The following is a 121,896-nucleotide window of genomic DNA, read 5'->3' as shown; positions in this document are numbered from 1 at the left end:
TGGTGTAGTTAACATTCATTCATATCAGTTCTAAAATGTTTAGGAAAGGACTTCCCTGGTCGGGCAGTGGATAAGAATCTTCTTGCCAATGCAGGGGACACAGATTCGATCCCTGGTCCGGGAAGTACCCACAAGCCGCAGAGCAACAAAGCCCATGCATCACAAATATTGAGCCTGTGCTCTTGAGCCCAGAGCTCCAACTACTCAAGCCCCTGCCCCTGGAGCCTGTGTTCCACAACAGGAGAAGCCACTGCAATGAGAAGCCTGCGTCCCACAACCAGAGAGTAACCCCTACTTGCCACAACTAGAGAAAGCCTGTGCGCAGCAACCAAGACCCAGCGCAACCAAAAATTAAATAAAAATAAGTAAATAATTAATTTAAAAAAATTAAATGTTTAGGAACAAAATAAAAGATCCTAAGAGAGAACCTGCATAAACTGTAGGTGTCTCTGGTTAACTTACAGAGGTATCTACTGATACCTCCTTGAGCAGAATTTCTAATCAATTGTGTACCCATCACATGGTGATCTAATCCAGTGGCCTAAATTTTCCTCAAAGAAAATGCTTCCTATGCCTCATCTGCCAAAATAAGTTAGCCTGGCCCTGTAATTTACGGCCTGAAGACTAGAATGTGCTAAAAAAAAAAAAAAAAAAGTCTTGAGTTAAATCATCCCCTAAATCAGATCCTCTTTTAGGAGGATAAAGTAAATTTGGTTCAAAGCTAATAACTGTATTAGTACATAGTGAGCACTTGGGCTTCTTCCATCATCTCTACAGCTGGTCTTCTTTTGTCTCTATTAGCACGTCTGCTCTTTTGAAAAGTAGAATGACATAAGAATAAAACGACATATATCATTCCAACACTGAGGAAAAAAAATCTTTTTTCCCCTCATTTTTTATAAATCAGATGTGGGATTAAATGGAAATACCTTTTTAAGTGAGAATAAAATTTTTGGTAACATATTCTCCTCAAATTAAAATGGAACATGGCATTGGGTCAGAGTGCCACCTACAAGCCATAGCATATGTGACATTTTACTGCTACTTTCAAAGGGAGCATTTCCCAACTTATTGTCCTTATTCTACATCCATTTTTCACTATGGAATAATTAATATGGATCCTTTAAGTCTTGGGAGAAATTGGCACCACTCTAAGTAACTTTGCTGACAGTCCCCAGACTCCTGGGGCTTATCAACTAACAAGATATGGAAGAATGGTAAGTCTGAAAGGGTTTTGGATATTTCTTCTCAGATTTTGATGGAGAGAGCAATGAGTCTGTTTATTTAGGCTCACCGCTGAGTCAAAATTAAGCCACAAATCTCTTTCCTGATTTCTCTGGGGAGAAATATGTTAGTATTTAGTATTTAGTAATATGTTAGTATTTGACAATTTTCTTGTATATGAGCTATTAAGTCAAAATTTCTCATATACACAAGCCTCATAATAGCCACACATTTCTAGAAGTCCATGCCTCTCTTCAAACCTCTCCCTTTAGACATTAGAATCTGAATGGGGGAAAAAAAATAATTTCATAGAGTTTCTTTCCTTTAATTCAAAGAATTTAGGGAGTCCCCTGGCTGTCCAGTGCTTTCACTGCCATGGGTCGAGGTTCAATCCCTGTTTAGGGGCTGAGATCCCACAAGCCACATGGGCAGCCAAAAACAAAAACAAAAAAATTATTTCAAAATTTAGGGAATACACTGCCCAAACAGGGCAATAAAGCAATGAAAATATAATAGTAGTAAAACAAAGCTCTGTAAAAATTTAATTATTAAGCAGAAAAAGAGTTTGGTTTTACAGATGAAAAAGGTGCTGAAACATTTTGACCACAACTTGTAAGGTGAAGAAGGGGCTGTAACAAGAGGATGAGAAGGCTGTGTTTAATTTATTTTCCCCTCATTTTGTTTGCACGAGTAATTTGAGGGAAGAGCTTTTCAATGCTGGCTATAATTATTAGGCCAAGAAATTTTAGTTGACATAAGGTTGCAACATTCACTATGCAGGAAAAACAGGGCAAGTCAAAGTCAAAATAAGTTTCTCCTCATGGAGCTATGAGATGAGTGGGAACAGCTTGTACACTAACTGCACAGATGAAGTCATCTTTGTTGTACCAATATTAAAGACTTGACATAAGAATCTTTCAGTTCCATCTTGCTCTGCCATGTAATGTTGGCAACAGGTATTTAAGAACTGCCTATTCTGTCCAAAAGGTTCAGTAGCTACTGAGCACTATCAGAGTGTCTATGTACATAGTTACTGCTCCCAACTGCTTTGAAGCACAACAGACCATCCATGTGGCAGGCACCACTCAGGTTGTAATTCTCCCCTTTGAATTTCATAGTCATCATTTAACATATGAAAAAAAAAATGTTTTTCTCACACTTCAAAGATAGTGAAAAAGATTTTACTTTTTTTTGAGACCATTTTTATTTAAAAAACAAACTTACTTGCTTTCTACATGCAAAGAGCCTTACAGAAACATAGTAAAATACTTTCATGATGTCTCAGAACCTTCCTCAAGTTTGCTTTCATTGCATAATCAGTTCCATTTGGTGGAGAATTCTTGAGATTATTTCACATTCTGTTAAATAAATGCTGCTGCTGCTGCTGCTGCTAAGTCGCTTCAGTCGTGTCCAACTCTGTGTGACCCCACAGACGGCAGCCCACCAGGCTCCCCCGTCCCTGGGATTCTCCAGGCAAGAACACTGGAGTGGATTGCCATTTCCTTCTCCAATGCATGAAAGTGAAAGTGAAGTCTCTCAGTCATGTCCGACTCTTAGTGACCCCTTGGACTGCAGCCTACCAGGCTCCGCCGTCCATGGGATTTTCCAGGCAAGAGTACTGGAGTGGGGTGCCATTGCCTTCTCCATGTTAAATGCTAACACACACCAAATACATAGAATCATAGGGGGCTGTTGGTGTGAAGCAGGATGGTTCTGCAAAATTAGGGGAAATTAAGCTAAAGATCAGTATGATAATCAAATGTTACATTTTCCACTAACCCACAAGGAAAAAAGAAAAGAATTGGAAGCCTTGCAGTTGAATCCAGGTATGCTTTTTCTGAACAGTTACTTGGTGTTTACCAATGTGAAAGCAAGATGATCCTTTGAGTACTCTGGTTTGAGAATTTCCAATTGTTACTTGATATTCTAATAGAAGAGATATTGACTCCAAGCTTTTCGAGAGAGGGGTATTTTGCAATAATATCTTCTTTAGAGAAGGGGGAAAGTGGAAACGGTGGCAGATTTTATTTCTTGGGCTCCAAAATCACTGCTAATGGGGACTTCAGCCTTGAAATGAAAAGGTGTTTGCTCCTTGGAAGGAAAGCTATGACAAACCTAGACAATGTATTAAAAAGCAGGAAACATCACTTTGCCAACAGAAGTCTGTATAGTCAAACCTATGGTTTTCCCAGTAGTCATGTACAGATGTGAGAGCTGGACAGTAAAGAAGGCTGTGCACTGAAGAATTGATGCTTTAGAATTGCAATGCTAGAGAAGACTCTTGAGAGTTCCTTGGACTGCAGAAAGATCAAGCCAGTCAATTCAAAAGGAAGTCAGTCCTGAATATTCATTGGAAGGACTGATGCTGAAGCTGAAGCTCTAACACTTTGGCCACCTGAGGTGAGGAGCCCAACTCATTGGAAAAGACCCTGATGCTGGGAAATATTGAGGACAAGAGAAGGGGGTAGCAGAGGATGAGATGGTTGGATGGCCTCACTGACTCAATGGACATAAATTTGAGCAAACCCCAGGAAATAGTGAAGGACAGGGAAGCCTAACATGCTGCAATCCATGGGGTGGCAAAGAGTCAGACACGACTTATCAACTGAACTACAAACAACTTCTTTAGAAATGTTGAGTCCATTCAAACATGTCAGAATACAACTTGCCCTGATATGAATGTTATTAACATGGGAACTTTTCCCTTCCTTGTCTTTTCTTGCCTTTTAATAACCCCCCAAAATGAACTGTTTCAAATTTTATATACATATATATATATAATTTTTATATTCTGCAAGCTGTGCAGAACACCATGGCCATTAACGTTAAAACAAGCTTACAGGTGAGCTAATCTCGATAGTAATATTGAAAAGCAGATAAACAATTCTGGATAATAGACATGAATACATTAACCTGTTTATTACACTTTTAATTTCTTCCTAATACACATGTTGACAGCTTCACTACAAGGAAGAAGTTCAGAAAAATCAGGAGATAGAACTGTTTTATTTTTGCAATAAAAAATAACACTGAAATTTCTATAGTAGTCCTGTCCTGCAGAATAGAATATAAGCTACATAAAATTATTTAAAGTTTTCTAAAGAGCTTCATTTCAAAAAGTATACTTTAATAATACGTTTTGCTTAATCCCATAAATCTAACAGTATTATCAACATACAACCAATACAAAAAGTATTCATGAGATATTTTAGATTATTTTTCTCACACTAAATCTTTGAAATCTGGTGTATATTTTATACTCACAGACAATCTGAATTTGAACTCTGGTCACATTTCAGATGCTTAATGTCTAGTGATTACTGTGTTGGGCAGAGTGAACCTGTAGTGCTGTACATATTCACTATGTTTAAACAACAAATAGAGTCTCTTTAACGGAGATCTCTTGCAGACTTCCCTTGAACTTTTTAGAAACTCCATTGCGCCCCCTACAAAGGACTTGCCGTGTTCCTGTCCAGGATGACTATGCCTCAAGGCGCTCTGTATGCTGTAAGGAAGCAGATCCACCAGAAGCTGGTGGCATTTCGCTTTCCTGTATCTTCTGCACTAAAATGTGCCCCGAGCCAAAGATAAAACTTGGCTTCTGGCTACAGTATTAATCTTCTAGTACTTTTCACACTTCGGGCTTCCTTGGTGGCTCAGATGGTAAAGAATCTGCCTGCAATGAGGGACACTCGGGTGATATCCCTGGGTTGTGAAGATTCCCTGGAGAAGGGAATGGCTACCAGTATTCTTGCCTGAGGAATTCCATGAACAGGGGAGCCTGGTAAGCTATAGTCCATGGGATTGTAAAGAACCAAACGTGACTGAGCAACTAACACACACACACACACACACACACACACACCTTTCACACTTCAGGGTATCTGACCCAGCAACCTACTGCTAGAGCTGGTTTGAATCCAAGAGGAGGCTCATCTAATTCTGATGCATGGGTCAAACGCTGATGTCAACCTGAGCAGTCTATGAGCTAGCACACATTGAGTATCTACTATAGGCTAAAGTGAAAGAAGTCAAAGTGTTAGTCATTCAATCTTACCGACTCTTTGAGACCCCATGGACTAGGGCCCACCAGGCTCCTCTGTCCATGGAATTCTCCAGGCAAGAACACTGGAGTGTGTAGCCATGCACTTCTCCAGTGGATCTTCCCAACCAAGGGATTGAAACTGTATCTCTTGTATCTCCTGCATTGCAGGCAGATTCTTTACGATCTGAGCCATCAGGGAAGTCCATTATAGGCTAAGCTAAGTTCATAACCTCATTTACTCAGATCCTCAATTGCTTTCAGTAGGACTTCATAGCATCCTCATCTCTGCCTCTGTTCCTCCATTCTTAAGTCATGCACTAGAGCCAGCAGAGCTTCCCTGGACACATCTGATTGTCGTGCCTCCCCAGTGGACCCCTGGGATGGCTCCCACTGTTAAGAAAGTGCAAACTTTATTTGGTGTTGTATATGAGGCCCACCCCCCTCCCTGGCCCCAGCCCAGCTCTCAAGCTGCAGCTCTGTCTAGTTCCCTGATTGTGCGGCCTCTCCCTCATATTCTCTATACACGTTCTCCAGCCAGATGGCTTCTTGCCATCCGCTGATGGTGCCATATCATTCTCTCATGCTAGGTTTATATACACGGCTTTCTTTGCCTAGAATGTACTTCCCCTCTTGTTTACAGGTCAGAATCCTACATTTCCAATCTACAAAATCCAAGTTAATATTCTAGCTTCCGTCCTTGTTCTTGTTCCATGGAGGGGAGCTGCCTGCTAATCTGAAAACACCTTTGTTTCTGATGGTAGAAGTCAAATCCACCTGCTCTCTGGGGGAGGTTTTCTCAGTATATTTCTTGTTCACTGTCTTATTTCAGATGAGAGCTGCTACTAATCCATGAGCAATTCCAATAATGCTCAGGTAGTAGTGTAGCGCCAGTCTTATCAAGAATAATTCTTGATGAGACAAGGAAAAACAAGTAGAAGTTTTTTCAAAGTGCACCTGAGAGTAAGAATGGCTATTACATTTTTTACTGTTTTTTTAGTACAGTCATGTCAAGAAAGGATTAAAAATAGGACGTTGACCTTTTAACTCTTTTTTGTGAGCTGAGCTCATGTAAACCCTCATTTTATATTTGTTATCCTTTTAGTGTTTTTCAGGGCAGTTTCCCATTCATGCTTTTCACAGCAGAGCTATCAACAATTGACTCTCACACCTCAGCATGTCCCAAGACAAACTCATCACCATCTTTTTAAGCCTGTTCTTTTGGACTTTTCTAGTTCGTTCTGGAAAGTTCATCGCTTGGAGTTTTACCCACACGTCCTTCTCCATCGCTCCTGACAAAAATAAGTTGCCATGTCCTCTTATTCTACTTCTGCAGTATCTCTGATAATCACCCCTTCTCTGCTGTCTACTGCCTACATCCTAGTTCAGGCCCATATTGTCTCCCACTTGTGCCCCTGGAATTACCTCAGCCCTATTTCCCTTTAACTCCTAAATTCCAACATTCACCAAGATTTCTAAAGCCCAGCTCAAAGCATGTCACCTCCCAGCTCAAAAACCCTTAGTTCCTCCCCATCACCTAATAAACAAAATCCAGACTCTAGCCTGACAGCCATAGCCCACCCATGATGTGACCCCAATATAATGTTATAATGTGATCTCCCTACTCCCCTCCATGTACTACAGTCAAAATGTACTAGTTGTCCCCCAAACACGCCCTGCCCATCTTAGCATCTGGCCTTTGTCTGTGGTGTTTTTGTCTCTTTAACTTCTTGCTAATTGAAATATGACCCCATCCTTCAAGTCCCAGTCACAACCACTGCCTCTTCCATGAAGACTTTCTGCATTTTCCAGCAGGAAATCATCTTTTAGTCCTTGTATATACATTTTTGTGTTTTTGTTCTAATGCTTACTACAGCTTATATTGCAAGCTTCTTTGTGTATGTATGTGTGTCAATATCTTGTATCTGCTCAGATAATAAAGTTCATTTCATTGATGAACAGATATTTCTTAAGTACTGACTATGTGCTAGTACAATTCAGAAAACAGAGAGTAAGCTGGGCAATAGAGTACCCATTTTAAATGCCCAGCTTACAGCACCTAGCATGTATGTTGCACTTTGTAAGCACTCAGTGATTCCTTGCCAAACTCATGGCTAAATTCCTAATTGATCTGAAAAATGAATTTCCAGAAAGTTTTACTTTCAGACCAGAAAAGCGAAAATGGAAAGTTTAAAAGGCTTCAGAGCAGCTCAACTAAGAGTTCATAACATATATGTTTTTGTCTCTTGCACAGTTTAGCCCTGGAGACCCTAGCAAGCCCTCACACAGAGCCCTTTGCTCCCAGTTTACACACTTCCTTAACAATAATAATCATGACAACAACCACAGCAAGCTCCAGTATTTGATTTACAAGCTCATTTCAGATGAGAAGCAGGAAATTAGGAGCAGGGAATAGACATGGCATAATCAGTCACATTGGCATCAGTGAGACTGACAGTCTAGCAACAAAGGAGGACGCAAAAAAAGCTAAAAAACAAAACAACAATTTAAAAAAAAAAGCAATCTGCAGCCCTTTAGAATAGAGACAGACAGTTCTACATACCTCCAAAGAGCCTGAGGGCTTCTCAGCATTATAGCACAATACTACTTCTAATGACAACCTCGAGTCATCAAGTTGGATGATGTTTACAATGCATTATTTTAGAAGGCAGGGAAGATTAATATACTGGAAATGTTTCCATATAAGATAATTAAAACTCTTGGTATTTAAAAGGATAAATCCTCAGCCATCTATTAAACTCAGTTATCCAGAATAACTCTCTTGCACCCCCACCCGTAGGCTCTGGAGCCAGGGTTTTATTGTACTTCCTTGCATTACTTGATTCCTTTGCCTCAGAACATTCGTTGGCTCTCAGCATTTAGTTTAATCTTCATTAGGTAAGTTTTATTCCCATTTTATTTGCACAACCCTCTACAAGGGCCAGTGGAGAACACAACCGATTGGAAAAGTCTAGACCCTAGGCTTGTCTTGGAGATGCCCAAGGTCTTGTTAAGGAGCTAAGACTTATATCCTTGAACCATGTGAAGACACAGTAAAGAAATGCAAATAAGTGTATACTGTGAAACAAACTTTGCAATGAAGGATCATTTGGGAAATGACTAGGACTTATTAAGATTACTTTGATATGAGCCTCTGAGCCAGAAGTGGAAGCTTTGGGGGTAAAGAAGACAGCACAAAGAGTGCCTACCCAAGGCAAGAAAGAGCAAATTGTGTGCTGGCAGCAATGGCCAAGAGCTAGACTGACAGACTGAGACTGAGACACCTGCTTGGGGATGATGAGAGATAAGTTTGAAGTGTTCCGCCTTCTTGTATTGATACAAATCCCTTTGTATTAAAATAAGTCATCTTTCTTAAATCATGTCTTAGTCTATTCAGGCTGCCATAACAAAATTAGATACACTGAGTGACTTAAACAAAACCATATTTATTCTCACAGTTCTAGAGGCTGGGAAGTCCAGGATCTAAGGAGCCATGTTTCTGGTGAGAGCTGCTTCCTGATTCACAGACAGACACCTTCTTGCTGTGTCCTCACACTGGGGAGAAAGAGAGCAAGCTCTCTGGTGCCTCTTCTTATAAGGACACTAATAACATCATGAAGGCCCCACCCTCATGACTTCATCTAACTCAACCTCCCCTAAGCTCCATCTCCAGATATCATCACACTGGAGGGTAGGCCTTAAACAGATGAATTTGGTAAGATTGGGTGTTGTGGGTGGAGTCACATCTGGTCCATAATAGGTCATTTGAATGTAAATCTCTGCATCTTTTGAAAAACTCAAAAAATCAAGTTTGATATACAGACTAGTATTTATCTTCAGGGTTTCCCAGGTGCCCGTGGTGGTAAAGAAGCTGTGTGCCAGTGCAGGAGACATAAGAGATGTGGGTTTGATCCCTGGGTTGGGAATATCCCCTGGAGGGGGGCATGGCAACCCACCCCAGTATTCTTGTCTGGAGAATCCCATACAGAGGAAACTGGCAGGCTACAATCCTTAGGGTTGAAAAGGGTCAGACACTACTGAAGCGGCTTAGCACACACACACATTTGTCTTCAATCATGTCATTTTACAAGAGAATCTGTGTAACAGCTAGTTACAAGCTACAAAGATGATTTGCTTTCTCTACATTCATTTTACAAAAAGAAAAAAATCATAGGAAGTAAAGTTCTCCTTTGGTTAGGAGCTCTGGAAATGTTCTCCTAGAATACATCATCTAGTGTATCTGAAGCTTTTGATGATGGCTAACAGATTCATGAGTTCAGTTCAATCCCTCAGTTGTGTCCGACTCTTTGCAATCCCATGGACTGCAGCACACAGGCCTCCCTGTCCATCACCAACTCCCAGAGCATGTTCCAACTCATGCCCATTGAGTCAGAGATGCCATCCAACCATCTCATCCTCTGTCATCCCCTTCTCCTCCTGCCTTCAATCTTCCCCAGCATCAGGGTCTTTTCCAATGAGTCAGTTCTTCACATCAGGTGGCTAAAGTATAAACACAAATAATGGACTGAAACTTTCTACAGTTTGTTAACTGGTAAAGACTGGAGATTTATCAGCCTGTTAAAATGAGGTTCTAATAACTGTGCTTTTACCTAAACTGTAAACTCTGGGACCGTGGGGTAAGTGTTTTCCCCAAGAGTCTAAACCATCACCTACCACAGAAATGGGACTTAGTGTCAAGCGAAAAACAATAAATGATTGAATGCAAGACAGATTGACTTCTTAACATTTGATTAAAGTAAAATTCTACGTTTCTGAAAATTAACTTACCCTGAATTGGCTGAGATGCTTATGACTGATGGATTATGCCTATTTAACAAATTAAACACAAACCACAAAATCAGGGATTTTAAACTAATTTTTTCACAGACACGTTTGTTGTAAATCCAGTACACGTATCCTGTTGAATTGGCTGCTTTGTGTAATTGAGAGCCAATTTCAACGTTCACATGACAATGAAAATCTCAAGCTTAAATTTATTAATATGTTGCCTTGGCAGAACACCAGGCTTCTTAGTAGCGAAATATGGAGAGAATGGATATTAGTCTCCAAAGATTTGAGTTTGATTTTGAAAATAAACTGATGTTGTTCTTTAAAAGATCATTCATAAGGAAATATAACTGTAGAGATGTGGACTAGAAAGCAATTTAAATGAAAAATATTTCAAAGGACAGAGAATCAAAGTTTCAGCATGGTATTTGGTTGGAAGGCCCAGGGATCAAAATATTTAAGTGTTTTAAGTCCCACCTGAGCAATTCAAATCCTGAATCATTGCTCATGCATCTATCTGAGAACTCCTAATCTAGACATACTTAACAAAGAATTTGTCAAACACACTAGAATAGGGAACAGAAGAACTACATATTCAACCAGACAGATCCCAGAAAAGGAGAATTCATCATTTCTAATAGCCAAGATTGTAGTTTATTTGGCACACATCAGGTATCTGTCCAGCCCTGTCAAGTGACACATAGGATTATCTCTCTAATCCTTACAAAAAGCCCATTGAGCAGATAAGGAAACTAAGGCTCAAAAATAGGTTAAGCAAATTACCCCAAATCAACAAGCCTGTAAATGGCAAAGGCAAGATTTTAGCCTTTGTTATTGACCACTCCATTTTGTTTCACTGCTCCTTAAGAGGTGGTCTTTGAAAGTGCAACATCAGCATCACCTGGGAACTTGTTGGAAATCAAAGTCCTGAACTCTACACAGACTTACTGAGTGAGAATCACTGTCTATGGGACCCAGGAATCTGTTTTAACTAGCTCTGCAGGAAATTCTAATGCACACTAAAGTCTGAGAAGTACAACTCTATCCTACTCTATTTCTCCAAACTTTAGCAAATATATATATTTCACTTTGCCAATGTAGTTTCTTACAAAACTCAGAAAATTAATATCACATCCGTTTCTTTGTTTGAACCATAATCACTTGACCAGCAACCTTAATTCTGACAAATAGAATATATAAAATGAGCCCCAAGGAAAACAGCACAATGGCATTACTATCCATCTATGATATAAACGAGGGCTACAGTGATTGGAATTCTTTCAAGACCTGACTACACATATTGATTTAGGATTAGAATAGTAATCACTTAGCTCATTCTAAGCTTTAACAGATAAAATAGATTTTTAATATAAGCTCAGAAATGAGTATCTTGCCAAGAGGGCAAGAGTAAGCATCCAATGTGCTGTGACAAAAGTGAAATACAATACATGAAAAGGGCAACCAGAATTCCAATCTACTGCTAGGAATGATTGTCTTGCCGGGAAATCAAATGTATTGACCTTGCTGCTGAGCTGTCATTAATATGTTATACAGACACTGAGATTTTTCTAAGCAAAGTTACTGGAAGTCATTCAAATATTTATAATGGTGTAATGGGTGAACTGGAGACTTTCTCTTTCAGGGGGAAAAAAAAAAAAAGTGTGTTCCAAGCTCCTTGATGAGAAAATATTTGGAATAAAGCACAATAGATTTATATACAGACTTATAGGGTTGAAATTGATTTTTGTTTCCCTGGGAATTTAAGAATCTTTTTAATAGTGGAGAGCTGGTGTACAGCTGCAAGAGGTTGGCTTAATACAGAGCCAATATTTATGCTTTCTTGATAGAACAAATGGGAGTCCTTGCTCTGTTTTCTGTCTTACTTTTGTTGAAAGTCTGGCAACACTGGGATATAATACTTGCTTCTTCAAAATGTTTCTAAATTGTTCACTGTTTTGCATTTAATCTTGAAGCTGCTTTATTTATAATATTATTAAACCTCAAAGAAACCCATATGGTGGAAGGGAATGGAGAAATTTTGTGATTTCACTGTTTTATTTTTCTTTAATAGAATTTATGTGAAACCAAAAATCATTCAAGTTTGTGTTTTTATTTTCAAGGAGTGTGTCCATGCCTTGCAACAGGATGCCTTAAACAGATGGATAAAATATAGCACATAATAAATTTTATGACTAATATGTAATTCTGCAGAAATTGCCCTCTTTCTAACAGGTGAGTGAAGGTTTATATAGAGATTTGTTATCTCTATATTTAAATTAAGAAAATACAGCCTTGAAAAAATATAAACATATCTTAGTCCAAATGCATATCCAACACATAACTACCAACAGCCTTTATTTTTTAATAATTTCTAGGTTTAGTCCAGCCTTACTTATTTATTCCTACTGCTTACCATTTGTCTACTGTATTGAGGATCTACTAAAGGCCAGTATTACGTTTGTGTTTTACCTGGATATCAAGTATACAGGCGCAGTACTTGGACATATGATAAGCACTCAAGCAAATATTATTATCTATATACAACTGCCAAAAACACAGAATTTGCCTGTAAACAAAGTAATTTATGCTTCTTGGATCCTAGGTCTCACTGGCAGAGTTTTGACGTCATCTGTACCATCTTTTAGCATGCATAACTGGAATCCAACTGGTCCGTGTAAGGTAGTGGCTAAAATCATGGACATTGGTACCAGAAAACCATTATTCCAGTCTGTGTTCTACTGCTTACTACCTGTGTGACCCTGAACCAGACATTTCAGCTTTCTATTCCCTGTTTCCTATCTCAGAGTTGTTGTACAGATTTACTCAGAGGCTGCTTGGAAAAGTGTTTGGTGTGGGGTAGGTGGTCAATGTTTGGTAGCCATCATTGTTATTCTCTGGGCCCAGTAAATCACCTGTAAGTGGATGTAATAAACAAACCTATGGAAGGCTCAGACAGTAAAGAATCCACCTGCAATGCGGGAGACCTAGGTTCAATCCCTGGGTTGGGAAGATCCCATGAAGGAAGGCATAGCAACCCACTTCAGTATTCTTGCCCGGAGAATCCCCGTGGACAGAGGAGCCTGGCAGGCTACAGTCCATGGGGTCACAAAGAGTCGGACATGACTGAGCGACTAAGAACACAGCACATATGGAAGGCTAGGGGTTCCGTGAGGCCAAGAACCATGTATGTCTTTTCACTATTGGATCCTAGCACAGAGCTTAGATGCCTGTCTCACAAATAAAAAGTTAAGTAAAATAATAAATGAAATTATATATATATTTATATATATATAGCAATTGACACAGTGCACACAGAACCCTTTCACATAGCAAGGGTTCAATAGATGAAGGCTGTTTTAAGTATGTTTAACTATTTTGTGAACTTTATTAATAGAGTTTTAGTTCAAGTCTGACCTCTGTCGGTAATACTGTAAGTCTTCAGGGGAAGTCTTCATTCCCTGGAACTAAGACCTCCAGGGAGCTCTGTCCAGTTGCATTATGGAATAGCTCCTTAAGCCTTGACTAGAAAGGAGTTAGTGGTAAGGGCATTGGACCAGAAATGCAGAATATTTGATTCAAGCCCTGGCTTTTCAGTTACCTGGTTACATGGCCTTAGACAAGTCATTGCCCCTCTTTGGGTCTGTTTCCTCTGCTGTAAGATGAATGGCTTGGATTGAGAGATCCTCTTTGAATTCTGGATCTCTATAATTTTAGAAACTGTATCATAATTCTTTGTTCCTGAGCATATGAACAATTTCTATGACTTATCTCTCATGTATGTAGCGTATCTGTCACACACATGTGAATGCACACTCATGCGTACACACACATAAATGTGTATGTATGAGTCAGCAAAGCCTGCTGTGAATTGTTCATCCAATAGAGGAACTTTTCTTCTAAAACAATGATTTCCTCTCTCCATTTATACCTTTCAGGGTGATGCCTGCATGTGAATTATACATTTAGGTTTGGCATCCATATTAGATTAGAACTGAGAGATGTTTCAAAAGGAAGACTTAAGAAAAATTAATGACTTATTTTGTCGGCTCCAGCCCAATGTAATTTCCCTCCTCCATACTAAACAATTTTTCTTGTCTGTGCCAATTGTTTGCCATTTCTTAAACATCCAACTGCTCAGATGTGTGCATGTGCCCTGTCCCCCCATGTAAGAAGAGCCATCACTTATTAAACACCTACTGTTTTCCAGGCACTGTGCTAGGAAATTCTCTTAATTCTTTCAGCAGTCCTCAAAAATTACAGATGAGGAAACTGAATTTCAGTGTTTACGTAGGTGCTCAAGTTCAAACCACAGTCATTGATGAAGCCTACATCTGAACCTGGCTCTGTCTCATAAGACCCAGTGCCCTTTCTTCTCTATACTATCTTTTAAACAGCTGCTTGCCACGTCTAATCCCATCAGTCTAAACGTCTCCCTGGCAGTAGATCTGTTTATTACATTTATTTGAATCCCACCCTTCCAAACACACACAGAGAGCTGTGAACATAATAGGTGCAACATAACAACGAAATATGAAATGTATGTTGAATAAATGGAAGAGAAAAAAAAAGACACACTGGGCCTTCTTCAGTTTTGTTGCCTCATTTCTCTCTTAACGTTCTTTTTTTTGGATCAAAACAGGAAGTGGTAAGGTTGTCACATGAGTACAAGTCATTGAGTGGTGGCAAGTGCCAATCTGGCTCTAAGGCATTAAGGAAGTTAAAACTTAGTTCTATTTCTTTCCCAGAATTCACAGGCCTAAACATCAGTCACCCCATCCTAGCCAGCCTCTGTAGGTAATAGACTGGTTAGCCTGGTCCTAACCAGGCATGGGGATCCCTGGACCTTTTCACATTCTACACCAAAGAGTTTTCTCTGGGTTTACTAAAGTATATTTTGGGAGAAGTTGATCAGCTCTTTGGTTTTGTTACCACTCATGTGTATTTCAAGGACTATAAAAGTGAGAGACTGAACAAGCCATTATTTTTGATCATGGAGATGGGAGAGCTCATACTTAAACAGAGCAGTAGATTCAATTTTGGAACCTACTGGGTACTCTTGAAAAGTAGGTAGTCAACCTACCTAGGAAGATTGCATTAAACTTAGCACTTGAATTAGGCAAGCTTAAACTAACAGTGATAAAAAACAATCTTCAACTTCTTTCTATATTTTTAGGACCAATCTCATTTTTAATAAGGTAAAAAAAAAAAGGAAAAAAGTCTAGAGGAAAAAACTCCTCTTTTTGCCATGTGATGTTCCACAAGTGTAGCTGTAGAAAAGTTCTTGTCAGTTGAATAAAAACCACATTTGATAGAGAGAAAAAAAAGTTTATGGTTGACACATGCAATAGTGTAATGCAAGTATTCTTGGTTAGTCAATGATGCCCTAAATAGTATCTCAGGGACCCAAGTTCTTTTGTCTTTGAAGTGTTACCTCTTTGAGATCTTCAGAGTCTTCTCTACTAAGCTGCAGGAGGGAAAGAGAGAGATTGGAAGACTGGACAATTAAGCAAAAAGTTTTGTAGACCAGACTTAGATATATATCATTTCCCACCCACGTTTTATTGGCCAGAATTAAGTCATAGGGTCCTACCTAACTTCAGGGAAGACTGGGCAAAGCAGTCCGGCAGAGTGCCCAATAAGAAAAGGAACTGAGGTAGTGAACTCACAGCAGTCTGCCATAGCTCTACATGTGTACTTCCCTTCCGGCATCATGGTGCTAGCAGGGTTCCGTGTAAAGGCCACTAAATGGTTACTCTTGTTGTTAAAAATTAGTACATCTGATACAATCTAATAACCATTATCTGAGACTATGTGGAGCAAAGCCAAGTGTTAATTGTGGGCCATGACAAATAAGACAGGACCTCACTCCCTAAGAATTTTGCTCTAAAATAGAACTCTTTAAAAAATAAAATAAAATAGAAACCATTAACCAACTCTTTTTTTTTTTTTTTCTTTGTTCCATGCCATGTGCTTTGTGGGATCTTAATTCTTTGACCAGGGATTGAACCCAGGGCCCCTACTATGAGACCACTGAGACCTAATCACTGGACTGACAGGGAATTCCCATTTTTTCTTTTCTTTTCTCAGCCAACTCCAAAATGGAGAAAAATAAGGTAAAGATAAAGTGGAGGTGAAAGTCTTTTGTAAATAACATACATTTCATTATATGTCTGTTTACCCTAACTTTAAGTCACTCAAGACTGAGACCTGATAACATACCTTTGCGTCTGTGGTCTTTATTCAGTGCCTGGCATATAGTGGGTATTACAGAAGTGATTTTTAAGGAAACAAAATAAAGAACCATGTTGAAGTTGTGCAGAGAAGGAAAAATTACTTATGACGATATAACTTTATATATATATATAACTTTAGGAGATGCAATTCACACTGTAGTCATTGTGAACAGCTGTCCTTACAGTTGTGTAGTACACATCCTGGACAGCTGTAAGAGGCAGCCCTGGGCAAAAGAGCAACCAGAAAATGCATCCAGGAGAGCGTGAACATTGAACTGAGTTTTGGCATGTATTAATACAAAGAATTTCTACATGTGAAAAGGAAAAACAAAGCCATTTTATGCTGAGAAAAGAGCTCATTCGGAAATGAGAGTCCTTGAAAGGGAGCTGATAGACCAGGTAGCTTGGAGTTGTAAAGGAGGAGTTACTTTGTTCTTCAACAATGAGTGGTGTTGATTGCCACAGTGAGAAGTGTGAAGCGACTCATTTTAGGAAGGCCACTCTGGCCATCATGTGGAAGGTGGAGGAAAGAAAGGATAAGTAAGAAGACCACATGTGAGGCCACCATCATAATGCAGCTGAGAGGTGACACAGAACTAACCAGAACCATGACAATGGAGAGAAAAAAGAGGATTTTGTGACTTACTGGCTGCCCCAGATAAGAGAGAAGAGTGAAAAATTACTCCAAGGTGACTTGGTAGATAGCGGGAGCAATTAATTGCAAAAGAGAACAGGAGTTTTAAAAAAGGAGATGATGTGTTCAGTTCACTAGCATTTGAAGTGTATTGCCAGTAGGACTCCTATGTAAATCTATATAAATACCAGGTCCAGAACTCAGGAAAGAGGTGAGATGATTTCTGAACTATCAACCCATCGTCAGTTATATGGTTATAGAACCATATAAGCCAGGTAGACAATATAGGGCAATAGTTCTTCACACGGTTGTATGTACGCATGGGGAGAGAGGTTGGTCTGGTTTACTTATTTTTGTGTAACAGCTACCCCAAACTTAATGTTTAACACAATCATTTATTTTGCTCATGATCTTGTGGGCCAAGATTTTGGTAAGGACTAAGCTATATAGTTTTGTTCCACCTGGTATTAACTTTAATGGTTGGGCCTGGAGGAGCCACTTTCAAGATGGTTCTTCATTTACACATAGTGCCTCAGTGTTCTACACATGAGGTCTTATCCTTTGAGCTGCTCCATGTGACTTGGCTTTCTCATATCACAGTGGTCTCAGGATCTCCGGTCACACTTCTTACAAGTGGCAGGAGTAAAGCTACCAGGTCAGTCAAGGGCCGTGTCCAGGACTGGCAGTGTCACTTCTGCTAAGCTTGGCAGGACCTAACCACATCCAAGAGGCTGAGAAACAGAGTCTACTTCTTGATGGGTAAGATGACACAGTCACATTGTGGGAGGGCATGTGAGATGGGAAATACTAGGGGTTATCTTTGGAAAATACTAAATGCTACCAGAGTGTCCATCAAAGTCACATGAGGAGCTTTTTCAAATCATGACTATTATGCTTCCAAACTTTAAATAGGTTCTATGAGGAATTCTGATACATATTTTGACCTCAGACCCACTGATATAGAACAGAAAGAAAAAGTTGCTCAGGGCCAAAATGTAAAAAGGAAAAACAACTCTTGAGTAGGGAGTTTCTGCTGATAGACCAGAGATGAAAGAAATGAGCACAGAGCATGATGGGTGCCAAGGGAAGAGATGGTTTCAAGGAAGATGTGGTCAGAAGAACCAATGCTATAGAGACCACGAGAATGAGGAGAACTAGGCAGAGGGGCCCAAATATGGCTTTAAAAGCTCTCCAGGGACTTCCCTGGTGGTCCAGCGGTTAAGGCTACATGAGTTTGATTCCTCGTTCAGGAGGATTCCACAATCTGCATAGCAACTAAGCCCCCGTGCCACAACTACTGAGCCCTTGTACCTAGAACCATGCTCCACAACAAGAGAAGTCACTGAAATGAGAATCCCACACACTGCCATGAAGAGTAGCCTGCGCTTGCCGCAACTAGAGAAAGCTCATGTGCAAAAACGAAGACCCAGTGCAGCCAGTATAAATAAATAAGTAAAATACTTTCAAGAAAAAAAGGTCTCTCCACATCTCTGTTTCAGTTTGGGTTGGAATCCAGAATCAAGCTTAAAAACTGAGTTTTCAACCATAATATGTTCCATTTTGTCCCCCAGTAGTTTGGCTATCCCCAAGAAACCCTATTTGTTAGGGCTGGAATAACAGCTGTCTGACAGCAATATCTAAACTGAAATGAGAAAGGTTGGTGACAGACTTTACAGGTAAATTGTGAACTTCAAAAAAATGGAGATATTTCCCTTCTACTCCTCCCTTTTATCTTTACAACTAAGTTCTTTCGCAGTTACTTTGGTAATTTTCTTTGTTTGGGATATGAAGTCAAAATCAGTGTATCAGCTGACTCTTGCTGTATAACAAATCGTCCCAAAGTCAATGACTTATAATGAAGGGTCTGCACGCTACAGTCTGTGAGCCAGACACTTGTCTTTGTAAATATAGCTTTATTTGGACATAGTTGTGCCTGTTAATTTACATGTTATCTGCCTTATATGTTTGTCTGTTTTTTACACTACAATAAACCGAGGGCTTTTCTGGTACTTTACTCAGTGGTAAAGAATCTGTCTGCCAATGCAAGAGACATGGGTTGGGAAGGTCTCCTGCAGAAGGAAATGGCTACCCACTGCAGTATTCTTGCCCGGGAAATCCCATGGACAGAGGAGCCTGGTGGGCTCCAGTCCATGGGATCACAAGAGTCAGACACGAGTCAGTCAAACAACAACAACAACAAACAGAAGAAAGTTACTATAGAGCATAGGCCTCATGAACCTATAATATTCACTATCTAGCCCTTAAAAAAAAAAAGGTTTGCTAGATTGTGCTTAAAAAATAAGTATATTTTATTGCTCATGAGTCAGCTGGGTAGTTTTTCTGGTCTCAGCTATGCTCGTTCATGATCAGCGGTGGGCTCTGATTCTCTGGTTAGGTTCTGTCGTATATCCTGGTTGACTGGTTGTTGTCTAGTCTGACTTTCGCTGGAGTAACTGGGATCTTCTCCCTGAGACTTTTCATTCTCTACCAGGATGGTGTAGGCTTGTCCTTATGGTGTTAGTAAGATCCCAATAGAACAAGTGGAAACACTTAAGAACTCTTGAGATGAAGGCTCCAAAGTGGTATACCATCACTTCTACCACATCATCCCACCATTCTACTACATGTGATACTGACCCAGATTCCAGAAGTGATGAGAGGACCTGCTAAGTTATATTTCAAAGATGTCAACATGGGAAGGCATGAAATATCAGGGCCGTCTTTGCAATCCCATCTACTGCATAGAGTGTAGAAAGAACATCAGGCTGAGTTGGGGAGAACTGAGTTCACATCCTGAATTGGCTGTAAACTCACTCTGTGACCTTACACAAGTCACTCAAGTCTCTCTGGGCCTTAGGCTCCTTAGCTCTAAATTCTACATTCATATTAAAAAATGCCATATTCTGTTCTTGTTTGCATCCAACAAATGTTTATTTTCTTGAAATACTTTTTAAGGAGACTTGAAAATACTCTCTGTTTTCTAATGTGGTATTACTTGGGGCCAGCATAAGGGAAAAACATCTGCTTTTATTTCATTCCTTTGACAGGGATTCTAAATATTTGTAATTTGCATGAAAAAAATTACAACAGTCATACTGGGTTTCTTTCAAATATGAAGAAAGAGAAAAGGTTTTGCAAATGAAAATGACAGAAGCCACCTTAGCAAGAGAATAATCTAAAGATGATGCTTGCTCAGAATGACTCAAAAAAGTCCCCAAGTCCTTGTCTTTCCTAGGAAGTCCTGGTAGATAGGTAATATAAGACAGATTTAGGTTGATAAACTCTCTGGAAAATTTTGTAAGAAGGGTTATGATGACTGTGTGTGCTTTATGCTTGTCAACTCCTTTCCAAATGAAACTCGCTAAGAGTGGTGCAAACCTGGATGTTCCCAGATCAGTCACTGGGAAGATCCTCAAGCAGTATCTTTCCTACCCAGCGCCCAACAGGGCTCCCTAGGCATCTACCTTCAGCAAGGCCAAGGCAGAACAGAGTTTACACAGCTGCACCTGGGTTTCATGTAGATCTTCCTTCTCTGTAATCTGGTTCTCAGTGCTACTTTGGGACACCTCTGAAGATGAGGAGTCTATTTAGCAGGCTGAGCAGTGTTCAGAGTGCTTGTAAGTCAGGGTTCTAACCCCCCGCCCCTGCCTGACCATGCATGGACACGCACACCCACACCCACACACCCACCCACCCCCCCCACACACACACACACAAACCTCAGATGCAGTTAATGTATCCAGAATTTTGAAATGTAAAAATCTATAAAGAATTTATTTTAGCATGTGTAACCTCTGTGACATTTCAAGAAATAACATTCATTCTATATCACATGGGGAGAAGGGGCACAAAAGGGGTAATTTTTTCAGTTTAGGGTCTTTTAGAGTTCTTGACTTTGTAATGATCTCTCCTCTGAAATGATATTGTGCTTACCATGTTTTCCACAGACTTTGGCATTTAATTGTATATTGTCACATGTATGTGTGTGACCTAGTGGCTGAGCACATGGAATATTAACTCTGACACCTACGAGCTCTGTGACTTTGGGCAAAGTATTTTTGGCAAATAGTCTCCAACCATGGCTGTGATCAACTCCCTCCCTCCCTGCCAATCCTTCCAAAGTGAAGTGAAAGTTGCTCCATCGTGTCTGACTCTTTGTGACCCTATGGACTATACAGTCCATGGAATTCTCTGGGCCAGAATACTGGGGTGGGTAGCCTTTCCCTTATCCAGGGGATCTTCCCAATCCAGGGATTGAACCCAAGTCTTCCACATTGCAGGCAGATTCTTTACCAACTGAGCCACAAGGGAAGCCCACCACTGAGAGGTGAAATGTGTCTCCTCTTCTCTTAAACCTTGCTGGGCCTGTAACTGCTTTGACCACTGAATCACAGCAGAAATAATATTATGAGACTTCTGAGGCTAGGCCTTAAGCAAACTGGAAGGTTCCATTTTTTTTCCTCTTGCACTGCTCCTTCTTGGAGTCCAGCAGCCATCCCAAGAAAGGCAATGGCGGAACGGGATGTACTCTGATGGGCAGTCCTGGCTGTGCTCCTAGCTGACATTCAGCACCAGTTGCCAGCCATATGAGCAAGCTATCTTGGATGTTCTAGGAAAATGGAGTCTTCAGATAAATGCACATCATCATGGGCAGATGACATCACATGGAGCAGAAGAACTGCCCAGCTGAGCCCAGTCAACTCAGAATCATGAGATATAATAATAAAATAGTTGTTACTTCAAGCCACCAAGTTTTGGGGTCTTTATTATATAGCAATAAATCTTTGAAATAGTGTTTAACCCTATTTAGATTTGGTTTCTTTCCCTGTAAAATGGGTCAATAATGGTACCTATGTCATAGGATTGTTTTGAGGATTAAACAAGATGAAATATATGGTGCAGTACTTAGTGATGTGATGCTATATATTTATGCTATGTTGTGCTGATTACAATATTTTATGTTTTATTTTTACAGCTTGCAGGATCTTAGTTCCCTGGCCAGGGATCAAACCCAGGCCATGGCAGTGAAAGCAAAGAGTCTTAACCACTGGACCACCAGGGAATTCCCTATTTTTAAACATGCAAGAAAAGGCTCTGTCATTGGTGAAAAGATTTCAAGAACCAGAGAGCAGGAGGTGGTGGGGCAGGAGTGAAAACAAAGATATAGAAAATAAATGGTACTAAAAAAAAAAGAAAGAAAATAAAATAAATGGTACTAATATTTATTGGTAACCTACTATGTGCCAGGCCCTACACTAGGTTTTTACACATATGATTGCACATGCTCATCACATAAACCTTGTTAGGCACATGTTTTTTTGTCTTTATACCATTGAGTGGAAGTTCAGAGAGGTTAAGTAATTTAACCGAGGTCCCACAGCCCAGAGTGACCAGAACAGAGTGCAAGTGGGCTTCAGAGTGCACTGTCTGCAAAGCCTTTTCTTATTTTTTTTAATCCTCCAACACATTTTGGATAGAGGAGCTTCCTGAGATCTTTCAAAATGTAATTACTGTTTTCAATGAGAAATTAAACATTCGGTCAGACTCTATTCAACCCAACCAATATTCTGCCTCTGGTAGGAATACTGATGAAAATTTAAGAACATCCCCTGAAGTCCTTCACTTCCAGTGATAAATTATTACAAACCTAGCACCAAGGAATCTAGATTAATCTTTCATGATACTGGTTATTTTTAGCTTATGTCACATCTCTGATAAACAAGTTCCATGCATGTGAAGCTGTACTTCCTTTCATTTTTTCTAAAATACCACTTTTAACGCTCTAGGAAGGGCTGCCCCATTATGTCTGTATACATTGCTGCTCAATTTTTATATGAGAAGTTAACTTGTCTTTTCTCATGGACACAGTTTGCTTGGTAAGGTCAGGAAAACGCTAAGAAAACTTGTATGATGCCCCTCAAGCTGGGCCTCTGAGATCCCAGCTGAAAGCTCACCACAGATCTGTGTCCAATAATAAAATTCTCCTTGAATCTGGGAGCACTCAGTTCATTCCTGCTTTTTCAATCCTTTAAGTGCCTCCTTCCCATGCTCCTTTTCCTTCTTTCCCCAGCCTCTCGCAAAATCTTGTTCCAAAATGTCAGTCAACCATCAGCTAATGGGATCAGAAGTTGCCTCACAGTCACAAAACCCCCTGGTTCCCGGCCCAAGCGCCCCCCGTTGCATCCAGTGTCCCAAGATGACCTCCCGGCCCCCATGACGTAAGGAACATTGCAGAGCAGCTTCACAAACGGAGAGACTCATTCGTTATTTTTTTCAAGGGGCTGAGAAAAGAAAATGTTATGAATAAGGAAATTGTTGGTGGGTCACTGGCCAGGACTCTGAAATCTCAACAGCGAACAATTAATTTGAGGATAATATAAACAGGTTTCATTGTACAGATTTTAGGACTATGATAGGAATAGTCTGTTGTTTTGAATTCTGGAACGTTACTCCCCTTCTGCACCCCTGCCCCGATTCCAGGCCATCTTACTATGAGTTGGCATTCTCCCTCCGCCTGGTTGTTTTCTCAACCCTCTGGTAGAGCACAAATGAACTTACTCTGTGATTGGCTTCATGTGGTTGCCTGGCCACTTATTCTGGTTTCCTATTGTGTTGCCGACACACATTTTTAAGAGTTCCATTATATTAGGGTTTTTTTCCTACTCTTTTCAGAAAAAAATGACTTTTCAAAGGAATATTAAAAAGAATTTTTTTTTTGTTTATAGAAATAAGGTTGCTTCTAGTTCTTTGTCCTCTTTCACAATCACAGCCATGCAATCCATAAGGAATCCATTAACGTGCAAGATGCATTGAAGCTGCTGGATGGGTGTGTGTGTGTGTGTGTGTGTGTGTGTGTGCACGCGTGCACTGCTTTTTTCTTTTTCTCTCAGAATCTTGCTGCTGCCAACCACTGATTTAGGAATGTTTAGGGGTATATGCCAACTCAATAATCAAAATCATTTTGGTACTGGGAACCCAACCTTAGTCTCTGTAGACCAGTGGAATTTATTGCTTGCTCCAGTTTATTAAGTAATAGTACCAACAATGTTTTGAATAAAGAAGAGTCTGATAAGATGTGATAGAATGTCAGGATAATTCATTCTGATCATAAAACAATGCTTGTTTTGAATTTGAAATACAAAAAAGCATGAATAACCTGATAGACCTCGGCTTCCTTCCCCTGACCTGATACAGGAATACAATTCCTAGCTCACTTCACAAAAGAGGCTCAGGACAGACTGTGGTTTTCTGCTACATCCACACCTCTGTATTCATTCCCCAAATACATACCTAGTATCAGCTGTGGGCCTAGGCATTGGGACCACAGAGGTGAAGAGGATAATGCAACTCCTGCCACATAGCACTTTCTGAAGGAAGATATCTTGGCTGCAACACTGTTGAGACATTTGAGGCACATGCAAAACAGAGTAATTAATAGTGAAGCTTGTGGGCTGAGTTCAGATCCAGGCTATACCACCCTAAGCTGTTTTATCTTCAACAGTTGACATGGCCTCACTAAGCTTCAGATTCCTAAAGCAGTGGTACTTACCTCATAGAGTTATTTTGAGGGTTAAGGGGAAAAGCCCTTGTGCAGCCTTTACCATAAGCCTGGTTAATAGCCACGAGTAGTGGTGTATTAGTAGGTGGCACTAGTGGTGAGGAATTCATCTGCCAGTGCAGGAGACACAGGAGACTTGGGTTTGATCCCTGGGTCCAGAAGATCCTCTGGAGTAGGAAAGGGCAACCCACTCCAGTACGCTTCCCTGGAAAATTCCAGAGGAGCCTGAAAGGCTACAGGCCATGGGGCTGCAGAGAGTCAGACACGACTGAGCACCACCGTAGCAGCAGATATTAGTAGTAGTAACCACAGTAGTCATAGGTGGGCCATGTTGTCCCTCAGCAGAGAAGGCCATGGCAAGTCCATGGACCCAGCCATCACCGGGAGGTCACAGAATCATCCCACCCTGGGAGTCTCTTAAATTTGAGGGAGAAAAAAATAGGCTTGGCCCATGCTAGAAGCACAACTTCTGCCTTCTAAAGCTGCAGTGGCTCCTACTGCTCATGGAAGAAAATGCAGCTCCTTCCACCCTGTGTTTGCCAGCTGGCTGTGGCCAGGATCCCTCACACTGAGCCCTGCCTTCCCTGACCCCAGAAAATGTGACCCCTCCTGATCACTGCAACTGTGGAAGCCTGCCATTCGGGGATGTCGACTCTTCTCACCCACTCTCCCCCTTCAGAGCCTCATCCTGCTTCATGTTGAGCCCAGAATAGCAGATCTGGAACTTCTAGGGTTGCTGGGGCTTCAGAGCTTATAGAAACCCATCTTCCTGATGGACCCTGGGTTGTTTCTCCCCCTTCACCTATCTCCAAAAGAGCACCAAACGGTTTCCATATGGCTGCCACGTGCCCTCATGACTGCCATACCTAACTAGAACTCATCCAGAATGGTCACGAGGTTCTCCTGGACACAGCAGGGCTGCTCTGCCCAAGCTGTGATGCAGAGCAGAAAACACACCGCCTGGTCCCTCTGCACCCATGCCTCTCCAGAAGCTATGTCTTCTACCCGGCAGGAAAAAGAAGTTCACTTGGTTTCCATTGTAGGGATCTAGGTACAAAAATAACCCATCATAGCTAACTGGCCCACTCCTTTCCCTGTGAAGTGGACAGGCACAGTAAATCTCCCTACCCCGCCCAGCTCATCTACCCCTAAGGGGCCTTACCACAGCTAGCCATGTGGGAGGAGAACAAATTTAAATGAAATCAACATGAGTTTCCCCTTAACGATAATCAGTTCGGTTCAGTCACTCAGTCATGTCCGACTCCTTGCGACCCCATGGACTGCAGCATGCCAGGCCTCCCTGTCCATCACCAACTCCCAGAGCTTACTCAAACTCATGTCCATTGAGTCAGTGATGCCATCCAACCATCTCATCCTCTGTCATCCCCTTCTCCTCCTAACATTAATAGTTCTATTCACTCAACGCATACTGAGTGCCCAATCACCTACTTGGTGCCAGAGGCAAGACAAACCCCAGCCACACCCTCGGTAGTTTGGCAAAAAGCTGGCTGAGCGGGTCTGTGTCCACCAGAGGAAGAAAGTCTTGTGCAGCGGCTGAGCTCTAGAGCACTGTCTTCCAACCAGACTGCTTCTTTAACCAGGAGTGCCCCCATATTACCTGCTGTGCCAGATCTTCTGTGCTATGCTTTTCCTATAAATCTTTTGAGCAGTACAGAGTGGGGTCCTTCCCCCGGAACGGTCTCTAGGGTGCACTCAACTTTGGTTGGTCAAGCACACATTCTCTCTATTAAATGGTGTAGACCCAGGGTACATCCTTATGTGTGTGTGCGTATTCACTCACTTCAGTCATGTCTGACTCTTTGCAACCCCATGGACCATAGCTTGCCAGGCTCCTCTGTCCATGGGATTCTCCAGGCAAGAATACTGGAGTGGGTTGCTATGCCCTCCTCCAGGGGATCTTCCCCACCCAGGGATCGAACCCCAAGTGTCTTGTGTCTCCTGCACTGGCAGGTGAATTCTTTACCACTAGCACCACCTAGGAAGCCTCGCTATTACACCACTACTCATGGCTATTAGCCAGGCATTATGGTAAAAGCTGTCCAAGGACTTCTTCACTTAACCCACATCTCCTGCATTGCAGGCACGTTCTTTACCACTGAGCCACTGTGGAAGCCCAGGTACTGACACATTCTCTAGACTCTCTGTGTGGAGGCTTCCCCAGGAAACCATGCTTTACTTTCTGCTGCATATCACCGGTCAAGTGGGTGTCTATGCCACCTTGGCGTGACAGCACACAGGTGTGAAGAACACACAAGGAGCTCACAGCCTCGTGAAAAAGAAATCCAAGACAAAATAGACATGAATACACTGCGGTGCTGGAGAAGACTCTTGAGAGTCCCTTGGACAGCAAGTCAATCCAAAAGGAAATGAATCCTGAATATTCACTGGAAGGACTGATGCTGAAGCTGAAGCTCCAATACTTTGGCCACCTGATGCAAAGAGCTGACTCATTAGAAAAAACCCTGATGCTGGGAAAGACTGAGGGCAGGAAGAGAAGAGGGCAGCAGAAGATGAGATGGTTGGATGGCATCACCGACACCATGGACATGAGTTTGAGCCATCTCCAGAAGATAGTGAAGGGCATGGAAGCCTGACATTCTGCAGTCCATGAGGTCACAAAGAGTCAGACATGACTAATGACTGAACAACAAACATGTATAGACATATAAGAAGGGATTTTTTTTTTTTTAAGAAGGGATTTTGACAGTCCATGATTGCACCCCCCACTTCAGGCAGCAGATTTTAATCTTACTGAAAACTCATCTCCTGCCTGATTAACAAAGTCCTGGAGGGCCACATATAAAGGGGTATCCTCATTTCATCCTGCAGGGAAAAAAGAATCCCCGCATAGATGATTTTCACTAGGAACAAACTCCAGGCAGGAGATTTTTATGGAAAATGAACTAACTTTTGTAATGAGTGAACTGCACAGTAACTCTTCACTTACCTTGACTCATTTTTAAAAATTAACAATAAATAAGTTTTTGCTACACACACAAGTAATGTTTCAACATAAGCAAACACCCCAAGTGGATGGAACTATAGCTGTCAGGCCTTTGAAGTGAGATGGTGAATACTCAGACCAGGGCAGTATTCAGGTCAGGCCTTCCTTACACACATGTGCAAGACAGGGGGAGGGTGGTACTGAAACTGGTCTTTATTCCTCTTTCGGTCTGTTTGTATAGGTGCAAGCACCCAGAAGAGAAGACCCCGTACTTTTCTTCCTCACACAGACACTATCTGCCTACAAAGCCTAGAGGAAACCACTTTTCCTAATTAATCTGCCTGAAAAGATGCCTTTTATAATAGGTATTGTCATTTGTGTGTGCTAGCAGATGCTAGTCCCTCAACTCACAGCCCTTCAGGACTTGACAGTTCTGAGGGCAAGTGGGATACAGGGCACTCAACTACTAGTGTTCATAGAATCCCCCCACCCCCACACTTGGAAATAGCGACTTCATCAAGCCCCTGGACTTCTTCCAGACTCTGATTTTTCTCCCAGGGGCTAACTAGGGAGCTTTTGAGAATAACTGATGCTGTACATTAAAGTTGAGTGTTTTTTTAACTAAATCTTTTTACTTTGCAATAATTGTAGATTCACATGCAGTTGTAAGAAATACAGAGAGAAACCATGTCTCTCTGTAGAGAGAGAGGTTTAATATTTTTAAACCAGAGGCTTAAATTTTTTAAACCAACATCTACTGAGCATTTTTTCTATGCCTCAGGAAAATAAAAATGTTTCAGATGAGGGACTTCCCTGGTGGTTGAGTGGCTAAGACTCTGCACTCCCAGTGCAGGGAGTTTGAGTTTGATCTCTGGTCAAGGATCTGGATCTAGCCTGCCACAACTAATACCAGGTGCAGTCAATAATAAATAAAACAAATATTTAAAAAGAGGCCTCAGTTATTAAAAATATACCTTCCCTTCAGCACCCCAGAGTCTTGTGATGAAGACACACACAGCAGATCTCTCTGAAGAAGTTCATCATACAAATTGCCAAGAGGCAAGCGAGCAGCTTGGGGGAAGAATCCTATGCAGTGTCTTGGGGTCTGAGTAGAAGTGGGGGTTAGAAGGGGCAATCTGTGAAGAGAAAACAGCATGGGCAAAGGCTTAGAAGTATAAAATAGCATGGTGTGTGCTGGGAGCCATTCAAGTAATTCAGCATGGATAGGAACAAAAAATTCAAGGGAGTTCAGAGGCATCTGGGGAGTGAGAAGGGAATGTTGTGTGATGCTGGCCTCCCACATTCTGTGCTGGAGGAATGAAAAACAGATGGGAAATATGTTCCCAAACATGGCCCGAGCATGGTTCTTAGAGAAACAGAAGAGAATCCTGCTTCAGTTTGAGGAGTCCAGGGAGCCCTCCCTTCTGATCCTTGGTCAATGACCCATTTTCTTCCCTGACCTTCACCCAAGGCCAAAGGCAGGAAGTCTAGCTCACATCCTTCTCTTCTGCACAAGGACAGCAGCTGGAATGAAACCGAGTCCCCCCTCTACCAATCTGGGCTGTCACAGGGACATGGCTAAACCCAGCTGTCCCCAGCTCCCATCTGGCACGGAGGTCATCCAGAAGTGTGCCCGCCCCCCCTCCAGGGCCAGTGAAAGACACAGAAAGTAGTCAGTGGTGCTGCTGGCAAGCTCAGCAGAGGGTGACCAAAATGGAACTATAGGGCAGACCACCTGAGCTGGAATCAAATGGAAATCCCATTCAAAGAAATACACAACCTCAGAAAGCTGAGAAGAGGCAAATTAACTAAGAAGATCCCAGCCCCTGATGAACTGAGAAAGAGCAGACCTGGTGTATTCTAGCCCCAGGTGTCTGCAGAAGGTTGCTAGCAGAGTGAGGAGTAAAGGTACAAGGGGAAATCACTCTTCAAAGTCAATGAAGAGCCAAGGAGCAGCTTGGGATCGGAATCTCCACGTGCCCACCTCCACAGGACAACAAGCAAACCCTTGTTACTTCCAGGTAATCTGGGAGAAGACAGGGAGGGGATGTTGAGATACTTAAACATAAATTCCTTGTGACTCAGCAGACTGGGCTCATAAGGAAGGTTGAATCATTTGTAGGAAACTGAGAAAGCCACATTTTATTTGAATAACTGAGTATACTGTGTACAAATGATCAACCCCTGTATGTGTGATTTATGAACATCCCTGGCTGGGTTTTGGGTGAAATAATTTTATTTTAATTTGGAATGATGAGAATTCATTGCTGGTTGGTGACTTCTAAATCATGCCATACTCTCTACCAGGGCTAAAGTACGTCTTCTTTTAAAAAAATAATTTTATTTATTTATTTTTGGCTGTTTTGGGTCTTGGAGTTGCGCTGAGCTGGGACTACTCTCTAGTTGTGGCGCTCGGGCTTCTCACGGTGGGGCTTCTCTTGCAGAGCATGGCCTCTAGGGCACCTTGGCTTCAGTATTTGCAGCTCTCAGGCTCTACAGCGCAAGCTCAATAGTTGTGGCTCATGGGTTTAGCTGTTCTTTGGCATGTGGGATCTTCTCAGATCAGGGGTTGAACCTGCCTTGGCAGGCAGATTCTTTACTACTGAGCCACCAGCGGGAGAAGGAAATGGCAACCCACTCTAGTACTCTTGCCTGGAAAATCCCATGGACAGAGGAGCCTGGTAGGCTACAGTCCATGGGGTTGGGAAGAGTCGGACACGACTGAATGACTTCACTTTCACTTTCCACTTTCATACGTTGGAGAAGGAAATGACAACGCACTTCAGTGTTCTTGCCTGGAGAATCCCAGGGACGGGGAAGCCTGGTGGGCTGCCGTCTGTGGGGTCACACAGAGTCGAACACAACTGAAGTGACTTAGCAGCAGCAGAACCACCAGGGAAGTCCTAACATGTTTCACACTGACGAAGAGATAAGCTCCTTTTTACTTCCTCTCAGGTCCAAAGGCATGACAACCCTGGTACACCTTGTCACTGAAAGCAAAGGAGGAAGAAAGATGGTGTGGGAACAAGAAGAAAGCAGTATCTTTTATGGGCAAGACTTAGAATTTGGTGACTTGAGACTCACAGCTGGCCTTATCTTTATGTATGTCTTTGAAAGTAAAAAAAGGAATTTTCTTAGTAAGTAAATATCAGGGACTTATTACAACAATGGTTTATTTCTTCCTCATGCTATCTGGAGGCTGAGCTAGGCTGTGACTTTCACCAGGCCCTGTGGGTAAGAAAGACTCAGTCCTCCTCCTGTGTGTCTCCTATTTACTCTCAACCACAACCACACTCACAACACTTTTGACACCAGAAGTGGGGATGAGGGTGTTCCCACACCAAACAGGTCTATGACACCAGCTGGATGTCCCACAATTCAACTCAGTTCTGACACTATCTCCCTGGAAATAGTGTCAGAGCCTATAACCTAAGGGCTCAGTCCCACAAGACAACCCCTCCCCTCACCCTTTCAGATGCTAGTTAGAAGTCTAGCTTGTCATCTGTGCTGCTGACCAATTATCCACAGATCAAGTGTTTCTACCCTTCCCTTCACGTGCTTGATTAATTTGTTAGAACAACTTACAGAACTCAGGAAAGGAGTTCCCTTACTATTTATCTGTTTATTATAAAAGGATATGATAAATGATACAGGTGAACATCCTGGGGGAAGAGATAAATAGGGCAAAGGTCTGGGAAGGGGTGAGGCGCTTCAGTACCTTCTTTAGGTGCCTCTCTCCCAGCACCTCCATGTGTTTACCAACCCAGAAGCTCTCCAAACCCTGTACTTTTAGGAGTTTTGTGGAGGTTTCATCACATACGCATAACCAATCATTAACTCCATTTCCAGGCCCCTTCCTTCTCTGGAGAATGGGGGAGAGAGTTGAAAATTCCAAGCTTCTAATCATTTCTTGATTTTTCTGGTGATCAGCCTTCAACCCACCAGGAGTCACCGCATTAGAACAAAAGACATTGCTATCACCCAGGAAATTCCAAGGGATTTAGAAGCTCTGTGTCAGGAACCTGGGTCAGAGACCAAATGTAAGAACAAAAGATACTCACACCAGTGCTTTTATCACTAAGAGAATTCCAAGCGTTTTAGGAGTTATGGGCTAGGAACTGGGATCAAATATATACTTCTGTTATCTTACACCCTGGGCTCTGTTCTGTCTTCTGATTTCAGGATCCAGGCTGAAAGAACAGCTTCTGCATAGGTCATGTCTGGGAAAGAGCAAGAGCATTGGCCAGAACTCAAGATGAGTCATAAACCTTCTGCTCCAACATGCTAAATGCCATGTTTACCCACATTTCATCGGGCAAAGCATATCACATGACTGAACCAAATCCAGTGAGATGAAGATATAAAATCTCCCCATAGGAGGCACAGTAAATCACCTGACAATGGACAGGGGGTGGGTGGATAGTGGTTGGAAAGAATAATATATTCTACCATGGTAATACAAGCTAATTATAGATAATCTGGAAAATATACAGCAGAAAGAAGAGAAAATTACCTGCAGTCCCACCGTTAACATTCTGATATATCTCCTTCCAGGATGTGTGCTTATGTGTTTGCTTGTTTTGAAAATTTTAGAATTACAAAGAGACTCTTGAAGAACATGAAAGAGGAGAGTGAAAAAGTTGGCTTATAACTCAACATTCAGAAAACTAAGATCATGGCATCCAGTACCATCACTTCATGGCAAATAGATGGGGAAGCAAAGGAAACAGTGACAGACTTTATTCTTTGGAGCTCCAAAATCACTGAAGATGATGACTGCAGCCATGAAATTAAAAGATGCTTGCTTGTGAAGTAATTAGCCTCCAACTAATAAAAATAAATAAATAAATAAAAGATGCTTGCTCCTTGGAAGAAAAGTTATGACCAACCTAGACAGCATATTGAAAAGCAGACATTACTTTCCCAACAAAGGTCTGTCTAGTCAAAGCTATGGTTTTTCCAGTAGTCATATATGGATGTGAAAGTTGGACTATAAAGAAAGCTAGTGCCGAAGAATTGATGCTTTTGAACTGTGGTGCTGGAGAAGACTGTTGAGAGTCCCTTGGACTGCAAGGAGATCCAACTAGTCCATCCTAGAGGAAATCAGTCCTGAATATTCATTGAAAGGACTGATGCTAAAGCTGAAACTCCAATGCTTTGGCAACCTGATGTGAATAACTGACTCATTTGAAAAGACCCTGATGCTGGGAAAGATTGAAGGCGGGAGGGGAAGGGGACAACAGGGGATGAGATGGTTGGATGGCATCACTGACTCAATGGACATGAGTTTGAGTATGCTCTGGGAGTTGGTGATGGACAGGGAAGCCTGCCGTACTACAGTCCACGGGGTCACAAAGAGTTGGACACAACTGAGCAACTGAACTGAACATATACAAATGTATACCAGCTTTATAGCCTTCTGGTTTATATAGAATTTTATAATGAACCCATATAAATAATCATTCCTTTAAATTATCACCTTAATGCCTGCACAATTTTCATGTTAGTTTGGATAGACAGGTTTTGTGGCAATAACAAAAACCTCAGCTTCGTTACCTGGCTTCAGATCACAAAGCTTTATTTCTCATTCAAACCACAAGCCCAGTGCAGGTTGGCATGAAAACTGTGCTCACCTTGATTGCTCTGGAACAGAGGCAAACAGAGCAGCTACCTTCTAAATGCATCTGGATACACTGTAGGAAGGAAAGGAGAATATAGTAAAGCATTCATTGGGTCTTAAAGCTTCTGCCCTCAAAGCTTTCACATTTTATTAGCTGAAGTAAATCACACTTGGTGATTTCTTTTTTAATGACCACAATATCTTGCAGATCTCCCAATCAAAAGATTGAGTCTGACATGCACCCCAATGTTCCTTGCAGCACTATTTACAATAGCTAGGACATGGAAGCAACTTAGATGTCCATAGGACATCTAACATCCATAGGACATGTCCAACTTAGATGTCAACCAGATGAATGGATAAAGAAATTGTGGTACATATACACAATGGAGTATTACTCAGCCATAAGAAGGAATGCATTTGACTCAGTTCTAATAAGGTGGATGACCCTAGAGCCTGTTATACACAGTGAAGTAAGTCAGAAAGAGAAAGATAAATATTGTATATTAACACATAAATATGGAATCTAGAAAGACGGTACTGAGGAACCTACGTGCAGGGCAGCAGAGGCGACACATAGAGAGCAGACTTGTGGACACGGGATGGGGAAGGAGAGGGTGGGAGGCACTGAGAGAGTATCACTGAAGCATGTACATTATCACAGGTAAAATTAGACAGCCGGTGAAAATGTACTGTATGATGCAGGGAGCCCAAACCTGGTGCTCTGTGATAACCTAGAGGGATGGGATGGGTTGGGAGGTGGGAAGAGAGGTTCAAGAGGGAGGGGACAGTATGTATATCCATGGTTGATTCATGTTGATATATGGCAGAAACCTACACAATATTGTAAAGCAATCATCCTCCAAGGAAAAATAAATTAATTTTTTTAAAAAAAGATTGAGTCTGTTTTTTTACATCTAGACTCTGGGCTTGGCCATATGACTGACTTTAGCTCATAGGACATTAGCAAATATAACTTAAGCAGAGACTTAAAAGGTGCTTGTGCATTAGGAACTGATCTCTAGAGCATTTAGAATAGCCCAATCTTGACCTAGAGGATGACAGACCACAACTGTTCTGGCCATCCTGAATACGTAAGTGAGGCCATTTTCAACCATTCAGCTCCAGTCAGCCCAGACCAGAAGAACTGTTTAGCCAGTCCACAGATTTCGAGCATGTTTTAAGCCATTTAATCTTGGGGTGGTTTGTTACGCAGCCAGAGCTGGCTTGTACACATGTTTACATCTAATTTCATCTGGGAGGGAACCATGGCAACTTTTTAAAAATCTAAATGATTACTTCAATATTAAATCTTGATCTGCCATCATTTATCTAACCATTTTCTTGCTCTTAGAACCACACTGTTACCTAATCATTACATCACATTTATTACAGCTATAAACACTACCATGAATATCTTTGTGCATAAATACTTATCCACATTTCTGATTATTTAATTATAATCAATTGGTGAAAGAAGAATTACTGGGTCAAAATTTAAGACTCTTAATAAGTACTTTTTTTTTTTTAGCTATGCAGCATGCAGGATCTTAGTTTCTCGACCAGGGATCAAACCCGTGCCCCTTGCAGTGAGAGAACAGAGTCCTAACAACTGGACTCCCTAACAACCAGGAAGTCCCTAAGCCTCTTAATAATTACAAAATTATGATACCAAGGATTGCATCAATTTAGATAGCTAATGAAAGTAGACAAGTGTACCCATTTCACTGTACCTTCACTCACTATCAAGCGCGAGCTTTTAAAAATCTCTTTACTAATCTAACTTCCACCAGGCCTTCCCTGGTGGCTCAAATAGTAAAGGATCTGCCTACGATGTGGGAGACCTGGGTTTGATCCCTGGGTTGGGAAGATCCCCTGGAGGAGAGCATGGCAACCCACTCCAGTATTCTCGCCTAGAGAATCCCATGGACAGAGGAGGCTGGTGGGCTACAGTCCGTGAGTCACAAAGGGTCAGACATGACTGAGCAGCTAAGCACAGCATTAATCTAACAGGGGAGAAAAAAAATTCATTTAAATTTTAATTTGTTTGAAATTGAGGTTGACTTTTTCTTTCATATATTATTCACAGTTAAAAATTCTTACACCACACTCAGAGTACATATGAGTATTTCCTTATTTTTCTGCATTAAATTAAATCTAATCTGAGTGCCCCAAAGGACAAAATAGGCAGGAAGCTCAATACCAGGTATCTGTCCTAGCTTCCAGGGTGGTGGAGAATCTGGACCTCTGCAGTGTAAAGGCATGAGATTCAGTGCTGATGGCTCATTGCCCTGCAAGCTTAGGCAGGGGAAGCTCCAGGAAGAGTTAAGTCCATCTGGATTCCCACGACCTTGAAGGTCATGCCCAATTCTCACACTTAGACATAGCTTATTCAGGTCCAGCTACCTCAAGGGCATCAGAGTGGGTGCAGGTCCCCTCTGGCTCATATCTTTAACTACCTGTTATTTGCCCAAGATGCAAACCTCTAGTTCCTTTGATTTGACCAAGTTATAATTTGGGAAAGCTTTTATGTGGTGTGTAGAGGATAGAGAGGTGAAGGGACATGGCTGGGATGACCAGAGGTAACATGCATTTCAAAATGCTTCTCCCACTCTTTGGTCTCGGCTGCTGCAGCTCGAAGGCCTACCACCTTAAGAAATTGACCTGCGGTAAGTTTGGTTATCCGACCAAGCGAAAGAGAAAGTATAACTGGAATGCTAAAGCTAAAAGACAAAATACTACAGGGACTGGTCGAATGAGGCACCTAAAAATTTTATACCTCAGATTCAGGCACAGATTCCATGCAAGAACAACACCTAAACCCAAGCAAGCAGCTGTTGAAACATCCAGTTCCTCTTAAGGATTTCAACAATTAGTTGGGCAATAAATGTTCTGGCTTTTAAAAATAAAAATAATAAAAAAAAAGCTTCTCCCAGTGAAATGAGCAGATATCTCAGATGATAAATAGTATAACTATTCATAGCAGGATATAAATGTCAAAAGCCTAAGAAATTACATATGGAATTATTGAACCATAAGTCATCATATTTCTTTTGTAACCAAGAAAAAAAATCACATTTTTATTGAGTTAGAAAAGAAATATAAAATCAGACTATGAATACCACCTCATTAGCAGACTTACTGTCATGACTGTCTGGATTCACACCTCACAGCTCCATTGTTTTTTCATACACTGCTCTCTGAAAAAGCTTCACTTTCTACCAAAATGTCAGGGGATACAGTTTTAGTCAGTCGACGAATCAACAACTGTTCTAATCGCTTGGGGTGGTGGAGTGGATCCCAAACCCAGTCACAATTGCTTGCCTCCAAGGAGCATGTAGTCCTGTCATCAACTCTTCTTTCGGGTAAGGGCTTCCCTGGTAACTCAGACGGTAAAGTGTCTGCCTGCAATGCAGGAGACCTGGGTTGGGAAGACCCCCTGAAGAAGGGAATGGCTACCCACTCAAGTATTCTTGCCTGGAGAATTCCATGGACAGAGGAGCCTGGCCGGCTACAGTCCATGGGATCACAAAGAGCTGGACTTGTGCCTAACACTTCGGGTAAGGTAGCTGAGTGAAAAAGCCAAGTCCCCACAAAACCTGCTAACTGACCTCCGTGCCTGTCTAACAGAGGTCAGTCAGGATAAGGGCCAACTGCCCTGCATGGAAGACAAATGGGGAACTTGCAAGGGAACACATGAAGGCTGCTAATGCCCAACACATTACAAGGCAACACTGCCCGTGCAATGTGTGTGTCCCGTGGTCTATAAAAGAATGTCAGTCAAGGAAGGAAATGGAAACCATTCCCAACATGGACAACCGCCCCTCCCCCACACAAGCTAGAGCTGGGGCAGTGGATACAAAAGTGGGCAAAGGAGAGCTGTGGGGGGGACGTGACCCTGAGAAGGCAGATCAGAAAAGAGGTCAGCTCCTGTACTTGGAATCTGTTGCTGGAAAAGAAAGGAGTGTTTAGATAGGACTCCCACAGAGCTGTTTTTACTGTTCCAAGCCTGCTTGGGGTCCTTTTGAAGTAGTCACTCCACAGAAATCTCACATCTCCTTTAAGATTCAACTTCAGCTGAAGGCCCTGAAGAAACAAGGCCTCTTTTGAAAGAACAGAAGAGTCCAGAAGCTTCTGGGTTCAACAGGCCACTGTCTAAACTGACAACCTGCTCTCCAGCCCGAGGGATGATAGATAACACTTCACAGACTGGGAGAGAATTCCACGTCAGGAATGTCTGCTTCTGGCAGCTCACTCTGATTGCCCTCATCCCCATTAACAAAAACAGATGTGTGCTCACTAGTAAAGTCAACATTCAAGGTCAATATACATTGCTCTCCTGCAATCTAGTTTGGCACTTCAATACGAGCAAATAGGCTATGAAGCGGAGTGGAACTTTTCTATAACATTGGTGTCAAATGACAGGACTCATATCTGGGTATCAGGTTAACTGTTACGTTAAATATCTATGGAATAGACTTTCTGTTTCATGGGGAATGATTTGAGCTATGGGAAATCTCCTGACATGGAATAGTTATTCTCTGTGAGCAAAACAAGAGAGTATGATATTTAAGAGCCTGAGTTTAAATGCTAGTTCTAGTGCTTCCTTCCTATCTTTATAATCTTAGGCAAGTCATTTAACTTCAGTTAATGTTTCTAAATGGAGGGTCTGAGGGGTTTTGTTTGTTTGTTTTTGTTTGTTTGGCTGCACCGAGTCTTCATTGCCGTGCATGGGCTTTCTCTAGTTGCGGCTAGCAGGAGTTACCCTCTTGTTGCAGAGCACAAGCTTTAGAGACACAGGCTCAGTAGCTACAACACACAAGCATAGTTGCCCCACGCCATGCGGGATCTTCCCGGACCAGGGATTGAACCTATGTCCTCTTCATTGGCCAGAGGATTCCTATCCACTGGACCACCAGGGAAGTCCTAAATGGAGATTTTAACGGTAGTTATTTCCTACCTTGTCGGCACTGAGCATAGAAAAATATGAGCTCATTCTAGGTTTATTCCAGGGCACTAGGGGAAGTAGTATGTTGGGACCAGCCCAACAATGAACCAACCTGAGGGAACCGTGCCGCAGAAGAATAAGGAAAAATAAGACTCAGAAATAAGGTGGGGATCAAGGAGCTGATGCTGCTCGCAGGCAAAAGCTCAGATCCTAATCCTTGCGTGCTTTTTATTGCTAACATCTACTTCCTTGTACATGCTCTAGAGATATCTGTTTTTTACAATCTCAGATAAAGATATACAATGCACAGTCCTCAATGTCAAACCTTCAGGACTTTCATGACTCTGTTTAGCTCTTCCGCTAGTGACAACCTTTCTCAGCAATTTCCTCAAGGCTCTGGTTACAAGAACAGTCACTAATGCTTTTCCATCAGTCACATCAGTACTTCAACACTTGTTTTCAAGATGTTTTTCCATGATATACTTTTTACTGCTCCCAGCCCTTTGCCTGGGGGTGATGAGAAAGTCATTCTTGTTTTTCAAAGAAGCCCTGTTAACTATAGTACAGGCCTGTGCATAGCATATCCCCTACATATCCCCCTTTTTTATTTTTTTAAGCTTCTTTTTGGTGATTATTGTTGATCATAGAAGCCAAAGCAATAGTCGCTAATTGCTGTTGTTGTCCATTGACTTTCTTGGTGATTCGCCACCAGACTATGTAGAAACAGAAAAAAAGACATATAAAAATTAACATAAAAGCAGCCATTGATCCTCCGATAGTTTTCAAGCGAGGAGTGGGATTTAATTGAGAAATTCCATCTGCTACTGCTTCCAGTAGATGAGATCCATGCAAAAGGTGTAGTTTCTGAGAGAAAGTTTCCATAATCTCTTGCTCTAGGTTATTAATATCCAGAGATAGATTACTTTGATTTAAGAGGTGTTGTTTAACTTTGTCCCAATGAAATGAAGATTCACTATATTTGTGAGGAGTAACACAAAAAGAAGTAATGCTCCAATCACACTATGAATCTGTTTTTGCAGATATTACTTGATCACCTAGTAGTATAAGAACCTGTTGTAAGTCAGCCATTTGTGCAGCTGATTTTCCATCTATTTGTCTTGGGGTAGACCAGAGAACCTCAGAGTCTTTATGCCACTCCTGCACAAAGCGCACGGTCTGTCCACTCTGATGGAACGCCGCTCCTGCTACCGCTGCTATAGTAGCTACAGCAATAATTCCTAAAATGGCAGCAATTAACCGCCCGATAAGCCGGTTAGTGTGTTTTAACACTTTCTTAAGGATTTCTTCTACAATATAGACTGTGGGGCTATCCTGCCATGGTCTATTCATTTTCACAGGAAGCCATACTCCAGATCTGGTTTTTAGAATATAAACAGAATAGTCATTGTGAAATTGGAGAGAAGAATTGATACAAGCGTAAAAGGAACAATTTCGACAAGTAAGTAACCCACAAGAGGCATTATAAAAAGTAGGTCCTATCAAAAATATGAAAGGTAAAGGAACACATGCTTTAATCCAATGGGGTGAATTTTTATCAAAACGTAAGGAATGACCGGATACTGTCGAATTAAACTGCCCCTTCCATGCTGTTATGAGTTGGAAGGCAGCTGATATTCTCCACAATTCTGAATGTAAAGGCATATTAGGTAATTGAGGTAAGGGAGGGGAGAAACTCCCTCCATGCCAATATATAGAACTATTAACAATGTTATTCATGGAGTCTCAAGTATTGTTTAACAATATAGGCAAATCCAAGTTATTATTTTTATCCAGAGTATCTCTTTTGGGACTCCAATCAATAATTTCTCCATCAGAAGTATTGGCCATAATATGTCCAGTATTAGCTTTACATAATTTCCATTGTACCCAATGTTCTATTCCAGATCTTACAGAAATAATACAGTTAGGTAGATGGGGCAGAAACATAGTAGTATTTTCTCCTGTGATATTAAAGGAAAATGATTCTAACAAGAAAAAATGAATTTTGTTCACTTGAGGTTCTTTAACTATAGATAGCCAACTTTGTAATCCTCTTTTAAAACAATGAGTTTCTGCTCCCATACTTATAGGGGTAAGATCTGTTCCCACAGTATAATTAACACTAACATTTGAAAGTTGCTGGCCCTCTTCTGGTTTTAAAGGAAGGCTTGGGTCAAAAGGTCCAGGTAACCAAGAAGAGTCATTTATGAAAATTGGAACAGAAGAATCCTCCCATGTAATTGGTCTTAATAGGGGAGGACTGGGCACATATGCCCAAAAAGTATGATTGGCACCAACTGCGGCAGTTACCACAGACAACATAGGCTAGAACAACGTAGCTGAGGTCAAAGGCTGTCCCTGTTCTTTGACCAATTTTTCCCCTTCAATGGTCAGTTTCTCCTGTTGACCCCAAGTGGGCAGTTTGGCTTTGCTGCTCCTTGGAGCCAGTTCGGGGCGGTTGCTGATCGTCAGTCTTGTTATCCCCATCACTGGCGGCTCTCCAGGAGGATCGATGTCAAACCATGTCCTCTTCTTTCCTTTCTTTGACATGTCTTCCTGGTATCCAATGGTGTTGTCCATCATCTGAAATGACAAGAGCATAACCTTGTCCTCTCTTAAGTCTAAGGCCCTTACACCAATTGTTGCACCACTCCCTCAGGTCAGTTCACTGTTGGGCTGGTCCCAACAGTAGTATCCAAGAGGCTGGATACCTAAATTTGTCTTCATTCATCCTTTCATCAAGTTTTTATTGAGGACCTGCAATGTGACAGGTGGAGATGCAGCAGTAACGACAAAAGACACACCTGAAACTCATCATGGAGCTTATGGTCTCCTGATTCATCTGCCACCCTCCCAAGATGTGACCAGTTTCTCAGAGTTATTTCAACCTAAGAATCACCTTCCTGGGTGGCACAGTGGTAAAGAATCTGCCTGCCAATGCAGGAGACACAGGAGACATGGGTTTGATCCCCGGGTCGGGAAGATCCCCTGAAATAGGAAATGGCAATCTACTCCAGTATTCTTGCCTGGAAAAATCTCATGGACAGAAGAGCCTGGTGGGCTACAGTCCATGGGGTCACAAAGAGTTAGACATGACTGATCACACATGCAAGAAACCCCTGGCACTCTTATGAAAAAAAAAATGCAGATTCTAAGACCTCCCCTCATCCTACTGAACATCACATAGGATTCTGACTTTCTAGTCCTCCTTGGCAAAACAGGGAGCAGAGCAACCCCTACCACCATCATATTATGTGTTCCAAGAGAAATAGGATATGGGAAAGATCTATAGAAACAGTGAAGTCACTTTCCAGCATGTGGTACCCAGGCTCTCTCTAGAGATTCAGAGACACCAGCCAAAGGCCTGTAGTCTGTCCTGCGGGCCTCCTACCTCACCTCCTCTTTCTGGACTCTCTGGAAACATGAGTCAGAAGCCACCCATCCCCATTCTAACCTAATGAGCTAATGAGACTGAAAGTGGAACCAGGCCCAAGTCCACCACCAAGAGAAACAATTGCACTGTATTCTGAGAGTGCCTATTACAAAGCTTCTGAGGGCCAGTCGATGGCCACAAGTGGTGGTTTTCAAGGGACATCCCTGCCTTCACTTGGTACCTGCCCAAATGGGAGATGAACCCAAGACTAGAGTGGTGAGCTGTAGGGCCTTAAAAGTTCTCATCACCCAGCCCCTTCCCACCTCTCCAACTTTATCTGCCACTGTTCCACCATATGGCCACTAGCCCTTCTTTCAGTAATCAAACCCTCTGGTTTCCATCGGTCACAAAGCCATCTAGAATAATGACTGTATTTCCCAGCCCTCTTGCTATTATGTTCAATGAGATATTAGCAGAAATGTCGTATGGCCACAATACGACATTGTGGAACAGTCCACAATAAACAATTGGCATGTGTTTTATCCCTTTTCTATCCTGCGCCTTCCTCCATCCTGCTGCTTGGAAAGCAGATGTATTATAACAACGGAAGCTCTAGCCTCTGTTTCAGATGCTGAGAATAAGACAACATGTTAGGAGTCCTGGCGCCCTCAGCACTGTATGGGGCTGAATCTCTGCTTTAGTCTTGAACTGTCAACCTCTGGACTTTCGCATAAAAGAGAAATATGCTTCTATCTAGTTTAAGCCAGTGTTATTTTTTAAAAATATTTTAATTTATTTATTTGGCTGCATTGGGTCTTGTGGCATGTAGGATCTTATTCCCTGACCAGGGATTGAAACTGGGCCCCCTATATTGGGAGCACAGAATCTTAGGCACTGGATTACCAGGGAAGTCCCAAGCCAGTGTTATTTTGAGTTTCTATTACTCACCTCCAAAGTGAGACTTTACTGATACAGTGCTTAAAAGAACAGATTCTGGAATAGACTCCCTAGGCTAAATCACTTATTAGCTCATAGCCACAGGGATTTTGCTTCACTTCTTGGCCTCAGCAACAAAATGTAGATGCTAAGGACTTCCCTGGTGGTCCAGTGCCTAAGACTCCAAACTGCCAATGCAGGGGGCCTGGGTTCAATCCCTGGTTGAGGAATTAGATCCCACATGCCGCAACAAAGGCCTAGTGCAGCCAAATAAATAAATAAAAATAAATAAAATGTAGATGATGAAGACAGCATCAACCATCTAGGACTGTTGTAGGAATGAGCTAGAATCTGTGAGCCTGAAAACATGTAAAGCCTGTTGCTGCTGCTGCTAAGTCGCTTCAGTCATGTCCGACTCTCTGCAACCCCATAAACGGCAGTCCACCAGGCGTCCACAGGATTCTCCAGGCAAGAACACTGGAGTGGGCTGCCATTTCCTTCTCCACATGTAAGGCCTGGCACCCAGTAAACACCCAGAATAAAAGGGTGCCCCAAGGGAGCGAGACTGAAGGTTATTCTCTCAAATCAGAGGCAGGCTTTATAGTGCTGCAGCAATACCAATAATAGTATCTTTTTAAATTTTATGGAGTACTTTACAGGAATCTTTTCAACAGTTATATATGAACTATGTATTATGTATGTAGGCATTATTACTTGCATTCCACAGAGAAAAAAATGCAAGCCCAGAGAGATTAAGCTATAAGAGACTGTGATAGGATTCACATTCAGGTTTTTTACTTCCAAATTCCATACATTTTCTGAAAGCCTTCAGTGGCTCTTAAATGCAAGTTGTTATATTGCTACATGTTCTCTTTTTCTGGATGCCTGACACATATACATTTTTTTTCTTTTGAACTTATTGTTTTGTATTGGTGTATAGCTGATTAATGATGCTCTAATAGTTTTGGGTGAACAGCAGAGGGATAAAGCCAAACATATACACGTGTCCATTCTCCCCCAAACCCTCACTCCCATCCAGGCTGGCACATAACATTGAACAGAGTTCCATGTGCTCTACGGTAGGACCTTGCTGGTTATCCCTGTTAAATATAGTGGACACATACATCTTTTGCAAAGGAATTCCCAGGCTAGATTTTTCTATAAAACAAAATTTTTTAAAAATTTTTTAAATTTTTTGTAAAAAATCAAAAAGGGTACCCAAATTCCCCATGTCAGAAATTTTGTCTTCTGGTCACTGACAGCTCAGATGTGAATAGGCCAAGTATTTGATCCCATAAAATGTTAGTGCTGCACTGTACTTTAAAGAAAGGATTTGATCAGGGCTGAGCCCAGGAATGGTGGCGGAAGAAAAGCCTCAATCCATCCTGGCTGCAGTCTGGATAACAGGCCTGATTCTGAGTGATATTTCGGTTGTCGCTGTTGCCATCGTTCAGTCACTGAGTCGTGTCTAACTCTTTGCAACCTCACGGACCTTAGCACGCCAGGCTCCTCTGCCCTGCACTGTCTCTACATAGCGGGCCAGGCTCCTCCATCCTCCACTGTCTCCCAGAGTTTGCTCAGATTCGTGTCCATTGAGTAAGTGAGGCTATCTAACCATCTCATCCTCTGCCACACACTTCTCCTTCTGCTTCAATCTCTCCCAGCCTCAGGGGCTTTTCCAGTGAGTCAGCTCTTCGCCTCAGGTGGCCAAAGTGTTGGAGCTTCATCTTCAGCATCAGTCCTTCCAATTAATGTTCAGGGTTGATTTCCTTTAGGATGGACCTCCTTGCAGTCCAAGGGACTCTCAAGAGTCTTCTCCAGCACCACAATTTGAAAGCATCAATTCTTCAGTGCTCGGCCTTCTTTATGGTCCAGCTCTCACATCTGTATATGACTACTGGAAGAAATGTAGCTTTGACTATATGAATGTCAGCAAAGTGATGTTTCTGCTTTCTAATACACTGTCTAGATTTGTCATAGCTTTCCTTCCAAGGAGCAAGCATCTTTTAATTTCATGGTTGCAGTCACCATTCGCAGTGATTTTGGAGCACGAGAAAATAAAATCTGTCACTACTTTCACTTTTTCTCTATTTGCCATGAAGTGATAGGACCAAATGACATGATCTTATTCATTTTTTTTATTTTTATTTTTTGATCTTATTCTTTTTAACATTGAGTTTCAAGCCATCTTTTTCATTCTCCTCTTTCACCTTCATCAAGAGGCTCTCTTGGTTCCTCTTCACTTTCTGCCACTAGAGTGGTATCATCTACATCCCTGAGGTTGTTGATATTTCACCCGGCAATCTTGGATCCAGTTTGTGATTCATCCAGCCTGGCATTTCGCATGATGTACTCTGCATTTAAGTTAAATAAGCAGGGTGACAGTATACGGCCTTGACTTACCTCTTTCCCAACTTTGAACCAGTTCCGTGTCCAATTCTAACTGGTGCTTCTTGACCTGCATACAGGTTTTTCAGGAGACAGGTAAGATGATCTAGTATTCCCATCTCTTTAAGAATTTTCCACAATTTGTTGTGATCCACAGAGTCAAAGTCTTTAGCATAGTCAATGAAGCAAAAGTAGATGCTTTCTGGAACTTCCTCCCTTTCTCCATGATCCAATGAATGTTGCCAATTTGATATTTCAGACTCACCTTAAAAGGGGCCCAGAGCTGAGCATCCGGTAGGAGTGAGACTTCCTGACAGCACATTTGTTTCCAATTGACAATTCTTTTAACAGAAGCAGTTTGAAAGCAGGACTGGAAGAGCTGCTGCTCACAGGAATGTTGTAGCCATTATCCAAGTTCCCTGAGGTCAGGGCAGGGGCTCGCATTGTATCTGGGGTGCGGGGTTAAGTTAGGGAACTTGCTTGCTCCAATGACTATGAAAGGTGGACAGAAATGTCATTGTCGAATATAGTTATCTATGCAAACTTGAAGAAAGTACGGGAAAAAATCTTTCACATTTAGAGGATATGAATTGAATGTTATTGTAGCAGAAAACAGGAGTTGAGAACAGAAAGTAATGGTATAATGGTTCTGAGCTGTGAACACAGACCTGAGTTCAAAACTGAGTTCATTAGTTCAGTGATGCGGGCCCATTTCCTTAACTACTCAGATCCCCTCCCTCCCTTTATAAAAGGAGATTATAATATGCCTACCTCTGAGAGTGACTGTGAGATTGAAGAAAAATAGAGTTTCCCTGGTGATTCAGAGGTGAAGAATCCACCTGCCAATGTAGGAGACGTGGGTTCAGTCCTGATCCAGGACGATCCCACACCACGGAGCAGCGAAGTCTGTGTGCCACAACTATCGAGCCTATGCTCCAGAGCCCACATGCCACAAAACTTCTGAAGCCCACGTGCCCTAGAGCCCCTGTTCCACAAGAGAAACCACAGCAGTGAGAAACCTGTGCAGCGTAACTAGAAAGTGGCAACAACCCCTCCACAACTAGAGAAAAACCTGCGCAGCAACAAAGACCCAAGACAGCCAAAAAATAAATAAAATAAAATTCTAAAGAAAAAAATATGTCCAATAAAAGGGGAGGTGTTCAATAAGCACTCATTTCGTCCTTTTTAAAAATCGATTATTATTGGAGTATGGCTGCTTTACAATGTTGTGTTGGTCATTTCATCCTTTACTCATGAATCTTTCCCTCTTTTGTGACTATGATTTGGACTTCGTAGAATTCTAAGGCTCTGAAAACTTTCTGAGGAGCTTCAACTGCCTAATGTCGTTTCCTAGCTCTTCCCAGTCTTCCTGTCTGAGAGAGCCCAGCGGTAAAGATGGATCAAAACATCAGGCACATGACTTGACCTTCGCCCCATGGCCCAGCGTCACCCTCCATGTTCCACTGTCTCCACTGTCCTCACTGGGACAAGAATGGGATGGTCAAAAGCAAGGCGCTGCATGTGGTGTGGTGTGAAGAATCAGGGCTTCTCAGGTGGTAAGCATGGGAAAGAGTCTGCCTGCCAATGCAGGAGACATAAGAGACTTGGATTTGATCTCCTGGAAGAGGAAATGACAACCCGCTCCAGTATTTTTTTTTAATTATTTATTTCTGTATTTATTTTTAGCTGTGCTGCTCTTGGTTGCTATATGCAAGCTTTTTTTAGTTGTGGCAAGTGGAGTCTACTCTCTAGTTGCAGTACATGGGCTTCTCATTGCAGTGGCTTCTCTTATTGCGGCGCACAGGCTCTAGGGAGCAGGGGCTTCAGTAGTTGCAGCTCACAGGCTCAGTGGTTGTGGCTCAAAGGCTCGAGAGCACAGGCTCAGTAGTAGGCACACAGGCTTAATTGCTCCGAGGCATGTGGGATCTTCCTGGATCAGGGATTGAACATGAGTCTCCTGCCTTGGCAGGTGGATTCTTTACCTCTGAGACACCAGGGAAGCCCTGCTCCAGTGTTCTTGCCTGGAGAATCCCATGGACAGAGGAGCTTGGTAGGCTACAGTCCTTGGGGTCCCAAAGAGTGGGACACGACCGCAGTGACTTGGCATGCATACACGTGTGGACAATCAGGGAGGAATGTAGCTGTTTCTTGATTGTGCGCCATACGCCTGCAGAGATGAGTGCCTGGGACCTAAGGGCTTGGGCCTGGGGTCCAGCTTGAGGAGGGAGGAAGCTCCGGCGGCCAGGCTGGCACACCTCCCTGTATGGCCTGGGCACTCGGGTCCCTTGTGCACACAACCAGATGAAATCCGATGAGGGCTGAAGACTCTGCAAGCTCAAAGTTCCTCTGAGCCCGGCTGTAGAGAATTTCTATCTGCGGAAACTGATTTCTCTGTCCTTTGTTTGTTACTGTGGGCTACACTCCTGAATCTTATTTATGCTTTCTCTTGAAGAAAAAGTTGTGTAAGCCTATGGAAAGTTTCTTTCCTAAGGGATGGGTTCTGTGTAGGGGCAGCCAGGGGCCGAGGTGGGAGTTAACAGTGAGGGAAGATGTTGGGAAAATGAAAATATCGACTTAGAACCAGTCACTCCAATCTCTTGTGTTTGACTTGGACAGGGAAGCCTGCCTACTTTGTCCTACTTCACAGGAAAATGAGGACAAAGAGAGGATAAGTGAGAGAAAGGTGAATTATGTATATCCCATTTGCCTCCAAGTCTCTATAGCCACGTCATTAAAAAGGCTTACTGTATAAACCTTACACCCAAAGATGAGAGAAAAATATTAATTGAAAAGAACTTTTTATATCTTTGTGAAATTTGTTCTTTTCTTCACCTGTACAATTTTTTTTATGAGAGAACTGATTAAAGAAAGAATTCCTTTTTTCAACTCATCGGCTCTACATTTAGTCCTCTAAGAACTTCCACGGACGAATGTGAACACAACCCCAACGTGAATGCAACCCACACAAAGCCCCAAAGTGAACACAGCCAACCACAAGCAGTTGGAAAGAGTCACTTTATATGATTTTCTACATAGAAAGGTAAAGGGCAATTGTACAATGTTATCTATCCTGATTCAATCCCAATATTTTCTCCAAAGAAGAGGGAGAGAGACCCAGAAGGGAGAGGAGTCCACTGCCCTGGAAAGGAACAGCTCTGGCTGCAACAACTATGGTGGCGTTTCTTGCCGTTTGTGGAGGGGTGACCATTATGCAGTCTGCTAGTGCCCCCTGTCGTCCACTTCCAGAAACTCACAGGGCAGGGTGAATGGCTAAACCTGAGCAAGTTATCTCAACACCCTGGAAACTTTTCTGACAAAGAAATCTCAAAATTTTGAAACTATGCTTCCAATTTGATTCACTGAAGGGCGGCTTATAGTCAAGTTACATTATTATTTCTAGACATAGAGGGCTTTAGGAAGGCTCTTTAGAAAATATTTAGCCAGTTGTTTTCACCTAAATGTAGGTATTAGTTCTGAGAGAGATTAGCAGTTACTATGTGAAACCAAAATGGGTTAGGAAACACTGGGTTAAGTAAACAGTAGTTAGGAACTTCCCTGGTGGGCCAGTGGTTATGACTCTGTGCTTTCAATGCAGGAGGTATGGGTTCGATCCTTGGTTGGGGAATTAAGATCCCACATGCCACATGGCTTGGCCAAAAAAAAGTTAAAATTTAAAAAAATTAACATTAATTAAATACTAGATAAGCAGGTTCTTTCTGGCTGGTCTTCTCAGATCATTGAACATGGACTGTGTGTCTCCCAAGGGGAAATGCAGTTTCTCAATATCATCTGACAACACGAACCACTTTATGTATGAATTTCTTGTAAGGCTAATATTTCAGAGAAGACTTCAGAAAAGTGCTCATTGAGTTCAAATGAATTTCTACAAATTTCTACAAATGAGGGTACAGTCTCAGAGAGGTGCCAGAGGCTGGGAGGCAGCAGAGCCACCATGAAGACCCACCAGGAGTCTCCCAGGCTCTCAGAGCTGCTTCTTCACCCGAGTGTCCATCCTCTTCCCAGAGCTGATCCTCAGTTCTGCTTCCATAAAGTGTGTTTGTTTGTGGAATGAGAAATGGCATCGCCCTCAGCCAAGAACACTGGGCAAGAAACCCCTTTCAAGAATGCTCCAACTCTTTGGGAGGAGAAGTTGCTTCTTTTATTTTCAATTCAATTTCACTCTCTATTTTGAAGAACCTCATTGTTTTATTATCACAGAGGATGAGATGGTTGGATGGCATCACCGACGCGATGGACATGAGTTTGAGTAGGCTCCGGGAGTTGGTGATGGACAGGGAAGCCTGGCGAGCTGCAGTCCATGGGGTCCCAAAGAGTCAGACACAACTGAGTGACTGAACTGAACTGATTGTTTTATTTTAAAAAAAAAAAACAAAAAAACCTATATTTAGCAAATACTTATGATGCACATGACTTTCTGGTTCTTGGAAGATTCAAGATGATATACCATGTTGGGTAAGAGTAAAGGCTTGGAGGTCAAATTCCAGTTCTGTCACATTCCAGTTATGAACATTTGGACAAGTTACTTATCATCTTTCCGCTCAAGATGTGGAAACAATCTAAGTGTCGATTGACAGATGAGAGGCTTAAGAAATTATGGTATATATATTGGGTTGACCAAAAAGTTTATTTGGGTTTTCCATATATTGGTCAACCCAATGTATACAATGAAATATTATTCAGCTTTAAAAAAAAAAAAAGGAAATCTTGCCATTTGCAACAATGTGAATGAGACTGCAAGACATTATTCTCACCGAAATAAGCCAGACAGAAAAAAACTGCATAATCTCACTTATATGTGGAATCTGAAGTAGTTGAATACATGGGAGTTAAGAATAGAATGGTGGTTAGCAGGGGTGGGAAGGTGGGGAGAGTGGGGAGATGTTGGTCAAAGTTACAAAGTTGCAGTTATGTAGTCTAGAGACCTAATGTTCGGGTTGTAGTTAAGAATACCATAATGATTACTGGAAATCTGCTAAGACAGTAGATTTCCGGTGCTCTTGCTAACAATACCCAAAAAAGGTAACTATTAGAAAAGATATGTTAATTAGCTTAAATGCAGTAATCATTTCACTACATATGTTTATCAAATCACCATGCCATACACCTAAAACATTAATAAGTTCTATTTAAAAAATCAATTTATAAAATAAATAAGAAATTCAGAATCCCTGTCTATAAAACAGAGATAACACTAATCCCTTGTCTACAGAATTGTGTTGAGTGTTAAATTAGAGAATACAATTGTCCCTTGGTATTCATGTGGAATTGGTTCCACCACCCACTCACCTTCAACAGATACCCAAATCTGCAGATGTTCGAGTCCCTTAAATAAATGCCTAGTACAGTTAGCACTCCGCACCCAAGGCTCTACATCCGTGCAGTTTGAAATCCAAGGTTGTTTGAATCTGCAGATGCAGAGCCTGGATACAGAGGGCTGACTGCGCGTGTAAAATTGTTAGTAGGGTGTCAGCGCCTGTAAGTGTTCAAAAAGTATTTGTGGCTACTATTATTATTGTTTTTGTTATCATGATTGTGGATATTATTATTAAGATTCTTGTTACTATTACTTTTACTGTTCCTGTCCTGAAGGACTTAATAGCCCAGTTGGTGATAGAAGACAAGCACAGTCAGAAACTTCAAATAACAGTGTGAGGGACTGGAACAGAGAGAGCAGCTAGGTCTGGGGTCACTTGCCATGAGCCTGCAGTGGCTGCCTCAAGTGCTATGGGGAGAAGAATTCCAACGTTCTTGACAGTCTTGGAGAAAGAGAGCACCCATACCATTTGGTGATATTTTCCTGGGAATGAGGCGTATGAAGGAGGTTATACCACACATATTTACCATTCTTAGAATAAATGATGAAATGCCAGAATAAAGTCATTTCTGTAGAAAATAAGATAGCTGGACCTTGGAGGATGAGTTTAATGGGCACAGAAGGAGATGAAGTAAGGGAAGGAAAGGTATCTGGCGCCAGGGATTTTGTGAGCAGATGTGCCAAGGGTAAGATCCACATGGCCTATTTGGGTGGCAATAAGTAGACCAGTCTGCCCAAAGAAGGGTCTGATGCTAAAGATTAGCTCTACAAATACGGTCGCCAGAGCCATTGAGCTAGGGACCCAACATCAAATAAGCTTCTCCCATTGTTCCCATAAGTTCCTGCTTATGCACTGGGGCATTTGCCTGGATTTGAAGCTCAGACAATGTGGGCAATAGCAAGTCTCTAGCAGCATCTCGTCTCGTATGGAGCTGTTCAAAGGCTCTTTCCCATCATCCCTGCTCATGAAGACCATCCTTTTATGTTTAGTCCTTGACTGCTGTTCAGAGCCCACTATTCAACATGCACTTGGCCCTGCAGCCCCAAACATCTGACTCTCAGCAAACGCAAATGCACACATAGATAAAAAGTCATCTCTTGTGTGAAAACCATGTAAATCTTATTCATGTTGAATTGATTCTTGGTGCTTTTCAGGTCTACTACATCCTTCTACTTTTCTGTACAGTTTAATTTTTGAGAGTTTGATATTGAAACTCTAACTAAAGATCTTAATTTATCTATTTAAAAAATAATTGTTACAGTGAAACTGTATGTAACTTTGTCCTGTATTTTCCAAGTCTCCTATAAATGTGTTATCACTTTTATAATTTAAGAAAGAAAGAAAAAAAAAGAATCCACCTGCCAGTGTAGGAGACATGGGTTCGATTCCTGATCTAGGAAGATCCCACGCGCTTCAAAGCAACTAAGCCCATGAGCCGCAACAATTGAGCGGGTGCTCTCGAGGCCAGGAACTGCGATGACTGAAGCCCGATGCCCACCCTAAGGCCCATGCCTCTCCATGAGGGAAGCGTCTGAGATGAGAAGCCTGCACACCACAACTAGGGAAGAGCCCCCACTTGCTGCAACTAAGGAAAAACCCTCACAGTAATGAAGACCCAGCACAGCCAAAAATACATTTTTTAAAAAGTCATCAAAGATGAAAAATAAAGAATCAACCTACTAGAAACTGTAGTTCCCTATGCCTTCCCTCTGTTCAGAACTGGGCAAGCTCTGGGTGGGATATCAGAGGGATTTATTAAGAACCACAAATGAGGATGGGAAATTCTGAAATACTCCTGTTTTCAAAACTTCATAATGTGGCATAATGGGATCTTATTCATTTTTTGATGGAGTCTCTGCCTCTACCACAGAACAGAAACTTCTATATTGGTTGGGACTTGTATGGTTACAAACGACAGAGCACTGACAAACTCGCTGAAGCAGAAGAAGGGGCCGTTACGAGGGATAACGTGACGCCTGTGAAACCCAAAGACAGGCATACGCCTGGGCAGACACTGGGGCACAGAACTCCAAGACCATCAGGGTTCCCGTTTACTCTTCTTGTCTCTGTACCTCCACTCCTTCACTTTCTTACTTACATTCTTCCTTTTAGCTGGCCACCACCTTTCTCCAGGTGGTGAAAAACACGGGGGTCGATAGCTCTTAAATGTACCAGTACAGCTACGTAGCTTTGGGCACCTAAGAGATCATCTTCACATTCTCTCTGGTTCCAAGGTGAAAACCCCCCTAGGAGGACTCAGTGAAGCAGTGTTAAGTCAGACAGACTCCAGAGAGCCCTCAAACAACATGGCAGCTCCTATGGAACCACAAAGACAGGTGAAGAATGAGGAAACTTCTGGAAGAAAGCAGGTGAGGTGCTGGGCACACAAAACTAGAGGTACCTGTAACACCTTCTCTTATTTGTTTTGTCATGCCAGCTCAGCTTTGCTATCAACCAACAATTCCATTCATTTCATAAGCATTTAATAAACAATTACTGACTGTATGCTGTGTGCCAGGTACTATGCTGGGTTCTAAGGATGAAACAACAACCACGATGCTCTCAGAATGCCAGACATTCAGAGATGCAGATACAAAGTAGACTTGGTTTAGGACCTCTAGGAGCTTACCACTTAACTGAAGGCAGAAGACTGCATTTGGAGAATCACGAAGGGGTAAGCTGTGTGCTATGGACGATGAGGGTACATGAAAGTGAGTGGGGTCAGTGAGGCCTGGAACATTCCTGAGAAGCATCTTGGAGAGGGTGATACTCCAGCAGGGTCTGTAAAGGGTGAGGAAGTTTTTGTTTATGACTACATGTGTTTAAAGTGCAGGATTTTCACGGTATCACACTAAGTGAGGCCTCTGCTTCTGGCTCTCTGCATCTGGAGGCCTTCCGGAATGCAGCTGGCGGCCAGTGGCCCTGTTCCCCTCTCAGAGACGGGACTACCACCCACAGCTCTCTGATAGCCTAGTGTTTTATTGCCATGGCCTGTTGGATCAAAGCCTCTGAGTCTGAGGCAAGTTCAGAATAATTTCCTTCAAGGATTAACTCATCTTTCTGGGCTTGGGGAGCTACACAAGCAACATCTGGTACAGCCTGCAGAGGGGTGCTTCACCCAAGGAGTCTCAGATTTCAACATGTGAGCCATCCTGCTGAATAACATCATCGACGGGAAACGGCACTCAGAGACCTCGTCTCGTCGTAACAAGAGCTCTGCGTAGCGCCCCGTGGTCATGTTTTGCACATGACCATAATAAACGGTGCAAACTGTCACAGGTTTATCACTTTGTCTCTTGCCAAAGGGACTGAATTCCACACTGATGGGGTGGAAATCCCCTGTGGGTGACTTCTGGGGTCATCCCATAGCCCATGGTAGCACTCTTAACCACCCCATCCTATGCACGTGCTGGCATGTAGGCTCACGTGTTAATGTGGTCACAGGGAATCTCTCAGTCACTTCCTTTTCTCAGAGCCCGTTCTCACCTTCCTGTCTGCCCAGGTATCCTGGAAAGTCCTTGGTGGGGCCCCTTTCCTTGCTCTTTGGTAAATCTTGGCTTTATTCCGCCATACTATGGTTTTGATATCTCTTCCTTCTGCATCCTATAGGTCAGTCCCACCACTCCTGGAGTTCTCTTCAAGGTCAAGATTTTACCACGCTCTTCAAGGTAAAACACTGCGACTGTTGGGTGTTACATGTTTATCATCTATAGGAGTACTACTCTCACCATGCGAGACTCACCAATGAGCAAAAGGAAACTCTGTGTGAACTGCCCAGGTTACAAGATAGAAACCCATGTCCATCTCACTTCCAAGACTGTGCTCATTTTAAGGGATAAACATGGGAAACCCAGAACATGGTCATAGGAGTCCCACATGGAATCCCTACTTCCAAGAGGGGCAGGGAGAAGGAAAGAGAAATAAAGACAACGCTACCCAGAGCAGTGACTCTGAGTTCAAAGGAGGAGAACCTTGAGACACGGTGAAGTGTGTCTAAGGCCACAGTTGGCAAATATTGAGACCACTGGCATGAAGAAGGTGACTGGCAAGTATCGTTAAGAGAAGCTTCAGCTGAGTGACGGGTCTGGTAGAGGTTAAGTAGTGGGTAGACTCCAAACAAAAGGAAAGGGCCACCAGACGGATGAATAAAGTGAGAGACTGTTATATATCTATTAAACTTGAAACTTGGAGAAGGGGAGAGTACCGAGAAATTGTTTTGACAAGTCCTTCAGGTGATTCACATACACACTAAAGTTTGTGAACCACTGCTAGGGCAGAGTTCCTCAGCCTTGGTTCCACACCGGAATCACTTGGAATAATGATGCTTCTGCTCTATTCCTGAAATTGATTTAGCTGTTCCAGGCATTAGGGGTGTACAAAGCTCTCCAGGTGACTCTAATGTGTAGTTACAGTTGAAACTACTGCTATCTCAAAGAGGATGGGGAAGGAGTGAAAATAGCAGTGATGCAGAGGATTAGCTGTGCCAAGGCATTGTGCTGAAGATACAAGAACATGCTTTTGAAGGGACTTCCCTGGCGGTCCTGTGGTTAAGAATCCGCCTTCCAATGCAGAGGACACAGTTCGATCCCTGGTCAGGGAACTAGGATCCCATATGCCATGAGGCAACTAAGTCCTCAAACTACTGAGCAACTACTGAGCCCACCTGCTCTTAGAGGCTGAGAGTTGCAACAAAAACCCAACACAGTCAAAATTTTAAAAAATTTTTTTGATAAACAAAAGAAGAACATACTTGGCAAATGTCATTAATGGGCATAAGGAAAACCCAACATGCTCCCCAATACCTTATGGGCTTTGCTTCAGTGAATCTTCATGACAAGTCTATGAGGCAGGTAATATCGTTATTCCCATTTTACAGGTGAAGAGACTGAGGTTCCAAGAAGTTACCTGACTTGCTGGGGTGTCAAAGCAGGAACTTGAAAATCAAATCTTTGACTCCAAAGTACTGATTCTTTTTTTTAACTGCAATAAAATATACACAACTTAAAAACTGCCACTTTCACCATTTTGAAGCATACAGTTTTAGTGGTATTAAGTATATTCACAATGTTATGTAGCCATCACCACAATCCATTTCCAGAACTTTTTCATCATCCCAAACAGAAACTCTGTACCCATTAAACAATAATTCCCCATTCTCCTCTCCCCGCACCCCCGCCCCGCCCCGCTCTGAGCTCCTAGTCACTTCTATTCTGTTGTTTGTCTCTATGAATGAATGTATACATTCTAAATCACGGTTTCCAGATAGGCCCAAAGAAAAAATGGAGATGCTGAAATTGATCAAATTTCTCCCTTGAATAAGGGTATTTCTGAGTTAGATGAGGCTCCCACCTCAAATCTAAATACTGAACAATGTGTGAAGTGAAAGTCTTAGTCACTCAGTCATGGCCAACTCTTTGGAGTCCCATGTATTGTAGCCCTCCAGGCTCCTCTGTCCATGGAATTCTCCAGGCAAGAATGCTGGAGTGGGTAGCCATTTCCTTCCTTCTCCAGGGGATCTTCTTGACCTGGGGATCGAACCCAGGTCTCCTACACTGCAGGTGAATTCTTTACCATCTGAACCACCAGGAAAGCCCAATTCCCACCAAACAGCTGATGTTCTCTTGCCTCGGTGCCACAGCACAGGTGAATCCCTTTTCCCTCCTCGCCTCCACTGAGCAAACTGTCTCCTCCTTCAAGTCTCCTTCTGGGCATGACCCTCCCTGAGGACCCAAACCAAGCTCTTCAACTAGCATGGTCCCACAGACCCAGATTTGCAAACTAGTGTTAACTCCAATCACCTACACGTCTTATTAAAACGCAGATTTGGATTTAATGAGTCTGAGTTGGGGCCCTAGGACTCTGCATTTCTATCAAGCTTCCCGGTCCCTTGAGCAGTGGGGTCAGAAAGGGTAGTACTTCACCACTGCACATTCTTCCTTCTTTAGTGTTTCTTTGGCTGTTTCTCCTCTCCACTATAAATACCTTGAGGGCAGAAAGCCATCTCCTTTATTGTTATATTCCAGAACTTAGCATGGTGCCAACCCAGAATAACTCTCAATAAATGTTGAATGAATGAATAAATAAATGAGCTCACAGGTTGGAATGATAAAAAAGAACCAGATCTGTGAAGAGCCTGGTAAACCATACTAAGGAATTTGAAATTTATCCTGAAGCTATGGGGAGTTACTGAAGGATTTTAAGAGGCTGATATAACACATATGTATGTATGTGCGGTGTGTAACATGTGTTGGAAAGAACCAAGAATGAAATCAAGGAAACCATAGTGAGCTATTGCACTAGTCCAAGCAAATAATTATGAAGGCCTGCACTAAGATAGTGATGGTGGGAATGGGAAGGAGGAAGAGGATTCATGGCCATAGAGATGATTAACGACACAGTCCCCATTTGCTTCCCACAGACCCAGTTTATTCCTGGCACACTTATTAAAAATGTCACTTTTATTTACAGAATGCCCTGGTTTGGATGATAATTATCTTTTAACCCTGTACATAGGAGATGAAGTTAACAGAACATGAGGTGGGGGTGAGGAGCAGAGTGTCTCTACCTTGAGCGACCCAGTGAATGGTAATACCATTTACCAACCAGGCAGTCCAGAAAAAGCTGTGGGAGAAGTTGTTTCTCTTTAAAATAAAAATAGTTAAGTTAACAAGTGCTAAACTGGGTGTGGGGAAAGGGAACCCTCCTACACTGTTGGTGGGAATGTAAATTAGTTCAAGTCTCTATGGAACAGTATGGAGGTTCCTTAGAAAACTAAAAATAGAATTACCAGAAGATCTAGCAATCCCACTCCTGGGAAATACCCACACAAAGTTATAATTAAAAAAGATATATGCACCCCTATGTTCATAGCAGCATTGTTCACAATAGCCAAGATATGTAAGCAATCTAAATGTTCATCAGCAGATGAATGGATAAAGATGTGATACATGTATGCAATAGAATACTACTCAGCCATTAAAAAGAACAACATAATACCATTTGCTGAAGAAGGAAATGGCAACCCACTCAGTATTCTTGCCTGGAGAATCCTCATGGATGGAGGAGCATGACGGGCTACAGTCCATGGGGTCACAAAGAGTCGGACACGACGGAGTGACTAACATACAACGCCATTTGCAGCAACATGTATGCAACTAGAGATTACCATATTAAGTGAAGTAAGTCAGAAAGAGAAAGACAAACACCATATGAAATCACTTATATGACACAAATGACTCACAAAACATAGAGTCTGTTACAAAACAGACTCGCAAACATAGAGATTAGACTTATGGTTGCAGAGGGATAAAGGGAAAGGGACAGACTGGGAATGTGGGGGTGGTAGATGCAAAATATTACATTTTTGAATGGATAAACAACAAGGTACCACTGCATAGCACAGGGAAATATATTGAGTCTCCTGGGATTAAACCATAATGGAAAAGAGTATTTTTAAAAAAGAATATATATGTATGTGTAAAAATAAGTCACTTTCTGTACAGCAGAGATTGGCACAACGTTGTAAACGACTGTGCTTCAATCAAAAAAATAAAAATAAAACATAGTTAAGTCAATGACAAGCATTCAGTAAATCGCACTAAGAGCATCACAAAAATCGCAAAGGAGACACAGAAATGGCTGAAGTCTGGGGAATTCTGAGGGAAAGGGTTATCCTCCTACTCTGAGCCTCGGAAGCTAATTAGTCTCAGGACCGTTCATTAGGAAACCTGCCCTCATCTGCCATTCACACTGACTGCAGATGGAACTCGAAATGGCCAATTCCAACTTTTGTTTCTCACTTATTTTATTCCTTTCAAGTCACTGCCACATCTGCTCCCGACAGCTAAAGACTTTTGAGTATCTTCAGCATTAACTGGATCCAAGCTGGCCATGGTCGTTCAGACAGTCAAAATAACGGCATTGCACGCCACGGCCTGGTGAATCGAGTCTACTCACAAGAAGACGTGCCCTGGTTTGAGCCAAAGGTCAGGGAACACCGGAATGTTCTACCACCTTTATAAGCCCCGTGACCCAAAATCCTAACTAATCTCTATTCCTACTTGCCAGCACCTCAGCTCTTTCTTCCTCCTACAACATGTCAACAACTGGGTAATTATTTAATAAACTTCAGAATATACCTTTGCTTCTTCTCCTGGCCAGAGAGACCAGGGATTTTCCTGGTTTCAGTTTCAAGGTGGCTCTGACTTCAGAGTTCCAAGTGCAGTCAAGCAGAAGAATAAATTCACTAGCTAGAGCCTTTGGGGGGAACTTTCAAACAAAACTGTGGCTTTTCAAGTATTAAGAGGAAATGACAGACTGAACTAAGTTCAGTATTCATTTTAATACACGTGTTAAAGGTTATGTTAGCAGCTGTCAGATCGCTGGCCAACCCTAACTACATCACTCTTCGCCCTAAATCAGATATCTTGAGTGGTACCCGAAACTTGCTTCTCTGGTCTGACCCTGAGCAATAGGGTTGTTCTGGAAGGTGAATTTTGTCTTCCAGGCATTCCTATCACTTGTGCTAGTATTAGCCTGATAAGTAAGAGAGCTGGAACCCAGGACTCCAAGCCCTGAGACCCTTCTGCTGCTGCTAGAGGCTCTGAGAACTCTACATCCTACATCCACGTCGCCTGCCGGAGGTCGAATGCCAAGCCCACTGGTCTGCCACATGTGAGGACTTCTGTTACCCAGTTGGGGGCAGCCTAAGTGGTCTCTCCTCTTCTCCCTACTATGACTGCATCCTTGGCTCGTAGAGAGCAGATGTTTCTAGCCCCAAGCCTGTCTTAATGCACCAACCAGAAGCAAGAGATACCAAGACCTCAGAGACCTAGGAAACCACCCTCACAGCCACCGGAGCCTTGGCATACTAAGAGTTACCCCTAGCCTGCAGCCCCGCGGCCCCATGGACTCCTTAGCCGTTTTCGTCACTGCCCAGCGGCCGTGCATGGCGTGGGAGAGCTCCTCCCAAACTCCCCCTGAAGACCGGCGGGCACCGCAGCCCTGCCTCTGTGTACCCCCACTGCCCCTCCCTGCCACCCCGCCCAGCCGCCAGTCTTGGCAGCACAGCGCACTACCAGGATTCATCCTTGGAAGCAGCAAAACAGGCACTGCATTTTCTAAACTCGCTAGGTTAGGGATTTCACCCCCTCAAGGCCTTGTGTGGTGTGATCCTACAGACGCTGATAAGTTAACTCATACTCACGTGGGAACAGATGATAACTACACGGTCCTGGTGGGCAGGCTGACTGTTGGGGTCACATCCCTGGGTTTGAAGCGTCATCACTAGGGTGGTACCTGCCGGGTGAAAACCTCACAGCACGCACCTTCATTTCCTTGGTGGTAAAATGGGGCTAATTATGAGATGATCGCCTTCTCACATCGTCTTTGCAGTTGTTGGATGCTCAGTCAGTATTAACAGGACATGAGTAATAATGCAAGCAAGTAAAAACATGTTCTTGGTGGTTAAGCAAAAGTCCCTGGATACCTGAAAAATACTGAAAAAAAGTGAACACTGTCTCCCCATAGGTAAATCCAATTTTGTCCTTTTCAAAATGAAAAAAGGATTTTGTGGACAGTGAAAGTATTTGATCTGATGCTACAATAGTGGATACGTTTCACTACACATTTGTCAAACCTCATGGAATGTGCATCACACCCAGAGCGAACCCTCATGGATGCTGTGGGTTATGGTGTAATGATGGATCAAGGGCCTGTATCAAGGTAGGCCATCTATAAAGCCTATTATTTCTCTTTTTTTAATATAAATTTATTTATTTTAATTGGAGGCTAGTTACTTTACAATATTGTAGTGGTTTTGCCATACATTGACATGAATCAGCCATGGGTGTACATCCTGAACCCACTCCCACCTCCCTCCCCATCCCATCCCTCAGGGTCATCCCAGTGCACCAGCCCTGAGCACCCTGTCTCATGCATCAAACCTGGACTGGTGATCCATTTCACATATGATAACACCCATGTTTCAATGCTATTCTCTCAAATCATCCCACCCTTGCCCTCTCCCACAGAGTCCAAAAGACTGTTCTATACATCTGTGTCTCTTGCTGTCTCGCATGTGGGATTATCGTTACCACCTTTCTAAATTCCATATATATGCGTTAGTATACTGTATCGGTGTTTTTCCTTCTGGCTTACTTCACTCTGTATAATAGGTTAAGCCCATTATTTCTAAGTTATGTTTCTCAAAGCTGGAATCTCTCTCTCGCTGTGCCCCCTGTTCCCCACTCACTGGTCATTCCACACTGACCACCAAGCTGTAAGGTTACGGAGGACCAAAAGCCTGTGAATTCCCCTGGGTTCTGTAATGAGTCAGCTTGCCAGAAAGAGGAAAGGGAATATGGTGATTGATGACTGATGTCTATAAAAGCAAAATGTTCTCAGACCGTAAGGAAGTGTAGGTGAAGTGGCGGGCCTTCAAAGAGATCCCAAAAGAGAAAGTGGATGGAAAACGAACAAGATTAGAAGAGGCAGAGACAGAAGTGCAAGATCACAAAGAAAAACCCAAGAGAGAATGAGAAAAGCTATGACCAACCTAGACAGCATATTAGAAAGCAGAGACATTACCAACAAAGGTCCATCTAGTCAAAGCTATGGTTTTTCCAGCAGTCGTGTATGGATGTGAGAGTTGGACCATAAAGAAAGCTGAGTGCCAAAGAATTGATGCTTCTCAACTGTAGTGTTGGAGAAAACTCTTGAGAGTCCCTTGGACTGCAAGGAAATCAAACCAGTCAATCCTAAAGGAAATCAGTCCTGCATATTCATTGAAAGGACTGATGCTGAAGCTGAAATTTCAATACTTCGGCTATCTGATGTGAAGAAGTGACTCATTTGAAAAGACCCTGATACTGGGAAATATTGAAGGCAGGAGGAAAAGGGGACGACAGAGGATGAGATGATTGGATGGCATCACTGACTTGATGGACCTGAGTTTGAGAAAGCTGCGGGAGTTGAGAAAGACAGGGAGGCCTGGCGTGCTGTAGTCCATGGGGTCACAGAGTCAGGCATGACTGAGTGACTGAACTGAACTGAGATGGAGATGCTCTTGACCATGGACAGGAGGAGAGCGGGCACCAGAGAGGAGGTGGTAGAAGACAGGGATGGGGTTCTGTTTGCAGAGAGGGGAGCAAACAGCCTCGCCCTCTCTGCCTTGGGAGCTTAGATAAAAAGGGGAAGGAAGAGGGGTTTGTAGAAGAGCAGTGACAGAGTCAGCTGGTCTCTGCCCCATACCCTGTACTGCAGAATCCACGTGATGAATGAATGAGTTGCCCAGAAAAGGTGAATTTACCATCAGTATCCCCAGTTTGGATGAAAGGGCGAAATAGCTGGGAAGATTTTCCAACCAAAAATGCTGAATTAAAGAGGCTCCAAAGGCAAGATGACAGCATTTGTTAAATCACAGATGCAGTTCCCATGGGTGCCACCATTCCCACGTACAGGATTTCTCCTGCAGATGTCCTTGCAACCGTGTGAAATGCTGTATGTACTAGGTCATTCACTTGTAATTGCAAAGTGTGGAAACCACATGACTGATCATCAAACAGGGGACTTGTTAGATAAAGGATGGCACATGGAATACTATACAGGGGTAAAAAACAGAACAAAGAAACACGAAGAAGCTATGTATTGGTAAGGACGTATCTCTGAGACACACCGCCTAGTCAAAAAAGGCAGGCTCAAAACTGTTTGCAAGGTATGCTACATTTGGGAAAGAAATTAAAAGGGAAATCATTTTAAAGGTATGTTTCTGCTTGTATTTTCATTGAAAGGGGCTATCTGCCAGAAGAGGGGTGAATTAAGTGTGGGAAGAGGTAAGTACAAAGGCTCTTCACAGAGGACCTTTTTATATTGTTTTGATGTTTGAATCGCATCAATATATGACTGATTCAAAATTTTAAAAATAAGAAAACATGATTCAGAGTTGAAGGACTGCGAGTGAGGAACGGCTGAATGGCCGCTTATCTAGAAATTATCTTTCCACCCCAGCACAGTAAGTCCAGGAAACAATAGTTTGCTATATCTGCATATTAGAACTCTTGAGTGTTTGTATAAATCGGGGCTCTTCTAGGAATAAGCATGAGAAATCCAGCCCGCGTCTACCAAAGTTAAAGAAAGACTCACGTAACTGAAGAGTCCAGAGGTGGAGCCGGCTCCGGGGATGGAGGGCTTTGCGCATCACTGAGGGACTGCCTAGGCTGCAGGTTTCCCAGGCATCATCTCACGGCACCCTGGCCCAAACCACAGGGCAGATGGCTGGTAGCCCTGTCAGCATTTTCCAAGCATCGATTCTGTAGGTTGCCACCACCCCCAACGCGACTTTGGCATCCTGCTGCCCTTCATTTTAGAAGATGGATCTGCTGGGGGTGACCCAGGAGCATCAGAAACTTCTCCTCCAGGGCCTGAGGCTGCGGTTGCTTGCTCTCTTGTGCAACAGACAGGATGCAGATGTATGACATTCTGGCCTGGAGAATGCGGGGCATTCAGAGCCAGACCAAGAGTATGTGTGTGGGGAGACGGCTGGGCTTACAGGCTTGCCAGAATCAGGCAGTGGGAGAGAGTGAAGACCACTTATCTTCCTCCCACTGCCCCTTCCTCATTCCAGGCCCCAAATACCAGACCAGGGCGTCTCCAGCTGAGTGAAAAATGGGAACATGGGACCAGGCCACATGTAAGGGATGTTAGGAAATCCAGACACAGCACAACACTGATGCACTTAATTTGGTTTATGAAATGCAATTTCTGTGGAATCCTCTGTTAGTGTTTAGGGGGCAGAGGAGATGCACTTGATTATTAATCAGGAAAACAAGAGACCCAGACTGGAATCTGTGGCAGTAGAACCCCTTACAGGTCACTGAACTTCTCTTTTTTTTTTTTGCCTTAGCTTCTTCATTTGAAACATGTGACAATTAACTGTCTGACTAACCTCACAGAGATTAAATAAGAACACAAGAACTTTGAAAACATATAAACATGACTTTGAAGTTAACTGAAGGCAAACTGATTGCCTATATGCCTTACATTTATTATTATTTGTTAACCTGAAAAGATTGGCAGCCGGTAGAGTTTGGTTTACTCTGAATCGGGTTGGGCCGGTTTTTCTGGCCTTTGGGGTCAGGGAGGACTGAATTCTATAGTGGAATCTGGAGCCTTATGTCGGTGCAAGACCCGTTTCCCAGCCCTTTCTTCTGAGAAACGACTTTCCAGCACCATCAGCGTTTGGGTGGTGTGGACCCCTCCATCCTCCAGGGGTGAACACGTGACACCGGTCTGACCAATCAGAGCACTGCACTCCCCTGGGCGACAGGATGGGCATGTGACCCAAGGCAGCCAATCAGAGAAAGTGAGTTTCTTTTTTTTTTTTTTTTTAATTTTTTTATTAGTTGGAGGCTAATTACTTCACAACATTTCAGTGGGTTTTGTCATACATTGATATGAATCAGCCATAGATTTACACTTATTCCCCATCCCGATCCCCAGAGAAAGTGAGTTTCAACTGGAGGGCTTTGGTTACAACTTTTAGGAAGCCCTCTCATTCCACTGGACAGTTTGTAGCCTGGGGCTTCCAGAAGCCATCTCATGGCCATCAAGGGGAAAGCCTGCCTGAGAATGATGTCAACAGAGAGAAGGAGAGAATAGATGGAGTCCTGGTGACCTTCTGACCCAGCCATCCCTATAGTCAGCTCCACCTCAGGACCTCTCATAACTTGAATCAATAGATGCCTCTCTTTCTTTCAACAACATTGAGTTGGATTTATGTGCAAACTTCTGATACTACTATTCAAAAATCTCTACAAAGATGAGCCATCCTGCCCACATGCAAAACTCCATGAATCAAGAAAACATAAGGTTTGGGACTTCCTCAGAGGTCCAGTGTTTAAGATTCCACTTTCCAATGCAGTGGGTAAGTATTCAATCCCAGGTCAGGGAACTAAGATCCCACATGCCGCATGGTATGGCCAAAATTTTTTTTAAATAATAATAATAAGATTTAAACTCTACCTCTATAGAATCCAAGTGGAGCTAGAGTACTTTCCTGAATAAATATACTTCATAGTAGTACCAAGTTGACATATTATCATTTAACAGAGACATAGATTACTAAAATAAAGAAATATTTCATTTTATTTTACTCTTTCAGCCATGAGGTCCAAGGAAATGCAAGTTCATGGAAATCAGAAATAATACCAAAATATGGAGGAGGCCAGCTTTGGAGATTTCATGAAATCAGCAGAACGTGATTGTCCGGAGTGAGTTTGGGCGTTCTCGGTTTGCTAAGCCAGGTATAGCGTTTGGTCTAGCCCATGGAACAATTTCTGTGATAACTGTCCGGGATGAAGAGAGTCGTCATAGAGTGGAGACGCCCAAACAACTGAAACATTTACAGCACACAAAGCAAAACAGTCAATACTTTAAGGTGACATAGACTATTTATTACCTCATTAAACCAGAGAAAATCTCATTAAGCAGTACTACAAATATCCACCAGCCATGTCTCCACTTGCTCACGCCCTTATTCATGCATTCACTGAGTTTTTATTTATTAAGTACCTACTGTGTGCCAGGAGCCAGCCTGGTAAATGCTGGAGTAACAAAGATTAAGGCACAGACTTCTGCCCTCAAGGAGCTCCCAATCTAAATCATGCAGAGAGACACAGAAATGAAGGATGACAATGAATGTGTCAAGAAGGGCTGATAACAACAGTCTGTTCCAAGGAGACCCAACCCTGGATTCATTCTACTGCTGGTTCCACAGCAAAGGTAAGTGGCTTTCCTCCTCTGCAGAACACAGATGTAACCAGCATTTCAGTTCCAAGTCACCCCTGACCCAGAGGTGGGTCTCAGTCTCACCGAACCCTCAGCGGGGATAGAGTCTGTCCTTGCAGAGGGGGCTGACCACTACTGAGCCTCCTTCTTCCATGGCTGGCCAAGTGAGCTGCTCTGCCCTTGGCATGAGCCCTCAACGTCTGGACCCTCTTGGCCAGATGTGGGTTTCTGGTTTGGAGGGTCCCTAAAGGTGAGCTCCTTCTCTTCCACTTTTAAACCTTCGCATCTCAAGACCCACTTCTTCCTCTGGAAAGACTCGCTTTTCACTCGTCATTCATGATGTGCTGTTACTGAGCAAAGGAGCGGCTTCACATTTCATAAAGTGCAGACATCCAGCCGTGAGGATGAAGAAGAGAAGCAAAGAAACTCCATCCCGCACCGTGCTCCCCTCCCTCCCCTCTCAGACCTGCACTCCCGGCTGCCGTGGACTGGCGAGAAAGGAATGCGAGATGTGTGGTGCGGCTTCTGAGTCAGACAGCCTGTCGAGTTATGCCAGTAACAATAAAGGGCAGCTCTGTAAGTGGAATGTGTAATGCTTTTCGCAGGTTGGTTTCTGCGGAGGTTTAGGATTGAGCAAGTCTCCTTCCCATAATCCCGCATTCCTCGGATGTTCCCTGAGACACACTCCCCACCCTCCCCTCATCACTCTGGAATCCAGTGAGTTCTTCTTGTTCATTGCTCACCTCCATTTCACGCTGGTTGTTAGAAGGATTTGATTTCTAACTTGCCTGGCTGAATCCATCCCACCTGGAACACATCACTACAGACTGCCATCGGTTAGCAGCAAGGGTAAAAGCTGGGTCTCTGTGAGCAGGGAGGCCCAGCGGGCGGGGGACGGAATGTCAAAACCGAGGTCTTCCATGGTCACTGAGTTAATGTGCATAGTGGTCTTAAGGCCTTTCGATAGAAGCTTTTTGCTTGGTTCATCTAAAAATCAGTCTCTTAGTTAGTGTTAGTTTATTAACTAAATCTTAATGATCATTTTAAACTGAAATTTAGAAATGCTCATAAGATATAAAATTATACAGTGCATTCTCTAAAAATAAAATCTCAAAAAGAACATCCCCTGATTTTACTTTTGAATGAATTCCTCAGTTAGTGTATCTCCACAAATCATTCACACAGAGACAAATTAACAAAAACAGAATTTGTATAAAAATAAGAGGTCTCCATTTGCTGGAACACCTTATTTTGCCTGTCAGAAATTTGTTAATACAAAATAGTGTCTACTTGGAAAGTTATAAAAACATTGCTACAATGTCATAAATGGTCTACATTCTCTAGGAAAACATACCTTTGGAAATAGTACAACTATTGGGAATTCTTAAAAGAAATTCAAGTCCTGGATGTACTGCAGATGAATCCCACACAGGGCAGCGTTAAAACCCTGTCTGTCCTCTACCACTTCCAGGAATTGTCTGCCACTTCCACCGAGTGAAATAGAGTTCTTCCTTCTTCAAACATCACCATTGATTTCTGTGGATATTCTTAAGGTGACACTCTATTAAAAAAAAAAAAAAAAGGTTTAAAAGAAGGTAAACAACACCACTGCCAGCTCTGAAACTCCTAAGGGTTTTGCACCCCCTCAGAGATGATCTCACTATGGTTTGTAGTGAGCTTGAGTTGGGTCCTCAAGAATTTTCTTGGCTTTCTGTAACCTTTTAGTTAATAATTCACTTGTTTCAAGATGCAGGACTTTCCCTGTTGCCAAATCTGACAAGGTCCCACCTTCTCTCCGCCTTCAGAACATTTTTCAACAACACACTTTTATTTTTAAGAAAAGACATATTTCCTGTTATTTGGAACTTGTAAGTGAGACCTCCTCACAAAGTAAATACCCAGGATCTATGACCATAAGCATCAAATGGCAGGGGACAGATGAATATTTCCTTGTTTGGGAGAACTATTCAAGATGCTTTCCTTTGGGAATACACTAAGTTGCACAATACTTGCAAATTTTTTTTTTTCCCAAACACATAAGGGTAAAAAAGAAAGCTAATGCTCTTATGTTTCTTTAATGCAAGAAATGTTCTATGACTTCCTACTAACCCTCGTCACCAGTAACTTATAACATGTGAATGGATAAATACCAACCTGGAAATCGTGGATGAACGTTAGAAAGTAGAAAATAAAACCAAAGGCCACTGTCCATTCACAGATCGCACTCACCACGTGATATACATAATCCTAAGAGCAACAACAACAACAAAAGAAACAGAATTGAGCCCACATGCATTCACCTGGGTGGACATGCTGACATAACAATGGGCAGGGCGGGCCAGAGGAAGAAGCTGCCCAGTGAGCATAAACCAACCCCCGGAGGACACACGGTGAGCAAGGCCGCAAGGCTGTGCATCGGTGCAGCTGCCCAGCGAGAACGTGAACACCATAACCCCAACGTTTTCCCTGGTTCTTACACACTCTGGCTTTACAACTTGTCTGTGAAATTTCAACAGGCAGAAGGACCACAAAATGGCCGAGAGTGGGGAGCAAATGTGGACTCAGTAGAAGAAAGAACTCTCCATACAAAGCATGACGGGTTCTCCCACCGCTGGGAACCCCACAGTTGAAAGGCAGGCTTGAAAAACACCTATCTAGCATCTGTGTGGTTACTCCTAAGATCTGGTGTGCATCTAAAGGAGACTGGCTTCTGTGTTTCTCTGTTGCTACAGAAAACGTCAGTTCAGACAACAGGCCCGCTTGGCGTTATAAGGTTAGCACAGCTACAGGGCGAAGGCTAACATTGAGACTTCTCTTCTTGGGGACAGGAATGAGAAGGTGGAAGGCATGAACCAGAAGGGCTTCAGCCGGGGTTCCAAAGTTGGCTACCTCTGGAGGCCAGGAAAAAGAAATGAAACTGATGGTTGCAAAAAGACAGGGACAATGGGGAGCCCATGCCTCATCTGTTCTGTTCCATTCTTGCCAGATGTGAAAATACGACCCCAGTGTTACTTTGAGATAAAAAAAAAAAAAAGTCCACGGCGTGTGTCAGAGACAGAGAGAAAGATATCTTCCCTGATTTGTTAAGTGCTGGAAACCACTTTAGAAGCATTTTTCGGGACCTCCCTGGTAGTTCTGTGGTTAAAATCCCAATGCAGGGGGTGTTAAGATCCCACAGGTCTCAGGGCCAAAACACTCAAAACCTTAAAAAAAAAAAAAAAATCCAGAAGTGATAGTGTAACAAATTCAATGAGACTCTATAAAAAATGGTTCACATAAAAAAAATCTTTTAAAAAATGATAAACAGAAACCTTTTTAAATACTTCTACAGTCCAAGTCAAAAATGCTTGTCCACATTCTGATTTCAGCCCACATGCCAAACTAGCCTGTGGGCTGTCATCAGTTGCAGCCCTCTGATTTCAGATCATAACCCGTATTTTCTTCCTGCTTCAGTCTGCTCTGCTGTCCGTTACAAAGGTGAACAAACAAATGTGCTAGATCACAGGCGGGTTCTTTTCTTCGCTCCACCACAAAGATCTCACCAAGGTGCATCAAACTTGATACCACTGCTCCCCCCTCCCCACAGAGGGCTGCATCCACCCGCTGTTCTCACCCAGGCCCCCAGGCCCCCGGGGAGCACGTGACCAGCTATATTGGGCGGTCAAGAACCAGGGCCACGTCCTTTTCGAAGGTGACAGGCACTACAACATTGACCCCATCTCACGTCATCCCTGGACAGTGAAGATGGCTTATCCAAACAGAAGCAGAATCTGGGGGGAGGGGAGGATATCTGTAGCATGACGTTAATGACAGGGCACTGAAGCGGGGGTCCAGACTCGGGCACCACATTCTAGTCCGTGAATTGATGTAAAGGATTTTCTTTGCATTTGTGGATATTGGGAACAGAAGGCAATATGAGTGGGATAGCAATTTTTGGAGTGAACAGAAAAATCAGATACTTTCCACATTTTTAAGACAGAAAATGAATGGGGGAAAAAAGGGGGTTTTTAACTGTCGGGGGATTATTTAATCTTTCCCAGCAGCAGACTTGTTTCATTTGATTTGTGGTGGAAGGACTCCCCCCAGTGGTTAAAAAGTAAAATACACCCGAGGCTGCTCTGCTGTGACCTCTCCTTTTCAGGAAGAACGTCTTCCTCCTAATTTCTGCCTGGCTGGTCCTCACCATCTTCACTCTCTCTCTTGCCTCCTGCCGGGTTCCATCACCTGCCAGAATCCTTTGTAATGGTGGAAAATCCTTCCTTAGACCCCAACCAGGGATCAAATCCGTGCCCCCCGGGAGTGGAAGCACAGAGTCCTAACCAATAGACCACCAGAGAAGTCCTTGAAACTGCTTTTCGAGAAGCAGCAGTAACTCCACCTCTGTCTTGGGAAAAAACTTCTGCTCCTCAGTAACTCCCATCTCTCTGTAGGTTAACTAAGGGCATGAGCTGATCTCAGTTCAAAACATCTGATTTCTCCTGTTCCCACGTTTGGTCTGGAAATTACCTGTCACTCCACCCCATGCTCTGACGGCTCTGTCCCCGCTAACTGGACATTTCTCCTCGCTGTTTCACTGCAGCTTCAGATTCAGCTATTCTAAAACCAAACCCATCCATTTCCCCCCATGGAATCATTAATTCCTGTTAGGAACCGAATCTGTTCATGAGAACACGTTCTTCAGTTCACCCAAGACAAAAGCTTCAAAGTCATTTCACTTCATTTCCTTCCATTCTCCTGCTACTAATTCCAATGTAGGTGAATCCTGATTTGAAATCTAATCTAGTGGAACTACCTTCTTCCTGCCATTCTACCTCTGGGCTCTCTCCTCTTCAATCCATCCCAGGGGTTGCTTCTGACTAATGATACTCATCCAATAATATTCTTTTCATTTACTTTCCTGTTCAAAAGCCTTCAAAGGCTTATTCTGATCACCTACATCAAGCGTGAGCCTTCTCTGCCCACCCCTTAAAGACGTGCACAAACTACTAAGCAGATGCCCCGTCTGCTTTGCATGTCTGCTTCCTCTGACCCCCACACACCTTCACTGACATCATTTCCCTGCCCTTCCATCTCACTTCTTTCACTAAGCCTCAATGGTTGAAAGGTCTAACACAGAATTAGAAATTCAAATTTTTTAAAATAATTTTGAAAATGCAGGAACCAGGTTTGACAGTCACATTTAAAACAACTTAAATTTTACCTTTTCTTTCGGATTCCACTCCAGCTTGGTTATAGAAATTAGTGAAGCGCAGGCAATCACTAAAAAGGGGGAATTGGTTAAGGCAACTGCAGACTAGGTCCTTTAGTGTTAAAGACTAGATTATTCTTCTAATAATACAACCATTACACAGTGTTCAAATGCTAGTACCAACATATTTACAATCAAACCAGTTATATCAGCTTCTTACCATCTCAAACCTTAAGTCTGATTAGGACAGAAGTTTAAATACAACATGGAAATAGTCCTTCCTTAGCAACACTTTGGCAGTTATGTATAGAAGATTTTTAATCTGTGGCTACATTTTGCTTGACCCTGTTGTTTAAATTTGCTCAAAATGACTGACACGGCAGTCTAATATGGGGGATTTTGGAGTACTCTTTCCCTAAAATACTATTTTCCCTAAATTAAAATGTCAACTAAAATTCTTCCTTAAAATATTATGTTCAAGGCAATAGCTTCAAGGAAAAATTAACATTTCAAAGTACCAAATCATTACAAAGTACCAAGGCTCATATACAAAAATAAGCTTCAGCAAGTTAAGGTATTATTGTTTAAAAAAAACAAAACAAAACAGACTTCATCCACTGAGTAACTGGCTATGAGTAGAGCCCTTAACCCTTGGCCCGTGCGCGCACGTGTGCTAAGTCGATTCAGTCGTATCCGACTCTGCGTGACCCTATAGACTGTAGCCCACCAGGCTTCTCTGTTCATGGAATTCTCCAGGCAAGAATACTGGAGTGGGTTGCCATAACCCCCACTCCAGGGGTTCTTCCTGACCCAGAGATCAAACTCTAGTCTCCTTCATTGCAGGTGGATTTTTTTACCACAAGCGCCACCTGGGAAGCCCCTAGTCCTTGGCCCAAAGGGTTTACAAATCAAAGAGATACGTCCTACACCTGACATCCTACATCTGACCTAGGGATGAAAGACAAACCCTGAGAGGTCAGCCTAATAAACCCAGAAACTGAGGCTACAGAGCAAGGTGGACAAAACTGTCTGCACAAAGATGGTTGCAACCATTTTGATTGAACTTGGAAGACAAAAGAAAGCTAGAGAAGTAATGGGGATGCTCTTTAATGAAAAAGCTTTTGCAAAGAGTTAAGAATTCCAAGTGTTGCGTCAATTAATGCCAAGCTGAGCACCTCCTCTGAATTTAGAGTCAGCATTCTCTCTCCCTGCCCTTCCCCACCTCCCATGTTTTGCCATTCTTAACACTTCTCAGTTTCTCAAAGTAAAAGTAGAGAGCGTCGAAGGTCCCCTGATCATGTCATGACCATCCTTCTGTTTCTAATAGCTTAATTCTCTGAATTCTTTCACTTAATTCTTTACCTCACCTTTAGTCCCATCAAGTACCATGCTGGGGAGAAGGTGGAGAGGTGGAGAAAACTCTGGCAAAACAGAGCTGGTCTCAGTTCCCAGAAACATCACAGCCTTGATGGACCCCGGGAGAAAAGAATAGAGTGCAGTGATGACTCAGAGGGAAGATTAGATATCTGGCTGGTGAAGGCAGCACCGCCAAAAACAACAACAATAATAAGTTGTGAGGTTTGAGGAGCTCTCTAGGACAGCTTCCCAGGTGGCTCAAGTGGTAAAAAACCCACCTGCCAATACAGGAGACGCAGGTTCGATCCCTGGGTTGGGAAGACAGCCTGGAGGAGGAAATGGCTACTCACTCCAGTATTCTTGCCTGGGAAATCCTATGGACAGAGGAGCCTGGCAGGCCACAGTCCACAGGGTCGCAAGAGTCCGACAGGACTGAGCACACAGCACGTGAGCTAGAATAAATAGCATTATCCCACAGAAACTCAGGCCTATAACTGCAAGTTTTCCATTACAGCAACCACACTGGCAAAAACAAACAAGGACCTAATGAAATTAATCTTAACATAGCTTACTTAACCCAATATACCAAACATGTTCTCATTTCAACATGTGATACTACAAAGAATTATTAATGAGATGGTTTACATTTTTTCTCATTAAGTCTCTGACATCTGGTGTTTCACACTTACAGCCCACCTCTGCACAGACTACCCACGCTTCATGTGCTCCCCAGCCCCGTGTGGCCAGCGGCGACTGTGCTGGCCAGACAGCTCAGTTCTAGAAAGACAAGGTGGAGAAGGTTATCTAGGTAAGAGAAGGGCATCAGCAGACGCAGACAACAGCGAAGAGCCACACACAAGGGGAGAAAGTGTAAAACTGAGGTTGGAGAAACAGGCAGCCTCAGATTACATGTCTCAAGAAAAGGAACCTGGCCTTTGCATCATTAATGATTTTGTGAAGCCTTCTGAAAGCTGCAGAAGCTGGATGCAAGATGGACAATTTACCGGGACGGGCTTAGAAGCATGACCCCAGGCCTCGGTTTCTTCAGGGGTCAAATGAGGCTGTTTCATGAAACTAATACAGGACATTTAAAAGATGCTTGAAAAAAAAATAAAAATTAAAAAAAAATAAAAGATGCTTGAAAAGCTTTGTAAGGAAATATAAATCCATGATGCTAATGTTTAAGACGACAGACTTTTTTCATATGGGTGCATTTGTTCAAATTAATTGGATCAACCTGCTTCTGTTCGGGGATTCCACCCCTCAGCATGGCTCCTAGGAACTTCTAGAAATGGGAACAATTAGTATGTAAAACTCTGGCCTGAAATGCTAATTCTATTAAAACTCTTTCATTTTAATACCTAGAGATCTGTCTCCAAAGTTGGAAGCAAGGAAAGCTTTCCTGCATAGAGAAATTTTGTTTTTAACTTTACAAATGGTTTTATAAATCCGACAACTAATACAACTTAGAAGTTTTGAGGAGATAGGTGTCAAGAGAAAGCATGAATGTCTTCGATACATAAATAGGATAAGGAAACAGAGAAGGAACTAACTTAGGAACCAAAGTTATAATTTGTTAAATTTCTCAACACTAGGATTTCGTTCCTCTGTGCTTAGAAATTTTTATAATTAAATATTTCCTTCCCTAAATGACAAAAACAAAATCCCAAACAATCCTTAGACTTCACATTTTGTATAGCTTCCATTTTGAAAGAGAAATGCAAGGCTTAATACTTAAAAGCACATGAGGACGCCATGCTTTTTTTACTCAAGCTTGTCCACCACATACCACAACCCAACCCAGATGAACAAAACCAGTGCTAATAAAATAGCTGCTGCTTTCCAATAATCTGACAGCAATCATCAGTTTTTAATGACTCTTCAGTATTCAATATGACTGCAGATGATATTTTGAGAAATGGGAAATTTTCAATTTCCTGCATCTTTTCCCTGAAAGACCAGTTTTATTTTGTCAAATACCTCTTGGGGGAAAGAAAAAAGGAAAAGAAAGAATGAGAAAGAGAACAACAAAAAAGAAGGGTTGGTTTTTCTTTTCTTCTAAGTCAGAATACATAAGTATGATAAATTTATATTTTCCTTTCACATTGTTGACATAGAAAAAAGTTCATTTTGAAAATGAAATCAGTGGTGAAAAGATAAGGCTAAATGTGTTTTAAATGACTTAGAAATAAATAGTATAGAGCTTTTTAAAACCTCTTATTGCAGACAAGTAAATCAAACCCTCTAATCACAGTCTGGCTTCTTGGGAATCCACTGGGCTATTACTTTAAGTACAATATCAATATTTGATGTCTTTAGCCAACCACTACAAAGAAAAATACATATTTTCACACGGCTCATGAAACAGACCCTGGTGAAGGAAAGTAAACAGAGACTGAAGTGCTCTGACACTTTTTTTCCATTTTCGTTTCACACCATTCTTTTCCCCAAAGATTCTTTTGATTTAACCAGACAAGGTTGAGCTATTTTCCTTGTGATTTGCCCAGTCGTTCTTCTGAAGCCTGCTGACACCTGGCCGTCAGCCTTCGCTGTCTCCATTTTGGGGGAACAGGAGTGAGGTGAAGGGGGCGTCGGGCCGCGCGGACTCTGACAAACGCTCAAAGGATACTGGGGATGACCGCCGCGCAGGACACAGCAGAGATGGCCATTCGCACGTGGCACGTGGAAAGGCTGTTCCACTGGGGACAGGACTTGTAGGAGATGACGGATTGCAGGAGTGTGTACACGACGCCGCAGACAAACGCCAGAAGGGCACCGCCGTCGTGGACCACGGGGACGGCCAGCTCCTAGAGAGAGCATCACACACGTGCTGTTACTAACTCCACGCACATCCAGAGTCGCACACTCTGGGCTTCTCGTCCCACCAGGCATCACAAAGGCACCCACCCCGTCTTGGGAAAAGGCAGCGGCTTACAGAAGATGACCAAGGCCTTTCCAGCATTGAAGTAAAATGCCAGCAACTTGGTTATTCCACAGCATACCCTTGGCTTGCTGCGAGTTGGGCAAAATGGGCCTGGTTCAGCAACAGTATCTTAATAAAACTGGGCAGGGGGGTGTGAAAGCCCATATTAAACAAAAAACATAAAAGAAATAAGAAAAACATATTCTTTTCACCCCTTGAATCTTAGGCACAACTGATAAAGGAAAGATAAATAAAAGATGAAGCATCTACTGCGAAGGCCCTGAGGTTATTTTAGGAAGCATCTTCTGAGAATCCTGGTACTTTCCACTGTCCATTTTCTTTTCATGCTGGTAAGCAAATCAAATCCGGAATTTACATACTTTGTTTTCCACGGCCACCCCACCCCTCTAACTAGCACTATCAGGAAATTTGCTTCCTCAACCCTGGCCAATTCAACACATCCTTTTGCATCTTCTTCTGCAAACTCCAAGAGACCCACATTAACCCTGATGAAGTCAGGTCCAAAGGCCCTCAATTTAGCAGGAGCTGTATTTCCAGTGCGCCTTTTTCATGGTGGAATACATATTCTCTCATCCAAGATGCCTTTCAGAAGGGAAATGACTCAGATCAGACATGAATTTTGCATAGAGGTTAAGATGAAAACCTTTTTTTTTTTTTTTGAAACTCTCTTATTAATTTAAAAGATATTGAGTTGACCAAAAAATTCATAGTTTCTTCCGTAAGACCGTACGGAAAAACCCAAATGAACATTTTGGACAACCTAATAGTAACACTAGAGAAAACTGGACTATGGACAGGATTCAACCTCGGGAAACGACTTTTCCAAAAAGGAGACTTTGTGAGGGACACAAAAGCATCGACAGAGGTTGCTTGGTGAGAACACACCAAAATACAGCCATCCGTCACCCGCAGGAGAGAAAGCTGGCTGTGAGATTCTGATAAATGAGGTTTCCTCCCACTCAGGAAAAACCACCACTCAACTTGCTCACTTGCCCTCACATCTCTAAATCTTGAGATAACTGCTCATGTTGGTTTGCTCACAGCAGGCCGAAAATGAATTACAGGATATCAAACAAGGAAGTTGTAAAGATATATTTATGGGCCCAATGACAAAGTAAACACTTTGCTCTCAGGAAAAGTTAGAGATTCTATTTCTGGCCTTTATGAAGATATAATAACTTCACAGAAGCCTTAGAGGGAACCAAAAGTGTAATTATCTAACCACCTAAGTCTTCTTCCTAAAGTCTGCCCTTTATGGTTTAAACATAGACACCCGCATCACTTGTGATGTTGCGTTAGTGTGAGAATGGCCTGGCGGGATATCACACAGGACATACTGTCCCCCACTGAACAATTCACACCACACTCCACCAAACAAATTATAACTTTCCAGTTCATCACCTTTCCATTAAAAAAATGTCTTTTCCATCGTGCTTTCTGACACTAGAGCTGTGAATTGTATACATGCTTTTTTTCTCACAGACTTTGCCTCATTCTGGCCTTGACATTAACTCTTCCCTAGAGGTTCTGGGCAGACTGCTTCGATTCAAAGGTGACCTCTGCCTTTCATGATTCATGAGATTTTGGGAGACTGTTAACCTCTCTGTGTCTCCATGTCTCCATTGACAAACTACTAACTGTCTTCTGAGGTCGTTATTAGAATTATACAAGTAAAGCATGAAATGTTTTCATAAATGTCCATCACCTAGAAAACTTCACTAAATGCTGTTTGTTACGGAATGTAAAATGCACACAATCATTAAAAGGAAATGTCATCAAGGGGCTTTACCACAAGACAGTGTGGCAACATTGGTGTTTATTTCCTCATGCGTGTGTGCTAAGTGGCTCAATCGTGTCCAACTCTTTGCAACCCTAAGGACTGGAGTCTACCAGGCTCCTCTGTTCATGGGATTCTCCAGGCAAGAATTTTGCAGTGGGTTGCCACCTCCCTTCTCCAGGGAATCTTCCCAACCCAAGGATTGAACCCAGGTCTTCTACATTGCGGGCAGATTTTTAACTCTCTGAGCCACTAAGGAAGCCTGAAGTTCTTGTGATCCTGTCCATGGGGTACTCCAGGCAAGAATACTGGAGTGGGTTGCCATGCCTTCCTCCAGGGGATCTTCCTGACGTAGGGATCAAACCCATGTCTCTTATGTCTCTTGCATTGGCAGGCAAGTTCTTTACCACTGAGCCACCTGGGAAGCCCTTATTTCCTCATATGAGACAACGAGAGTAGGAAAATTCAACAGAGCCAGAAGCAAACCAAGTTTGCAGATGCCCCCCCGGAAGCCTTATAGGCTTTGCTCCAGAGAGCTGCAGCTCTGGCTGTCCCCTTTGGCCAGTGTTAAGAGGGAAACACTGGAAGCTGTGGACTTGTAACACCCCAAACAAAAACACGCTGGCTGTCGAGCTGGGAGGAACATCCCTGCCCTGGGCTGTCCGGAAGATTCTGTGTCATACGGGGGAGGGTGCCTCACCCCCCACAACCCAGCGCTGGGCTTCCCAGGGCACTTTAGTATAGTCTCCCCTCACAGACAGCATGAACGTGAGCAAACTCCGGGAGACAGCGGAGGAAAGACGAGCCTGGAGGATTACAGTCCACGGGGTCACAAAGAATCGGACACAACTTAGCGACTAAGCAACGAGGACGACAGATGGCTTCCTCCAGGAGCAGGGCAGACAAGGTGATTCCCTGATGCCCGCGAGGGGCAGGTGAGGCAGCGGGCTCTCTGACGATGGTCTAATGCCTGCAGACACGAGAGAACAGGGGGACAGCAAACGGTGCAGGCGGGGGCCTCCCAGGTCCACGCTGGGGGGAGGCGCCCTCCTGCTGCGGCTTTAGTGGACTTGGTCAGCCAGCCAGCACTGAAGGCTGACCCCTTCTTAAGAAAGTAAGCATCACACAAGATCAACTCACGTCTGGTGGGGCAATGGTTGAAGGAGTTTTCCTGGGCAGAACTATAAGCCCTCTAGGAGTAACTTCCACGCTGTGGCCACAAAGGGACAGTGGTAATGGCAGAGCAGACCCTCTAGGGTGCTGGCCTCTGGTGATGGACCAATGACCATCACCAAGTGATGACCGCCAAGTAGACAGCGAGGTACTGCGCATTGTCTCATTGCATCCCAGCAATAACCCTGTGAGGCCAGTACTCGTAACTGAGTACTCCTTTGAAATTCAATACTTTTTAAAGATATAAAATATTGTCTCCATTGACAAAGAGGTCCCACGCTTTCCCTGAAAGAGACCTTGGAATCATAGGAATCCACACGTTAGAATAAAAATAAGTAGGCAGAATTTCCTGGCAGTTTCGTGGTGAGAACTCTGTGCTTCCACTACAGGGGGCACGGGTTCGATCCCTGCTGAGGGAACTAAGATCCCTCAAGCCACACAGCGTGGCCAAATAAACAAAGTGCTTTTCCAACCCTTGACACAGTAAGAATAGATCAAGCAGACTCTTCAGTAGTCATCATATAAGTTAACATGCTCCAATAAGGCCATATGTCGGCCCTGCAACTGATTAGCTGAGTAATCCTCAGCAGATTCTTTCACCTCTATGTACCTAGATCCTCATCTGTGAAAGGAAGAGATCATATGTTTCTCTTTGAACACAGAGGTTCAAACAGCAGCATCAGTAAATATACACATGCTCACATGCAGAAATATGTTCATGCTGTTAATGAAATCATTACAGTGACTGCAGAAGCTCTCCCAGCACATTAAACCACCTCAGTAAGAGCAGAGAGCCATCCAGAGCCCACAGCAGGGGCTGAAGCATGCTCCTTTTCACAGCCATACATACATGCACCCCATCTCTCCCAAGACTGACTTTCAAATGATAAAGATTTGTTTCTGGGTTCTCCCGTTGGCTCAGTGGTAAAAGAATCTGCCTGCCAATACAGGAGACATAGGTTCGATCCCTGATTCAGGAAGATCCCACATGCCACGGAGCAACTAAGCCTGTGTGCCCTAACTACAGAGAGAGAAGCCACTGCAATGAAGAGTAGCCCCCGCTTGCCTCAACTAGAGAAAGGCCCATGAAGCAACTAAGACAGCACAGCCAAAAAAAATAAATACATAAAGCTAAAAAACAAGATTTGTTTCTAAAAAGCAAACTATCCCAATTTTCATATACTCATCAACTGTTTGAGAGATCTGTTGGCACAAGCGTGCCTCTGCTGTTCTTGCTTCTTCCCTCTACGTATTCCCCCCACGCTTACATATCCCTGGAGAAGGGAATGGCAACCCACTCCAGCATTCTCGCCTGGAGTATTCTTGCCATGGACAGAGGAACCTGGGGGGCTACAGTCCATGGGGTTACAAAGAGTCGGACAGGACTGAGTGACTAACACTTTCACTTTTCTTTCCTGATACATATACTCCATCACCCCCAGTAACTGAAAAGACTTCAGGTCGTACCTGGAAATTGGCTACAATACCCATTCCGATGCAACCCACCAATCCAAGAACCAAGGACACCAAGTTAAAAACAGGAGTGCTGAAGTAGGTGGTTTGATTTTGCTTCTCGACTATTTTATATCTTGTGTACATTGTGGCTGCCCCTGAAAAAGAAAGACTGTGATGAATTTTTAGTGACCTTTTAGAAGGAAAAATACATGAACAGTTTTGTATGGCTTTTACCAAGATTGTATTGGTTGTAATCAAGATTGTAATCGGTCTCCTGATTGCAATAGTCTTCCCATGCCCACATCCCTGCCCTTGCTCACCTTATTTCTTTCTGCCATCAGACTCAGACTTGGACTCTCTTTCTTTCACAAACACACACACACACACACACACACACACCTGACTTCCCTGGTGGCCCAGTGATTAAGAATCCACCTGCTGATGCAGGGGACAAGGGTTTGATCCTTGCTCTGGGAAGATCCCATATGCCACAGGGCAACTAAGCCCATGAGCCACAACTTCTGAGCCCACACGCTGAAGCCCATGATGAGCCCTGGAGCCCGTGCTCCACAATAAGAGAAGCCACCACATTAAGAACCCGAGGATTGCAACTGGAGTGTAGCTCCCCAATCTCGGGAACTAGAGAAATCCCGCGTGAAGTAATGAAGTCCCAGTGTAGTCAAAGATAAACAAATTAAAAAAAAAAAAGTACCATGGGGATCCTGCCAGTGTCAGCACAAATAGGTCTACACACCTCATCATGGTGTACACTGAAATGCCACACTTATCTCATCATTCTCCTAATGATAGATTTCTACATTATGTGCTTTTCCCATTACAAGCAATGCTCAATGAACATCCTTGTTCTTTGGCACACTTTCAGTGTTTCTGAAAGACGAATTCCTCGAAGTAATATTCCTGGGTCAAAAAACACTATGCTCAATTAAAATGCCAAGAAGTACCTCCAAATTGCTCCAAGACTGAGGCAATTTACACTCCCACAGAGTACGCAATTATTGCATGCCCTTGTCCTTTTAATTACTGCCAGTCCAACAAATGAAAAATGGCAACCTGTTGGTTTAATTTGCATTTCTTTGATTGTCCATGAGACTGAGAAACCTCCAGTATGTTCACTAGTCCTTTGCATTTCTTCTGAAAATCGCATGCTTATCTTTTTTTTATTTTTCTCTTGAGTATGTTCATTTTTAATTTGGAGTTGTTTTTATGTACATTAAATACACTAGTCTATTGTCTTCTATAAATATTACAAATTTTCTTCTGGTTGTTTGTCTTTAACTTTGTGTATCTTTCATCACTTAGAAGTTTTAATTTTTTATCTACCCAAATCTGTCAGTTCTTTCTTATTTAGCTTCTGGGTTTTGCGTAAGCTTAGATAAGCTTTTCCATCTTAAGGTTTTAAAAATATTTTCCTATAATTACATCCAAATATTCTTATGGTTTTGTTCTTCATGTTTAGTTCTTTAATTGCCACTGGCTTTTGTGAATGGTGTGAGAGGGTACTATTCCTTTTAACTCAGCAAATTTTGCTTACAGAAAAGCTGCACATGATATGCACAGATACATTTAAAATACATTCTTTAGCAATGTAAATTACAAAATAAGAAACAGCCTAAAATATAACAAAAGGGGATTGAATTATAAATTATCATATGTCCATGAGATGGATATTATGCATGTGTCAGGATAAAGTAGATTTCTATGTATTCAATAGTGTATGATAGCCATATTTTTTACTGAATTTTTAAAAGCAGACTAAAGCTAATCATTTATCAGAGAGCATTTTAAACAAAGATATTCATGTCAGATTCTGCCTTGCCTCAAAGCAAAAAGTCACACTGGTGGGGAGATGTTGATAATGGAGAAAGCAACGAGGAGGAGTGTGAGGGAGTAAGGTATGTATGGGAAATCTCTACATTTTGCTCAATCTTTCCATGAATCTACAAGTGTTCTAAAAAGTAATGTCAGTTAGAAACAGACTCACAGACTTCCAGAAGAGGTTACAGTTGCCAGGGAGAAGGAATGGGGAAGGAATAACAGGGGATTTGGAATGGGTATGTACACACTGCTACATTTAAAATGGGTAACCAGCAAGGACCTCCTTAGCATGGGGAACTCCACTCAATGTTAGGTGGCAGCCTGGATGGGAGGGGAGTTTGGGGGAGAGTGGATACATGTATGGGTATGGCTGAGCCTGTCTGCTGCTCACTTGAAACTATCACAACACTGTTTGTTAATTGGCTATACCCTAATACAAAATAAAACATTTTTTTAAAGAATAATGCCCGTTAAAAAATAACAATAAAAATAGATACATTAACTAAAACATTTTACTTAACATGAGATTGGGAGCTTTTAATTTACTTATAATAATTATTGTGTACTTAATGACTCAGAGGTTAAAGTGTCTGCCTACACTGCGGGAGACCTGGGTTCACACCCTGAGTCAGGAAGATCTCCTGGAGAAGAAAATGGCAAACCACTCCATCCAGTATTCTTGCCTGGAAAATCCCATGGACGGAGCAGCCTGGTAGGCTACAGTCCATGGGGTTGCAAAAAGTTGGACACGACTGAGCGACTTCACTTCACTTCACTGTGTACTTACCAAGAAATGCAGAGAAGTTTATCATAAATCCAAAAATGCCACTCTCTGGAGGTGTTGTTCCTGTGTCACTGAGAAAGAGAAAACATGTCCAAATTAGTAAAAAGGAATTCAGTTCAGCCCCCTGGGCAGGCACGTAATTGGCAGGTATTATACTGTGTTCCTTCCACGTGTTCAGCCACTTAGAATTCCAAAGATTTGATCTGATTTTGTTCCAAAGTATTTTCATGTGGGCTCTGAAAAATTAAAAAAATCCACTTTTCTTCCCCTGTTTTATTGAGATACAATTTTAAAACAGCACTGTATACATTTAAGGTGTATAGCATAATGATCTGACTTAGACACCATGAAACGATCACCACAGTAAGTTTTGTGAACATCTATCATCTCATAGAGATACAATTTTTTTTGAAAAGAAAATTTTTTCCTTATGATGAGAACTCTTAGGATCTACTTTCTTAACTTTCATATGTAACATAGTGAAAGTGAAAGTCATTCAGTCGTGTCCAACTCTTTGGACCCCATGGGCTATATGGTCCATGGAATTCTCCAGGCCAGAATACTGGAGCGGGTAGCCTTTCCCTTCTCCAGAGGGTCCTCCCAACCCAGGGATTGAACCCAGGTCTCCCACATTGCAGGCAGATTCCTTACCAGCTGAGCCACAAGGGAAGCCCATGTAACATAAAACAGTGTTAATTATATTACCCATGTTGTACATTACATCTCTGGTACTCATTTATCTGAGAATCACAAGTCTGGTCCCTTTTTCTATGAGTTTGTTTGTACATTTGTTTTGAAGTATAAGTGACAATGCTATGTGAGGAAATACTTAAAGTGAATGGTGGTTAAAGTGAATGGTGGTGGTGTTTCGCAGGTGATTCCACCTGAAAACTCAGGAGTATGTGTTCATTTTTTGTGTGTGTATATGTGTGTGTGTGTTCATACCTGGTGAGGTCCTGACTCTTCCAGGGAGGAAAAAAAAAAAAGACCAAAAGTCACATTTGAAAAATCTACTATTTAAATATTAAATATATATAAACACACCATTTTAATTTTTAACATGACAATTTATGCATAAAAATTTACATTGCTGAAAAGATGATGGAAGGCTGAACAATAAATATTATTGATGCTTATCAGCGCTTTATGGAAATAACAAGATATCAAGGGCATACGCATGATGATAAATTATTTTAACAAAAAAAATAGCTTCTAAGAGACAGTTTTCAAATATAGTCTATCAAGGAATTAAAGCTGGAAAGCAGCCCTCGGCATGTCCTGGCTTCTATTCTTTCACGCCAAGGTTTACATTTTTATGTTCTCAAGCTCCTCACATAAAAGCAGCGTTTCAAAGTGACAGCAAAGCGTTCCCAACATAAAACAGCTCAGACCCGTCTTGAATGTTTCCACATTTTAAAACAGCTCTGAAATTTAAGGACTGAAAAATGGATCGAGTTGAAAAGATGCACTTCAAAGTGAAGTGTCCTGTATGTGCAGGAAGCAGGAGCCTTTGAGCTTTGTGGACATTTAATATTTGGCGAGTATGAAGAGGTTAATGTTCTCCCTTCCCACGAACGCCCCTGGTCCCAGTTACTTCAACCTCAGTGACACTCGGACTTCCCTGCTGGTCCAGTGGCTAAGACTGTGCTCCCAACGCAGGGGCCCGGGTTCCAGCTCTGGTCAGGGAACTAGATCCTGCCTGCCACAATGGATAGAAGATCCTGCGTGCCAAACTAAGACCCAGCACAGCTAATAAATATTAAAAAAAAAAAAAAAACAAACAAAAAAAACCCTCAGTGTCCCTTGTAACTGTAAGAGTTAACATCACCATTTTTCCTACAATAATCCTCTTTCTCACTAAAGCGATGTTGACACGGAGAAGGCTGCCGGATGTGCAGGACGCCCTTCTGAGCACGACCAGGCTCTGAGTGGGTGAGGAGGGGACGGAACCAGTGATGGGGAGAGCTGGAGACAGCACGTGTGTGCCCTGGGGCAGCACTTTGCCAGAAGAGTAATTCACACCGGGGAAAGAAGGCTTCTTTTCTCGCCCTCAGGGTATAAAAAAGCAGCTTCCCAGTGACTCAGGCAAGAGTACTTGTTGTCACAGGTCTGAGAGGAATCTGCCACGTAAGGGAGTAGGCAGAAGGGGGAACAAAGGTGCTCCAACAGGAGATGAGAAGATGCCCAGACTCGGGGACCATCCATCCAGGGAGAGCAAACGGGGACATATTTCAAGGGCCCAGATGTGCAGTCCAGGTGATATTAAACATGCCATTCGAAAGCTCGGGATTTCAGAATGGTATTTTATTCCTGCTTATCTGTACATTTTAAACCATACAGGCAGAATCTGGGAATTCCCTGGTGGTCCAGTGGTTAGGATTCCAAGCTTTCACTGCTGTGGGCCTGTGTTTAATCCATAGCCAGGGAACTAAGATCCTGCAAGCCACCCGGGGGGTGGGGGGCCAAAAAAAAACCCAAAAACGTGGCCACTTCTAAGAACTTTTAAGGATAGTGTGCTCAGTCATGTCCAACTCTGCGACCCCATGGACTGTAGCCTGCCAGGCTCCTCTGTCCATGGAATTTTCCAGGCAAGAATACTGGAGTGGGTGGGTTGCCATTTCCTCCTCCAGGAGATCTTCCCGACCCAGAGATTGAGCCCAGTCTCCGGTGTCTTCTGCATTGGCAGGCAGATTCTTTATCACTGTATCACCTGGGAAACCCTTTAAGGATAGTAGTGGTTGCCTACTCTTGTTAATACAAATAGAAGGCTCCCTCTTTCATCTCAGCCACTGACATGCCATCCTGACGAAGAAGACCCAGAAACTCAGGGTCCATGTGAGTCATGGCCATGGTACATCATCAAACACCAGAGGAGGTCTGGGTAATACGGAGGGCATTCATCACCACACAATCAGCCTTGACAAATATCACCCAGCTCACTTTGGGAAAGTTGGAATGAGGCATCACCACCTAAGAGAGGAATCAGAACTTCTGCCCGACTGTCAACCTTGATAAAGTGTGGACCAACTCGGGGTAAATACGGTCAAAAACAAGACTGGAGCTGCTCTGAACACCGATGTGGTGTGATCCGGCTACTATCAAGCTCTGAAGAAGAGCTCCCAAAGCATCCTGTCCTTGTAATCAGATAGGGTGGGGGGCCCTAGAGGAAGTGAACCAGATGTAGCTATTTGACAGAAGAGAAACCACTTTAGGCCTAAGCCGCTTTGTGATCTAAGCCTGGCCACAATGCTTGCCCTTGAACAGGTCTCAGCAATAACGATCTTGAGGGAACAAAAGAACAAACAACTGCCTTCAGGCAAGAGGAATAAAAATAGCAAAGGTAACAAATAATTGTAAAGACTCACAGTTCTGTTTCAATAGGAAAGTTAGCCTGAAGCACTTTCTGGAACTGTTTTGTGGAATTCGGTTTCTCTGGGGCGCAGATGGTAAAGAATCCCCCTGCAGTGCAGGAGACCTGGGTGGATCCCTGGATGGGGAAACCCCCTGGAGAAGGAAATGCCAACCTTTCCAGTATTCCTGCCTGGAAAATCCCACGGACAGAGCAGCAGCTGCAAGGAGTCAGACAGGACTGAGCAACCGAGCAAAACCCCTCCCGAGGGCTCACCCACCAGATCAACGGGACCCTAAGGGATGAGAATGTTGACCTTGTCTGACCTTGTAGTTCTCAAACTTGGATACTGTTGGCCTCTGCCTCAATTCTGTGCTGAATTCCCCTCCGCTCAAGCCCCTTCATGAGTAGGCTTGTGCCCTTAGCTAAAACTTCCCTAATTTTACTTTGGGGGTAGATACTGCTTTGGGAAAGATCCCCAAGTGTTTTCCTTACTTGCTGCAGCCGATAAACCCCTTCTTTATTCTGTTCTCTGGCTTGGCTGTGTCTCCTGGCTTGATACCCACCAAGAGATAAAATCAGTTTTGGGGGTAACATCATCAGGAAGGTTAAGTTCTTCGGCAGAAGAGCTGAGGAGAATATCAAGGGGGTGTGTGTGTCGGAGGTGGTGGGGGAGTGGTTGTGTCCTGGCTGCTTGAAGCCACACGGTGGGAGGGCTATTAAATGTTAATAAGTGCTTTTCTTTAAAACTATATGCATATATATTTTTCATATACATATCTGTGTCAGGCGGAAGCTGTAAGGCTATGTGCATATATACATATATGTTTTATGTATATTATATCTATATGAAAGACTTTCTGACCTTAAAATGTTCTTTAAGTCTTTTGGTCTCCACGCTAATATTTTACATAAGTAAATATTGTGTCACATTTTCTGCCCTGCAGTAGAATCCAGAGCATCACAACCAAGGAAGTACCAAGGGAACCTATGGTACTCTTTTTATTTACTTAAAAAAAATTTTTACTTATTTGTTTGTCTGTGCTGGGTGTTAGTTGCCACATGTGGGGTGTAGTTCCCTGACCAGGGGTCGACCCCACACCCCCTGCATCGGGAGCGTGGAGTCTTAGGCAAGTCCCGCATTTTACGCTTTTTACGCCCACAGTGAATGGTCACATTGTGCAAGAGCAGAGGCAGTGGGACCTGGCTGGCGCAGCCGTGCCTGGGCACCTGGTTCAGGGACGTGGAGAACGAATGCCAAGCCCAACCAGCGGCCTCCCAGCTTGGCAGAAGGAGTCCTCTTACCCAACTCCCACCACAGAACGCTCTGTCACTGACTTAAGCCCTGCCTGGGTCCCATCCACCCTCACTTGCCTCCTGGTAAAGGAGGCACTTCCTGGAAATGATATGGGGATAGGAACTCACTGTTCACTCGCTTGGGGCTTAGAAGCTGTGGAGGCTGTTATGTGTACCCAATTTTGCCTAGGAAATCAATTTACGCCTATATTTACTGTATTTGGAGAAGGAAATGGCAACCCACTCCAGTACTGTTGCCTGGAAAATCCCATGGACGGAGAAGCCTGGTAGGCTACAATCCATGGGGTCGCAAAGAGTCAGACATGACTAAGTGATTTCACTTTCTTTCTTTCTTCACTGTATTTACATTCTACAAGTTTAGTTCATCACGGAAAATTCCAAGTGGTTTATCTAACATCATTCTCCAAAATAATGTAAACATTAAGCCGGTTCATAATCTACCTGATGCTCAGAGGAAGAAAAACAATACAAATAAGACACGCATGATAACATGTTTGGTCGAATACTGCTCTTTAAATCATTGGATGCATGTGATTCCATTCCATTACCTTAAAGCCTAGGCTCATGGTTTATTGGGGGAACTGAGATGCCAACAGTATGCAAAATTATCTGCGTGCCCAGACTGAGGTTTATTAGATTCCCCTAAAATCCTAGGCCCATTGTTTGGATGATTAGCCAGGACTTAGAACCGAAAAACACTTAATGTACCAGTAAAAGGAGATTATCATTTCCTTTTTCTTCACATTTAAATATATTATTCAAAGTAAATATTATAATAAATAGTCATTCCAGGGAATTCTTTTGGTGATCCAGTAGTTAGGACTCAACGCTTTCACAGCCATGACCCAGGTTCAATCCCTGGTCGGAGAACTAAGATCCCACAAGACTCTTGGCCAAAAAAAAAAAAAGAAGAAGATACCATTTTATTACTTTAAATTATTAGGGCTAATTTTTTGGCAGCTTCATTCAGTGATTATTCTAGGGCAAGAGGTACCCTATAGCTATGTAAACTTTTTTTTGAGGTGTAGTTGATATACAATATTATCTTCAACTACTTTTAAACTTGAGAAGAATATCCTAGTCATAAATTCAAACGACTTGCTCTCTTCTCACTTTATCCACATGCAATACAACAACATTTTAAAAATACTGCTAAGCATGTCCTACTTGGTGGGAATTGTGCCTGGTGATGAAGATACAAAGGTGAACAGATAATTCACTCTGAGAAGCTTCAGGCAGTTCAGATCAGTCGCTCAGTCGTGTCCAACTCTTTGCAACCCCATGGAAAAGCTTAGTATCTAACAAAAAAAAAAAAAATCAGATTCATTGATTCAACTTATAGTTACTGGTAGCCTTTTATGCAGCAGGCAATTCTGTAGAAGGGCTTCCCAGGTGGTAAAGGATCTGTCTGCCAATACAGGAGACTGAGGAGCTGCGGGTTCCATCTCTGAGTCAGGAAGATCCCCTGGAGAAGGAAATGGCACCCCACTCCAGTATTCATGCCTGGAAAATTCCATAGACAGAGGAGCCTGGTGGGCTACAGTCCATGGGACCACAAAGAGTCGGACGTGACTAAGCAATTGAGCACGCACACACGAATGCAGCGGCAAGCAAAACAGAAAAAGTCCCTCCTTTGTGGAATTACATTCTTGTGGGCGGCAATAAAAATCATCTAGGAGTAATGCATGCTGTGAAGAAGAGGCAAGCCGGATAAGAGGACAGAGAGAGATAGATGAGCTACCCACCCGAGACAGGGTAATGCGGGAAGGGTACTTGAAGCAGAGATCTGAATGAAGTGGAATGTTTGGGCCAGGAAAATTGTAAGCAGAGGACAAAGCCAGGTCAAAGGCCAGAAAGTGGCAATATATCAGGGGAACTGGAAGGAAAGAGGCATGGCTAGAGGGGAGAGAGCCAAGACCTGAGTGCACGTGGGCAAGGGGATCATGGAGAGCCCATGGGTCATGTGAGTCAAGGCAAGGACTGTTACTCTAAGCATGAAGGGAAGCCACTGAGGGCTGAGAGCAGGGAAGTGATATCAAGTTGACTGATGTTGATAAAGGATGTTGCAAAAAGACTGTGAAGAGGCAGGCATGGACCAGGGAGACTTAGGAAGTAGTTAATCAAGAGAGGACAGTGGCTTGGACCAGAATGGTAATGAAGAGGGAAGCATAAGAGGTCAGACTCTGAAAATTTTTCTGAGAGGAGTCTCTAAAAGACCATCTCTGCTTGGACTGTAGCTGCTAAGATTACAAAAGGAAAAAAGTTAACATTGCCTCAACACTTATACTTGGCCAGGTTCATCTTATTTGGTGTTTAGAATGTTATAAGGAAAGTACTTACTGTCACCTTCAAGATGAAAAACGGAGTCACAGAAAAGAAACTTGCCCGAGGCCAAAGAAACTGTAAATGGGGAAGCCAAGTCATGCATCTGGAGCTGTCTGACTTCGATGGATACAGTTTAGAGCTCTACTATGCTGTGCTGTTACATTTCTTTTCATTATAACACGTCATCTCCACATGAATTTAAAGAACTGTCTATCTTACAACTGGGTTCATACCAGCTCCCTTCTCAAGTCATTAGTAGGTTGTCCTTAGTATGCTTTGACTCTACGCTTCATGTTCCTGATGGACTGAAATGCAATGACTGTCAGAAAGAGGACTGTTCAGTGGAGCACTCTTTTTTAGGTTGAAATTGAGCATTAATGTTGAAAAGTTGTCAACCCTGCATCAGTCAAGACTTCTGAGCAACCCTCTACTTGCCTTTTACAGAGTAGGGCTAGCAGAAGAAAAACATGCACAGGTTTAAGTCAGTGGGGAAAAAAAGAATTTTATGTAATCAAAAGATGTTGAAAACCTTAAGAGAAATTATATACATTTATAGTTGACTCAGAAGCCAAACAACACTATGAGCTGTGGAAGTTTAGGATCTTCGATTTCCTTAGGGCACTGTTAAGACTGAAATGTCATTAAGTCATGTCAGAATATGTGACTGTATAGACAGAGACCTCATTATCCTAGTATTTATCTCAAGTCCCATTGTTGCAGCTGAACGAGGAAGCACAAGTCACGAGTGCCTGAAATTCACTGTAGTTAATAATCAAAAACTCGGGACTTCCCTTGTAGCTCAGTCAGCAAAGAATCTACCTGCAATGCAGGACACCTGAGTTCTATTCCTGGGTCGGGAAGATCCCCTGGAGAAGGAAATAGCAACCCACTCCAGTATTCTTGCCTGGAGAATCCCATGGATAGAGGAGCCTGGCAGGCTACACACAGTCCATGAGATCACAAGAGTCGGACACGACTTAGCGACTAAACCACAATAATCAAGAAACCTGGTTTAGGCAGGAAGCCATCAAAAACTATGTGCATATGGCAGGAGTAGGGTGGGGAGTAAATCAGGAGTTTGCGATGAACAGACACACACTAATATACATAAAATAGATAAATAACAAGGATCTATTATATAGCCCAGGGAACTATATTCAATATCCTGTAATAATAACCTATAATGGAAAAGAATTTGAAAAAGAATAGGTATATACATAACTGAATCACTTTGCTATGCAACTGAAACTAACAAAACATTGTAAATCAACTATATTTCAACTAAAAACAATAAATAAAAATTACATGAATATGCACACACCACAAATATACAACTGTCCATACATTCACTTGCCCGCGTGCTGACGCCGGCCCAGGCTATCACGTGTGCTCCATGAGTCCACCACGTGTCCTCCTAGACGCACCACATGTACTGTGGGTCATCTCATTTCCAGTTTGTGTCTTTACAGTGAAGGGAAATCTTAAAAACACTTTTGAAGCAGTTTCAGTACCGAATCCTTCTAAGTTTTTCATCAGGTTCTGTAAATCTTTACACTTGTCATAAACACTACTAAATGGACTGCAATTGTTGACAACTTGTCTCTTTGGAATCTTTCCGAAGCACTCAGCTGAGTTCCCTTAGAAATGACAACCATCTTCTTGCATTCGCAGACCACCAGTTCCTGTACTGATTTTAAATCACACAGTCACAGTGAAGAAAACAACTGGTATAAACTCACTTGGGAACAAACAGAGCTGGCATCTGACAGGTGGACAAAGAAACAGATGAGAGAAGAGAGCAAGCAGCCCTGAGAGGCCACTGCTGGGAGGGGTTTCCAGGGACCCCCGCTTCCGTCACTGCGTTTTTCAGAGAATGAGTCTATCAGTTAAGACAGCAAATTGATTAAGTTGAGGTTGGTTAAGAAAGCTGCTGCTATATTCACAAACTGAGTGGTTATAAAATTAGCCCTCACCTCAACGAAATGTCTTTTCCCACGTGACACTGGCATCTATCCAGACCGAAGTGGACTGGTCCCTTGATATTACTAATAGCAAACACTAACAGAGAACTTATGTTCTTGACCAGGGCGTTGATGAGTTCTAAGTGAGTTCACATGTTCATGCATCAGGCAGGTGCTATTATTAACCCACAGAGATGCAAAGAAAGTTAAATGAATTGTCCAAAGCCCCACAGCTGGTGTACATGGCAGAGTTGTATTCAAATCAAAGGTGTCTACTCCAAAGTTGTCCCCTTACTTACGACACTATGTTCCCTCTCAGTATGATTATCAAGTGTTGTAAATATTCACAAATAGCACTACAAAGTGAGGGTGTAAAATATGGAAACTTTCATGAAGTCAACAGAAACGCTTTTGGAGAATAACTGGAATCACAGTCAAAGTTAATGAACAATGAACACTGGCAGAATGAGTAACAGTTGCAGAGAGGCTGAGAAAACTAATAATACGGACCCTTGTGCTGCAAATGATCTTAGCAATCACACAGAATATATTAATCACCTACTACGTGCTTCAGTTAACTTTGTTGGCAAAATAATGTCTCTGCTTTTTAATATGCTGTCTAGGTTTATCATAGCTTTTCTTCCAAGGAGCAGGCGTCTTTTAATTCTATGGCTGCAATCACCATCTGCAATGATTTTGGAGTCCAAGAAAATAAAGTCTGTCACGGTTTCCATTGTTTCCCCATCCATTCATTACAGGAACTTTCTCTTTTGTTCATTACAGGAGCTTTATCTTTTCATTTTGGTTGATCCATTAGAAATGGATTTTGTTCCTTATAAGCATTAGCACATAGTTATGATTATAACCTAAATTTTGTGATTATTAACTAAACAAGGATAATTTTCAGATCCAGTTTTGGAGTTAAAGACCCAACCTCTTTTACTTTGTTCACTCTGTGATTTGGCCTCCCTTTTGGCTTAATTCTTGGTGATCCCAGTTTCCTGCCATCACTCACACTCAGGGTGTGTGGTCATGAGGAGGAGCAACGGGAACAGCCAAAGACCGCAAGCCACCCAGGTGGCGTAGTGGTGAAGAATCTGTCTGCAATGAGGGAGACCCAGGTTCCATCCCTGGGTTGGGAAGATCCCCTGGAGAAAGGAATGGCAACCCACTCCAGTATCCTTGCCTGGAGAATCCCATGGACAGAGGAGCCTGGTGGGCTATAGTCTATGGGGTTGCAAAGAGTTGGACACAACTGAGTGACTAACACACATATGCACAAGCCACCCAGCAAAATGTACTTGCACAAAAAGTGAGACTAGGCTAATGAAATGCAATCAGGATGCAGAATTGGCAAAAATTTAAAACTAAAGGGCCACAGAATATTCTGGAAGTAGGAGACACAGGCCAAAGCAGACGGTATAAAAAGAGAAAGGCTTATCAGCTGGGATAAAGGTGACTGAAAATAGCCTGAGGGATTTGGTAGAAGAAATATAAGAAACTATAACAAATTAAGCATGATTGTACTTAAGAATATGGGTGTGGCCTTGTAAAAATCTAAACAAATTCTTTGAGGTTGGTTTTTATTTGTCTTTGGTTTTCACATCCCTGCATTAATGGGCTTCTCAGGTGTCGCTAGTGGTAAAGAACCTGTCTGCCAATGCAGGAGAGGCATGCCTGTGTTGAGAAGATTCCCTGGAGGAGGAAATGGCAACCCACTCCAATTCTCCACCTGCCAGAATCCCATGGACAGAGGAGCCTGGCGGGCTACAGTCCATAGGGTCACAGAGTCAGACACAACCAAAGCGACTTAGCACACACACAATACAGAAACTACTTGTTGAATTTGGTGGCTGTTTTAATCCCCATGCTTCTAATTTAATTTTCTGATAGGAAACATTCATTTGGCTAAAAAATAAATTCATCTACAAAGGTATGGCAAGTTTAGAAGATGTTACCTTTGGGAGAAACTGGGTAAAAAGATACATGAGGATGACCTACAGGGGGTAGGGGGCGTGAATGGGAGGCAGGCTCACAAGGGAAGGTATATATGTATACTTAAAGGCTGAATCACATTATTGTAAGCAGAAGCTAACACAACATAGTAAGCAACTATCCTCCAATTAAAAAAAAAGACACATGGCATCTTTAATATTTTTTATAACTGGATGTAAAATGACAGTTATCTTAAAATTAAAACATTAATTTTTGTTTTTAAGGATGGCAAGGCAAGTGTTATTCCCACCCTTTTATTTCCATCTGCTAAGGTCTCAATGACCATGTGATCATGGCCACCTTCTTCAATCATACATAAATAAACCACTGTTATTAGTTTCTTTATGCAAGCTAATACAAACGTATATTATTTCTCCCTTACCCCCTTTACCATGGTAGCTTATTTGGTTCTGAGTCTTGCTTTTTTCCATGTAACAATGTAATGGAAATTTTAAAGAGAGTATTCTATGTGTAGAGAGCTTTAGTTTGAGGTATTCTTAGGTAAATCATACTTAGCCAGTCGTCTACTGATGGACATTTGTATTGTTTCCAACCTTTTGTTATTAAAAGCCGTTATTAATACTTTAGATATTATATTTGTGTCATTTTGATAACTAATGCCTAAGTCCCTCCATAGAGACTGAATCATTTTACATTCCCACCAGAGATGGACGGGAACCTGTTGTCCCAAAGTCTCGACAGTAGAATGTGTTATCAAACATCTGGGTTACTACCACTCCAGTAGATTTTAATTTTTATTCCATTCATGAGGTTGAGTATATTTCCATTTGTCCATTATAATGAAGAATAACAATGCTATCAGAAAATATCTGATAAGAAAGCTGAATTTGATCCTTTTACTGGAAAGAGGTCCTTCCACAGTTCTGAATCCTATTTAAAATGCATTGGCTAGGGTTTCCTTGGTGGCTCAGCGGTACAGAATCTGCCTGCCAATGAAAGAGACTGGGGTTTGATCCCTGACCTGGGAAGATTCCACCTGCCATGGAGCAACTACGGAGCCCGGTGCTCTGGAGCCCGAGGGCGCCATTGAGCCCACGTGCTGCAAATTACTGAAGTCAGCATGCCCTAGAACCTATGCTCCTCAACAAAAGAAGCCGCTGCAAGGAGAAGCCCGCACACTGCAATGAGAAGTCGCCCCTGCTCGACTCAACCAGAGAAAAGCCAGGGCAGCAACAAAGACCCAGCACAGCCAAAAGGAAATACGTAAAATTAAACGCAGTGGCCAGTGGGGATCATTTCATCGTGTACAGAGATTGCTATGCTGCGCACCAGGAACTGAGGAACTGGTGTAGGTCAATTACGCTTCAAAACAAACATCAGATCTGAAGTTCCCAGAGGCGGGGGTGGGGGGAGGATAACATGAAGGTAGCCAAAAGGGAAGCCTGGCGGGCTGCAGTCGGTGGGGTCGCGAAGAGTCAGACAGGACTGAGCGGCTGAACAAGCAAAAGGCGCACACTTCAGCTTTAAGAGGAGGAGGTGCTAGGGAAGTAAAGTACAACACGTGTAACATAATGAACACGGCTGTATGTTAAGAAAGTAAAGCTCAAGGGCTTTCATCACATGGAAAAAAATATTTTTTCTTTTCTTTTGTATCTGTATGAGATGATAGGTAGTCACTAAAATTGTTGTAATGATCATTTCATGATGTACATAAGTCAAATCATGATACTCTACACCTTAAGCTTATACACCACTATATGTTAACTGTATCTCAATAAAACTGGAAGATAAGTAAAACTGTAAAATACAATGGCTTTTATTTAAAGTGTTCAGTGTTGCTTAAAAACATCAGAAGATCAGATTGACTGAACAATGACTTCACGTAAAAGGGTCGTTGTTCGGTTCCTAAATTGTGTCTGACTCTGCGACCCCATGGACTGCAGCACGCCAGGCTTCCCTGTCCTTCACTATCTCCTGGAATTTGCTCAAAGTCATCTTCATTGAGTCTGTGATGCTATCAACCATCTCATCCTCTGTCGTCCCCTTCTTCTCCTGCCCTCAATCTTTCCCAGCATCAGGGTCTTTTCCAATGAGTTGGCTCTGCCTCAAGTGGCCAAAGTATTGGGTGCTCACCCTAAATATGTCCAAATCACTGACCCACCACCAAGGGCCTATCAAGCCTTCCCTAGAGGGCTCTGCCCTACCCTGGAGGGGATAAAAACAAGACTCACAGATGAACGCCCAAGAAATAGTAAATTCAAATTTTATTTCATGGATCTTACATGATCAACATAATAAATAAGCAAATCATATCGTTTGTTAGAAGGTAATAGGTGCTATGTTAAACAAGACTGGATGAGGCCAGGGAATCAGGAGCTCCGTGGGCCATCAGAGCAGGCCTCACAGAGATAATATTCGAACAAAGAAGGAGATAAGGAAGAAAGCCGGTGATAATCTGGAGGTAGAGCATTTTGGTAGACAACGGCCAGTGCAAAGGCCAGAAGGAAGATATAACATGCTCAAGACCCAGGCAGGAGGCCAAGGAGGCTGGAGGAAAGTGGAGGGAATGAGGGGAAGGAAGAATTGGAGGCTTCTTTGAGGGCAGAGATGAGTTAGACAATGAAGTTGCTGTGCAGGCTCAGTCGTGACCGACTCTGTGCGACCCCACAGACTGCAGCCCGCCAGGCTCCTCTGTCCATGGGATTTCCCAGGCAAGAATACTGGAGTGGGCTGCCATTTCCTTCTCCACGGGATCTGCCCAACCCAGGGATTGAACCCATGTCTCCTGCGTCTCCTGCGTTGGCAGGTGGATTCTTTACCACTGATCCACCTGGGGAGTCCTCAGAAACCCCTGCAAAGACTCAAACGCTGCCTCTGATCACCTACCCGATTCATACCAAATACTATCTGCCCCGGCTCCCCGGTAGCTCAGTTGGTAAAGAATCCACCTGCAATGCAGGAGACCAGGGTTCAATTCCTGGGTCAGGAAGATCCACTGGAGAAGGGATAGGCTACCCACTCTGGTATTCTAGGGCTTCCCTTGGGGCTCAGCTGGTAAAGAATCCGCCTGCAGTGCAGGAGACCTGGATTCGATCCCTGGGTTGGGAAGATGCCCTGGAAAAGGGAAAGACTACCCACTCCAGTATTCTGGCCTGGACTATACAGTCCATGGGGTCACAAAGAGTCAGATACAACTGAGCGACTTTCACTTTCACTATCTGCCCCTGACCTTCAAACTGATGACAAACAAAGCTACTACTTTCTCAATAAAAAGCTTTACAGGGAGAGAACTCTTTCTTTTTACACCAGTCTAAGGGGATCTATCCCACTTCAGAATCAAGAGAAGTGAGACAACGAGGACAGAGACTAGCGAAGAGAAACCAAGCCAAGGTTTCTGCAGGGGCAGCAGGCCTGATGGGAAAGTCATCTTGCGTGGGCAAAACCATCGTTACTCCAGACTGGCTTCTGTGCATCCTTCTGTGCTTGCATCCTTGCACCTTTAAACTCTAGTCCCAACTTGCTCAACCTTCATTTCCCCTTCGTCGCCTACTAAAAAGACTATGTAGAGCATTGCTCTCCAGGCAGAACGGCTGCAAGAGGCCCTGCAATTTCTGTAATCTCTACAATCCCTACAATAATTAAGAAGTAACCTTAGTTAGTTAAGTCGCTCAGTCGTGTCCAACTCTTTGCAACCCCATGGACTGTAGCCCACCAGGCTCCTCCATCCATGGGACTCTCCAGGCAAGAATACTGGAGTGGGTTGCCATTTTCTTCTCCAGGGGATCTTCCCGACCCAGGGAACGAACCCAGGTCTCCCGCATTGCAGGCAGACACTTTAACCTCTGAGCCACCAGGAAAGCCCAAAGCAGTAACCTTAGGCCTCACCAACTTTCTAATCCCCTCACCAATCAATATAGATCCAGAGGGGTAAGACAGGATGGATACACCACTAGGATAAGGATGGATCTTTCTGACGTTTAAGGAATGCCATTACCACGAGAAAGGCACAGAGCTGGGAGCCACAGGAAATCCAGACATGTGTTCTGGGCACTGACAAAGTGACTCTCAATAAAGGTAGAGGCCAAACTTCCCCTGTGGCCCAGTGGTTCAGACTGTGACTTCTAATGGATGGGGCATAAGTCAATCCCTGGTGAGGCAATTAAGATCCTAGCAGTGTGCCCCCATCCCCAAAAAAAGGTAGAGGCAAACATGTCTGAAAAATGAAACCTTATGGCGACAACATCTGAGATGTCACCAATCACTGACAATCTGAAGACTAAGTACCCAGAGGGATCTTGGGCAGCTCCATACAAAAGACCTTAGAGCGACTCTCAAAGACCTGAGGGTAGCACGGTGGTGCTTCTGGCCTAGGGATTAATCTGGGTGTGAGTTCTGCTTCCAATTTCCCCACTGTGACATCAGTGTCACAATGATGATATTTCAACATCTGCTTAAACTTAGTTTCCTTGCAAGAAAGAGGAGCCAGACAGCCGCTTTTCAAGGATGTTGGAAAGTGGAAGTGAAATCCAGGAGCTGCTTTAACATAGGGCTTCCCAGATGGCAAATGAATCTGCCTGCAATGTGGGAGATGCGGGTTCCATCCCTGGGTCAGGAATACTGAATATTGGCAACCCACTCCAGTATTCTTGCCTGGAGAATCCCGTGGACAGAGGAGCCAGGAGGGCTACAGTCCGTGGGGTCGCAAAGAGTCAGACGCGACTGGGCGACTAGATTTACCTCTTACACATTCAGCAAGTGCCATCCGTCAGGACCCACTCTGGTCTCAATACCGCCCAAGAGGCGTCTGCCCGGTACCCAGTCCGTGAGTTCTCCTGTCTATCCTGAGCCTCTCCGGATGCCACTCTGTTCAGTGTCGGGGTAAAATCGGAACTGCTCAGCTCCCACCCTGTCTCCCAGTCCATCCCAGGACCACCGGGGGCACCCTCTTCTATACGTGGGTACCCGATCATTCGGCAGGACGCCCAGTAGGGTCTGGACACCTCCCTTCCGCATCAGCAGCGCTCCCCGCGCGGTGCCCCGCGTCCCGCCTCCCTCTGCCGGCTCCTCACCTGATGTAGGGGAGAAAGGGGTTGACGTGCCCGGAGAGCACGGCGACCACGTAGGAGATGATGAAGGCGGCGGACGACCAGGTCACCAGCAGGAAGGGGACGAAGGCCATCCCCCGGAGAAAGCACAGCATCGCGCCGCCACCGCCGGGAGGGCGCTGCGCTCTGCGGGGCCGGGCCGCGGGGCAGGTCGCTGGGCTGCTCCGCGCTGCCGGGAGGCGGGGGCGGCGCACGTGCGGCGAACAGCCGCGGGCGGCCGGGCGGACCCGAGGCTCCGCGACGGCCGGGCAGGCCCGGCTCCGGAGGGAGGGGACGCGCGGAGAGCGGAGCGAGGCGGCTGGCGGCGAGGCAGCGGCCGGGGGTGGGTGGGGCGCGGGCGGCCCGGGCTTGTTGCGAAACCAGTGAAGTCACAAAGCGGCGGCCCTCGCTGACTTGCCCGGAGCGCGGCGACCTCCCCGCGGACGCGACGCCGGGGCTGCGGGGGACCCGGCTCCTTTCGCTTTTGGTTCGGCCTCCCGGCGCGGGACGCGGCGGGGATGCCCGCCCGGACGGTCCCAGTCTACCCGCGCCGTCGTGCCCCTTGCGCAACTCCGGAGAAACGGATCAACTCGTCCCCGCCCCTCCTCCTCCCCTCGGGGTTTCCGGGGTACCGGGCCTCGAACCCCGACGGCTTCCTCTGCGTGGTCCCGCCGCCCGCGCGTCGCCAGGGAGAGCGTGACCGCCGCGTGGTGACATCTGCCGCGTCCCGCCCGGCTGCACGGCCCGGGGCAGAACTGTTGGGGGACGTGCTCCCGGCCATGGGGCGTGGATGCGGCACCCACCTGGGCGGTGTCCACCTGGAAACCCGGGGCGTGTGGAGGCCGGGGGCTGCGGGGGTGAGGGTGCGGGGCCGGGCTGAGCCCTGGCCGAGCCTGTGCGGCCCACAGTTCCTCCCTCGTCCCTCCCACCCCCGGGCGGACTTGTCTTTCCTAGAAATTAAGTTTCTGTTTCTCTCACGGATCAGGGTTAGCCCAGGCTTGGAGCCCTGTCGTAAGACTGGTAATAGTGACTTGGTACATTTCAAACCCTGCGAAAGGGATTCGTGCTCTGGAGGCGCTTGCAAGCACGGAGATTTTGAAATACAGTTTAGGAGTTCTGAGCCCAAGGAATGTGACGTCACGGGGTCACTGGTAACCAAACGTGAGTTCCTTTAAGCCACATGAACATTTCTTGGGTGTCACACCTTGCTAGGGGACAGGATACGAAGATTTAAATCGTTTCATGGGGTTTAGGCAACTGACATATCGAAATAAAATACATTGTATGGAATATGAAACAAACATGATAATCTTTTCTAAAAAATAAATAAGAGATATGCATAGAGTTGAGAGGCAGGTGCTGCTGCTCAGATGAAGAACCAAGGACCTTTTCCTGACCGATATTACAGTTTTTTAAAGTAAACGATTGCTCTTCAGGCAAAGAAAGGGGAGACTAGCATTTGTAATTCATGGAGACAGCAGGAGAAAATGCATAGATTGCGAACTACCTGGTTTTCTGGAACTGGAAAGGCATGCAAGAGGAACTCCGTGGTAATCCAGTGGTTAGGACTACACTCTTCCGCTGCAGAAGTCACTGGGTTCAATGCCTGGTGGAGGGACTGAGATTTCACATGCAGTGTGTGTGTTTAGCGTTCAGTCATCTCCCAGTCTTTTCAGCCCTTTGGACTGTAGCCCGCCAGGCTCCTCTGTCCATGGAATTTTCCAGGCAAAAATTACTGGAGGAGGTTGTCGTTTCCTCTTCCTGGGATCTTCCCCTGGGATTGAACCTACCTCTCCTGCATTGGCAGGTGATTCTTTACCACTGTGCCACCTGGGAAGCAGAACTACCAAATGAATAAACGAACCATTAAAATACAGACAGACCAGAAAACATGCTCCTGTAAGGTGGACAATGGAGGGGTGAGCAAAGAGGCTGCAGCACCTGAGCCTGCTAAGAATCTTACTTGTGTGGTTTTGGTTTGGTAGCGAGGGGAGTAGGAACAGGGACAGACTTGTGTTTCAGGAGATCCTTGAGGCTGTGGGAGCAGTGACCACAAACCCAATAGAGCAGAAGCTTTTAATTGCGCTTTTTAAGAAAATGCTACAAAAGCCACCAGCCTTGGTGATCCGTTGTAGGTCTCTCCTTAGGTTTCTCTGCTCTGAAAACCCACTCCCTTCCCTGGGCTTCCTTCCCTGTCACCTCCTGTTTCTCTCCTCCTCTGCAAACCTGAGTACTGCGCTGTGCCTAGTCGCTCAGTTACGTCGGACTCTTTTCAACCCCACGGACTATAGCCCACCAGGCTTCTCTGTCCGTGGGGCTTCTCCAGGCAAGAATACTGGAGTGGGTCGTCATGCCCTCCTCCAAGGGATCTTTCCAACCCAGGGGTCGAACCCAGGTCTCCCACATTGCAGATGGATCCTTTACCGTCTGAGCCACCAGGGAAGGCCACTCTACAACTGATCTGATTTAAAAAACCCTCCCCAAGGCAGGGGAATTAGGATATCAAATGGAATTCACTTGATCATTTTCTCTCTCTGTTCCTTAAGTCCCTTAAACAATCCAATTGGTTAATCACTTTGTTTGTTTTTATTAAACTTTTTACTTTGGAGTAGAGCTGAATAACAGTGTTGTGATGGTTTCAGACAGCAAAGGGACTCAGCCGTATATATGCATGTATCCATTCTCCCACAAACTCCCCTCCCATCCAGGCTGCCACGTAACATTGAGCAGAGTTCCCCGTGCTACACAGTAGGTCCTTGTTGGTTATTCATTTTAAATATAGCAGTGTGTACATGTCCATCCCAGACTTCCTCACCATCCCTTTCCCCCAGCTAACCACTTTTAACCCAAACATACAAGAGTTGTCTGACTATAAAGGTAGTAAGAATTTTGTTGTTTAACATAAGTTTGTACACACGTATATATTTAAAATGGATTCATAAGTGTAACTAACTGTACACGCATACATATGGTGTCTACCAGTCCTAAGGAGCCCAGGGCTGCTTTCCCTTCCGAAAGTTTTTGATGCCATAAGTCTTATGACACCCACTCCTTAGAATAGTAAAGTTTATATGGTATGAAATGCAAAAATACTGAAAAACATCCTTACTGGTGAAGGAAACCAGAATACGTCACCCCCAAATATGTCTCTCTAACATATTGGTTTGAGCTGAATCCAATTAAGAAGGAGCAAAAGCAGAAAAAGTTCTCTCTACCCTCTTCCTTTCTGTCTAAAGCTCTTCTCTTCTGCTGTCAGTTGTATCCGACTCTTTGTGACCCCATGGACTGTAGCCCGCCAGGCTCCTCTGTCCATGGGATTTTTCAGGCAAGAATACTGGAGTGGGCTGCCATTTCCTACTCTAGGGGATCTTCCTGACCCAGGGATCAAACCTGCATCTGTTGCATCTCCTGCATTGGCAGGCAGATTCTTTATCACTGTGCCACCTGGGAAGCCCCTTTCTGTCTAAAGGCAGAATATAAATTTCCTTTGTTGAAGAGAGTTCTAGATTCTTAGCCCAGAGATGACACCACAGGAATCTGCAAACAAGTCTCACTCCACTCGCTTCCCCCAATATATTACATTCCCACAGTTTCCTGCCCTTGGAAGCCTACAAACATTTTCCTTTGTCCTGTCATTTCTGTACAAACTTATTGTTTCTTTGTTAAGATGCTGTGTACACCCAAGTTCTAGCTCGCCCTTTGTTACTCATACTTGAGTTTCTCCCATGCATTTATGAGCTGTATATATTAATAAACTTCTTATTATTTACCTTTAAGATGCGTAATAAATGTTTTGCTTCTCCCCTGGATTTGATTCTGACTTTCTGTCAAAGGAAGTTATTCTGTCTCAAAGTAAGGATCTCAGTGGGCTGTCCTTTTGAGGATGAAGTCATTCTTCCTTGATGACCATCATTTACTGACAGGTAGTGTTGTTCTGATCCAAACAAACCTCACACCAAAGCTCAAGTGTCATCCTCTTTTTATGGGTGAGGAAACTGAAGTTCAAGGCCATTAAGTTATTGAATTGAAGTGCAGAATTTGAATTCAGGTTTATCTGACTCAAAAAACTGTAACCCTAACAATTGTGAGGAACTGCCTCACCATTCTAATTCCCCAAACTCCAGAATTACTGAAGGAAATCCCTAAAATATATAGTTATCTTATTTTTAAACTTTTGTATGGATATACTTATGCATTTTGAAAAATTTACACAATGTATAATAACAACATAAACAATTGAGAAGCATTCATAATTGCCTGGTAATATGTCAACTTTCTCAATTTCGTAGCTTCTATTCTGTTCTTTTACATAGGAATAGTTAAAATCAAATTGTAGTTACAAGTGTGTAGTTTGATTATTTTTATGTATGAAACATCTGTTCCATGTTGTCACACTCTTCGAGTTACCACTTTTACTAGGTATTTATCCACTGAATTAATGAGCTATAGTTTATTTCATGCCCCAAATTGTTAAACACTGGAGGCAGTGAAATAAACTATGCACATCCAGATAGCATTTAAATGACGTTTAAATGACATTCTACAAACATTTCAGATTTCTGCTTTTCTTTTCACTTTAGGTAAATTTCCGTGCATGGGATTGCTCTGTCAAAGGACAATATAAACTTTTAAAAAATCCATGTTAAAAAAAAAAAAAAAATCCATGTTAACATTCTAAATTATTTGAAACTGTAGTACCAATTTCATTGCTTTAATAACCTATTGCAGTTTCATCATATACCACCTCTATTTCTGTATTTTTTTTAACATTTATTTATTTGGCTGCAGCAGGTCATAGTTGTGGCATGAGGGATCCAGTTCCCTGACCAGGGATCAAACCCAGGCCCCCTGCATTGGGAACATAGAGTTTTAGCCACTGGACCACCTGGGAAGTCCTGGGGGCTGGTTATTTCTTGCTCACTCTTACTTTGGCCCCACAACCCTGGTCTCTAAGGCTTAAATTCCTTACTTAGAAGGTGGCTGAAAGCCTAAAATTTCAGTTGCACTTACTCAGAGTAGATGACCCTGACCAAATACAGTCCCAGAGCTGGGCCCACACCTCCGGATTTCTATTCTTTTTGGAGGTCTTGTCCCAGTAACTCCTTATCCTTTAGTTAAATCTGATGCTTTTAAGATGGTTTTATATTTCCCCAGATTTTTCAGTTGTCTTAATTTCCTAGTCCAGCATTTTTATAAGCAGCAGTTGAGGCATTGCATTAGGTCGTTAGGTCCTTGTCTTTCTTTCTTTCTTTTTTTTGCAAAAGCAGCTTTTTAGAATTCACAGTTCAATATCTTGGTCATTTATCATTACGCAGCTCTGAAATTATCAGAAAAGAGAGTACGAAAATTAGCACTGCTCATTCCATTTCCCTCACCATTCTTTACTTAATCTCTGTGTTTATTCACAGGCAAGCTGGAATCAAGATTGCTGGGAGAAACATCAATAACCTCAGATATGCAGATGGCACCACCCTTATGGCAGAAAGTGAAGAAGAACTAAGGAGCCTCTTGATGAAAGTGAAAGAAGAATGTGAAAAAGTTGGCTTAAAACTCAACATTCAAAAAACGAAGATCATGGCATTTGGTCCCATGACATCATGGCAAATAGATGGGGAATCAGTGGAAACAGTGACAGACTTTATTTGGGGGGGCTCCAAAATCACTGCAGATGGTGACTGAAGCCTTGAAATTCAAAGATGCTTGCTCCTTGGAAGAAAAGCTATGACCAACCTAAACAGCATATTAAAAAACAGAGACATTACTTTGCCAACAAAGGTCCATCTAGTCAAAGCTATAGTTTTTCCAGTAGTCATGTATGGATGTGAGAGTTGGACTGTGAAGAAAGCTGAGCGCTGAAGAATTGATGCTTTTGAACTGTGGTGTTGAAGAAGACTCTTGAGAGTCCCTTGGACAGTAAAGAGATCCAACCAGTCCATACTAAGGGAAATCAGTCCTGAATATTCATTGAAAGGACTATTGAAGCTGAAACTCCAATACTTTGGCCACCTGATGCGAAGAACTGACTCATTTGAAAAGACCCTGATGCTGGGAAAGATTAAAGGCAGGAGGAGAAGGGGATGACAGAGGATGAGATGGTTGGATGGCATCACTGACTCAATGGACATGAGTTTGAGTAAACTCTGGGAGTTGATGATGGACAGGGAGGCCTGGCATGGTGCAGTCCATGGGGCCGCAAAGAGTTGGACACGACTGAGTGACTGAACTGAGCTGAACTGAAAAGCCTCAAGTATTTCTCTCTTCTAAAAGCTGCAGTGTCCCCTCTCCATGAATATGGACTGAACTTACTGACTTCTGAAGATGAAGGTATGGAAGGAAATATAAGGTATCTTTACAGAGAGAAATCTTAACATCACCTTAACTAGATGATCAAAGCTAACATCACCAGTAGTAAACTGATGTTCTATATTCTACAGATTAATATGTGCGTGTGTTCATGCTGAGTCTACTTAGTTTTGTCTGACTCTTTGCAACCCTCTGGACTCCTGCCAGGCTCCTTTGTCCATGGGATTTGTTTTGGCAAGAATCCATTTCCTCCTCCAGTGGATCTTCCTGACCCAAGGATCTGAACCCAGGTCTCCTGCTTCTTCTGCATTGCAGATGGATTCTTTATCTGCTGAGCCATTGGGGAAGCCCCACTGATTGATATAATAATAATATATTCTAATATTGATATAATAAGATATCCTGATGTGATGAGAAAGTATTTCACCTCTGTGGTATTTTCCCCAAAGCCTATTACCTCCTCCCTGTTTCATCTAATCATGAGAAAAAAAGACAAACTCTAATTGAAGGCCACTCTATAAAATACCTGATTGCTATTTTGAAAAGTGTCAAAAGTCATGAAAAACAAGGAAAGACTGAAAAACTGTCACAGACTAGAGGAACAAAGGAAATATGACATCTAAACGTAATACGTGGGGAGGGAGGTGATGGGGGGGTTCAGGATGGGGAACACATGTACACCCATGGCGGATTCACATCAATGTATGGCAAAACCAATACAATATTGTAAAGAAAACAAATAAAACTAAAAAAACGTAATACGGTATCCCACAATGGATCCTGGAACAGAAAAATAACCTTAGTGAAAAAAACTAGTGAAATCAGAATCAAGCCTATAGCTTAGTTAATGGTAATGGGCCAATGTTAATTTCTTAGTTTTGATAAATGTACCATGGTACACGTTAATATTAGGGGAAACTGGGTCAAGGGTATGTGGGAATTCTCTGTCCTATCTTTGCAACTTTTCTATAGATCTGCAATTAGTCCCAAATATTTTTTAAAGTTGCAGACTTCCCTGGTGGTACAGTGGATAAGAATCCGTCTGCCAAGGCAGGGGACGTGGGTTCTATCCCTGGTCTTGGAAGATTCCACATGTCTCAGAGCAACTATGTCCATGTGCCTCAACTACTGAACCCACACTCTAGAGCCTGTGATCCACAACTACTGAGTCCGTACACCTTGAGCCTGTGCTCCGCAACAAGAGAAGCCACAACAGTGAGAAGCCCTGTCGGTTAGAGTAGCCCATCCTTGCTGCAACTAGAGAAGGCCTGCATGCAACAACATGTGCACCAGAACAAAGACCCAGAGCAATTGAAAATAAAATTTTTTAAAAGTTGCAGTAAAGTATTCACCAAAATTCAATAAGATCTTGTACTTAAAATCTCATACTTCATTAGTCACCTTTTGACAATCATGTTACTTTTCTCACTTGTATTGTAGAAGTAGAGAACATACAGTATGCCTAGATGTTCACCTAGAATGAAGGATTCCTCTAAAGAGAATTGATACAAATGAAAGAAACTCACAGACTTAGAGAATGAATTTATGGTTGCCGGGGGGAAGGGTAGTGGGGAGGGATAGTTAGGGAGTTTGGGATGGACATGTACACATCACTACATTTAAAATGGATGACCAACAAGGTCCTACTCTACAGCTCAGGGGATTCTGTGCAATGTCATGTGGCAGCCTGGATGGGAGGAGAGTTTGGGGAAGAATGGATACATACATGTGTACGGCTGAGTCTCCTGAAACTATCACAACACTGTTAATCGGTTATACTCCAATATAAAATTAAAAGTTAAAAAAAATAGAATGAAAGATTCCTGCTTCCTTTCCATTGCCTGGCATTTGCCGGGAAGAGGTTCCTTAGGCAGGAACTTTATTTTCTAGTTCTTACCGACGGAGGTGGTGAGTCACTTCCCGGTGAAACAGTGGGTATGCCTCTTTCTCTTTCTTTGCCCGTTGGCTGGTGGATACCAGTGCCCTGGGTGACCTTGGAAGTCACTTGTATGAATAGAGACTGCCAACCTGGATCCCTGAACAGCCCTGTGAGGCAGAGAACTCCATCCAAACCCCAGTGCCCAACCATTCAGAAACACTGGTTTGGGTCTTTACATAAATGAGAAACTAAAGCCTTTGAGACTTCTGGGTTTATCTGCTACAGCAGCTCACATCTCTCAATGTATGCTCAGTTGTGTTTGATTCTGTCACTCCATGGACTGTAGCCCACCAGGCTCCTCTGTCCATGGGATTCTCCCAGCAAGAAAGCTGGAGTGGGTTTCCATTTCCTTCTCCAGCGGATGTTCCCAACCCAGGGATCGAACCCACATCTCTTGCATTGACAGGCAGGATCTGGGAAGCCCACTTCTCAATATATACATATGCTTAAGTTGACTCTCCCACCTTCTTTAACTCATCTGAACTATTCACATGGTATCTCTAGATTCCCAGAGAAAGTCAGGCAGAGGTTAACAAACATTGCTATGAACAACAAACATAGGAGAGCTAAAGTGAAAAAAAGATGATTATAATTCAATACATTCAAAATCAAATCAAAATAGTGTATTTTTCAATGAATGGGAGGGCCTCAGGGATCATCCCACCCAAGAGAATGTCACCATCCTTCTCCTTCCAAGAGTCTCTGAAACAGTCAAGGAAATTTATCTGAACAAAAGCTGGTTGTTGTTCAGTCGCTAAGTGGTGTCTGACTCATTGTGACCCCATGGACTGCAGCACGCCGGGCTTCCCTGTCCTTCACTATCCCCCTGAGTTTGCTCAAACTCATGTCCATCGAGTCAGTGATGTCACCCAGCCATCTCATCCTCTGCCACCCGTTTATCGTCCTGTCCTTAATCTTTCCCAGCATCAAGGTCTTTGCCAATGAGTCAGTTCTTCACATCACGTGGCCAAATTACTGGAGCTTCAGCTTCAGCAACAGTTCTTCCAGTGAATATTCAGGGTTGATTTCCTTTAGGATTGGCTGATTTGATCTTCTTGCTGTTCAAGGGACTCTCAAAAGTCTTCTCCAACATCACAATTCAAAAGCATCAATTCTTCAGTGCTCAGCCCTCTTTATGGTTCAACTCATATTCATACTAATGTCTACCATCTTTTTAAGAAGCACCATATATAACTTCCAATGTGCCTTTTATGATACAGAAGAACTTAAAATATGCTCTTAGAGGGAGGGGCTAAGTAGAATCTCTTTCCTATATTCCTGCTCTAGCAAAGGGACATTTTCATAGTGGGATGTTACCACTGGGGTGTTGATCACCGTTTGAGTGATCCACACTGTGTGTGTGCATGCATGTGTATGTGTCTGTGTTTATTTGGCAGGGATCCCTGAACTGTGAATAGATTCTGAGCCCTGTTCCCAGGTATGGAGAGAAGTCACCTCTGTACACAAAGGCAGGAAATGTTACAGTGAGCCAGATTTTTCTGGTGCCTAAGCTTACTCACGTTTATCAATACATAATTAACCTTTGAAGATATATTGTTTGTTTTATTTAAATTGTTCTTCTGGAAAATATTCTTTGATACGTTCCCCTAGAATAGCTAGAAAGAGTGTTCTTTCTGCTGTGTTCACTGCTCTGCCCCCAGGTTTGGAGCAGTGCTTTGACATAGGTGCTTAATAAATACTCGATGAATCCATTCACCTCACAATGATCTTCTTCAGGAAGTCTTCCCTCTGTGCTGCTCTTCTGCATCTGGGACATCTGGGCTACTTCTATTATATACTTCGCAAGGTAACATCTCAGCCTACCCACTAGACTCAAAATTCCGTGGGCAGAAACTAAACCTCCCTATATTTGTATCTCCAGCACTAGGTTTTGGGCTGGTCTCAGGCTGTATCAGTAACCAAATGTGGCTGGACCAGCCTGTGTGGTTATTATGAGTGCAAGAGGCCCTTTAGCAATAACCATCAGGAAACTTTGAAAAGATAAGGGGTTATTACCTGTAAGACCTGGAAATCATCCAGCACACCTGTGAAGTCAGAGAGAGAAGTCAGCACACCTGTGGAGTCGGCACACCTGTGACAGAGAGGGAGGGCGGGCTCAGATGAGCCTGGGTTCTGCTTTTATTGGGGTGGGCCAGACTCCTGCAATTTTAACAAATATTTTGGAATGATTTTAGATTATGGAAAAGTTGCAAAGATAGCACAGAGCAGGAATTTAAATCAAGGGAAGAAAAAAAAAAAAAACAAATAGTCCACATGGTCAGTTATTGAAGTCAATCAAGATCTCTAAAACAAAGAAATGTGGCTCTTTATCTAGTGTGTGGCTGGTAATATGTTTATCTGAGATGGTGATCCTTGGATGCCTTGGTGACCAAATCTTAAGTCAGGGGATTTCCCTGGCAGTCCAGGGGTTAAGACTCTGCACTTGCACTGCAGGGGCGTGGGTTCAACTCCTGGTTGGAGAATTAAGATCCTGCATGCTGAGTGGTGATGGGAAAAAAAAAAAAAAAAAGAATCAAGCTCTTGTATCACAAAAAAGAAAAAAAAATTGTCAGGGCTTACAATACACACCAGCATAAAATAAATGGTTAATAAATGTTTTTGAAAAAATGTGTGCTGATAAATGCTTGATACTAATTTAATACTGTTACCGAGAAAACCTTTATACAGTTGTACGTACCATCAGGACTTTAACAACTCCTAAGAGATACTACTTCCATAAGCCTCTTATCCTTATCCATCAGAGGGCGGACAGAATGAAAACCGCTAACACAGAAACTATTCGAACTGATCACATGGACCACAGCCTTGTCGAATTCAATGAAACTATAAGCCATGCCGTGTAGGGCCACCCAAGATGGTCGGGCCATGGTGGAGAGTCCTGACAAAACGTGGTCCACTGGAGAAGGAAATGGTAAACCACTTCAGCATTCTTGCCTTGAGAACCCCATGAACAGTATGAAAAGGCAAAAAGATATGACATTGAAAGATGAACTCCCAAGGTTGGTAGGTGTCCAATATGCTACAGGAGAAGAGTGGAGAAATAACTCCAGAAAGAATGAAGAGATGGAGCCAAAGTGAAAACAATGCCCAGTTGTGGATGTGACTGGTGATGGAAGAAAAGTTTGATGCTGTAAAGAACACTATTGCATAGGAACCTGGAATGTTAGGTCCATGAATCAAGGTAAATTAAAAGTGATCAAAAAGGATATGGTAAGAGTGAACATTAACATTTTAGGAATCAGTGAACTAAAATAGACTGGACTGGGTGAATTTAATTCAGATGATCATTTTATCTACTACGGTGGCCAAGAATCCGTTAGAAGAAATGGAGTAGTTCTCATAGTTAACAAAAGAGTCTGAAATGCAGTACTTGGATGCAATCTCAAAAACAACAGAATGACCTCTGTTCGTATCCAAGGCAAGTAATCCAAATCTATGCCCCGACCAGTAATGCTGAAGAAGCTGAAGTTGAATGGTTCTATGAAGACATACAAGACCTTCTAGAACTAATGCCCAAAAAAAGATGTCCTTTTCATCATAGGGGACTGGAAGAGAAAAGTAGGAAGTCAAGAGATACCTGGAGTAACAGGCAAATTTGGCCTTGGAGTACAAAATGAAGCAGGGAAAACTAACAGAGTCTTGGCAAGAGAACACACTGGTCATAGCAAACACCCTTTTCCAGCAACACAAGAGAAGACAGACTCACCAGACTCACACATGGACATCACCAGATGGTCAATTCCGAAATCAGATTGATTATATTCTTTGAAGCCAAAGATGGAGAAGCTCTATACAGTCAGCAAAAACAAGATTGGGAGTTGACTGCAGCTCAGATCATGAACTCCTTATTGCCAAATTCAGACCTAAATTGAAGAAAGGAGGGAAAGCCACGAGACTATTCAGGTATGACCTAAATCAAATCCCTTGCAATTATGCAGTGGAAGTGACAAATAGATTCAAGGGATTAGGTCTGATATACAGAGTGCCTGAAGAACTATGGACAGAGGTTCATGAGGCTATACAGGAGGCAGTGCTCAAGGTCATTTCTAAGAAAAAGAAATACAAAAAGGCAGAATGGCTGTCTGAGAAGTCCTTACAAATAGCTGAAAAAAAGAAGAGAAGCAAACGGCAAAGGAGAAAAGGAAAGATATACCCATATGAATGCAGAGTTCCAATGAATAGCAGGGAAAAATAAGAAAGCTTTCCTCAGTGATCAGTGCAAAGAAGTAGAGGAAAACAATTGAATGGGAAAGACTAGAGATCTCTTCAGGAAAATTAGAGATACCAAGGGAACATTTCATGCAAAGATGGGCACAATAAAGGACAGAAATGGTATGGACCTAAGAGAAGCAGAAGATATTAAGAAGAGGTGCAAAGAATGCACAGAAGAACTGTACAAAAAAGATATTCTTGACCCAGATACTCACAATGGTGTGATCACTCACCTAGAGCCAGACATCCTGGAATGTGAAGTCAAAGGGCCGTGGGAAGCATCACTATGAACAAAGCTAGTGGAGGTGATGGAATTCCAGTTGAGCTCTTTCAAATCCTAAAAGATGATGCTGTGAAAGTGCTGCACTCAATATGTCAGCATATCTGGAAAACTCAGCAGTGGCCACAGGACTGGAAAAGGTCAGTTTCCATTCCAATCCCTTAGAAAGGCAATGCCAAAGAATGCTCAAATACACACACAATTGCACTCAGCTCACACGCTAGCAAAGTAATGCTCAAAATTCTCCAAGCCAGGCTTCAACAGTACATGAGCCATGAACTTCCAGATGTTTAAGCTGGTTTTAGAAAAGGCAGAGCAACCAGAGATCAAATTGCCAACATCTGTGAGATCATGGAAAAAGCAAGAGAATACCAGAAAAACATCTACTTCTGCCTTATTGATTATGCTAAAACCTTTGACTGTGTGGATCACAACAAACTGTGGAAAATTCTTCAAGAGATGGGAATACCAGAGCACCTGACCTGCCTCTTGAAAAATCTGTATGCAGGTCAGGAAGCAACAGTTAGAACTGGACATGGAACAACAGACTGGTTCCAAATTGCGAAAGGAGTACATCAAGGCTGTATATTGTCACCCTGCTTATTGAACTTATATGCAGAGTACATCATGTGAAAGGCCATGCTAGATGAAACACATTCTGGAATCAAGATAGCCAGGAGAAATATCACTAACCTCAGACATGCAGATGACACCACTCTTACAGCAGAAAGCGAAGAAGAACTTAAAAGCCTCTTGATGAAAGTGAAAGAAGAGAGTAAAAAAGTTGGCTTAAAACTCAACATTCAAAAAACGAAGATCATGGTATCTAGTCCCATGACTTCATGGCAAATAGATGGGGAATCAGTGGAAAAAGTGAGAGACTTTATTTTCTTGGGCTCCAAAATCACTGCAGATGGTGACTGCAGCCATGAAATTCAAAGATGCTTGCTCCTTGGAAGAAAAGCTATGACCAACCTAAACAGCATATTAAAGAGCAGAGACATCACTCTGTCAACAAAGGTCCATCTAGTCAAAGCTATGGTTTTTCCAGTTGTCATGTATGAATGTGAGAGTTGGACTGTAAAGAAAGCTGAGTGCCGAAGGATTGATGCTTTTGAGCTGTGGTATTGGAGAAAACTCTTGAGAGTCCCTTGAACTACAAGGAGATCCAACCAGTCCATCCTAAAGGAAATCAGTTCTGAATATTCATTGGAAGGACTGATGCTGAAGCTAAAACTCCAATACTCTGGCCACCTGATGTGAAGAACTGACTCCTTGGAAAAGACCCTGATGCTGGGAAAGATTAAAGGCAGGAGGAGAAGGGGATGACAGACGATGAGATGGTTGAATGGCATCACCGACTCGATGGACATGAGTTTGAGTAAACTCTGGGAGTTGGTGATGGACAGGGAGGCCTGGCGTGCTGCAGTTCATGGGGTCGCAGAGTCGGACATGACTGAGTGACTGAACTGAAATGAAGAGGTACTACTAACCCCGTATCACTAAGTGCAGAGATGGGAAAATCTCAGCAAAGGTTTAGAAATTCTGGTTACTCAAAGAGAGAGGAGCCAGAGCCCTCTGTGGGAGTGATATCTGCTCATTACAGGTTACTACAGGTTTGGGCAGTGGAAAAAGAAACTTCTTCAGTTTCAACATATTTCCTAACAGATATTTTTAGGCTCCCAGAGATACAGAAGAAAGAAAGTATTTGAGAAATTTGGGGATTTCCATTGCAACAAAGAGAGTGAGAATTTCTTAAAAATTTTAAGAGTCTGTTTCTTTTTTTTTTCCTCCTTCCCCTTATGAATAGTTTCTAGATTAACTTACAAATATAGGAACTCACATGATCTGACTTTCTCAAGTTAACTAATCTTAAATATTTACTTCAATAGTCCTACATAGATTTTTCTTAGGAGGTGTAGTTTATGCTTTAGTTGTCATAATCTATGAAAAACTAAGGTATATGTTCGTGTTTATCATGATCTCATGAATTTATTCTTGTACATAGTAAAGATATTATAGGAAAGGGGGGGAAAGATTTTGTCAAAGTTGTTCTGCTTTTGATACTATGGCACGAATTGGACAAGATTTGAAAATGGCTAAGATAATAGAAGAAATACTAGGACAGCAGAGAGTTGTGTGCCTCCCACTCATCTGAAAAAAAAAAAAGTAATTTCTCTTTTTTTGGCTATACTATGTGGCTTTTAGGATCTTAGTTCCCTGACCTGGGATTGAATCTTGGCCCACAACAGTGAAAAGTACCAAGTCCAAACGACTGGACTGTCAGGAAATTCTCAAAAAGTGAGTCTTTGAAGAAGACAGTCCTTTAACAATTATTTTACTTACTAAGCTGGTAAAGAGTCCACCTGCAATGTGGGAGACCTGAGTTCGATCCCTGGGTTGGGAAGATCCCCTGGAGAAGGGAAAGGCTACCCACTCCAGTATTCTGGCCTGGAGAATTCCATGGACTGTATAGTCCATGGGGTCGCAAACAGTCAGACACGACTGAGCAACTTTCACTCACTCACTCAAAGTCTTATTAAAGAACCAGTCACTCAAGATTTGTGGTTCACTCATTCAACAAACATTGACTGAAGGTGTACAAGTTTTCAGACATGTTTTGAGATTAAGGGTACATATAGTGAACTCAGTGCCTGAAATTAATGATTTGGTGTTCAAATAAACTTGCTTTGCTGAGGGGGAAGAAAAGTGGTCTGTGTGACTGGAACACAAGAAGATAAGGCTGGGAGATCCTGGAATGACACTGTGAAGCGATTTGCATCAACATGGTAAAGTGATTGAATATAACATGGAAGAAAATTTTAAGAAAAAGGAGAAAGTTCATCAGTAGCATGGTTTATTCTTTGTGGTGAAACTCCTGCAGGCCTTGGGTGAATGGACTCCAGATAGTAGTGGGGATTAAGGACAGGTCGGTTCTTTTAAGAAATGCTAACCAGAAGAACTATACTAGAAAGGTCTTAATGACCCAGATAACCACGCTGGTGTGGTCTCTCACCTAGAGCCAGAAATCCTGGAGTGTGATGTCAAGTGGGCCTTAGGAAGCATTGCTTCAAACAAAGCTAGAAGAGGTGACAAAATTCTACCTGAGCTATTTAAAATCCTAATAACTGGTGCTGTTAAAGTGCCGCATTCAATATGTCAGCAAATTTGGAACACTCAGTGGTGGCCACAGGACTGGAAAAGGTCAGTTTTCATTCCAATCCCTAAGAAAGGCAATGCCAAAAAATGTTCAAACTACCACACCATTGCACTCATTTCACATACTAGCAAGGTTGTGCTCAAAATCCTTCAAGCTAGGCTTCAGCAGTATGTGAACTGAGAACTTCCAAATATACAAGCTACGTTTCAAAATGACAGAGGAACTAGAGATCAAATTGCCAACGTTCATTGGATCAGGGAGAAAGGAATAAAGCTCCAGAAAAACATTTACTTCTGCCTCACTGACTACACTAAAGCCTTTGACTGTGTGGATCACAACAAATTTGTGGAAAATTCTTAAAGAGATGGGAGTACCAGACCACCTTACCTATCTTCTAAGAAACCCGTATACAGGTCAAGAAGCAACTGTTAGAACCAGACATGAAATAACGGACTGGTTCCAAATTGTGAAAGGGGTATGTCAAGGCTTCTCCGATAGCTCAGTTGGTAAAGAATCTGCCTGCAATGCAGGAGACCCCGGTTCAATTCCTGGGTCAGGAAGATCCACTGGAGAAGGGATAGGCTACCCAAACCAGTATTCTTGGGCTTCCCTTGTGGCTCACCTGGTAAAGAATCTGCCCACAATGCGGGAGACCTGGGTTTGATCCCTGGATTGGGAAGATCCCCTGAAGAAGGGAAAGGCTACCACTCCAGTATTCTGGCCTAGAAATTTCTTGGACTGTGTAGTCAATGGGGTCGCAAATAGTCAGACACGACTGAGCAACTTTCACTCTATTATAAATCCTGTTTATTTAACCTCTATGGAGAATGCTGCACTTATAATGCCAGCAAATTTGGAAAACTCAGTAGTGGCCACAAGACTGGAAAAGGTCAGTTTTCATTCCAATCCCTAAGAAAGGCAATGCCAAAGAATACTCAAACTACGCACAATTGCACTCAGCTCACATGTTAGTAAAGCAATGTTCAAAATTCTCCAAGCTAGGCTTCAATAGTACGTGAGCCGTGAACTTCCAGATGTTCAAGCTGTTTTTAGAAAAGGCAGAGGAGCCAGAGATCAAATTGCCAACATTTATTGGATCATCGAAAAAGCAAGAGAGTTCCAGAAAAACATCTACTTCTGCTTTATTGATTATGCTAAAACCTTTGACTGTGTGGATCACAACAAACTGTGGAAAATTCTTTAAGAGATGGGAATACCAGAGCACCTGACCTGCCTCCTGAGAAATCTGTATGCAGGTCAGGAAGCAACAGTTAGAACTGGACATGGAACAACAGACTGGTTCCAAATTGGGAAAGGAGTACGTCAAGGCTGTATATTGTCACCCTGCTTATTTAACTTATATGCAGAGTACATCATGTGAAAGGCCATGCTGGATGAAGCACATTCTGGAATCAAGATAGCCAGGAGAAATATCACTAACCTCAGATATGCAGATGACACCACCCTTATGGCAGAAAGCAAAGAAGAACTAAAGAGCCTCTTGATGAAAGTGAAAGAAGAGAGTGAAAAAGGTGGCTTAAAACTCAACATTCAAAAAATGAAGATCATGGTATCTGGTCCCATGACTTCATGGCAAATAGATGGGGAATCAATGGAAACAGTGACAGACTACTTTCTTGGGCTCCAAAATCACTGCAGATGGTGACTGCAGCCATGAAATTTGAAGATGCTTGCTTCTTGGAAGAAAAGTTATGACAAACCTAGACAGCATATTAAAAAGCAGAGACATTACATTGCCAACAAACATCCATCTAGTCAAAGCTATGGTTTTTCCAGTAGCCATGTATGGATGTGAGAGTTGGACTGTAAAGAAAGCTGAGCGCTGAAGAATTGATGCTTTTGAACTGTGGTGTTGGAGAAAACTCTTGAGAATCCCTTGGACTGCAAGGAGATCCAACCAGTCCATCCTAAAGGAAATCAGTCTTGAATATTCATTGGTAGAACTGATGCTGAAGCTGAAACTCCAATATTCTGGCCACCTGATGTGAAGAACTGACTCATTTGAAAAGACCCTGATGCTGGGAATGATTGAAGGCGGGAGGAGAAGGGTATGACAGAGGATGAGATGGTTGGATGGCATCAGTGACTCAATGGACATGAGTTTGAGTAAACTCTAGGAGTTGGTGATGGACAAGGAGGCCTGGCATGCTGCAGTCCATGGGGTCACAAAGAGTCGGACATGACTGAGCGACTGAACTGAACTGAGCTAAACTGAACTGGTGCAGAGTTCAGCATGTGAAATGCCAGGCTGAATGAAGCACAAGCTGAAATCAAGGTTGCTAGGAGAAATATCAATAGCTTCAGATTTGCTGATACCACTTTTTGGCAAAAAGTGAAGAGGAACCAAAGAGCCTCTTTTTTTCTTTTTTCCCAAAGACCCTCTTGATGAGGGTGAAAGAGGAGAGTGAAAAAGCTGGCTTGAGACTCAAAATTTTAAAAACCAAGATCATGGCATCCAGTCCCATCACTTCATGGCAAGTAGATGGGGAAAAAGCAGAAGCAGTGATAGATGTCATTTTCTTGGGCTCCAGAATCACTGCAGATGGTGACTGCAGCCATGAAATTAGAAGAAGCTTGCTCATTGAAAGGAAAACTATGACAAACCTAGACAGCATATTGAAAAGCAGAAACATAACTTTGCCAACAAAGGTCCATATAGCCAAAGCTATAGTTTTTCTAGTAGTCATTTATGGATGTAAGAGTTGGACATAAAGAAGGCTGAGCACTGAAGAATTGATGCTTTTGAATTGTGGCGCTCAAGTAGACTCTTGAGAGTCTTTTGGACTACAAGGAGATCAAACCAGTCAATCCTAAAAGAAATCAACCCTTAAAATTCATTGGAAGGACTGTTGCTGAAGCTGAAGCTCCAATACTTTGGCCAGCTGATGTGAAGAGCTGACTCATTGGAAAATACCCTGATCTGGGAAAGATTGAAGGCAAAAGAGGGCAGTAGAAGATAAGATGGTTAGATAGCATCGCTGACTCAAAGGACATGAATTTGAACAAACTCCAGGAGATAGTGCAGGACAGAGGGGCTGGTATGTCCATGGGGTGACAGAATTGAACACGACCTAGTGACTGAACGACAACCTAAGGTAGAGGATTGTAGATGGACAAGAGGATTTGGTGGCCAATTGAATGAATGGAATAAGAGAAAAGAACTGAAGGTGAAAAGGAGTTGATTTCCTGCTTAAGTGGCTCAGTGCCTATGAATCATGAATTGAGCCAGGAAACAGCAGTATAATTTTGAGTTTGGTTTTAGATACAACAACAGTTTAATGATTAGTTTAAGATGCTCTAGGAGGATTTCCCTAGTGGTTCCGTGGTTAAGAATCCACCTGCCAATGCAGGGAACATGGGTTCCATCCCTGGTTCGGAAACTAAGATCCCACATGCCTTGGGGCAACTAAGCCCATGTGCTACAACAACTGAAGCCCTTCTGCTCTATAGCCTGTCTCCCACATCAGGAGAAGCCACCGAAATCAGAAGCCCATGCACTGCAATGAAGAGCAGCCATAACTAGAGAAAGCCTACATGCAGCAATGAAAATCCTGCGCAGCTGAAATTAAGTAAATTTTTTTTTTTCAGAGATGCTTCTAGGAAACCTAGGACTTCTAGGTAGGTAGTTGGAAACTGGCTTAGGTGACATCAGTGGACTGAGGGTGGGGGGCGGGAGCAGTACACTATTAAAATAGATGAGACCACCAAGGGAGTAAGTGACCCTGTGACACCAGGCACAGGAAGAAAAAAGATGGATTTGGGCAGATAAACTGTCAATGAACATCTGTCTCTATGAGAGAAATTTCAGAAGTGTGCTACAAGCAGAAGTTTGACTGCATTGAACTGAAAGTAGTAGGTTTAAGTTTCAGATTCCCAGATGATAGAGAGCGAGAAGTACATGAATACAAAATAGGAAGATGTTCACATTGATGGGTTAGGACAGAATTCAGTCTGAGGGAGAATTTGAAGACTAATTAGGAGAGGAAGTAAGTGATGAAACAAGGTCTTGGTGGAGGAGGAGAAAATGAATAGGAGCAAAAAGTGTATTTCATTTCCAGAAATTCTTTGAGTTTCTCGGTTTCAGTCATGTAATTTCTGAGCCTGTGCTTAGATTGGACCTATTGAAACCACACACCCCATCTCAGATGGGACTGGATCTCAGCCAAAACTCAGATTGGGACTTGAATCCAAGACTTGGTCCTCACCACTGGACTGCCAGGGAATTCCCATGAACCCATCGTCTTTTAATTAAAATCTCACATAAGTCTCAGGAGTTAATGAAGCTTAGGTTCTTCATGTCTCAAAAGGCAGAGTGATAAGTAAGAAGTAGATTTATTGAGAGAGATACACATTCCATAGACAGTGTGGGTCATTTCAGAAGCTGAGAGACCCTGAAATATGGGTGGTTAGGTTTTATGGGCTGAGTAATTTAATAGGCTAGCGAATGGGAGGATTATTCCAACTATTTGGGGGAATAGGTGGGGATTTCCATTAGAAATTCACTGCTCATTTTTTGGACTTTTATGGTTAAGAGTTAGACACGGCTGAGCAATTGAACTAAACTGAACTGATGGTTGGACTCTCTTGGGGTCTGCGGGTGTGGCATTTAGTATACACTAATGCATTACAATGAGCGTATAATGGGCTTCCTAGGTGGCACTGGTGGTAAAGAATCTGCCTGCCAATTCAAGAGATGGAAAAGATACGCGGGTTCGATCCCTGGGTCAGGAAGGTCAGAGAGAGCACGGCAGCTCACTCCGGTATTGTTGCCTGGAGAATCTCCTGGACAGAGGAGCCTGGTGGTCAATTCAAGCTTCGATCTCCAGAGTCACTTGTTGCCTGGAGAATCTCATGGACAGAGGAGCCTGGTGGGCTACAGTCCATCGGGTTGCAAAGAGTTGGACATGACTGAAGTGACTTAGCATGCACAGGCATATAAGGAGGCTCAAAGTCTACTGGAATTCGAATCTGCCACCATCTTGGGCTGTAGTGGTTCTAACCAGTTTTCGTGTGTCCTTGAAGGAGGAAACAGACAGAGCTGGACTCCCTCTTAGGCCAGGCTGCAAACATTAGGCTACACACATGGTCACCCTCCCAATGGACTCTGAACTTTGTGCCCGGTGTCTATAGAAATGGCATACCAATGGAAAACCAGACCCCACCCCCCCCCCCCCACACCCCTGATAAAAGAGCCTCAGGATTTGTGCTTGGACTCTCCGTTGCCTAAAAGAATATGCTAATTATCTCTGTAACAGAACAAAGTTGGAAATTCCATTATGTTTATCGGGATATGACCACAGGCCTATTGATAAATGTCCAGTGTTTATCTAGTCTTGTGACACATGAATCATGGGTTAACTTTGATCGTATCTCTCTTTTACCTTGTCCAGACTAGTTTCAAGGAATTTGGGGAGGTGGATTTGAGCAAGTACACTTAGGGTATATAAGGCTTTCACAAAAACTGCTCGCGGTCCTTGGCTAAGAGGAGACTCTGCCTTGGGCTCGACGTTGTAATAAACTGCACTCCACTATCTGCGTTGTCCTTCTGAGTGAGTTTGTTTCCCAGAACGCGTGGCTACAATATTTGGTGCGTTGGCTGGGAAACGCCTCACTTTGAGAAAACGAGTCCCATTTGGGACTACTCCAAGGCCTTGCAGTTTGAATCTTCTAGAGGGGGAAGGCGCCTCGCCCTTCTGGAAGGATTCTGCTTCTCAACACCCGGACCTTTCACATTAGCAGGTAGTGGACGGCAGCAGGGGAACTGAGCACTCAGGTGAGGAGGAACCCACCTGGCAGGGTGGAAGAAGGGGCCTGATCACCCCCATGGGAGGGGCTAGAAGGGGCACAGACCCACAGGAGCCTGGAATAGGCAGGCAGCAGGGATTGCTTGGTACACAGGTTGACGAGCGTGTTAGGGTTTAGGAAAGAAATTTGTGAAGGTCATTTAGGAGGTGTGTCCACGCTGTCTTGGGGAAAATTATTACCAAGCGATCGCCAGGGGATTTTTAGGAGCAGAAACTTGGTCCTTGTGTGCCCGTATTCTACCCTTCCCCAGGAGGTGCCCTATCTGCTTCCAAACCCCCAATCCCTCAAATTAGGTGGGGTAGAAAGAAAAATAAAAAGTATATCAGTGAGTACAAATTGGCCTTTCCAGGAGAAGCCTGGGACGTGGGATATCTAATTCAACTGTGTTTTTATCCTCATCCAATTAAGCCCACCAGGACAAGAAAGACATTTAAAACATCAGTGAAAAAAACAAAAAAAAAACCAGCGAGAAGGAAATCACAGGATCCAGAGGGGGAAGAACTTCCCGGCCACCGTACTGGCTGATGATCCCACCAACCAACATTCCTGTGGTTCGGAGAGCTTCCCCACAGGGAATTGGCCAGAGGCCAGTAAGACTCCCAGAGCCTCCACTTCGACCGGTCCTCCAGACATCCCCACAAGTTGCAGAGCCGCCATTCCGGCAACCTCCAACGTTAGCTGAAGGGGCAACAGGCTACAACCCACCGGATGCAACCACTGCTGACGTCATACGCCCCAAGCTCTAGCCTCCGCTCCTGTAAGTACTATGGTAGGAGGGGAGGGAGACTTTGGAATTAAGCAGAGACTGCACTCTGCCAGAGAGCTGGAGGGAAAGGCACCACTACGGATGTCTCTTAGAGAAGTCCAACAACCTCCGGTGCAAGCGGAGGACGGTAATTACCATCAAGCTCCTGGAGCTTATTACTACCAGCCTTTCTCATCAACTGACATACTAAACTGGCAAAAGCATAGCCCCCTTACTCAGAAGAGCCACAAGTTGTGACTAGATTGATGGAAGCCATCTTTCGCACTATCAACCAGCATGGGATGATGTCATGCAATTATTGACATCTCTCTTCAGTACTGAGGACAGGCCCACCTTCTGGCTGTGCGCTATGACTTATGTGCTCTCTCTCTCAATACCCCCCCAAAATGAGTGGAGGTTTCATGAGCCTCCGGAGGGAAAACCAGGTGGGCCAGAAGAACTTGAAAGAGAGCTAACTCAATTATTCCCCGAGGTCTGGGCGGAAGACAACCCCCACCCCCACCCCGGGCTGGCTAAACATCAAGCCCCAGTGATAATAGAACCCAAGCCAGGCACCATTCCGATAAGAGAACGCCAGTACCCGCTACCAACAGAGGCCCGGGTTGGCATACTGCCCCACATCAATAGGTTGAAACAAGCGGGCATTTTAGTAGAGTGCCAGTCGGCTTGGAATACGCCAATCCTGCCAGTCAAAAAGGAAGGCGGACAAGACTATAGGCCTGTACAAGATCTCAGGCTAGTCAGCAGGCAACTGTGACTTTACACCCCACTATTCCAAACCCCTACACCTTACTTAGTCTCCTCCCACTGAGAACTAAAGTTTATACTTGGCTAGATCTCAAGGATGCCTTCTTCTGCATACACCTCGCCTCAGCGTCACAGCCCATCTTTGCCTTTGAATGGGAAGATCCAGTTGGGGCACCAAACAACAGCTCACCTGGACCCCCCCCCCCCACACACACACACACAAGGGTTTAAGAACTCCCCAGCCATCTTTGGGGAATCCTTGGCTTCTGATCTGGACTCATTCCATTCGGAAGAGTATGGATGTTGGCTCCTACAATACGTGGATGACCTGCTACCGGCTGCTGAGACCAAGGAAAATTGCTGGGAAAGGATGAAAGCAGTCCTGCAACTGCTGATGGAAGCAGGTTACCGGGTGTCAAAGTAGAAGGCACAGATCTACAAAGAGGAGGTAAGGTATCTGGGGTTTGTTTTGAAGAAGGGCACAACGTTATTAGACCAGTCCAGAAAAGAGGTGATCCTGTGAATCCCAACACCTAAGACTCATCGGCAGGTCCGGGAGTTTTCAGGAGCTACTGGGTTTTGCAGAATTTGGATTCCAGGATATTCCCAAATGTCCCAGCCTTTATATGAACTCCTGACAGGGCCTGAGGAAAATCCACTAAACTGGACTGAAAAATAACAAAAAGCCTTTGATGAACTAAGGTTGGCAGTTATATCAGCCCCCACTTTAGGGCTGCCAGAACTTGCCGAGCCATTTACTCTATACTGAAAAGAACAAAACAGCAATGGGGGTGTTAACTCAGACTGTGGGAGCGTGGGACAGGCCTGTAGCCTATCTCTCAAGGCGGCCTGACAGTGTCGCCACCGGATGGCCCGGATGCTGCGAGCAATTGTCGCAGTTGCCCTACTCGTTCGAGAAGCTACTAAATTGACTTCAGGCCAAGATCTGGTCGTAAGAGTCCCACATGAGGTCAGCACACTCTTACAAGGAGACCCCCACAAATGGCTATCAAACTCCCGGATTATTCAATATCAAGGGCTGTTATGTGAAAACCCTAACCTCCAGTATTGAGCCTTACCAGATTTTAAACCGAGCCACACTCCTTCCAGTCAGAGAGGGTGGGCCTTCTCATGACTGTGGGGAAGTCTTGGAAGACATCCACGCTAGCAGACCCGACCTCCGAGACCAACTGATTCTGGACCTTGGTTGGGTCCTACATACTGATGGCACTAGCCTGATAAAACAAGGACAGCGGCTGTCGGGTTACGCTATAGTCACGGAAAAGACTATCATCGAGGCTGGCTGCT

General features: G+C 43.2%; 1 protein-coding gene and 2 long non-coding RNA genes across 3 annotated transcripts; 1 reads left to right on the top strand and 2 right to left on the bottom strand.

The window, feature by feature from the left end:
* Positions 1–645: 645 nt before the first annotated feature.
* Positions 646–15,369, top strand: LOC122423485. The gene is made up of 3 exons (XR_006264161.1): positions 646–661; positions 699–704; positions 15,279–15,369. It is a non-coding gene; the product is annotated as an uncharacterized LOC122423485 (long non-coding RNA).
* A 39,458-nt stretch (positions 15,370–54,827) lies between these two features.
* On the bottom strand, positions 54,828–62,444 carry LOC122423607. The gene is made up of 3 exons (XR_006264190.1): positions 62,187–62,444; positions 59,251–59,542; positions 54,828–55,025 (listed from the first exon to the last, which is right to left on the bottom strand). It is a non-coding gene; the product is annotated as an uncharacterized LOC122423607 (long non-coding RNA).
* Positions 62,445–63,443: 999 nt separating this feature from the next.
* Positions 63,444–98,257, bottom strand: DRAM1 (DNA damage regulated autophagy modulator 1). Its single transcript, XM_043441011.1, has 7 exons — positions 97,320–98,257; positions 81,346–81,413; positions 78,735–78,877; positions 74,003–74,180; positions 70,030–70,088; positions 66,984–67,076; positions 63,444–66,390 (listed from the first exon to the last, which is right to left on the bottom strand). Exons 1-7 carry the CDS (start codon positions 97,448–97,450, stop codon positions 66,346–66,348), a joined length of 717 nt encoding a protein of 238 aa, XP_043296946.1. The 5' UTR covers positions 97,451–98,257; the 3' UTR covers positions 63,444–66,345.
* Between the last annotated feature and the right edge of the window lie 23,639 nt (positions 98,258–121,896).

The sequence above is a fragment of the Cervus canadensis genome, chromosome 21 (genome assembly GCF_019320065.1).
Source record: "Cervus canadensis isolate Bull #8, Minnesota chromosome 21, ASM1932006v1, whole genome shotgun sequence".
Lineage (NCBI taxonomy): Eukaryota > Metazoa > Chordata > Mammalia > Artiodactyla > Cervidae > Cervus > Cervus canadensis.
The sequence above is the reverse complement of the archived record's forward strand: the minus strand, read 5'-3'. Positions and strand labels throughout refer to the sequence as shown.

Excerpts from the sequence above, each read along its gene's own strand:
- DRAM1 (XM_043441011.1), bottom strand. The coding sequence starts at position 97,450 with ATGCTGTGCTTTCTCCGGGGGATGGCCTTCGTCCCCTTCCTGCTGGTG. Across the intron at positions 78,878-81,345 it reads AAACTTCTCTGCATTTCTTG|GGGCAGCCACAATGTACACA; the intron begins GTAAGTACACAG and ends TTTCTTTTTCAG. Across the intron at positions 67,077-70,029 it reads AGTGGAATCCGAAAGAAAAG|GATTATGTATATCACGTGGT; the intron begins GTAAAATTTAAG and ends TGTTGCTCTTAG.